This window comes from Suncus etruscus, chromosome 16 (assembly GCF_024139225.1).
Source record: "Suncus etruscus isolate mSunEtr1 chromosome 16, mSunEtr1.pri.cur, whole genome shotgun sequence".
Lineage (NCBI taxonomy): Eukaryota > Metazoa > Chordata > Mammalia > Eulipotyphla > Soricidae > Suncus > Suncus etruscus.
Genome location: NC_064863.1, coordinates 85333445 through 85471867, shown reverse-complemented (window position 1 = coordinate 85471867; position 138423 = coordinate 85333445). Strand labels below are relative to the sequence as shown.

Below are 138423 nucleotides of genomic sequence, written 5' to 3'. Positions count from 1 at the left end.
TGGCTGGCCTGAATTTGATCCCCAGCATTTTATATGGTCCCCCCCAGCCTGCCAGGAGTAATTTCTGAGTGTAGAGCCATGAATAATCGCTGAGTACTACTGCTGGGTGTGGCCCCCAAACAAACAAAAAATAATAATTAAAAAGGGGGGACACAGAGCAATAGTAAAGTAGGTAGGACACTTGTCTTCATCCCAAATGATCCTCCCACAGCCCACCAGGACTAAGCCCTAAGCATCTCTGGGTGTGGCCCCCAAACAAAAACAAAGAAACAAAAATGGTCCTGGGACTGGAGATCTGGGCACGTGCTCACCTTGTACAGGCCGACCCTGGTTCTATCCTTGGCACCCCATGTGATCCCCTGAACTCTCCTTATAAGCTCTAAAAGCAAAACAACACAGACACAGTTCCTACAGGGAATATGTGAATATATGAATATATATGAATATATGTGAATATAGCACAGGCAAGGCAGACGCCTTACCACTTGTGCCACTGCTCCAGCCCCTAGCCACCACTTTTTTTTTTGGTGGGGGCACACCCGTTTGACACTCAGGGGTTACTCCTGGCTATGCACTCAGAAATCACTCTTGGTTTGGGGGGACCATATGGGACACTGGGGGATCAAACCGCAGTCTGTTTTAGGCTAGAGCTTGCAAAGCAGATGCCTTACCTCTAGTGCCATCTGCTCCGGCCCTCTAACCACCATTTTTAATAAAATTCAAGGCATACAGGAAAGGACTGCAGGCTGGGGAGGTGGTACTGAAGGGGGGGCCAGGTAGGTGTGAGCGCCACATGGGTTTCACTGGACCAGACAAACTAGACAGAGCCAGGCCTTTCTGACTTGGGACATGCCCAGCAGACTCAGGTGGAGTACACAGAGACCTATATGGTGAGATGAATGGAGCAATGTCCCCTGGCCCCAGCCACTACAGGGGGTGGCAAGAGATTCATGGGGACATTGGTGAGAACTAACACCACAGCCTCGGAGGCTGAGCTCAGGCAGGGGGGTCACCTACAGTCCTTCCATAAGGCTCCAGGGCTTCCTTCCAAGTGTCCATCCTCATGCAAAGGCTTCTGGAGTACAAGAAGCACAGGGTCCTTGGTCTGTCTTTGATCTGGGGCACTGGAGGCATAGGAGTGAATGGCTTCAGTAAGTGTCTGCCTGGCACCCTGGTGTTGAGTAGGTAATGCACTTCTTATTGGGGTCACACCCAGTAGTGCTCAGGATTCACTCTTGGCTGTGTACCCAGGGGTCATTCCTGGCGGGAAAGAGGACCTTCTGAGATACTGGGGATAGAACCAGGGTCAATCTGTGCAAGATGAGATAGATCCCTTCCTGTTGTGCTATCTCTCTGGCCCCTGAATGGAACCTTTTGTACTGCCCCCAGAGGAGGGCTTCTCCTATGTATCCTGTGCCTATTCAGTGCCCCCTGTGCACTGGAGTGTCCCTCAGGAACACCCCAAGTCTATGACAAGTCCCCCAGTAGAATCCCAAATGCAGCTTCTCCTGTGCCCTTTGTGGTATTTCTGGACCAGTCAGCAAGCCGGGTGGGGTCCAGCCTTCTGCAGATGGGCTCAATGACCACAGACAACCATATGGCACTACCCAAAACCAACCTGTTATTTCTCACCTGCAGATGGGCCACACCTAAAGAGCACATATCTTTAGTCTGGTCCTGAGAGGTGAGGGGGGAGACAGGCAAGATCCTGTAGGATGCCAAGGGGAGGATCTTGGGTACAGGCCCAACTACTGGTCCCTGGGCTGTGGCTCTACTTAGGCACACCCTGCTTGGCTCTCCCCTACCCACCAACTCTTGCTCTGCCCAGGCTCTGAGCCTTCTGTTCTGACTCCCTGTTGGTCAATAGGCCACCAGCACCTTAGGGACACAGGACTGTAATGAAAGTCTCATGCCCCAGTCCTGGAGGAACTGGGGAACATGGGTCTGGAAGCAACACTGACACAGCAAATAATCTACACAAGGTTAGAGAAATAAAGCAAATTCAGGATTTTCCACCACAAACTAACTGCAAGTAGGCAAAAGATACCAGCAGGAAGACAGACAAACTGTAGAAATTAAACCCCAAGTTGTTTCTCTGACCTGAGATTTTTATCGGGAAGAGTAGACCCACTCCCTGGGTGGAGAACAGGTAGGGGTAGGGGGCCAATCCAGAGGCACTTCCTGCCTATGAGGGACAAGCAAAAGCAAACAAGAATTATCCTGAATAAAGTAAAAATCGGTTGCCCCAACATTCACCCCTTTTTGATTTCAAAATGCAGAAATGCAGACAATTCAGAAATGTGAAGTAAAACATAGTATAGTACTTCATGTCCCAAAGTTCTGTGCAAAAGACAGGCACCCCTATCTGAAAGATAAAAAGAGTGGCAGTTGGGCCGGAGATATAGCATGGAGGGTAAGGCGTTTGCCTTTCATGCAGAAGGTCATCGGTTCGAATCCCGGCATCCCATATGGTCCCCCGAGCCTGCAAGGAGCGATTTCTGAGCATGAAGCCAGGAGTAACCCCTGGGCGCTGCCGGGTGTGACCCAAAAACCAAAAAAAAAAAAAAAAAAAGAGTGGCAGTTGTTTGCATAGTCACAGCAAAAGTTGGGAAAATAGGGCCCAGAGAGATAGTACAGCGGCGTTTGCCTTGCAAGCAGCCGATCCAGGACCAAAGGTGGTTGGTTCGAATCCCGGTGTCCCATATGGTCCCCCGTGCCTGCCAGGAGCTATTTCTGAGCAGATAGCCAGGAGTAACCCCTGAGCACCGCTGGGTGTGGCCCAAAAACCAAAAAAAAAAAAAAAGTTGGGGGGCCGGGCTGTGGCGCTGGAGGTAAGGTGCCTGCCTTACCTGCGCTAGCCTAGGAGACGGACCGCGGTTCGATCCCCCGGCGTCCCATATGGTCCCCCAAGCCAGGAGCGACTTCTGAGCGCATAGCCAGGAGTAACCCCTGCGCGTTACCGGGTGTGGCCCAAAAACCAAAAAAAAAAAAAAAAAAAAAAAAAGTTGGGAAAATAGAAAAAAAAAATCTTTGGCCTAAAAACAGCGTGTTCTTACTCATGAAGCATCCTGTCATAGACCAACTATAGGTTCTAGCTAGATTAATTTGTCTTTTTGTAGCACTTTCTTTTTTTTTAATATATTTTTTTATTTAAACACCTTGATTAGATACATGATTGTGTTGTTTGAGTTTCAGTCATATAAAGAACACCACCCATCACCAGTGCAACATTCCCATCACCAATGTCCCAAGTCTCCCTGCTCCCCACCCCAACCCCCGCCTGTACTCTAGACAGGCTTTCTATTTCCTTCATACATTCTCATTATTAGGATAGTTCGAAATGTAGTTATTTCTCTAACAAAACGCATCCCTGTTTGTGGTGAGCTTCATGAGGTGAGCTGTAACTTCCAGCCCTTCTCTCTTTTGTGTCTGAAAATTATTATTGCATGAATGTCTTTCATTTTGTAGCACTTTCATAGTATGAAAAGGATTAAACTGATGGCAGCATCCGTGCCAGCAGTAGTTGTCAAAGACTTAAAGACTCTCTCAACCATCTATCCAGAATGACCCAGACTATTAAGCTTTGTTTTAGCTCCGTCAGAAAAACATGTTCCACTGCATCAGTTGGGAAGAACTCAGTCAGGGCAACAGTGTTAAAGTCCTGAGAGGTCCAAAGCCCACCTTTAATAGTAGTGAATTCAATACAAAATGGAGAAAGCAGCCCATACTATGAGCATGCCTTTTTAACATGGACCGAGAGAGTACATGTTTAAATCTACATAGGTTGTAGTTTGGTTGTTTTCCTGATGGGAGGGAGGGAGCGGTGTTGGATCTCCACTTGTCCCACACGCTGTGGAGTGGCATTGGAGGCGGGGTGGAATGTGATCTCCAGATTCGCTTTTGGACTCAGCATCTGAGGGGGCTGTGGCTGGCTCATTTTCGGCATTTGTTTCATCTAGTATATTAATCTCAACAGCTGGTGATTCCCCTGGTGTAGCACCAGTGGAGGGTGATGAGTTACTGGCCCTGGGGCTTTGGGCTTGAGTATGTGTCACTACAGAGAATGTGCATTTATTTTCTGAAGTTGGAGGGTTTTGGAAAGCTTGGCTTGTGCATCCCGCAGTGCACGGTACATACAAATTATTATTATTGGGGGGGCTTGGGGCCACACCCAGTGAAGCTCAGGGATAACTCTTGTCTTGGGGAACCATATGGGATATAATGCTTATTAGAAGCAATACCAGAATGACTAATATGCAAGTTATATATATATATATTTGGTTTTTGGGCCACACCCAGTGGTGCTCAGGGGTTACTCCTGGCTGTTTGCTCAGAAATAGCTCCTGGCAGGCACAGGGGACCCTATGGGACACCGGGATTCGAACCAACTACCTTCGGTCCTGGATCGGCTGCTTGCAAGGCAAACGCCGCTGTGTTATCTCTCCGGGCCCCGCAAGTTATATTTTATATTTTATATTGATTGTTGGAATAAAGAAGGTAGCAATATATGCAAAGAAAGGCCAGGGTCCCTCTACTCAAAGCTAAGCCATTGTAATATTATTATTTTTTTTGTTGTTGTTTTTCAGGCCACACCCGTTTGATGCTCAGGGGTTACTCCTGGATAAGTGCTCAGAAATTGCCCCTGGCGGGGCCGGAGAGATAGCATGGAGGTAAAGCGTTTGCCTTTCATGCAGGAGGTCATCGGTTCGAATCCCGGCGTCCCATATGGTCCCCCGTGCCTGCCAGGAGCAATTTCTGAGCCTGGAGCCAGGAATAACCCCTGAGCACTGCCTGGTGTGACCCAAAAACCAAAAAAAAAAAAAAAAAAAAAAGAAATTGCCCCTGGCTTGGGGGGACCATATAGGACGCCAGGGGATCGAGCCACAGTCGCAATCTTTCCTTGGCTAGCGCTTGCAAGGCAGACACCTTACCTCTAGCACCACCTTGCCGGCCCCATATATTCTTGACCAAGTAGGAACTCAACTCTTTATCCAAGATGGAATCATCCACTTGAGTAGCCACGAATTCACCCCAGAAAACATCTCACCTATAGTTGAAGACATCTTTGCTCATGGCACCAGGTGCAGTGAAAGTCTCATGCTCCAGTCCCAGTGGGGCAGGTATTGGGGAATGTGGGTCTGGAAGCAATGCCACCAATACAGCAAATAATCCACACACGTTAGAGATAAACAAGTTCAGGAACTTTCATCACAAGCTATCTGCCAGCAGGCAAAAGATACCAGCAGGCAGACAAGCTAGCTATGGAAAAGAAACTGCAAAACATGTCGTTTTTTCTTTATTGGGAAGAGTAGGATCACCCACATGAGTGGGACATAGGGAGGGGAAGGGAGGCAATCCAGAGGTACTTCCGCCCATGAGAGAAAAGCACAAGCAAAGAAGAATTATCCTGAATAAAGTAAAAAATGGTTCTTCTAACACAGGACCCCATTGACTAGAGCTGCGAGTGAGTGCAAATAGCACAGACCCTGATTACCAGCACCTGAGAGAGCAGGGCCAATGCAGGCAGTGTGTGGAAGGAATGGAGACTGGGGCAGGGTTATGGGCAAAGGGAGGAAGTATGGAGTCAGCAAATGGACACAGGGTCCTTGCAGGGGGTGCTCTGGATCTCTATGGCTGCCAGCCAGTCCTCCAGACTGCCACACAGAAGGGGGCATCGGCCTTGAAGGAACCTGGACCAGCAACTCAGGAAGGCGTGGAATATACAGGAAGAGTTGGTTGTGGAGCAGAACTCTAGCCCCCAACAGGAGCAAACACAAGGCTGCCGGTGTCCTCTGGGTGGGTTGAGCACCTGGGTGTAGAGGCCAGCAGATCTTCAAATGCCCCCAGCTCTCCCTAGAACCCAGGCAGTGACTGTGTCCCGCAAGAATGGATAGATGGACAGACACTTTGGAACAGTGGTCCTCAAACTATGGCCGCGGGCCACCTATTGTATTTGTACCTGTTTTGTTTCTTCATTGCAAAATAAGATCTATGCAGTGTGCATAAGAATTCGTTCCTAAGTTTTGTTTTTACTATAGTCAGACCCTCCGATGGTCTGAGGGACGGTGAACTGGTCCCCTGTTTAAAAAGTTTGAGGAACCCTACTTTGGAACTTGGTTCTGAGGCTGCGCACAGCACTGTCTGGACCAGCTGCTGGAGGGAGGCGGAGCACCCCCCTCCTCCCAATGACCCTGCCATAGTGGCTGGTTGGTGCCCCCTAGTGCTGGCAGCTGTGCTGGACCACAACTGCTGGCCAAGTAGGGTTAGGGTTGGCGTGTGGTCCTGCACTGGGATCCTCCCGCAGCCTGCCACATGTGGTTCCTGACTGTGCTGGGGGGATGGCCCCACTAAACGGGAAGAAATACCTTGGGAGGGGCCTGCATGCCTTGCTTTGTATGGTCAGTCATGGCTACACGGGGCACAGAGCAACAGCTACTAGCTGAGGTGAGGGCGCCTTATCTAGGCACAGTGTTCTCTGGAGGATGGTCACAAGGGCCCTGACAATGTGCTCAGACTGTATGTAGCCTAAGACGGGGATGGGGCACGGGGCACAGGCGCATTTGGTGCAGGGATGGGGTTTGGCGCACCAGTGCACCTGGTGGGGAAGGATGAAGCTTGGTGTGTAGGTGCCCCTTGTGCTGGACTGAGACTCAGTGAGCTGATGCAACTCCTGCAGGGCTGAGGCTCTGTGAGCAGGGCTGGGGTGTGCATCTCTTGTGGAGGATTGAGCTCCTTCAGCAGGTGCACTTTGTGCGGTGATGGAGTTTGGTGCCCAGGCACCCATTTAGAACTCGGACTATCACCCTGAACAGGGCCCAAGAAGTGGCCTTACTCTCAGCAGGGCCCCAGGCCACGTTCTCTGGAGAACCTTGTGCTAACTGGTTCCGCTGGGCAGAGGTGAGCAGTGCCCTCGTGAGGATAAAGACCCCCGAAGAAGGTTGGAGAGAGAAAGTGGCCTGGGATGTGCCTGTCTGTGTCATGGTGCCTTTGTTGTCATCCCTTACACGACCATTGCTTAGAGGCACCAAGTCCAGAAAGTGTAGGTGACGCCTGACACAGTACAGCATGTGCCCAGCAGACCGCAGGCACCAGTCTCCTCACTGGGGACCTAGCCAGAGAGCAGTGACTTCACAGCATTACCCAGACAGGGCCTTGGTTGGATCCTACATGGTGTGAATCTACCAGGCAGGGCTAGGCCTGCAACCTGGTGTGGTGCAGGCCTCTCACAGAAAGAAAGGGTCAATGGGTGGTGACTCCCAGGGACTGGGTTGCTGTTCAGGTACCCACATGGGGCATGTGATGGCATTGGGGTCTTGAAAAAGGAGAGATGGGCTCTGGGAATTCCTGAGATATTCACATGGGGGCAACAGGACAAGGTGGGGCCCCTGCAACCCATTTATGTTCTGTGGCCTTCTGGCTGCCCAAGTCCTGGGCTGAGGTCCCTGTGCCTCACCAGGAGCCCTCCCCTTCTGTTGCAAGTCAGCCCTTGATGGGGTTGACTGATGAAGGGATGGAGGATGAAGTCTTTCCCCTCCAGATTGGAGCATGCGTCTGCCACCCTGTTCAGCCGACAGTTCTGAGGTGAAGCGGCGGGTAAAGAGCTCACAGTCAGGCTAGTGAAAATATTAACTTTATTCGGAGGACAAGACTGAAGCCAAATGCCTCAGCATCAGTTCCAGCCCAAAAGCCCCCGCCGCCTTCCACAGACCCTTTCTCTTATCTCCCAGAATCAGGTACCACCCTAGGGTGGGAGCAGAATGCCAGGTCACACCCTAGGTAGGGCACAATCACAGATCAGGGTAGGCTCAGTAACATAATAATCCCATTGAAATGTTCACATACACAACACCCTTCTTGTCTGTGTGCACAGTTACCCCTCTTCACAGCCCCAGCACACCCCCTTGTCCTGGTCTGGCCATGCTGCTTCCTGCTGGACACCCAGCCCACCCCCTCTGAGATCTACAGGACTGGCAGAGGACCAGAGGTGGCCAGCAAGGACAGGTATTGCTTGGCAATGCCTCAGTGCCCCAGCAGTCCCCACCCCTGCGAGTTCACAAAGCCACACTTGCAGATGGCATTTTGTTTTGTTTTTGTTTTTGTTTTTTTTGGGTTTTTTTTTTTGGTTTTTGGGTCACACCAGGCAGTGCTCAGGGGTTATTCCTGGCTCCAGGCTCAGAAATTGCTCCTGGCAGGCACGGGGGACCATATGGGACGCCGGGATTCGAACCGATGACCTCCTGCATGAAAGGCAAACGCTTTACCTCCATGCTATCTCTCCGGCCCCTCAGATGGCATTTTGAAAGGCACTTTGAGAGGGCCAGAGGAAAGTTGGAGAGAGTACAGCAGGTGGGATGCTGGCTTTACATGGCAGATTTGATTCCTGGTGTCCCATAGGGTCCCCCAAATACTTCCAGGAGTGATCCCTGAGTGCAAAGTCCATAATAAGCCATGAACACTGCCTGTTGTGGCCCCCAAATTCAAAAAAAAAATTTTTTTTTTGGTTTTTGGGCCACACCTGGTGGTGCTCAGGGGTTACTCCTGCCTATCTGCTCAGAAATAGCTCCTGGCAGGCACGGGGGACCCTATGGGACGCCGGAATTCGAACCAACCACCTTAGGTCCTGGATCGGCTGCTTGCAAGGCAAACACCGCTGTGCTATCTCTCTGGTCCCCAAATTCAAAATTTTTAAATTGGGGGTGAAGAGAAGAATGACCTGTGAGTTGGCCCAGCCAGGGTTCTGCTCCACCTTCCCTGCCCCCCGACGGGCTCCCAACAGGGGTCCTCATGGCCTAGGAGTCTCCAGGTACCATACGGGACGTGAAAAGGGGCCCGGCCGGCCCCAGTAGTCCACTGCACGCACACGGTAGTAGCCAGAGACACCAGCAGCATCAGCATCTGGGAACATACAGGCAGGCCCCTCGTTGAATCCCTGAGCCTGCCCCAAATCTAAAAGCACCCAATTGGCAAAAGGGATTGGCACCTGGGCTGAACACGAAGAGGTTGAAGGTGGAGGGTCTCCTAGGGATGGGTACGAAGGTTCCCTGGGGCCCTTCTGCAGAGAACTGGATCTCATAGGTCCATAGGCACCTGGAAGGCAGTGCAATAGCCTCTATCAAGCTGCCTCCCGGCTCACAGCACCCTCAGAGGAGGAGCAGCTCACTCACGCACTTGGAGCCCACCCTGGCATCGGACCAGACGAGTAGCAGCTGATGGTGGGTCAGGGGCAACGCACGGAGCTGGGTTGCCTGAAGGAAGGAGGTGAGGTTTGAGGTGGGGGGGGGGGAGGGCTAGGGCTGGGCATCAGTCACCCATGGGGAGGCAGGGCACTCGCCTGCCCTGGTGGCTTCTTGGGGCGTGCACAAATGTGCAGCAGCAGTAGTGAAGGTATAGGAAGCTCCAGACGGAGGGTCAGGTGGCCACTGGCAGGAAAAGGCTGAGGTGTTGAAGCCACTGGGTCCTGGAAGACAATGAGGGCTGTCAGGGTCCTCAAGCAAGGAACACAGGGTCTCCTCATGTGCCCGCCTGAGCACCTCTGTCGTGCGCATCTGCCGGAACTGATGGGCTGTGGGGGAAGACAGGCTGGCCCAGACGCTGCCACTCGGCACTGGGGCTGCAGAGATTATTGTCCATATCGGAACATCACGTAGACCATTTCTATGGGGTCCAAGTAGAATACTGAGGCAGCACCATCCTGAGGCTATCCCTCCTGACACCTCCCAAACTACTCCCCACCTGGCTTACCTGGACTCCGGGGAGGCAGTACGCACCGCGAAGGTCCACTACTATACTGCGATTGTCATGGCACGCGTGTCATCACTCACGTAAAGCAGCACCGTGCACGCCAGGGCGTCGGTGGCCCGGCCTTCTGGGCGGTGGGCGCTGGCCAGGACTCCTACTGTGTGGTTGCTATCCAGCACTGCCCCCTTCTGCGACACCTCCGTCCAGAGCTGCTCTCCATCTGTGGGTGAAGATTGAGGGGGAACCCGTGCGGTCACCACCCTGAGCCAGGTTCCTTATGGCTGGCCACACGAAAGCTGGGGTTTGTGAGCACAGCAGGACTTGGCGGGGCTTACCCAGCAGTGCCAGCAGTCCCATGGCGGAGAGCACCGGCTTGCGCAGCAGTTGCACATGGGGCGGGTGGGTGTTGTTGACCTGGAAGCGAGCGGTGAGTGTTCGCTGCGAGAAGGGGTGCGGGTGGTAGCTCAAGAAGGCATTGTCATTACTCAGGAGTACGTAGTGAACTGGGGTACTGCTGTTGGCCAGTAGCAGGTTCTGGTGTTGCGCTATGACCTGCGGGCAAGGGCACAGATGCTGAGCACCTGGCTCAGCGAGGGGCACAGCTCTGCCCAAACACCTGACATCCCAGGTGGTCGTGGGTGCCTCACCTTTACCACCATGGCGGCGTAGGTCACATCAGCCCTCCAGGGCTGTGGCAGCGACCAGCCCACCAGCGGGTCTGCCTCGTCGTTGTAAAAGGGAGTGTTGGCGAACTTGGGGAAAAGCTTCTGAATCTGCTGTATCACTGCTTCTCCTGCTCCAGGATGTAGATGGAGTTACCCATGCCCTGAGGGACAAAGTGACACACTGCAGTAGCCACCTCTACCCGGGCTTCAGCCCTACCCTATTTTTTATTTTTGGCTTGGGGGCCACACCCAGCAGTGCTCAGGTTTACTCCTGGCTCTGTGCTCAGAAATGGCTCCTGGTAGGCTCAGAAAATATAAGATGCCAGAGATCAAACCAGGGTCAGCCATGTGGAAGGCAATGCCCTACCCACTATGCTATCGCTCGAGACTCAGGCCCTACCTTCTTGTGGAGGGCAATATAGTCCAGCCGCACACCTCGCTCCCCAGTGAAGAAGTTGGTACCATGGTGGCAGTGTGCCAGGAGCCCCCAGCTCAGTGGTGAGCGGGGAAGTGGGTGGAAAGAATCCCCAGGGCCACCCAGGCGCAGTGTGGGGCTGGCGTCACGTAGCCCCTCAGAGCAGGCATCATAGTAGTTGAAGAAACCTACATGAGGGGCGGACATGTCCACACGGAGGCTGTGTACGTACCAACCCCAGCGCTTAGTCTTGGAAATCCCACTCACCTTGCCTGGTCATGGTTACATTGTCAAAGTCATGGTGATCTGGCTCATTCCATGTCTCGAAGTTCCATTTAGACACATGCTTGAGTCCATACCTTCCTGAGAAATAACTCCACTATAATGCGCCCTCCTAGGGACAGGGCAGGTGGGGTGCACCATAGCCCTCAGGAGCCCGCCTGGATCCCTGCACACCAATGTATCTGCGGGCCAGCATGGAGACCAGATCCTTCCAGGCAATCACCTGCTGCTTGTCCTCAAAGTCAGTGAATTGTCCCGAGGGGCTGCCCATCAGCTCAAATCCTATGGGACAGGAAGGGCCACCTGCCAGCCACCTTACACCACCACCACCACCACCAACAACAACAACACCCCTTCCTGGGTCCACTGCATACCTGGCAGGAGCTGGTTCTTCCTGAGAAGGTCCAGGTACCCGTCAAGGTGGGTAAAGTTGTAGATGAAATTCTGTTCCGCTGAGGCCCTGTCAGGACATTAATATGAGACAGGGACCGTAGAAAGGCCTGGGCTGGGTCTGCAGACTCGTTCAAACAGGGTGCCACACAGTCCTGCCCTGATGCCTCCAGGATCCCCAAAAAGCTACCAGCTAGAGAGCACCCCACTTGGCTCCATCGGAGAGCTTGTGGCCAGAGGCCAGGCAGAGAAGTGTTCACTAAAGAACATTTATGTTATCGTCAAGCTGTTGTTGCGGCTCAACGAAATGTCAGAGACACAAAGTAAAGGGACAACTGGCAAGAGTGAAAAAGATTCTTACTGTCCCTGGAGTAAGTGCCTTCTATTTCAGAATAACACAATAACAGGGACTGAGAGATAGTAGAGGGGATGGTAGAGTCTTGCATGTGACTTCCATGGTTTGATCCCTTGAGCATGGCCAAGACTGAGCCTGAGAAGAACCAGGAATAAGAGATCCCAGAACACTACTGGGTGTGGCCCAAACTTTCTACTGCCACCCCACTCTCCAAAAAACAGAACTAAAATGAGGAAGGAATAAAAAAACACATGATGGCCAGAGAGGCTGTGGAGAGAAGGACTCTTAAGGATTCTCAAGTGTTGTTTAAATACAAAATATGGAGTCCTATGGGGCCGGAGAGATAGCATAGAGGTAGAGCATTTGCCTTGCATGCATAAAGACAGTGGTTCGAATCCCAGCAACCCATATGGTCCCCCGAGCCTGCCAGGAGTGATTTCTGAGCGTAGAGCCAGAAGTAACCCCTGAGCGCTGCCGGGTATGACCCCAAACCCAAAAAAATAGATATAGAGAGTCCTAGTGTTGGGGTGAGGCCTTTCTCCGCAGACACCTGTAGTCCCTTGGCCAGCGGGTCTGAAGGTTGTAGGAAAATGGCGTAGAAATTCACAGTCAGTTGAAGTTTCAGGAGTCAACCAGCTTTATTACACCGACCTAACAGCCATGTACATTTATCCACATGGCTTCTAAGCTAAGTTTTTTAAGCAGCTTCCTTCAGCTGCCCTCCATCCATCCTTGCTGCATCTGCCCCTCTCACCTCCTCCCAGCCAGCCCTATTATCCTCTCTTCAAGATATCCCTCCCATCCCAGGTGTGGGCGGGCCTGATCATTCAGGTGGGTAACAGGAAATTTGGGGAGGGGTAATACTCAAGGACAAGGGATGTGGCTCAGTGTTAGAGCACTTTGCCGTGTATGCGTGAGGTCCTGAGTTTAATCCTAGTCTCTCTCTCTCTCTCTCTCTCTCTCTCTCTCTCTCTCTCTCTCTCTCTCTCTCTTACACACACACACACACACACACACACACACACACAACTCTCAATGAGGATGAAGATGAAAAGGGATGTTCAACTTTACCAGATGTTCAAACTTTACCAGAGAAAATGGTCTCTCTTAAGATTGAGGCTCAAAGTGAAAACAGTCAGACATTTAGAATGCAAACCACATGGTGCTATAGGTTCCAGCCAGAGGATTCTGATGAAAGACAAGAGTTAGCAGAGAGCCAAAATCTGGAACAACCCAAGTGTTCATGAGCGGACAAATGTATAAAAGAGCTATGGTACATTTACACAATGAAATACTATACAGCTGTTAGGGGAAAAATGAAGTCATGAAACCTGTTGATACTTGGATGGATATGGAGAATATCATGCTGAGTTGGACAGAACAGGCATAGAATGACCACAGGCCAGAAGAACTGATCCCTAGAAGCTTGCTATAAGGAGGGAAGTTAGACCAGAGAAGGGACCACTATGACAACCATAGTTGGAAATAATCGCTCTAGACAAGAACTGGGTGCTGATAGGAGGTAAAGTGATATGCATTATACCCCTTCAGTGATAGTGTTGCAGAACATAGCATCTAAAAGGAAAAAAGAAAAAGGAAGTGTCTGCCATAGAGGCAGGCTATGGGGAGTGAGAGGGAAACCAGGAACAATGATGAAGGGAAGTGGACATCAGTGAACAGTGGTACATGAATATTGTACGATTGAAACTCAACCATGAATAGTTTTGTGACTTTGTAATTCATGGATATAAATAATCATTATCCTGGGGCTGGAGCAGTGGCGCAAGTAAGGTGTCTGCCTTGCCGCGGTGTCCCGTATGGTACCCCAAGCCAGGAGTGATTTTTTCAGCACATAGCCAGGAGTAACCCCTGAGTGTGGCCCAAAAACCAAAACCAAAAAACAAAGTCATCATTTTCCTGTTGAGGCAGGGAAGGCCATGTGGGGAAGGATCAGGGGACTATAGGGAGCAAAAGATAGGGCTCAGTAGAATTGTGGCGGCCCCTTCCCACATTCTTTGTGTGTGTGTGTGTGTGTGTGTGTGTGTGTGTGTGTGTGTGTGTGGTTTTTGGGTCACACCCAGCAGTGCTCAGGGGTTACTCCTGGCTCCATGCTCAGAAATCGCTCCTGGCAGGCACAGGGGACCATATGGGACGCCGGGATTCGAACCGATGACCTTCTGCATGAAAGGCAAACGCCTTACCTCCGTGCTATCTCTCTGCCCCACATTTTTGATGGATGGGACGCAGCCAGGGTAGACGCAACAGCAGGGTGGGGGGTGCATAGCTGTCAGACTCCACAGTAACTGGCTGACTGAGTGAGCCTGTGAGAACGAGTGTGTGGGGCACGGGGGTGGGGGGGGAGCAGGCCAGGCACCCCAGAACAGCAGGCTTCCCATGCTCCTGTGCACCCCGACACCCCTTCCCCCCACCCTGTTCACAGCTTCAGTGTTCAGTGTGCAGGCCACACCCAGCCCAGCCCAGCCTGATATCCGTGCACCTGGAAAGGTCCTTGCAGTGGCTGGTTCCAGGCAGACTGGGGACAGGGCAGGGATGAGCAGGTGCGGGGGAAACAGGAAGGGAAGCAGGACAGGGGTCCCATGAATTTGCAGATTACTGGGGCGGCTGCAGAACAGGGGGATTGTCCCCCAATGATAGGAATGGAACTACAGGGAGTACTGAGCCTGGTGAAACCAGGTTGGGGTGTTGCCAACGGGGAGCACTGGCATGGGAGGATTTGTAGGACATTTCCGCACAGGGCAGAGGCAAGGGGCAGGTGAGTCATGACCACCCAAACAACTCCCACAGCCCCAAGACTCAGGGCAGCCCGCACACTGTGCGCCTTCAGTGCATTACAGGCCTTCGGGCGCTTCCTGCTCCTCAGGACCACCGGCCTCAGCAAAGGGACTCCCCTCCCTATCCTCCCATCCAAAGGTCAATCCCGGTAGCTCTGAGCCGCTCACACGCACTGAGCTAAAGATTAAGCGCACAGTTCCTCGGGTTCCAAAGTTCCTCCGGTGCGCGCTCCTTTGGGGCGCCGCTAACCGGTGGCTCCCGCGGGCACCGAGCGAGGTAAACTCGGGGATGGGTGTGGGGCGCCCCAGCCTACAACCGGGGAAGGGTCCCTCCGTCGCCTCCCGCCTCGGGCCAGCACATGGGGCCGGGATCGCAGCTGTCAGCACCGGCCTGAGAACCAGCCGTATTGGGATGGGGGTCCCAGGTGCTCTGTGCGTGACCACTGGGTGGGGGCCCGAGGGAGAGAGGAAGGCGAAGATCGGCCAGGACCCTCTAGGAGCCCCCACCGAGTGTGTCCGGCTGGGGGCAAGCCGAGTCTGGGCTGGTCCTGTAACAGGATTGCAAGTGGGGTGAGTGGGACTCAGCGGGTCTTTCGGAAACCTAAGCAGTTTTGATATCACAGGGGATAAGGGGCCCCTTCCCAATGCACTACTTAGCTGTGAAACTGGCTGTGTGGCCCAGAAGGCCCTAGGGACCCCAGCCCCTCTGTGGAATGCCAAGGGCATGTAGGGGAGGGCAGGATCCCAGGACCCTCACAGACAGAGACCTGCAAGGGGAAACAAGCCCCTGAAAGATTAAGTACAACCTCAGCAGATGTTTCATGGTCTCAGTTCCTGCCACTAAGAACAGCACAGCCAGCCCGGTGGGCACAGGTCAGTACAGGAGCTTCGGACACCTCTTACTGGGTATCTTCATGGGCTGCTGTCCTAGCTCTCTGGAATCTTCCTCTCCAAGTCCCTGCCACAACTAGCAGTGCTGTGCTAGCCCTCCTGCAGCCTGGGCTGTAGTGTTTAGCATACTACCTAGCAGCAGCCACAGTAGCGAGGCTTGGAGATAAAGCCCATTTATGAACCAGTAGCGGCACCCAGAGATAAGGGCCTGGGCCTCCGTGGATCACAGCTACCTGGTCACTTGGGCAGGCCAAACCCTGCACAAGAGTGGGGTCTCCTTCCGTCCTATGCCCTGGCCATGGTGCCTAGTAGACAAGCAGAAGCTGGAGAGTGAGTGGCTCACTTTACAGGTGGCTCCCAAGCACCTCTCAGGTGCACAGCCAGGTATGGCCCAAATTCCCCCAAAGATGACAGGGAGATGTAGGGCACCCTCCTGAGACTGTGGTACCGGATGGTCCCTTCCCCTCTCATTGCCATGCACACACGCACCCATAGACATTCCACACATCCACAGATATTCCCACAGGGTGACACAGACACACTTGCCCATCTGCTTTCCCTATGTGGCCCAGAACAGGCTGCAAATGGATGGGCCTGGCCAGGTAAGCACAAGTATAAGATCTGCACAGTTCTGGCAGGGCAGGCTGTGGGGGGGATGCAGAGACTGGGACTGCTGCTTTGGGCTGAGAGTCGGTGACCGTGGGGCCAAAGCGACAGCACAGCAGGGAGGGCATTTTGCCTTGCATGCAGCCAACCGGGATTCGATCCTCAACATCACATATGGCCCCCCGAGGCTGCCAGGAGTGATTTCTGAATGCAGAGCCAGGAGTAACCCTTGAGCACTGCTGGCAGTGGCCCAAATGCCCCCCAAGTTGTGACTTACCCCAGAGCTACAGACACCCCAGCATCTACCACAGGTGTCTGCCAAAGTAGCCATACCCACAGAGCTTCCCAGAAGGTGGGGAGCCTGTCAGAATCCATAGGATTAACTGTGATTACTCGAAGTCTCTGATTACAGATCCAGGACTCGCCACTCCAGTACCAGGCAGGTGAACCTGTGACTCAGCACTCTGCAGGTAAATAACATGGCTGCCCTCTAACCACCCAGTGCGACCCAACAACTCAGTGCTGAGCTGCCTCTTGGCACCCACCTGCTCTTGGAACCAGTGGGCTCGGGGGATCCAGTGAGCCAGGGCTGGGCCCTCCTGTCATCTGCTCTGGTGAGTCAGCCCGGTGCCTCACAGGCTCACTGGGGAAGGGTAGAAGCAGGCCACTTGCATACCCAGGGAGGGAGGCTGCCCTCCTGCCAGGGAGGACCACACCTTGGGCTCTAGTCAGCTCTCTGGGACTTCACTGGAAGCCAGAAACTGTCCTGCCACTCCTTCTTCTGTGGGTTCCAGCCTGGCACTTCAGTCTCTGCAAAGTATGTCCAGAATCCTGTGTTGGACAGCGGCAAAGCCTGCTCCTGTAGTTGTCAGGAGATGTGGACCTTAGGGCAGCCAGAAGGGCACAGTAGTCTGGGATGGGCGGAAGCAGTGATACACTGACCCGCACTTCTGATCATAGGTATCCTGAAGTGCCTATGATGGATGCGGGGAAAGAGCAGCTGCAGCAGGATGAGGGGTTGGTGCTGGTGCGCCGGAAGCCCCCTGCTCCCCAGGGCCTGTGCCAGAAACTTGAGGGCCATCTTCGGTGGCAGAGAGAGTGCAGCCTGCAAGGTGCCTGGGCCCTGCTGCAGATGCTGGTGCCTGTCATGCAATGGCTGCCACGCTACCAGCCCCGGAAGGACCTGGCTGGCGACGTGCTGTCTGGGCTGGTCATCGGCATCATCCTCGTGCCCCAAGCCATCGCCTACTCCCTGCTGGCCGGGCTGTTGCCAATCTATAGCCTCTACACCTCTTTCTTCGCCAACCTCATCTACTTCCTCCTGGGCACTTCACGCCATGTGTCTGTAGGCATCTTCAGCCTGCTATGCCTCATGGTGGGCCAAGTGGTGGACCGCGAGCTCCTTCTGGCTGGCTTCAACCCTGTGGCTGCCATGGAAGGCCCAGGGCAGAACCTCAGCACTCACAACAGTTCCGCAACAGCTCTGGAACCCCAGCAATGCGGACGGGATTGCTATGCTATCCGCGTGGCCTGTGCCCTCACGCTGATGACTGGGATCTATCAGGTGAGTGAGCAGAGAGGAAGGCAGAGGGAATCCAAGGGGGGCAGCATGAGGAGGGCAGCTCCTGGCCTGCCTGTTAGGATGACCTGAATCTCTCCTGCAGACCCTATATCCCTGATTTTTGGGCCACACCAGCGGTGCTTAGGGGTTACTCCTGGCTGTCTGCTCAGAAATAGCTCCTGGCAGGCACGGGGGACCCTATGGGACACCAGGATTCGAACCAACCACCTTTGGTCCTGGATCGGCTGCTTGCAAGGCAAACACCGCTGTGCTATCTCTCTGGGCCCGACCCTATATCCCTGAGCACGGAGGTGGGCCGTCCAGCCCTGGTGGATTGCAATTGTGTATGCGTGCACACACAATACCACCGGCCTGTTTCCTCCCCAAACCGGGTACTGCCCAGGACATGCATGCAAGTTGACCCTTGTGGGGCTCTACCCACAGGTCTCATGGGCCATCTTCCACCTGGGCTTCCTGTCCCACCTACCTGTCAACAGGCACTGCTGAACGGTTTGCTGCAGGCGCCTCGTTGACCATCCTGACCTCACAGCTCCCGGCAACATGCTGGGCCTACAGTTACCCCGCCACCAAGGCCCCAGGCATTGTGCCCCGCACATTGGCTCAGCCTGCTGCGCAATGCCGGGGCAAGGCCAACCCCTGTGATGTAGTGATCAGTGCTCTGAGGGCCTGGCCGTAGCTGCTGGCCACCAAGGAGCTGTCTGAACGTTGCCGTGGCACCGCCTGAAGGTGCCTCTGCCCACAGAGCTGCTGGTCAGTGTGGTGGCCACGCTGGTGTCCCACTTTGGGCAGACTCCGTGAAGCGCTTCGGTTCCAGTGTGGCTGGCCACATACCCACGGGGCTTCATGGGCCCCTGAAGTGCCGGACGCAGGGTTGATGTGGCGCGTGTCTCTGGATGCAGTGCCCCTGCACTGATGGCTCTGCCGTTCACCATCTCGCTGGCAGAGATGTTTGCTCGCAACCACGGCTACTCTGTGAGGGCTAACCAGAGCTGCTGGCCGTGGGCTGCTGCAACGTGCTGCCTTTCCTTCTTCCACTGCTTCGTCACCAAGCCGCCCTCAGCCAAGAGCCTGTAAAGGACATCCGCAGTGTGGCCGCACGCAGCTGTCGGGTGTGGTCCAGTGCCGCCGTGGTGCTCTGGTGTTACTGGTGCTGGCGGCGCGCTGTTCCCGGGACCTGCCACGCAGTGTGCTGGCCTGTGTCATCGCGGCCAGCCTGCGGGGTGCCCTGCGCAAGGTGCGAGATGTGCCCCAACTTTGGCGTCTCAGCAGGCCGGACGCACTGGTATGGGTGGCCACCGCGACGACTTGCGTGCTGCTCAGTACCGAGGTGGGGCTGCTAGCTGGGACGCTGCTGTCTGTGCTCAGCTTAACTACCCGCATGCGGCGCCCACGGGCTGTCCTGCTGGCCCGTGCTGGGGGACTCAGCCTGCTACGAGGAGTGTGGCTGAGTTTCGAGGGCCTGGTGGCAGAGCCTGGGTGCATGTGTTCCGCTTTGCTGGCCCACTCTACCATGCCAACAAGGATTTCTTCCTGCGCTCACTCTTTGAGCTCACGGGGGCTGGACACTAGGCGCATGGCTATGGGGAGACAGGCCAGGGTGCGCAGGGAGGGCCCAAGGTGAGGGCACAGAGCAAGCTGCAGGGCCCAGTGCCTCTGCTCTGCTGCCATCGGCCACCCAACTTTCCACACAGTGGTCATCGACTGTGCTCCCCTGCTATTCCTTGACGTGGCAGGAATGGCCACGCTGCGAGAACTACGCAGAGACTACCAAGCCCTGGGCATCACCCTGCTCCTGGCTGGCTGCAGTCCCTCGGTACGGGCTGCCCTTGACAGAGGGGGCTTCTTCGAAGAGGGCCAGGGTGCTAGTGCCAAGGAGAGACAGCTGTTCCCTAATGTCCATAGTGCTGTGCAGGCAGCCCACACCCACTCCAGGGGGCAGGTGCCCACACAGCCCCCGCCCTAGTGGCCTACACCTGCCTCACCATGCCCCATGGTGACACACCCACATTGTGGGATTCTGAGACCTCTGAGCTGGACACTCCCCAGGGCTCCTCTGCTCAGGTGGCAGGTGGCAAGTTGCAGCCTAGGACCCTGTGGAGCAGGGAATCCTCAAACTTTTAAACAGGGGGCCAGTTCACTGTCCCTCAGACCATTGGAGGGTCTGACTCTAGTAAAAACAAAACTTAGGAACGAATTCTTATGCACACTGCACAGATCTTATTTTGCAATGAAGAAACAAAACAATTACAAAATACAATATGTGGCCGTGGGCCATAGTTTGAGGACCACTGCTCTGGAGGGACCAGCATCACACCCAAGTGATCCTTACAGCTCTGCACAAGGAGATGTGTGGACACCGGACCCTGCCCCGTGCACACTCCCCAGAGGTTGGCTAAACCAGGCACCGTGCCCTAGCGTGAGCCAGGTATTGAGCCCTGGGATTGTCCTCTGGGCTGGGTAGAGATTCAGGATGGTCCTATCCCCTACACCCCCTGGCAGTGACCAGCTCCATCAGCCAGTGTGTTCGCACTTGCTCAATGCCTCGGTGAGGGACGCGCCCACATAGCAAGGTTTCAGCTGCTGGTCCCAACTGAGCACTGAAGCGGTCGGCCTGGCTGTGGGGCAGTGGAGGGCTGAGGGCAGAATAAGTTGGAGTTGAATGGGATGAGACCTCCTGACCAGGGTCTGCAATAAAACTACCGACCTCTGATGCCTGAAATGACAAGGGCTCTGTTTTCAGGGTTTACGTGAGAGGTTGGCACGAGGTCTGAGGAAGAGGTCAGGCTGTGGCCTGCAGGTACCCAGGGGATTCCTGGGCACAACCAGAGCAGCCCCCCACCCCAGCCACCTCCATCCAGCCCCACAAACCCACAATGAAGGTGGTGTGTGTGTGTGTGTGTGAGGTTCTTGGGTCCTCAGTTGCAACAAGGGAGAGCTCACCAGAAGCCGGTGCTCCTCCAGAAGGGCCGCAAGGGCCGCAGAATGCGCTCGGTGTCTACGCGCACCCGGTGTGGGGCCTCGGCCAGGGCCGCAAGGGTCATCGCGGCCAGCAGCACCTCCAGGAGCGCGAGCAACGGGGCGCAGGGCCGCGGGGGACGCATGGGCGAAGTGGGGTGCACCCGGGGACCGACAGCCAGCCCCGGAGCGCAGTTCCTAGCAGGGAGCAGTTCCGCCTCCTGAGCAATGCCACGTCACGGTAGCCGGGGCGGGCCTGAGCCTGTGAGGAAGCAGGGAGGAAGCAGGGAGGAAGCGGAGGCCAGGGGAAGGGGCTAGGACTGGAGCTAGGCAGCGCACAGGGGCAGGGACTGCAAAGTCAGGGCGGGATCCTGGACTGGGATAGGGTCGCTCTCAGAGGGACAGGCCCGCATGGGCCTGTGGCAGTGCAGGCAGCTAACCATTGGTTCTCAAGCCCTGGTGGCTCCTTCTCCATGGGGGGAACAGGTGGGGAAACCGGGGTAGCAAGTGGCATGCAAGACCCCCCAGTCCGTAGGGTACGGAAGAGCCGGGTGATGGGCTGGAGGCTGCGGGATAGAAGGACCTCAGGGACATTTCCCACAGTGGTGGGCATGCCCCAGGGTCATCCTGGAGCTGTGTGACCCTGGGGCAGAGTAGTTCATGAGACATGAGGCACACAGCATGAAGAGGCCACAGAGCCTTCCCCAAGGAGCCCCCTGATCCGCTGCTCAAACACTCAAGCTGGAGGTAGTTCATTAAGTAAGGCAGTCACCGGTCTCATGTGTCTGTGACAATGGTTCAAATTCCATTCCCAGCAACATCACCAGGAGTGGCCCCTGAGTATCGTGGGTTCGACTAATAAATAAATACAGAAGCGAGAGGACAGGACACAGGAAGCCCACCTGGCTTCCTACAAAAGGTCAGTTTCTAAAGATAATCTCCCTTCCTCAATAGAGCTCTCCCAAAGATCTTCCTGGCAAGGGGGATGTGAGAGTGATGTGGAAAAGATGCACCCCAGACAACAATGGGATCCACTTAAAACAGTGCAAACTCCAACATGGGGAGTGGGAGCAAGGAGGTAATCTTGAGGACTCGAGTAACAAACTACCCATGTAATCCATACGATTTTTAAGGATTATAAATAACAGCCATTAGTATAATCCCTGTGATTATAAGGGCTTCAGTGTGGAATACTTAGAATGTTTAAAGTGATCAAAGAAACAATGGAATGGGACAGCCAATAAAATACAAGAGGATATGAAGGCAGAAATGAGGAAAACTACAAAAGAAAGAAAAAAAGAACAAAAGAAAGAAAGAAAGAGAGAGAGAGAAAGAAAGAGTAAGAAAGAAAGAAAGAAAGAAAGAAAGAGAAAGAAAGAAAGAAGAAAGAAAAAAGAAAGGAAGAGAAAAGAGAAAGAGAGAGAAAGAAAGAGAAAGAAAAGAGAAGAAGAAAGAAAAAGAAAGAAAGAAAGAAAAAAAGAAGAAAGAAAAGAAAAAGAAAGAGAAAGAAAGAAGAAAGAAAGAAGAGAAGAAGAAAGAAAGAAGGAAGAAGAAAGAAAGAAGAAAGAAAGAAAGAAAAAGAAGAAAGAAAGAAAGAAGGAAGGAAGGAAGAAGAAAGAAAGAAAGAAAGAAAGAAGAAGAAAGAAAGTAAGAAAGAAAGAGAAAGAAAGAAAGAAGAGAAGAAGAAAGAAAAAGAAAGAAAGAAAAGAAAGGAAAAAAGAAAGAAAGAAAGAAAGAGAGAAAGAAAGAAAGAAAGAAAGAAAGAAAGAAAGAAAGAAAGAAAGAGGAAGGAAGAAAGAAAGAAAGAAAGAAGAAGAAAGAAAAAAGAAAGGAAGAGAAAAGAGAAAGAAAGAAAGAAAGAGAAAGAAAAGAAGAAAGAAAGAAAAAAGAAAGAAAGAAAGAAAGAAAGAAAAAGAAGAAGAAAGAAAGAAAGAAAGAAGAAAGAAAAGAAGAAAGAAAGAAGAAGAAGAAGAAGGAAGAAGGAAGAAGAAGAGAAGAAGAAAAGAAGAAAGAAAGAAAAAGAAAAGAAAGAAAGAAAGAGAGAGAAAGAAAGAAAGAAAGAAAGAAAGAAAAAGAAGAAAAGAAGAAAAAAGAAAGGAAGAGAAGAAGGAAAAGAAAGAGAAGAAAGAAGAGAAAGAAAAGAAGAAAGAAAGAAAGAAGAAAGAAGAGAAAGAAAGAAAGAGAAGAAAGAAAGAAAGAAAGAAAGAAAGAAAGAGAAAGAAAGAAAGAAGAAAAGAGAGAAAAGAAGAAGAAAAAGAAGAGAAGAAAGAAAAGAAAAGAAGAGAAAGAAAAGAAAGAAAGAAAGAAAGAAAGAAAGAAAGAAAGAAAGAAAGAAAGAAAGAAAGAAAGAAAGAAAGAAGCTCTAAAAACTTGGTGAAATAAAAATCTTACTGGAAGCTGCATCAACAGAGTAAGAACTGCTGAGGACAGAATCACTGAATACTGAGATGAGGTGCAGAAAATCTCCAGAGAACAGTAGAAGGCATCTGTGGTGGAACCACTTTCAAATAAATGAACATCTGGAGGTGGAGAGAGTACAGTGGGTAAGGTGTTTGCCTTGCACACTACTGAAACGCTTCCAAGTTCTATTCCCCTTTGCAGACATTCCATATGGTTTCCCCCTCAAGCCTGTCAGGAGTGATTTCTGAGTACTAAGTCCTGAGTATCACCACGTGTGATCCCAAATCAAGCAAGTAACAACAACAACAAAAAAATAGGGGTCATAGCAATAGTACAGCAGGTAGAGTGCTTGCTTCACAGGTGATTCAGGTTCTATCCCATATTGTTCCCTGACCCCGCTAGGAATAATTTCTTTTTTTTGTGTGTTTTTTTTTTTTGGGGGGGGGTCACACCCGGCAGTGCTCAGGGGTTTTTCCTGGCTCCGTGCTCAGAAATTGCTCCTGGCAGGCACAGGGGACCATATGGGACACCGGGATTTGAACCGATGACCTCCTGCATGAAAGGCAAACGCCTTACCTCCATGCTATCTCTCCGGCCCCAGGAATAATTTCTGAGTGTAGAGCCAGAGTATGTCCACTGCTGGGTATGTCTCAAAACAAACAAACAAATTAAATGATAACAATACAACTTTGGGATTAATTTAAAAAGAACAATATAAGAATCATCTGTGTCCTAGAGGGTCAAGAAGGTAACCCCGGGGCCGGGTAGGTGGCGCTGGAGGTAAGGTGTCTGCCTTGCAAGCGCTAGCCAAGGAAGGACCGCGGTTCGATCCCCCGGCGTCCCATATGGTCCCCCCAAGCCAGGGGCGATTTCTGAGCACATAGCCAGGAGTAACCCCTGAGCGTCAAACGGGTGTGGCCCAAAATTTGTTTTAAAAAAAAAAAAAAAAGAAGGTAACCCCAATGAAGAAACAACAGAACAACAGTCAAAGTTACTTCAGAGACTTTCCCAGAGCTGGGGAGCATAAAGCTGGGGACCTAACCCAGATCCAAGTGGCCTGAAGGGTGCCAGCTAAAAGAGACCTAAATAAAAGGGCTCCAAGACACATTTTTTTTTTTTTGGTTTTTGGGCCACACCCGGTGACACTCAGGGGTTACTCCTGGCTTGGGGACCATATGGGACGCCGGGGGATCGAACCGCGGTCCGTCCTAGGCTAGAGCAGGCAAGGCAGGCACCTTACTTCTTTTGTTTGTTTGTTGTTTTTTTTTTTTTTTTTTTTTGGTTTTTGGGCCACACCCGGTGACACTCAGGGGTTACTCCTGGCTTGGGGACCATATGGGACGCCGGGGGATCGAACCGCGGTCCGTCCTAGGCTAGAGCAGGCAAGGCAGGCACCTTACTTCTTTTGTTTGTTTGTTGTTTTTTTTTTTTTTTTTTGGTTTTTGGGCCACACCCGGTGACACTCAGGGGTTACTCCTGGCTTGGGGACCATATGGGATGCCGGGGGATCGAACCGCGGTCCGTCCTAGGCTAGAGCAGGCAAGGCAGGCACCTTACTTCTAGCGCCACCGCCCGGCCCCTCTAAGACACATCTTAATTAGAATGATGAAAGTGACACAGAGAAAATACTAAAAGCAGCAAGCTCAAAAAAAAAAAAAAAAGAAAAAAAGAAAAGAAAAGAAAGGGGCCGGAGAGATAGCATGGAGGTAAGCAGAAGGACAGTGGTTCGAATCCTGGCATCCCATATGGTCCCCTGTGCCTGCCAGGGGTGATTTCAGAGCATAGAGCCAGGAGGAACCCCTGAGCGAGGCCGGTGTGACCCCAAAAATTTTTTTTAAAAAAGGAAACACAGAGAGATAGCACAGCAGTACGGCTTTTGCCTTGCACACAGCTGATTCATGATGGACAGTGGTTCGAATTCCAGCATCTCATATGGTCCCCCTGTCTGACAGGAGCAATTTCTGAGCACAGAGCCAGGAATAACACCTGAGCGCTGCCAGGTGTGACCCAAAAAACAAAACAAAACAACAAAAAAGGAAATACATACATACAAAGGGTCATTCATCCTTAAGGTTTACAGAAAATTTACCAAACAAAACTCTCCAGGCCCAAAGACAATGATGGCATTTAGTAAAAAAACTCAATGAAATGAATGATTCACCAAGAATACTTTACCTAATCAGACCATTCAGAGTGAAGGAATAATATACTATTTCCCAGCCAAACAAGAGCTCGTAATCTCATAGCAATAAAGATAATAAAAATAAGTTTTGGGTTGGAGAGACAAGACATTGGGCAGAGTGCTTGCCTTGCATGCTAAGGCCTGGGACCACATACAGTCCCTCAGCCACTCCAGGAATGACCCCTTCGTTCTGGCAGGTGTGGTTCCAAAACAAAACAAAACAAAACAAAAACAAACAAACAAAAATATTAGCCCAGAATTGGAAGGTCCAGGAGGTACACAGCAACCTGCCCATCAGCTTCTCTTGTAGGAAGAAATAAGAGCCGGGGCTGGAAAGTTTTCGCTTATTTTGGGGGATTTGGAGACACATGGGTCAGTGCTCAGCTTATGCTCCTGATTCTGCACTTAAGGATCAGTCCTGGCAGGGCTCTGGGGACCGTGTCTGGTGTCAGAGATCGAATCCAGGTGAGGCAATGTACAATCTCTCCAACATCATTTTTTTGTTTGTTTTTGTTTTTTGAACCACGCCCTACCTGCTGTGCCATCACTCTAGCCCCAGTCAGCCCTCTTTCTGTCTTTAATTCTTATTTTAACGTTTGTTTATTATCACTCCCCAGCAATGATCAGGGAGGGCCCTCTGGGGGGGGGGCAAGCAGAGGTGGTCCTATGAGGCTTGTACTCTTCTCTGTACATCTTGGCTGCCTGTGCTTGGGGGAACCAACTCCTCACTCCTCTCTACACCTCACCCTTTGTCCACCCCAGTCTTGCCCCTTCAACCTCACTCACACTGGGGCTAGAAGGGGAAAAAAAAAAGTCTGCCCCCCAGCTCATCCTGAGCTTGCAGGCCTCAGAGTGCTCCCCACTTGGCCCTGCTCAGCAGGGAACCCGAGTTGGGGTCGGGCTGCCCAGGCACAGGGTTCCAGCACCTAGGACTGGGGTGCAGCTGTGGGCCAGTGGGCAGGGAACCCCAGTGCATCGCCTCCCGCCTCCCGGAGCCCCTCCTTCTCCCAGCGCCCCAAAGCACCTCCTCCAGGCAGGCCCGGCCCGCCTGTGCGTCAGCGCGGCCGCCCCGAGCAGTCGGAAGCCCGGCGCGTGGACAGGTCGGGCGCCTGTCCCTGTCCCTGGCTCAGCTCGGCCCGGCGCTGCCCTGCCCGGGTCGTCCGGGCCGGGGATGGCAGCGGCGGCCGAGCCCGGGGCCCAGGTCCGGCCTGGCAGCGACGCCCCGCGCCTGGACAGCCCGGAGCTGAGCGGCGGCGGCGGAGGCAGAGGCGCGTCCCCCCGGCGGGCGCGGGCCAGGCCGCCGGGCCCCGACGCGCCTGGACACCGATTCCGGAAGGTGACCCTCACCAAGCCCACCTTCTGCCACCTCTGCTCCGACTTCATCTGGGGGCTGGCCGGCTTCCTCTGCGAGGGTGAGCCGCGCGCGGACCCGCCTGCCCCTGGACCTGCCCTGCCCAGCCCTGCTGGCCACGCGTCCGAGCGCCCAGGGCTGGGGTCCCCCGCGCGCCTGGACTTGTCTGGGTCTTCGGCTCGGCGGGCGAGCTGGGGCAGGAGCTCGCCCCACCCTCCTGCTGCCCGGCCCTCCCTGCCCACTCCGCCCGCGCGCTCCTGCCCCTGGCGCCTGGCCCTCGCCCAGCCCTGCCCAGTCTCCCCTTCCTCGGCCTGCTGCACGGGGTCCTGACCCTGGCCAGCCCGACTGGCACCACCAGGTGGTTCTTGCCTGTAAGGTGTCTCGCTGCTGCCATAGAGGACAGCCCTGTGCAGTGCCCTGGGCCTGGGTGGACGTGGGTGCAGCTAGCCGAGGGCCCACTAAGGCTGTGGCACTCCGGATGTGGATGTGGGCTGTGCAGTGATGGGTGCTATCTCCCAGCACCAGGGAGGAAAGCGGGCACTGTCTGCCTGCAGTGGGGCCCCCCGGGGAAGTCACGGGCTCTTGGCCCTCTTCCGTTTCCCACCAGAGTGCTGAGGCCTTTGGGGACAAGGACCTAGCCAGCGCTCTGGTGGTCAGGGCACCTGCAGTGGGTGTTCTGCTGGGCCCGACTCTCCGGTGGGTCGGGCACTGTGGTGTATGGGGTGATCTGGTAGGAATGTTCTGGTTGCTGGGCTGCCCTGGTAAGCAGGGTGATCCTGTGGGTGTGTTTGGATGGGCAGGGTGTTCCAACAGGTGGGGCTCTGTGGTGGAGGTGTTCTGGTTGGTGGGTTGCTCTGGTGAGCTGGGCACTCCGCTGGGGTTGTTCTGGTGGGCGGGGCAGTTCAGGGAGCTGGGCACTCATGAAGATTCTTTCCCTAGTATGCAACTTCATGTCCCATGAGAAGTGTCTGAAGCAGGTGAAGATGCCCTGTGCCACCCTGGCACCACGCCTGGTCTACGTGCGTATGGCCCACTGCACCCAAGGAATAGGGGTGGGGCCCTGGTCCCCCAGAAGCGGTCACCCAAGTTGTTCTTCCCCCTGCTCCCATAGGTTCCAGTCGCACACTGCTTCGGACCCCGCAGACTGTATAAGCGGCGCTTCTGTGCAGTGTGTCGAAGGGGCCTGGAGGTGCCCTCTCTGCGCTGCGAAGGTACCTGCAGGGCTGTGGTTGTGGGAGGTCCTCCTAGGGGGGTGTTGGGCACATCCCAAGCAGAGCTTTAACCCCAACCACCTCTCAGTGTGTGAGCTGCACGTTCACCCCAACTGTGTGCCCTTCGCCTGCAGCGACTGCCGCCAGTGCCACTGCGATGGGCACTGGGACCAAGTGAGTGCGGGGCACCTGCCCACTCACTGCAGAAGGGAGGGCGGGGTTCAGCGGGTCCCAGATCTTGCATGCCCCCCCACCAATGCTCCCTGGTGGTGCCCTCGGCAGGACACACACCTCCACCACTGGCGGGAGGGGAACCCACCCTCCTGTGCACGCTGCCAAGTCTGCAGGAAGACATGTGGCTCCTCCGATGTGCTGGCTGGCATCCACTGTGAGTGGTGTGGCACGCAGGTGAGTATGTGCCTCAGTCGAGAGTGAGGGTCTGAGTCATTTGGGAGTGAGGGTGTGTAGGTGGGGGTTCGTGTCAGTGGTGAGCTTGCAGGCGGGGTATGCTTAGGAAGGTGCTTGTCAGTGGGGGCATATAGGTGGGCTTCTAGGAAGAAGGGAAGAAAGGAAGGAGAGAAGGAAGAAAGGATGAAAGAAAATACTAAGAAGAGGGGCCAGAGAGATAGCACAGCGGTGTTTGCCTTGCAAGCAGCCAACACAGGACCTTAGGTGGTTGGTTCAAATCCTAGTGTCCCATATGGTCCCCCTTGCCTGCCGGGAGCTATTTCTGAGCAGATAGCCAGGAGTAACCTCTGAGCACCGTCGGGTGTAGCCCAAAAACAAGACAAAAAAAAAGAAAAAGAAAAAGAAAATACTAAGAAGAAAGGAAGAAAAAATGGGAGGAAATAAAGAATGAAAAGGAGGAATGAAGGAAGGATGAAGAAAGGTTGGAGGAAAATGAAAAATAAGGAAGAACAAATGGAAGGAAAGGAAGAATGGAAAGAGGGAATTAAGGAAGGATGAATGAAGGTTGGAGGAAAATGAAAAAGAAAGTATGAAAGGAAGAACAAAAGAAAGAAAGGGAGGGAGGAAAGAAAGAAGCCAATAGCACTATAGCATAGTGGTAGGGTGTTTGCCTTGCACGCTGCCAACCTGGGACCGACCTGGATTCAATTCCCGGCATCCTATGATTCCCCAAACCTGCCAAAAGCTATTTCTGAGCACAGAGCCAGGAGTAATTCCTGATCACTGCTGGTGTGATCCCCCCAAAACGAAAGAAGGGCGGGAGGGAAGAAGGTTGTGGGTCAGGCTCTAGGACTACTGATGGGCGGGGGCAGCAGACGTGGTGGTTGCCATGTTTGAGGTTGCATCCTCTTTTTTTGGGCTTAGGGCATCCCACTGCAACCCTGGGATCCATGGGCATGTTGGGAACTGTTATGTGGGCTCCTGTTTGCAGACCTGGATTGGCCCCTCTTGGGCTATCCCTGCCTATGCCCCCCAGGTACACTCCATATGTGCGGTAGTGCTGGCTGATGAGTGTACTTTTGGGCCACTGCACACCTTGACCCTGCCTCCCACTTGCGTACGTCTGTTGTCCAGTAACTTCAGCAAAATGCACTGTTTCCGTATCTTGCACCCAGCAGAGCCAGGTGAGGGGGTGGGTGGGAGCGGGGATCTGAGAGGACCGGATAAAGCAGGAAGGACCCCTGAGGCACAGCCTCTGTGACCCTCCAGGTGATTGGGAGGACGGCGAGGACAGCAGTACCAGCCTTTCAAGAGAGGGGCTTGCTCCTGAGTCTGGTAAGTACCCCCTACTCCCATCCTTTCCATCTCTCCCACCGAGGAGCCTGACCCACATCCTTTGGCCCAGGTAAGCAGACCCTGAGGATCTTTGACGGTGATGATGCAGTACAGCGGAACCACTTCCGGGTCATTGTGGTGCCAAGACAGGCTAGGAGTGAGGAGCTGGTGGTAAGCTGTGGCCAGGCTGTGGGGTGTCCTGGGGAGGCCCAGAGCCCTGAAGACTGCACCATCCGTCCTCCCATAGGAGGCGGCTCTGCGGGCTTACTACCTCCCTGATGACCCTGAGGACTTCGAGCTACAGCCACTCCCGGTGGCCTCAGAGGGTGATGTGCCAACCACATGGATCCTCCGGGCCTGGCCCCGCACACAGGAGGTCCTGAATATCTACCCTGCTTGGCTCCAGTAAGGCTTCTCCCAGGGCTGGGATCTGGGAGACCCAGGAGGTGCCTAGGCCAGTCCTAAGCATGTTCCCCGCAGGCCGGGTGTGTCCTACGTGTCTGTGTGTGTGACTCCGCAGAGCACTGTGGGGTCTGCGGTGCTGGAGGCACTCCTGTTGCTCGGGTGCCAGGTAGGTGCTCGTGGCTCACTGGAGGGGCCCTGGGAGGTAGGTGCCAAACCAGGCCTGATGCCCCACTGCCTACTAACTCAGGCCCAGAGTGCCCAGAGCTTCCAGCTGGTGGAGGTGCTCATGGATAGCAGGCAGGGTGAGTGTCCTGATGCACCCCGAACTGCCTTTCCTGGTGCCCCCCAGTCTTGTTCTTACTGTGTCCTGCCCTGCAGTCCAGCGGACACCCCTGGCTGATAGTGAGCTCCTGCTCGACCGGCTCCGAGCTCTCCGACAGGTGAGTGCTTGGATGGCCCCGCCATGCCTGCCCCAAGTGCCCCACTCCATAGTGGCTTTAATGCGTGTGGGGCCCTGCACTACTCCCTCAGTAGCTCCCACTCCCCACCCACAGGCTTCCCTGCACCAGATGAACCAGGTGCGGTTCTATGTGGCCGACAGCAGGACTACGGCCCCACGGGTCTCCCTGTTCGTTGGTGGCCTGCCGTGCGGCCTCTCCCTGCTGGAGTACCGAAACCTGCTGGAAGAGGCTCTGGCCACCAAAGGTGTGGGGTCTACCGGGCCTGCTGTCAGGGGCTATGTGAAGGTGCTCCAGCAGGGTCTGGGGGGCTGGAGTGTGGGGTACCTATGGGAGTTGGGGTTCAAGGGATGCAGAAATGGTGGCAGAGGGTGAGGGAGAGTTGGGGTCGGTGATGACCTTCAGACCCTTGGCAGCTGGCCTGGTGTCCGTGAGCCACGTCTACTCCTCTCAAGGTGAGCCTGCCCCGCCCTGCAGTTAGGTGGGAGAGCCCTGCCCTTCCTGCTTCCGGGTTAAAGGTCATCCCCAGGTAGGTGGGCCCTGGCCTTCCTCTCTGGACAGCCAGGAGCCAGGGAAACATATTGTATTGGCTTTGCTGAGAGGTGACCAAGATGTCCCAGGCCATGTTTCCACATGGCCAGCTATGCCCTCGGGGCCACTGGGTGGGTGGGGGAGGGCCCCTTATCTGCCCCACAGTCCCCCAGCTGGGAACAAGCGAGGCCCCTCTGTGAGCCCCCTGCCTGGCAGGTGCTGTGGTGCTGGAGGTGAGCTGCTTTACCGAGGCTGAGCGTCTGTACATGTTGGTCAGGGAGACAGCTGTGTGTGGCCACCCACTGAATGCTTTGGTGCTCCCAGAGGTGCTGGTGAGTGGACTGGGGCCTCTGAGGTCGGAGGTGAACCTGGCTGTGCCCTGGACCGCCTTGGCCACTCTGAGTCCTCCCTGATGATGGACATATCCTGAAAGATCACCCATGTCAGAACAGGCTCTCTACAGGGCTTCAGGTGACAGAAGCCTGGGGTCTCCCTGGGCAGTGACAGGTCCTGTCCCTGTCCCCCAGCTTGCCAGCTGAGAGTGGTCCCATAGAACACTACTCCATCTTGGTTCAGGCCACCAGGGTGGGTGGGTGGTGGTCCTCCACAGGCCTGGCCACTCTTCCTGATGGCCATGCATGCCCACAGTTGAGCTTCTTGGACTGCCTGGACTGCTTCCTTCCCACACTCCCATCAGTGGCATGAGTCAGTGGCACCCTGGGCCACAGGTGGGCTTGTGAGTGAGGCTGGCCCTGCCCAGACAGCAGTTGGGCAGGTGTTTAGTCTCAGGAGCCAGCCCTAACCCAGCTCCATCTGTTAGCACATGAAACTACCCCCAAGCTGCCGACCCCTCCTCGTGTTCGTGAACCCCAAGAGTGGAGGCCTGCAGGGCAGGGACCTGCTCTCCAGTTTCCGGAAACTGCTAAACCCTCACCAAGTCTTTGACCTGACCAATGGAGGGCCTGTGCCTGGGTGAGTGGCGGGCCCAGGACAGATGCCTGTACACTCACACGCACACCACACACTAGAGTCCACACACACACACACACACACAGGTGAGCCCAGCACATAACATATTTGCACGGGTGCACATGCAGATATCTACACAAGCACGCATGTATAGGCGGGCCTAGCACATCTATACTTGCATAGGAACACACATTTTAGAGCCCCAGGGGCAACTGGGACATATCTGGTGGCTTGATGCTGCAGAAAGCTATGCTGTCCTTATCTGGAGCTGGTGGCAGGATCTGACCTGTCTCCCACCCCAGGTTCCACCTGTTCGCCCAGGTACCGTGCTTCCGGGTGCTGGTGTGTGGTGGGGATGGCACTGTGGGCTGGGTGCTCGCTGCCCTGGAAGAGTTGCGGCACTGTCTGGCCTGCCCTGACCCTTCAGTGGCCATCCTGCCCCTGGGCACAGGTGGGTCATTGGCTGTGTGGGTTATCCCCTTCCATTCTGTCCATGTTTGGCCAGGAGTCAGCCCGGATCCTGTCTGTTTCCCAGGGAATGACCTTGGCCGCGTGCTCCGCTGGGGGCCTGGCTACAGTGGGGAGGACCCACTGTCCGTGCTGCTATCAGTGGATGAGGCAGATGCCGTGCTTGTGGACCGCTGGACCATCCTGCTGGATGCTCAACAGGACAGCAGTGCTGAGACGAGTGTGGCCAATATCGAGCCTCCCAAAGTGCAGTTGGGGCAGTGGACTACCTTTGCGGGTGGGAAGTGCTGGGGCCATCCCAGGGCTCACAGGGACACTCCCCCCCCCACCTCCCTCAGATTGTGCAAATGAGCAACTACTGTGGCATTGGCATTGATGCTGAGCTGAGCCTGGACTTCCACCAGGCACGTGAGGAGGAGCCGGGCAAGTTCACCAGCAGGTACCCAGGCCCTACTGCCCCACCTGTGGGGTGCTGCAGGCCGACCCTGTGTACTATCCCTGCCCTATCCCCTAGGTTTCACAACAAAGGCATGTATGTGCGGGCTGGGCTGCAGAAGATGAACCATTCACGGGGCCTGCACAAGGAGGTGCGGCTGCAGGTGGGGCAGCAGGAAGTGACATTGCCAAGCCTCGAGGGCCTCATCTTCATCAACATTCCCAGGTGCGGGATGGGAGGCTAGGGATCTCCCCAGAAACCTGTTTGGCCCTCCGCACCTGGCTCACTGCACACCCTCCTTGGCACAGCTGGGGCTCGGGGGCTGACCTGTGGGGTTCTGACAACGACTCCAGATTCAAGAAGCCACGCATGGATGACGGGTTGCTGGAGGTGGTGGGGGTAACAGGGGTCCTTCACATGGTGAGCAGCGGGGGAAGCAGGGGCGGGTGGGGTTCTCCTGACTGTACAACAGCCCTGAGCTGGCTCTCCCACGCCACCCACCCCTCCCAGGGCCAGGTCCAGGGCGGGCTGCGCTCTGGCATCCGCATTGCCCAGGGCTCCTACTTCCGTGTCACCCTCCTCAAGGCCACAGCTGTGCAGGTAGACGGTGAGCCCTGGATCCAGGCTCCCGGGCATATAATCATCTCAGCTGCAGGCCCCAAGGTAGGCCAGGCCTCGTCCAATCTGGGGTACGCACCTGCCTCCTTCCACCCGTCTGAGCCCCCCTAATCCTCCAGGTGCACATGTTGCGCAAGGCCAAGCAGAAGCCCAGGAAGGCCGATGAGGTGTCTGCCCCCAGCGGAGACAAGTAGAGGCCGTCTGCCGAATACTCGCTGCTGCTAGACAGACCCACTTAGGCCTTGCCTGGTGACACCAGGCTCTGCTCTCCGGACGCCTTGTCCTTTGAGCCTGGTACCTGTCTCTCTCAGGCCAGGTTTGATCCTGAGTGTTCTGCCCAATGGAGACCATCCAGCCTCAACTTCCCTCAGAGGCTGCACCTCTCCCCAAACGGTCCCAGCGGTGTGATGGGACAGGTGCCGAGGTCATAGGGGACAATGCCCCACAAGGCTCCATCACTGGCTCCCCATACCCTCACGTTGCATCATAGTGACTAGCCCCGTCTGTGTTTTGCACACACACACACTCATGCTGTTTCCGACTTAGTGCTGTAATTAATGACGGGCCTGTGACTGACCATTCCCCACCGCACCCACTGCAATGTCCAGAATAAATACAGCCTGGTCTTGCTGTCCTCATGCCTTGTTCTCTGCCTGGGGACCTCCAAATGCTGCCCGGGGCCAGCTCCTTTTAATGACAGGTCCCAAGAGTGTCTCTTGACGAAGAAGGAAGCCACTCACAAGTGGGGGCCAGGGAGCAGTGGGGAGTGCGTGTCTTCCTCACCACGGGGGCTGGCTGGCCGCAGTGCCCGCAAGGCAGCCAGGGCCAGGCGCACGAGCAGGCGCAGCAGCAGGAAGGCTAAGGGCATGGCCAGCTGCATGATATGGAAGATGGTGGTGCTGAAACGGCTCAGGAAGCAGGTAGATGCAAAGGCCAGGAGGCTAGCACAAGGATAGAGTGCCAGCTTGGCGAACATGAAGGCGTGCTCCCGGCCCCCAAAGTGAGTGGCCGGCTGCAGTGTCTCACTCTGGTGCAGCAGAGCCACAGTCCAGATAGCAAACTGGAAGATGCTGGCAAAGAAGATAATGACGCAGCTGACGCGTACACGCTCTAGTTCGTCTTTTGGCTGCCGGGCAAAGGCTGATGTCTGCTGGTAGGCCAATGGCAGGCCACCCACAAAGGCCAATGCTAGCGTGTTGAGCAGCCCCATGATCTGTGTTGCTCTGCGCACATGCAGAAACAAAGAGTGGTGGGCAGACCACAGCAAGCCCACTGTGGCAAAGGAGCCAAAGTAGGCTAGAAAACGTGGGCTGAACTCACTCAGCGCCACCACCAGGCTACCGTGGAACTTGTCCTTCACGTCTCTGGGGTCCGGGATGCTGTCTTCACTGAAAGAGAGACAGAGCTGCTCAGCCACCATGCCCAGGGCCCCTCTTGTCAGATGGAGCTTCCTGGACCTGTTCATACCCACTTGGGCTCATGCCTGGCATAAACCACCATTTCGGATGCTCCCTGGGGTAGAGGTGCCTATTGCCTCCTTACAGGCCGCTCTACCCAGGCACCAAGCAGACTAGCTGCCTCCAGGGCTTCCCAGGAGTGGGGCTCTCCCCAACTCTCAGTACCTGAGCAACGGGATTGCCAAGGAACCCTGGATCTGGGCCTCCCCAATTGGCTCCCGCCACAGAGGAAAAGGCCACTGGGAGAAAAAGAGAGAATGACCCAGGAAGACCAAAGTTACATGGCAGCCCTCTGCCCTGCACGATGGAGATGGTCAGGAGAGAGAGAGAGAGAGTGCCCAGCTCCTCACCTGATGTCCAGAATGAGCAGTGTGGCCACGATTGCATAGACACCATCACTGAAAGCCTCCACGCGCTCCTTGCTGAGGGGCTCATGCAGGTCGAAGGTAAACAGCTCCATGCTGGGGGCCAGAGGCTCCCTGGGGCCTGTAAGAGGAATGGGTCGGGCCCCTATCTTAGGGCTGGCCCACATAGGAGCAGGTGCTCACTTTCAGGGACCAGGGGCTCGGGGCCTACCCATGAGTCTGCCCTTGCACCAGCTGGAGACCTTGCTGACATAGGGGAGGAAGATGACGGTGGCCATCAGCAGGTAGGACTGTGGAGGGAGACAGAGCAGGTCAGTGGGAAGACACATGAACAGACACATGAGCTCCTAGCCTGTCTGGCTAGTGCAGAACAAACACGCACAGGCACTCCCAGAGGTGCCCGTACATGGGAGACCCATAGCATTCTGCAGGTAGCTGCAGGGTGGTCCCTCTCTCCAGGAATGGAAAGGCTCTGGGTCTCCGCAGGAGTGAGTAGTGTTGGGGTACTCCTTCCTCAGGAGAGGGGAGAACACGCTCAGGGTGTCTGCCCACCATGGCAACGTTGCTCATACAACTATAGGCTCATAAACACCCCCCCCTCACCCAGTGTTCCCAAATTCCTCCATCTCTTCCAGGGTACCCAGAAAGGATATGGACATGCCCCTCCTCCCTGACCCTCCTCTCCCACCCTGGCGATATTGCGTGCTTGCCCCCTGCACACACAAGCCATCCATTGCGATTTCTGGCCCTGGACCCTTCTTTTGTTATGTCCAGTTTAGCCAGTGCCCTGCTTGACAGACACCAGACCTGGATCTGCTCTTTGCAGTATTCAAGGAATGATCCCCATGAGTCAACATGAAGGCCAAAGGGGTCCACACTTGCCCTTCAGCCTTGCTTCTGGGCCACCTACTCCCCAAAGGTCCATGATGCTCTCTGGCCCGGAGAAGAGCCACACTCACCAGCGGGTAGAAGAAGAGGGAGAAGCAGGCAGCGGCCAAGCACAGCGCAGGCCCACGGAGCACAATGCCCAGGATGTGCCGCTGGTACAGACCCCTGTGGGCGGAACACCCGATCCGGGGGTCCAGGAGGTGTGGAAAGTAGAATGCGTACACCACGATCAGTGCCTGGTGGGCAGAGGCAGCATGCTTGGCACAACACGGAAATACACAAGCCCATACACCTACATATGTACCATACGCATGCAGGTGGACACAAATGTTTTTGTTTTTGTTTTTTTTTTGTTTTTGGGCCACACCCGGTGACGCTCAGGGGTTACTCCTGGCTATGCGCTCAGAAGTCGCTCCTGGCTTGGGGGACCATATGGGACGCCGGGGGATCGAACCGCGGTCCGTCTCCTAGGCTAGCGCAGGTAAGGCAGGCACCTTACCTCGAGCGCCACCGCCCGGCCCAGGTGGACACAAATGTACACCCACTCATGTGCCCACTGGCCCGCACATGCAATCCCAGGCACCACATTCAGGGGCCCAGAACTGGCTCTCCAGGCAAGAGCATGCCCATTGCTAGCACGTAGACAGAGGTGTCCAATACCTGCACAGCACCGATGGCGATGACACACACGCAGAACAGGAAGATTCCCAAGGGCACATCAGGGAAGGTCACCATCAGGGAAAACTAGAGCCCGGAACAGACGAGAGGGGTGTGCAGACTGGCTGGGCCCCATCTGGGTGCCTCTGGTCCTCGAATTTCTCCTCTAGAACCCTCGGGCCCAGGCCAGAGCCAGTTGCTGTATGCCAATCAGATCATAGAGACCAGAGCTATGGGGGCCCAGGGCCAATTGCAGGATGCGGCTGGAGTACTGATGCCTTTGGAGGACCCTACTGTCCCCATGAGACCCCCTCTTCCTCCCAGCCAGGATACCCCAGTGTGGCCTGCCTGGGTCCTAGCATTTTTTTTTGGGGTCACACCTGGCAGCGCTCAGGGGTTACTCCTGGCTCCATGCTCAGAAATCGCTCCTGGCAGGCTCGGGGGACCACATGGGATGCCGGGATTCAAACCAATGACCTTTCGCATGAAAGGCAAACGCCTTACCTCCATGCTATCTCTCTGCCCCGGCTCTAACATTTAGTGCCAGAAACCTCTGTCCTCTTAGCACTCATGGGGGTGGGGGGTGGGTAGCAGCAAAGGATGTGGGAGATACTCACTGTGAAGGGAAGGAAGGTGATGGTCATCATGCAGGCCTGTGGGGTGCGAAGAGATACCGTGTCACCCTCTGGCCTGCCCCAGAGGATGCCTGTGCTATGTGTAGGAAAAGGAGTGAAGAGCCGCTATCGCCATCTTCCCCTAACTGATGTCCCCATGGGGGAAGACTCAGACTCATTGGCCTCCTCCGCCTTGTCTCCCCTCTCCATCCTCCTGTGGGGAACAGACCCGATCACTGTCTTCCCTCATCCCATCCTCCTTGTAAGACCCAGACTCACCAGATTGAGGAGGGCGAGCGTGTCATCAATTTTCCCAACTAGCTGGAACAACCTGGCAGGAAAGAAGCAAGCACACAGGCATCAGCACCTCCCCAGCATGAACTCCAGTGCCAGCCAGCCAGTGGCCAGGCTCCCGGGCTGTTGTGCAAGAAGGTCCCCAGGCTCCCGGGCTGTTGTGCAAGGAGATCCCTAGGGCCTGGGAACAAGTTCTGGGGGGCTGGGAGGTAGGTAGCCTCGCCTCTGTGCACAAGTCCACACAGTGAAGGCTACAAGGGAACAGGGACACACTCACACCCACTGAGATCTGACCTTGTGTGCGCTGCCCAGGCAACAGTGACAATGAGGAAAGTCATCAGGTACACAGCTATCCTGGTGGCTAGAAGTTTCTGGATGCCCTTGTTGAATTCCTGGGCAGAGAAGCAGCAGATGTGGCCATGCCTTGCCCTGCAAAGTCCCTGTTCCTCTCGCTCCTCCTGCACAGCCTCTCCCAGGGCTCCCACTTCAGGCCCAAATCCATGAGGTCACTGGTGTTGGGAGCTTCTGAGGCATAGCTGGTTCAGCAGAGACCTGGGTAGATTCCCAGCACCACGAGGAAAAGAAGTGTTTTGTTGCCAAGAACCTGTGGGAGGCTAAGGCAGTGCTGGACTGGTACTGGGCTCGAGCTGGTTCCTGCAGTCACGGGCCCTGGGCCTGACTCTAGTCCTGTCCTATCCTGCTCACACAGGACGCCTATGGCCTGAGTGGCTGCCTAGAGCGGAGGGACTCAGAATACCTGTTCTGGGGAGATATCCGTGTGGGTCACAGGCAAGATCTAGGCACAAAGACACAAAGAGAGCTGAGGTCGGTCTTGGGGTGGGAGGGTTCCCCCTGCACCCTCACCAGGCAGGGGCTCACAAACCATGACAGTGGCAATGATGGACAGCAAGGCATCGCTGAAGCTGAGCATACGCTGGGAGTGCTGCGTGCCCTGCGCGGGTTCCTCATCCTTCCTGCCTTCAGGCAGGTCTTCCTGCTCTGGCTGAGGCATGGACATGGCAGGGCCTGGGAGAAAGCACAGGTGAGAACATGGTACGAGTCCGTCTCCTATTTTGTGCTGAAACATTCTGTGCTTGCCAGGGTCTATGACCAGAAATGGGATTCCTAACAATTGGTGGGGGCCTGCCAACACCCGGCTAGATAAGTCTCTGTGCCCCTGCAGATAAGCTAGGCCACAGAGAGTCTCTGAGAGCCTCCCAGACACCTTAGCCAGTGCAGACCCCACAGAAAAATCTCTGGGCTATTCTAGACATACAGGTCACAGTAAAATCTCCGGACCACGGAGAGATAGCACAGCGGCGTTTGCCTTGCAAGCAGCCAATCTAGGACCAAAGGTGGTAGGTTCGAATCCCGATGTCCCATATGGTCCCCCGTGCCTGCCAGGAGCTATTTCTGAGCAGACAGCCAGGAGTAACCCCTGAGCACTGCTGGGTGTGGCCCAAAAACCAAAAAAAAAAAAAAAAAATCTCCGGACCACTCCAGACATCTGGGCCGCAGGACATCTCCGTCCCATCCTGGACTTTGTGTTGGCCCCTCCTGGTCTTGTGCAGCTAGGGGCTGTCATGTGGACAGGGATGTGGGGCAGACAGACACTCTCAGGTCAGCACTGAGGATGGGTCTGGGAGGATGAAGGACACGCTGGCCAGGGGGCCTTCCTGGAGGAGATCGGTGATGGGTGGTCTGAGGACATGGGGTTCTGTGTCCAGCTTGGGGGGCAAGCCCAGAGCGATCAGGAGACAGTCTCAGCTCAGCACTGAGGATGGGTCTGGGAGGATGAAGGACATGCTGGCCAGGGGGCCTTCCTGGAGGAGATCGGTGATGGGTGGTCTGAGGACATGGGGTTCTGTGTCCAGCTTGGGGGGCAAGCCCAGAGCGATCAGGAGACACTCTCAGGTCAGCACTGAGGATGGGTCTGGGAGGATGAAGGACACGCTGGCCAGGGGGCCTTCCTGGAGGAGATCGGTGATGGGTGGTCTGAGGACATGGGGTTCTGTGTCCAGCTTGGGGGGCAAGCCCAGAGCCATCTGGAGACACTCTCAGCTCAGCACTGAGGATGGGTCTGGGAGGATGAAGGACACGCTGGCCAGGGGGCCTTCCTGGAGGAGATCGGTGATGGGTGGTCTGAGGACATGGGGTTCTGTGTCCAGCTTGGGGGGCAAGCCCAGAGCGATCAGGAGACAGTCTCAGGTCAGCACTGAGGATGGGTCTGGGAGGATGAAGGACACGCTGGCCAGGGGGCCTTCCTGGAGGAGATCGGTGATGGGTGGTCTGAGGACATGGGGTTCTGTGTCCAGCTTGGGGGGCAAGCCCAGAGCCATCAGGAGACACTCTCAGCTCAGCACTGAGGATGGGTCTGGGAGGATGAAGGACACGCTGGCCAGGGGGCCTTCCTGGAGGAGATCGGTGATGGGTGGTCTGAGGACATGGGGTTCTGTGTCCAGCTTGGGGGGCAAGCCCAGAGCCATCAGGAGCTGGGCCGCAGAGCAGAGGGCAGCCCTGGCCACCTATGGTTGTGTCGTGGGGGCGGCCTCACCCTTCTGTGGCCAGGGGAGGCGAGAGCCGGGCCGAGGGGCGAGGGGCGAGCTGTCACCTGTCACCTGGGGCCTCCTGGGCTGCAGGCTGCGCCGGGCTCTGGCTCCGGCTCTGGCTCCGGCTGGGGCCTGCGAAGGCAACGCGGAAGCGCGTCAGTGTCGGCGCAGGCGCAGGCGGAAGCGGGGCGGCGCGACGCGACGTCAGCGTCGGGTCGGGGCGGAAGACGCTGCGGCTCGGCTCGGGGCCGGCGGTTGCGGAGCGGCCCGCACGCAGCTGGAGCCGCCGCAGCTGGAGCCGCCGCTGGACCCGCACCGGGCCGCGCCGCCATGTCGCTGCTGCAGTCCGCCCTCGACTTCCTGGCGGGCCCCGGCTCCCTGGGCGGCGCCGCCGGCCGCGACCACACCGACTTCGTGGGCCAGACGGTGGAGCTGGGCGAGCTGCGGCTGCGGGTGCGGCGGGTCCTGGCCGAGGGTGAGGCCCGGGAGCGAGGCACAGGCGGGCTGGGCTGCCCCTCCGGCCCCTGAGCCTGTGGCCTCCTGCCGGGGGAGGGCGTCCTGGCCTTCCCCTGGGTGTGCCCGGCACACTGGGCAGAGCAGCGGCCTTGGCCAGTCGCTGGGCATCTCCCAGGGCACCCGTCCTCGCAGGCCCTGTGCAGAGGAGGGACGTGGGCTCTGCCCAGCTGAATGGGGCTCACAGTCGGCCTGGGCACTTCTCTCTGGCCAACTCCCTCCCACATCTCACTTTCCTCCCCTCCCGGTCCACCGGGCTGTGCAGGTTGGGCCTACTTGGTAAGGACACTCTAGGCCACGGATCTGTCTGGCTCCTACTCTGTCCTGCTTCCTGGACACCTCTCTCAGCATCAGCATCCCTCTCCCTGGGTGCTTCCTTTCCCCACTCTTCCCCTTCTTGGCACGCTCAACTCTGCCTGAGTGGGGCTGGGGGAATCTTGGGCTGGCTGTAGTCAGGGACCTCGACCAGTCTTTAGGGTGGATGCGAGGAGAAATTGAAATCTGTGTGGGACCCCTGGACAGAGCCTCCACTCCATGTCCTTTATCTTCCCCTTGTGAGAGGCTGTTGTCCTTGCTGCTTGCTCCCTTGCTGCTCCATTCTGGACTGGGGAGGGGCTTCTGTGTGGCTCTGTTATGGCACTCCCTGTTGTCCTTGAGCCTGCCATGCCCACAGACCCTTGTAGTGTGATACCATGAACCTGGCTGTGCCCGCGTACCTTTGTGGGGCAGTGCCGTGAGCCCAGCCATGCTTCTGTAGCCTTGGGCAGTGGTTTGGTGAGCCTGGCTGTGTCGTGCACCCTCATGGGCCAATGTCATAAGCCTGGCTGTGGCTGTCTGCCTGTGAGTGGGGCATGAGGAAAAGTGAACTTAGTGGACTAGCTGCCTGCAGGTGGGGCCCTGCTAGATATTGTAGGTCCTCCCTTGCTCTGAGTGTCTACCCTGAATCCATGCAGGCTCCTTCTTCTGCCTGTATCCCCCGTACTCTCACTGTGGTACCACTTTTCTCTGTCCACATGTGGCTGAGCAGCGACTTTGGAACATCCTGACATTTCCCCTCCTGCTTTGTAGCCGGTGCTGTGGCTTGGGGCTGTTTGTTTGCACGTAGTGTCTACCACACAGGCAGGAGGTGTGAGTTCTTGGTGACCTGTCCACACTGGAGGCATTGGGGTACCTACAGGCAGCTCAGCAGCTAGGGCACCCAAGTCATGAGGTGTGTGTGCGTGTGTGCGCGTGTGAGTGTGTGTGTGTTTGTGTGTGTCCCTCTGGCATGCCTCTTGTCTGTTTCCTGTTTCCTGTTGTGGGTCCCTCTGCCAAAGATGGAACTTGGAGACTGACTGCGTAAATCGGGTAGTGCCCCATGTTGTCCCCAGGCCCTCTTTTTTTTTTTTTTTGGGTTTTGGGTCACACTCGGCAGCTCTCAGGGCTTACTCCTGGCTCTACGCTCAGAAATCGCTCCTGGCAGGCTCGGGGGACCATATGGGATGCCGGGATTCGAACCACCGTTCTTCTGCATGGAAGGCAAATGCCTTACCTCCACGCTATCTCACTGCCCTCCACCCCCAGCTTCTCTTGACCTCTCAGTAGTCAGCATGGACGTGGCAGGGAGATGTGGGCTCAGGACAGCCCCATCTTGAAACCCCTACTGCTGGGCCTGCGTATGCTCATCTCTGCTCTCTGTCCCTGTCTTGGAACAAGCAAGCACATGTGATGCCATAGTCAGGGCCACATTCTGTGGGGAAGAAGCTTCTGGTTCACTTAGGCTCTAGAGATCAGACCCAGATCTTCCCACACAGGGCATGTGCTTGCTTGGCCATGTTATAGCTGAAGTGAAGATGTCTTGTTTGGGCTCCCAAGGGGTGCTCAGGAGGCCCAGAGGCTACTTAGGACAACTCTTTCCCAAAGGGCCAGAGTTTGGTGAAGGGTTCAACCGGCCATGTGGAGCGCAGCATCGGGGGCTGGCGAGCCAAGGCAGCTAGTGCTTCGACGCCCATGTGATGGAGTCCAAATGGCCCTATCACTACTGCTTCTCTCCTTCCAGGTGGCTTTGCCTTTGTGTACGAAGCTCAGGACCTGAGCAGTGGCAGAGAGTATGCACTGAAGGTAAGAGTTTCCCTGCAGCTATCTCTGGCCGGGGCCCCTGTTGGGCTCTGGACATGCCTCTGAGCGGGGATGCTCTGGGCTTGTCTCTGTCCTGGAATGAAGGCCTGCTCTTTGAAGCACCTGCCTGTCGTTGTGGTGTTGAGGCATCCTCGGACCCCTTCCACATCTCACATCTGCATCTGTCCTGTGTCCCTGTGTCCCCAACCCCTGTCTGAACCCTTTGTCCTCTGCCTGACCCTGTTTGTCCCCCATCGCTGTCTGAACTCCCCTATCCTCCACCAGAGGCTGCTCTCCAATGAGGAGGAAAAGAACAGAGCCATCATCCAGGAAGTCTGCTTCATGGTATCCTTCATGGTATTGGCACTTTGAAGGGCCGTGAGGTGGCGGATACCCTAGGGTGGTTCCTTGTGGCTGTGAGGGTCCCTTGTGCCACTTCTCCTGCCTTCCCCCCATAGGGCTGCCCTCGATGGTCTCTGCACCCTCATGCCTCCCTGATGCGTAGGGTCTTGCCTCTGACCACCAGCCGACCCTGTTCTCTCTCTCGAGGTTCTGTTCACGGTGCTCTCTGGTTGTCTAAGTTCAATGGGTACTGGCTGGCTTAGTCTTTGGACTCTCTCTCCTCACGGTCTCTGCAGGCCACATGTGTGCTTGCTGTCCTGCCAGGATATGGCCCTGGCTCTATTGTGTTTGGGCTACAAGGTGGTGGCCACAATGCCGGGTCTATTGCCCTGCGGGTGTGGTCACCTGTGCCCGTGTCTAAATGTGCAGATGTGCACGTTGTCCTTTAACAAGGCACCTGCAGAAAAAGCTCTCGGGTCACCCCAACATCGTGCAGTTCTGCTCAGCGGCCTCCATCGGGAAGGAGGAGTCAGACACAGGGCAGGCTGAGTTCCTGCTGCTCACGGAACTCTGCAAAGGTACTTTCCTTCCTTTCCCTCCTCCTCTCCTCAACTTTCTCTCTCCCTCCTCCCCCTCCTTTCTCCCCCTCTTCCTCTTTTCTTCCTCTCCCTTCTCTTCTCCCTCTTCCCTCTTCTCCTCTCTTACTTTTCTTCCCTCTGTGGATCCAGGGAGGTGTGTGTGCGCCCCACCTCCCCCTCAAGGAAGAGTGGCCTGGAGTGCACCCACCTCCCTTCCACTGCTGGTGCAGGTCTGGCCAGCCTGTGGGAAGTGCTGTTGGTTGGGAGATGCCAGTTTGCTTAGGACCTCAGGGTCTGCACACCGGCCAGCTGTGGCCTGACCCCAGAGGCCCCGTCCCACAGGCCTGGCCAAGACCTGGCTGAGGCCCCATGCTGGGAGCTAATGTGTGACAGTCCTCTGTGCTGTACGGAGGGGCCCCCACAGACTGTTCCTGGTCAGAAATAGAGTGCATGCCCCAGGAGCCAGTGAGGGGCTACCTGGGATCCCTGCTGAGTGGAGGGGTGAGCCAGAACATATATGGGGTACAGAAACTGGGGGACCCTCTCTCCATGTCAACTCTAAAGATGGTCACGCCATGGCCATGGCATGAGCTACAGCCCACCCTCCATAGGGTCACATCATGGCTTAAGTTTGTCCCAGACCTGGGAGTTGTGAGTCGAGGATTGCATTTGCCCCAGTTGTGGGGAGGGTCAGAGCAGGGGCAGTGCCTCAGATCCAGGCCTGGGTGGGTGTGGGTGGGCGGCAGCACTGCGATGGAGCATGTCACTTGCCAGATCCTGTGACTGCTGGGACCCCTACCAGTGTCCAGTGGCCACTGAGCTGGTATCTGCTCCATCCCATACACGTAGCCTGGGAGAGGGTCCAGAATGGGCTGTGTTGTGGGGAGACTCAAGTAACAACCCAGGGAGGTGGCCTTGCTGAGTGCCTCTGGGCAGGGTAGTTTTTCCAAATGACATTTGGCCTGGAGATGGGCAGGCAGGAGGAGTGGGTGGGTGGGACCCTGCTGGCCTTGTACACAGCCTCACTTAGCTCTATGCCTGTCCCTGTGGTGCTTTGTTTCAGCATGTACTCTAACATGTTTGTTTGGTCCCTGAGTGTGCTCTAACGTGTTCTGTCCCTGTGTGTGCTCTAGTATGGGGTCCATCTCCACATGTGTTCTGACATGTGTGTTCTGTCTTCATGTACTAACATGTTCGGTCCCTGTGTGCTCTAATGGGTTTCATCCCCACATGTGCTCTATCTAACACACATGTTCCATCTCTCCATGTGTGTCCCATCCCTGCAGGAACTCTAATGTGTATTCCATCGCTCCTTGTACTCTAATACATGTGTTTTGTCCCCTTGTGTGCGTAACATGTCTGTTCTTACCCCACATTGTGCCCTAACTTTCTGCTGTGCCCTGCTGCTCCCCACCCCTTGGGCTCCATGTGGCTCTGGGTACTGCTCTGGGCTTCCCAGAAGTGAGTGTCTCCACAGCATCTTTGCTGAGAGACAGCACCTGGGCTTGGTCTCTCCCTGGCATGGCTCTGTCCTCCGGTGTGCGCACCGTGATGGCCGTGTCTGCTTCAGGGCAGCTGGTGGAGTTTCTCAAGAAGGTGGAGGTCAAAGGCCCACTGTCATGTGATACCGTCCTGAAGATCTTCTACCAGACATGCCGGGCCGTGCTGCACATGCACAAGCAGAAGCCCCCCATCATCCACCGGGACCTGAAGGTAGTACTCTACCCCCTACCCCCACCTTACCTCCCAGCCTCTCCTTCCAGCCCAGGGGCCTTGGCCCCCTCAGGCTGTCTCTCTGTCTCTTCTTTCTTATTGTGTCTGAGTCTGGTTCACTTGCAGCAGCTCTCAGGGACCATGTCAGACTGGGTTGGGGGGTACAGCTATGGCTCCCCAAGCCCAACTCTGGGTACTACCCAGTTCTGCACGGTCTCCTGGCTTGCAGCCACTTTTTGAGAATTTCTGGTGGTTGGCTTGTTCTGCCTCATGGCCTGGGGTGTCTGTCCTGTTTTCCTGAGAAACCCAAAGCTCAGCTGCCTCCCACATCAGCCTCTCTTTCCTATCTTGGCATCTCTTACTGACGCTGGTGCTGTTACCGGTTTTCTTTTGTTTTGGTTTGGTTTTGGGTTATACCCAGTAGTGCTCAGGGGTTACTCCTGACTCTGTGCTCTGTACTCTGAGCTCAGGGGACCCAGGTCAGCCATGTGCAAGGCAGTCAAGCACCTTACCTGGTGCATTATTGGTCCAACCCCTGTTCTTAGAGCTTTTGATAGGTACCCAACTTGGGTCTCAAGCTCTCGGTGAACCCTGAAGCCCTGAGTTGCAGCCCTGTCCCTTACAGAGGTGGAGCAGATCTTGGAGAACACTTTCCCCTCCTTTCCCCCTCCCACCCCAACCCATCTCTCCCACTCAACTCTGGATGAGATATTTGGAGGGACCAGCATCTACTGGTGCCTCAGCAGCCTTTGGCTTGCAGAATTTTGCTGCCTGCTCTACTGTCTCCCACAGGTGACGTGGCTGTGAACAGGTCTTGCTGGGATCTGAGCATGTGGTCCCTTGAATGTGGTCTCTTGCTGGGCTGGGGTGGGTGGCTGGGCTCACCTGCAGGAGCCCATCCTGAGGTCTCTGTGGGTGACTTCGTAGCAGTCGTGTTAGTGTTGCGTGGGTGGAGCCACCAGTCTGGGGCGGCCAGCGTGCTCATGAGGTTTGGACAGATGACGGCAGACAATCCCCTGGAGCATGACCTGTGTGCTGAATGACCTTGGCTGTGTCTAGAAATGCCCCACATGGACTTTCTTCTTCCCTTGTGTCCCTGAACCTCCAGGGACATTGCTGCCTATGGCCTGCACCTCAGGGGCCATAGTGGCCTTGCTCTGCTGACCTGAGCCCTCTGTACCACCTGAACCCTGTCCTGCACACAGCCCTTCTTCCACTGTCCCCACTTTAGGTTTGGTGGGTGAGGTGGGCTTGCTGTATACCTAGCCTCTGTCCCACAGGCAATGCTTCCCTGTCGGAGATGCCCACTCTGACTTTGCTCCCAATGGGATGGGGCTGCCATCTCCACGGGCTTCTGTGTCTGCTCACGGGGCACCTCTGAGCCCAGCTGGGTCCCTCCCGGCAGTCAGCCCTCGGGACCAAAAAGTGGCTGCTGTGCCTGTTTTTCTACACCCCATCTTAGTGTGCTGGCCAGAGACCTGACTGGGAGTGCCTGGTGACTCTGAGCAGAGCTCAGCACAGCCATGGCTCTGGGGCCAGGGCCCTCTCTGCCATGTGGCTCCATCTCTGTCCTTGTTGGAGCTCCTTGTCTTGGCCTGAGTATTTGCAAAATGTCCAGTGTTTTTGCTGGCATCATAGACATACCCCCGGGCTTCAGAGAAGCCAGAAAGGCTCTACTTCCTTGTTGGCTCTGGTTGCGCGAGCATGGCCGGTTAGACTGGCCCCACAGAAGGCCTCTATCCACTGCCTTTCAGCTGCCTCTGATGGCCCCAGGCAGTAACTTCCCACTGCCTTTCAGGTTCTCCGGAGTGAGGGTGGTCTCAGCTTGAAGACTTGATGTCCCTCAGGGCTGTGTACATGGGCTAGCTCCTGTCTGGCCCTCAGCCCTGGGGACACCTCTCATCCACAAGCACTTGCTGGCCCCTCACAGCACTCTTTCCTGCAGATTGAAAACCTCCTGCTCAGCAACCAAGGGACTATCAAGCTCTGTGATTTTGGTAGTGCTACCACCGTGTGCCACTACCCAGACTACAGCTGGAGCGCCCAGAAGCGGGCCCTGGTAGAAGAGGAGGTGAGTCCAGGGCTGGTGGGCATCCAAGGGCAGGCCCAGGCTGAGTTGCATCCAGTTTGCCTCTCCCTGAACATGTCATTTGAGGCTCGTCCAGCTCTACTCCACTACCCAGTGCTCTGTGGCTCCCTAGGGGCTCTGTAATGTGGAGAAGGCACTCGTTGAATTCATAGCATTAATGGTGGCTTAGGAGTCTCTGAGCATCCACACTCCGGGCAGGCTTTTTGGAAGTCTTGGGAGGGCCCTCCTTGCCACATTGGTGCCAGGAGCTCAGGCGGAGCCGTGGCTCCTGGGCTCCCCTGCCCAGACCCTGTGCTTGCAGGGAGGCCCTCGCAGACATGGTCCCATAGCATCATGTAGGGGAGGCAGTAGAAACAGACAGGCATCCTGCTGCCGTGCCAGCCTGTTGTGGGGGACAGTGGCCTGGTGGGGTGCTGTAGGTATGGATGAGCCCACCCAATGGCTCCAGCTGACACGTGGTGGGTGGGGCTTGTCTGACTGCAGCAGCCACACTGTGTTCCAAGTGCTGGGCCAGGCCCACGTCTATATGCTCCTGGGCCTGCACTCCTACCATGGCTCTCTGTGCCATGTCCTGGATCACCCTTAGTCTTGTCCATCTGTTTGTGGCTCTGAGTCCCTCCTGCCCATAAAGCCCACAACAACTGGGCATTATCCTCAGCCTCCTAGTCCAGACTCTAGAACTGGCCAATCTTACCTGGCTTCTGTCCTCTGGGCTGGCCTCTGGTTTGAGCCATCAGGTCTCTTTGTGTTTATTTCTGTCATGGACACCTTAGCTCTGTAGCAAATTGGCCCAAAAGTGCAGAGCATCCACCTCAGGCCTGGTCTTCCTTCCTCCAGAACGCACCCACCCACTCTTCCTGCTTTCCTGAGAGGAGCAAGGTGCTTATCCCATCCCCAACCCCACATCATTCCTCCTGCCTTACCCTCACATCTTCTATCTCTCACACCCATACCTCACTTTCTCCAATGCTTCTCCTGCCTCACACATTCCTTATTCCCGTTTCTCACACTACTTCTCACTCCTGTCTCACACACACTCCTCCCATCTCACACATTCTCCTTCCATCTTGTACACTTGTTTCTCACTTCTCGTCATGACAGTTGGGTTGGTCCCGACAGGTGTAAACACAACTGGACAGCAGTCTGTCCCATTTGCCTCCCCCAGGGTTGTCCGACCTCATGGCAGCTGTAAGTTTGCAGGCTTACATCTGTACCTAGTTTCGAATTTCTGGGTTCACGGGAGTGGTTTGTTCTGACAGTCATTTTTGTGGTCCTGCCACAGTGCTCACAGCTCTAGGGGGGTCAGAGGTAGAACAGGTATGTCATACCTATCTTGAGCTTGGACACAAAATCAGGTTACTTGTTCAGCCTTAGAGGCAGCAACTCTGACTTCCAGAACTCAGGATGCTCCATTGAGCAGTTTTCTGCTCACTCTGCTAGCTGGGAGCAGCTTCCACTCGAGACAAGGGAGTAGACAGATGGATGTCCCCCAAGCAGATGTGTGACCCCGCCCAGAGTCACAACAGGGTAACAGGCATGTGGAGGTGCTGCAGACCCTGCAACTGGGTACATAGACTCTTGTTGGTCTTCTTTTGCCCAGATCACCAGGAACACAACGCCCATGTACAGGACACCTGAGATGATGGACCTGTACTCTAACTTCCCCATCTGCGAGAAGCAGGATATCTGGGTAAGGTGGCGCCTGGCATTCTCTCTGGCCTGGCAGGCTGACCGTGTCAGGGCCTGCCTCCCATGCAGCTCCTCTTCCTCATTTTCTCATGCTTCAGAAGCCCTCTCACGCAGAAGGGAATTGGCTCCGGCTACATCTGGGCTCTTTGATGGTGTTCCCTAAGTAGGATGTGCCACACAGCAGACACTGACTATCCCGGTGGCCCGGGCTTGATGCCAGCTCGGCCATAGGCAGCACGAGGGGCAGGGCTGCCCCACACCTCCATGGGCTACTGGGACCGATTGAAATGTATCAGAGATGCACACCCTCACTGCTGGGAGGTGACTGCAATGTGTGTTCTCACACACTGTACCTCACCTTGTCCCAACACTTGCACACACACAAAGGGACACTCCCATGCCTGTAGGTACCCCTGTACATGTGCACTCAAAAAGATGTCTGCTTACATGTGCACACTAGCACATATGCACGTTCTCATACATGTACAGGCGCACTCTTCTGAGTGAATCTTTGGTCTTGGCCTTCTGTTTCTTTTTTTTTTTTTCTTTTTTTTTTTTTTTTTTTTTGGTTTTTGGGCCACACCCGGTAACGCTCAGGGGTTACTCCTGGCTATGTGCTCAGAAGTTGCTCCTGGCTTGGGGGACCATATGGGACACCGGAGGATCGAACCGCGGTCCGTCCAAGGCTAACGCAGGAAAGGCAGGCACCTTACCTTTAGTGCCACCGCCCGGCCCCTGGCCTTCTGTTTCAATGGCTGCCCGTCACTGTTGTCCCTGGGCTATTGCCTATGTGGGTAATGGGGTCTCTCTTCCTGTCCTCCTGCCATTTGCAGCCAAAGCCTATCAGTCCTGCAGGCGCATGCGCGAGCACACGTATGTGCAAAGATGCAGGCAACGGCCTAGGACTAGCACCTAGAATTTCCGTTCTCTGGTTAGGATGGCTTGGTTGGAGCCTGTTTGCTGCTGGGACTCAATAAGTTCATGCGCCAAAGAAAGGTGCAATGGGGAGCTTGTGCTGGCCTTTGGCCTTGACCTCATGCGGCACAGCACTAATTCCTGTCCCTCCCTAGACCATGCCTGACCTGACCCCAAGCCTTACGCCTCACCTGTTCCCCCTCCCCCCACTCCCCACAGGCCCTGGGGTGCATCCTGTACCTGCTGTGTTTCGGGCAGCATCCTTTCGAGGACGGGGCACGGCTGCGCATCGTGAATGGAAAGTACTCTATCCCCGCCGATGACACTCGTTACACCATGTTCCACAGCCTCATCCGTGAGTCAGGGCATGGGGCAGCAACACGGACGTCTCTCTATTGCTTTTGGGTCTGGGCCTTCTGTGGCCACGGCAGAGTAGGGATGATCTGACTGCCTCGCTGCAGGTGCCATGCTGCAAATCAACCCCGAGGAGCGGCTGTCCATCACGGAGCTGGTGAACCAGTTACAGGACATGGCTGCTGCCCGGGATGTGAACCCCAGAGCCCCAGTCACCGAGGTAGGCAGGATTCTGGGCAATTGACGAGAGACTCGTTTCCTTGATGTAGGCAAGTGGGGCTAACGTGGGGTGCATACTCGAAGCAGAGGCTTGGAAGTCTGCCAAGGGGGAGTGGGGTGCCATTGGGCTCCCTGGCTGTGCTCTGCCCACCCAGCCTGCTAACTGTGTTTCTCACCACAGCTCCTGGAACAGAACGGAGGCTTTGGGAATGCGGCTTCTCCTGGGGGTCCCCCTGGCAGTGGCTGCAGTGGTGGTAAGTCTCTAGCCATCTCCTAGCGGGGCATGGTGATGGGGAAATAGGGTATAGGTGGTGTTTGAGAGCTGGTCCTGCTGCTGAGGACCACCTGTCCCCTCAACTTACTGCCACTGGACCACAGGGCTGATGGGTTGTGCCCAGAAAACGTCCCACAGACAGGGACAGAATGGTGGCCACACGCAAGACTTCTGGGCCAGGTGGGCAGGGCACTGGAAACCATGTGGGCATCTCACCAAGTGTGGGGTAGCAGCACCTGAAGCCTGGACTACCTGCAGGCCTGGTTGTGGCTGAGTATGAGCAGCCGTACGGCGGCCTCCTGGACATCCTGCGTGGCGGGACGGAGCGCCTCTTCACCAACATCAAGGACACCTCCTCCAAGGTCATCCAGTCCATGGCCAAGTGAGTGGTGCCTCCTGGCAGCCCCTGGGTCCCACGCTGACAGGAATCAAGATGGGGCTGACCACCGTGGGAATAAGTACTCCTGGCATCACTTGGGCCGGGCAGCCTGAGGTCCAGGCTCTACAGCAGAAGCTAGCACAGATCTTGTGTTTCTGCAGCTGTAGAGGAGGGCCTGGGGCAGGCCTATACACACTGCCTGCACACATGTGCCCTGCCAAGCCTCCTCTTGGGTCCAGCCCTTATATTTAGACAGGCGCGTGTACATGTATGTATGTGTGTGTGTGTGTGTGTGTGTGTGTGTATACACGTGGTGTGAGTTCGGAGGTGTATGCGAACATGAGCTTGGATGTTCCAGCCTTGTGATCCGAGGTCAAGGTTTTATGGGTGACTGGGGCTCCTGTTTATTGCAGTTATGCAAAGGGAGACCTGGACCTCTCTTACATCACCTCCAGGATTGCAGGTAGGTAGGAAGTGTGTGCCCCTCATATTTTTTGTCCTGCATGTGCCCCTGCTGCGGTGGTGCTGGCAGCTGTGTGGCTCTTCTGGGGTCTCCTCGCCCACACACAGGCCCATCCCCCATTCTGGAGCCTTCTGGAATAAGAATTGGCAAGGGGAGTAAGTAATGCCTTTTGCTCCGTCAGGAAAAAAAAAGATATAGGTGATGAACCAGGGGTGCTTCAAAGACTGGAGGTGCCAGGGTGGCTCAAAGGGCTTGTGTGGGACCACACCCACTCCATGTGGTCCCAGAAGCACTGTAGCTAGTGGCCTATAAGCTCCACTGGGTGTGGCCCCTCAAAACATGCCCACGAGATATTAAAGTCTAAACACTGGAAGGACCTGTATCTGGGGACTATTGGATGCCCAAGAAGCTGCCTTGGGAGGGCTATGCCCCTGTCTAGTGCACACACAGGGCTGTGGTCCAGGGCCTGGGAAGGAACTGCCCAGCTGACAGACTGTCCCCTTCCAGTGATGTCCTTCCCAGCTGAAGGCATGGAGTCGGCCATCAAGAACCACATTGAAGATGTGCGCCTGTTCCTGGACTCCAAGCATGCTGGCCACTACAAGGTCTTCAACCTGTCATCCAGGACGTACCGGCCCACCAAGTTCCATAATCGGGTGCGTGCATGGACGGCACCACCATATGCTGTCCTTGGGTATCTCCAGACCATCTATCTGGGCCAATGGACACCTGAGCTGTGCAGAGTGGTCTAGCACTGCAGCTAGTGGCCCGTAAGCTCCACTGGGTGTGGCCCCTCAAAACATGCCCACGAGATACTAAAGTCTAAACACTGGAAGGACCTGCATCTGGGGACTATTGGATGCCCAAGAAGCTGCCTTAGGAGGGCTGTGCCCCTGTCTAGTGTACACACAGGGCTGTGGTCCAGGGCTTGGGAAGGAACTGCCCAGCTGACAGACTGTGGGATGCCCAGATGAGACCTGAGACAAGCAGCTGCCATATTTGCTCTGTTGGCATCGGGTGTCTGTCACCGCCCCCACCGCCCACTCTGGCCACGCTCGTGAAAGGCTGTTCCTTGCCCTTTGCTGGGATGGGTGGGGAGCACTAGATGGCCTTCCTGCAGCCCAGGCTAGCAGCGTCCCATCCCCACAGGTGTCTGAGTGTGGTTGGGCCGCCCGTCGGGCCCCACACCTGCACAGTCTGTACAGCATCTGCAAGGAGATGCATGTGTGGCTGCGGCAGGACCCTAAGAACATCTGCGTGGTGCACTGTGTGGTGAGTAGGCCTGTCGCCCCGTGGCTGCGACTGCTCAGTGGGCTGCCTGTCACACCTGGTCGCATCTGCTCATTCGGTTGCCTGTCACCCTGAGACTGACTGCTCAGCGGCCTGCCTTGGGGAGCTGCCTCCAGAACCCCTGGCCTCCTGTGGGAATGAACATCCTAGTTTGGGCCAGGGTCTTGGCGGCCCTGCACGGAGCTAAGCTGCCTGCCCTCTGGGCCTCTGCAGTGGCTGGCCTGGTGTGTGGGGGCCAGGCAGGGCCCAGGGAAGGTAGCAGCCCTGTGGGTGGGGCCACAGTGGGACTGGGGCTGGCTGTGGGTGGGAGGCATCTCCAAGAGGTGTCTTGGCCTCGAGTGGCATGCTAGCCCAGTGTGTGCCCTAGGATGGGAGAGCTGCCTCCGCCGTGGCCGTCTGCTCCTTCCTCTGCTTCTGCCGCCTCTTCAGCACTGCTGAGGCTGCTGTGTACATGTTCAGCATGAAGCGCTGCCCACCAGGCATCTGGCCATCGCACAAACGGTGTGTCTACTTGGAGATGTGGCGGGACCCCTAGATTGTGGATGCTCCCCTCTGTGCTGTTCCGGGGTCCATCCCTGCAACTGGGCCTCTGCCATGCCCAGCCCATCCTTCCCTTCCCTGGAGGGCTGAGGTGCAGCACTGCACATTAACGAGCTTCACAGTGGTTCTCCCCTGGCTTAGCTACAACACAGCTCACCTCCCAGCTGTCAGCAGGCCTGGCAGGAGCCATAAGAGACAGTGCTGAGGGTACCGCGACAGGCGTCGCAGACCAGGGAGCATTACTAGGAGGATGGGGAGTTTAGGCTGTGTACAGGCTGGGAGAGAGCAGAACATGATTGCACACATAGGGAGAGAGCAGAACACATGCATAGATAGGGTGAGAACACGTGCACCTGTGGGGAGAGAGCAGCCGAACGTGTGTGCATGTGGGGAGGGTAACAACACGTGCGTGCAGGGAGAGAGTAGCAGAACTTGTGCACGCGTGGGAGCACTCGGACACACCAGGAGGAAGCGAGTGTCCTGTGCTTCCGAACTGCTGCTCGCTGGCCTGGGAGAGTCAAGTCTCGAAACTTACTGGTCCTGAATCACCTGGTCCATGTGGACGTTGGCAGCAAGTGTTTTGAGCCTTCACAGCTCTTAAGGCATACAGGCCCCCCACAGTGCAGACATACATTGGACCCAAAGACAAGGTGTGCTGCTGCTAATGTGGACAGGACATGTAGATGTCAACAGGCAGGAAGGTGCATAAAGGTGATGTTTCTGGCCCTACCATCAGGTACATTGAGTACATGTGTGACATGGTGGCAGAGGAGCCCATCACCCCCCACCGCAAGCCCCTCCTGGTGCGGGCTGTGGTCATGACGCCTGTGCCGCTCTTCAGCAAGCAGCGCAGTGGCTGCAGGCCCTTCTGTGAAGCCTACGTGGGGGGCGAGCGCGTCACCACCACGTCCCAGGAATACGACAAGATGCGGTGAGTGGTGGGGGAGACCCTGATTGCCTTTCCACAGGAGATTTCAGCTGACTGGGGCGTGGGGCTTGCTCCCCCGTGTGCCACAGGAGCTATCCATAAAGCTCAACTGTCATTTGCCGAGAACCCTGAGACCCGAAAGCACTTGGCTGTGCTGCCAGCAGGGGCCCGGTGACAGGTCCAAGGGGCTTTTTCTAGTGCAGGGATTTGTATCTTATTTTGTTAGGCACAGGGCAGGGAGGGAGGAGTTGGACCACAAACATGGACACACACTCTCGGGTCACTGACTAGGCTTGAGGGATCCTTTATGGTGCGAGGGATTGAACCCAGTTTACCCGTGTTTAAGGGAAGGCTGTACTCACCGTCCTGTGTCTCTGGCCCCGCTGTGTAGGGATTTTAAGATCGAGGATGGCAGAGCGGTCATTCCCCTGGGTGTGACCGTGCAAGGGGATGTGCTCCTGGTTATCTACCACGCGCGCTCCACACTGGGTGGGAGGCTGCAAGCCAAGGTGAGTCTTGGTCCCCGTCCCATGCGACCACGTCCTGGGCTGCCTGCCCATGTGACCTCACCTCAACATGGCCGCCTTTGCCCTCCCCACAGATGGCGTCCATGAAGATGTTCCAGATCCAGTTCCACACAGGATTTGTGCCTCGGAACGCAACAACCGTGAAGTTTGCCAAGTATGTCGCCGTAGTGCTTCACTTGTGGGCAAGTTGTGGGGGCGTCCCAGCAAGCTTGTGGTACTAGGCCCTGTGCCTTGGACCCAGCTATCCTTTGGGTCTCTCTACCTGTGCCTGGTGTGGACCCCGTATTTGGAGCAGCTCATGCCTTGCTGATGGGCCTCTCTAGGCAGATGCACAGGTGACACGATGGAGTGGCACATGGTGGGCACATGTGCAGAGCCGTGTGCAGATGGCTTTTCTGGGCGGCTCGTACAGGTGGCATGGGTGTCTTGTGTGCGGACGACACGTGCAGGTGGTGACTGGGTAATGTGCGGGTGGCTTGTATGTGGTGACGTGTATGGGCTGCGGTGCTGTTGACTCCTATGTGGATGGCTCCTGTGCAGGTGCTACGTGTGGGTGATATGTGAAGCGGCTCCTGGGCGGGTGGACATGTATGTGGGGTAACACGTAAGCGATGGCACCTGCGGGTGACGTGTGCAAAGCGGCTCCTATGTGGGTGGGCTAAAGTCAGTCTTTCGGGAACTGCTGGGAGAGGCTTTATTTGCAGCAGGATATGTGTAACTTAGGGGAAGGTGCCTAATTAAGGGTGGGTCTGGGTGGATTCCAGCCCTTGGCTAACGTCCTGGACTGTGGCTATCTTCATGAGCAGAGGGAGCCATGGCTTGGCTAAGGCCAGCAGCCTTCCTGCTTTCGGCCTTCCAGCCTCATCAGCTTTCCCACTCTCAGCAGTCAGTGGATTGAATGTAGGCATAGGGACTTGCTGCTGCTTCCACTGCCACATTCAGGAAGCATCTGGAAGCTAGTGCCTTGAGCCCTCATGTGTGCAGCGGTAGCCTGTGCTCAAGGAAAGTCGAGGTCAGGAAATGAGTCAAGAGGCCTGACAGATACACACAGTTGCCAGTCCCACTTCTAGGCACAGACCCCTGCCCCCTTGTGTCCCACCCTTCTGCATGTACACAACGAGACTCACTGGAGATGGCTTGGGTTTGTGTGCTGAGCAGGAGAGGCTTCTTCCTTCAGCCTCTGCAGAAACAAATCAGTGCCGGAGAAGCAGTCTGCAGCCTGGGTGTCCCCATCCCTCTGCCATCAGCATTAGCCCCTGATTGCTACTGCGTCGCTCAGACGCCAAACCAAAGCTAAGTGAGGGAAAAATAGATCCGCTTCACGTTCTTCAGTCAAACAGGTTTCTGAGTAGAAAGATGGTGGTGCCTGGTGAGCATTTTCTGGCCATGGGTGCTGCCTGCCTGGCTACAGGGCAATGCCGTGAGATCATTCAGTGCCACTGGCGGGTAGGGGGAATTGCAGGCCTGAGCCAGCCAGGATGGGGCCCAGGGAGCATGAGGACACCATGGCAGAACCCACGAAGCCTAAATGTTGGGCAGAGGCCTCCTCCAGGGCATCGCACAAGTATCCCCAGAACACGAGTATACCTAGAGCATATCCATGTGTCGCTGGAGCACCGGGCTATTCCCTGAGCATACATGATTATACCCAGAGCATGTACCTGTGTCCCTAGAATAAACACGAATATACCAGAGCTCATACATGTGTCACTTGGAGCACGTGGGCATTTCTCCAGAGCTGCTAGGCCGGCAGCTTGTGAAGATGCATGCTCTCTACCCACTGAGCACCACAACCATGGTCCAGGGAGGAGCCATGTCTCAGTCAAGGGCAGTGGTGCTTTTCCTCATCCCCTCAGTAGGGCCTGATATTTGGGGTCCCCATTGCACGGCCACCAGGCCTCTCCTGGAGGTGCCCTAGGCTCACAGACCCCCCATTGTGCCCTCACTGAGCTGGGAGTGGTCAGGCCCAGCATTGGCTGTCCTGAGGACCAGCGAGAGAGACAGGATGAACACCATAGGTGCCTGGAGCCAAGCCTTAAGAGCGGGTGTGCGCAGGCTGGCCACTCCACGTTGTGTCCGCACTTGACCTAGGTGGCCTTGGGCAGAGCAGAGGGACAGTTGCCGTCCATAGCATGGGATGGTGTGACAGAGCTGGAGGGACAGCTGTGCCACTTTCTCTGGCCTCACTGGACCCAAGGACCTATGTCTGAACATCAGCACCTGCTGCCTTTGCGTTCCTGTCCTCCTCCTCGTGTCTATCCACAGGTGGTGTGACCTAGTGTCGGGGAACATTGTGGGACACTGAGGACAAGGATAGTTAACTGGGCACTGCAGGGAGGGCAGTGGCAGCACCCAGAGACCAGTCTTACCTCCCCCCCCACAGGGACCTTATCACCCCCAGGGATATCTCTGCTGACGTGCCTAATGTGCAGGGCCCATGGGGACTGAACCAGAATCGCACTACGGAGCTGCTCCAGGGCCTTGTGGGCAGCAAAGGGTGGGGTGCACAGTCCTGTTGAGTCCCCATCCTCGCAGGTACGACCTGGACGCCTGTGACATCCAGGAGAAATACCCAGATCTGTTCCAAGTGAGCCTGGAGGTGGAGGTGCAGCCCCGGGATCAGCCCAGCCAGGAGGCCCCGCCTTGGGAGAGTACCAGCATGAGGGGCCTGAACCCCAAAATCCTATTTTCCAGTCGGGAGGAGCAGCAGGACATTCTTACCAAGTTTGGTGAGCACCTCCAAGAAATAAATGCCTGCTGCCCCGGTTTCTGATGGCCAGAGTACAAGAGTCAGGCTCACATGGGCCAACAACATGGCTGCTCTGGACAAGTCCCTCCAGGTTGGGAGAGGAGCCTGGCATTTGCTGGGGTTTTCTGCTGGGCTCAGTGGTACCCCTTCCTGCTGTGTTTGCTTATCTTCATATTGGTCCTCATCTCACATTTCATTTCTTTGAGAGGACCCAAAAGGGTTAAGGCTCTTTGATTTATTTATTTATTTTTTTTTTTTTTTGGCTTTTGGGCCACACCCGGTGACGCTCAGGGGTTACTCCTGGCTATGTGCTCAGAAGTCGCTCCTGGCTTGGGGGGACCATATGGGACGCCGGGGGATCGAACCGCGATCTGTTGAGGCTAGCGCAGGCAAGGCAGACACCTTTCCTCTAGCGCCACCGGGCCGGTCCAGGGTTAAGGCTCTTGCCTTGTACATAGCTGACCCCATTTTGATCCTCAACGTTATTAGGAGTGACCTTTGAGCAACACTGAGTGTGTATGGCCCAAACCCGTACATCCCCAAAAGAGAAATGTTTTTGGTGACTTTTATGCTGGAAAAGTAGGTCCAAGGGTTGAGTACGTGTGCAACTATATTCCCCCATTTGATAAGGTACTGCATGGCCTCCCAAGCCCCATTAGCCCAGAGCCTAGTGTAGAGGCAGGTGTGGTCCTGAGATCTAGACAAATTGAGTCACTTTACACTTTGCCTCTGTCCCTGGAGGGTCTGCCATGGCCAGGTCGTGTACCCACCCATGAGCCCCAGTGCTGTGCTGGCCTCTGCCACTCTGCCCATTCTCATGGCCCTTTCTGCTTCCCAGCCTGGGACCTGACGGGCCTGAGGGGCCTGACCGTCCATGTATTTTGCAGGGAAGCCGGAGCTCCCCCGGCAGCCAGGCTCCACTGCACGGTACGAGGCAGAGGTAGCGTCCCCTGACACTGAGCCCCCGGAGCCGTCCTCTCTGCCCAGCAGCAGCACTGATTCCAACCACTTCCTGCACACTCTGGACTGGCAGGGTGGGTGCCGACGGGTCCCCCCCCCCCCACGCCCTGCCCCCTGTGCCTCCACAGGGCACTGCTCCCCTCCCAGACACATGCCTGCTGAGCCTGCTGCTTGCTTTTCAGAGGAGAAAGACTCTGAGGTGGGCGCAGAAAGCCACTTCCCCACAGAAAGCCCTCCTGCCAGCTCGGAGGGCCAGGTCGAGGACGAACTATCAGGCGAGGGCAGGGACACGGCGGATGAGGAGGTGCCCTGCACCCTAGCCAGGGTGGCGGACAGTGCCGTGCCAGGTGACGGGACTGGCCTAGATGCACTTCTGGAGCCAGTCCCACAGGAGGACAGCGTCGACCTCCTGGGCCTACACTCAGAGCCGGAGCTGGCCCCTCCAGTGACCACCCAAGGGGCCACCCCCAGCAATGCTGACCTGCTCAACTCCCTCCTGGGTGGTCCCTCTGCTCCCAACAGTGCCACAGACCTGCTCCTAGGCAGCCCCACGCCTGCCCCGAATGCGCAGAGTTGCCTGCAGCCAGGGTCCACTGTCCTGAGTGAGTAGGGCTGGGACAGGCCCTGGAATGAGTTTTCTGGGATGGGGTCACTGCCCTGACTGAGTGAGGCCGAGACGGGCCCTGCTCATCCTTTGTTCTCTCCTCCCCCAGCTGACCCCTTCGGCCCCCTCTTATCGTCTGACTCAGACCCCCAGCCCTGCCCCCATGCCAGCCTTTTTAGTGAGCTCCTGAGTAGGGACTGTACTGCTCCCTCATCCTTCCCGTCCACCCACAGCGCCCCACCCCCAGCTGCCAGCGACTTATTACATTTGGGTAAGTGGGGTCCAGGTCCTGTGGCAGCTCTGTTTGTGTTGGCTTGGCCTGGGTGGATGGGAGAGTGGCCTGGGGTCACCACTCAATAGGGTGGGAGCTTCCGTCTGGGCATCCCAGGGGCCACTCAGTGAAGTCCCCTCTCCCCAGGGGAGCTGCCTGCAGAGCCTGGCAAGATGACGGCCTCTTCCAGCCACCCAGACCTGCTAGGTGCTTGGGATGCCTGGGCTGAGGCCGTACCTCCTGCCCAGGCCACAGAAGGTAGAGTCTGGGTATCCCCTGTCTGCTCTGAGCACTGGCCCCCAGCCAGCTGCCACCTTTGTGGGGATGAGGCCATGCTCATATTCTGCCCCTGCCTGAAGGCTCTGCCCTTTCCAGGCTCCTCCTTCTCCCCTGGAGGCCCACCAGGCCCCTCCGCACCCCTGGACAGCCACAGCAAGTCTCAGAGCCTGGACCCCTTTGCAGACCTCGGTGACCTGAGCTCCAGCCTCCCAGGTAGGGTCTGGGGCAAGATAGGGAGTGGGTGAGGGGCCTCGGGAGAGGCCATGCACGTATCCCATCTGGACTGACTCTTCCTGGTGGGGGACCCCCTTGGTAGCATGGTGAGGAGCACTGGCTGTGTGGGCCTCTTTTCCTCCTGTGTCCTGAGACACACAACAGACCCTTTGCCCACTGTGCTGGGTTTAGACAGCCAGTGGCCATGCCTTGGCGGCTCTGTGCCAGGGCCATCTTGCAGTGTATTCCTGGCTCCTAGTGCAGTTTATATAGGAGGGAACTGTGAAGCACCACACCCTCCACTCCACGGCCAAAGGGAACCTGGCCCTGAGCACCAAGAGGACTTTGTACTCTGGTACAAGGGCCAGAGGCCCCTGTGAGGACCAAGACAGGTGACATTGCAAAGAATGTTTCCAAGCAACAGTGTGACAGACCCACACCGGGGACAGAGAACCACAGTGACAGGACCCACTTATGGCATAGATATAACAGCCTTCCTACAGCAGCTGTTGTATTTTTGTTTGTTTGTTTGTTTGTTTGTTTGTTTTGGGCCATACCCGTCGGTGCTCAGGGGTAAGTTACTCCTGGCTGTCTACTCAGAAATAGCTCCTGGCATGTACGGGGGACCATATGGGACACCGGGATTCGAACCAACCACCTGTGGTTCTGGATCGGCTGCTTGCAAGGCAAACGCCGCTGTGCTATCTCTCCGGGCCCAAGCTGTTGTATTAATATAAGATACAGAGTCCTAGTGGTGGGGAGGAGGCCTTTCTCGGCACAGCACAACACCTGTAGCCCCTTCGTCCAGTGGGCTCTCAAACTCAATTTACCTGGGGGCCACAGGAGGCAAAAGTTGGGGTGATCCTTGAGTGCACAGTCAGTAGTAAGCCTTGAACATTGGGGGGTGTGACTCAAACAACTAAAACAAAACAAAACAAAAAGGATTCCTCTAGAGCAGGGCCACAAAATGTTGTACGGAGGACCGCAAATGGCCCGAGGGCTGTGAGTTTGAGACCCCTGGTCCAGTAGGTCTGAAGGCGCAGGATAATGGCGTAGAAAGTCACAAGGAGTCAGATGAAGTTTCAGGAGACAGCCATTTGTATTACTGGGCCCTAACCGCCATGTATATTTCTCCACATGGCTTCTAAGCTGAGCTTTCTTAAGCAGCCTCCTTCAGGTGCTCTCCATTCATCCTTGCTGCATCTTTTCTTCTGCCCCAGCCAGGTCTAGGATAACCTAGACAGCAGCCAGATGTGGGTGGGTCTGACCATCCAGGTGTGATAAATAGGAAATTGGGGGGAGGGGTAACAATTCCACCTTCTTTGTTAAAAAAAAAAAAATGAGAGTTACAAAGCTTTTAATTTCCTGTTCTCCACCGAAGGTGAGAACTCTACTATAACCAAAAGCAACAAAATTTAAAGTGTACACAATTCCTCTTAAAACAATCATCCTCTTGCACACAGCCAACGCAGGAGGGACCCTGATTTGAATCCTGACATCCCATAATGGTCCCCAAGGCTGTCAGGAGCGACTTCTGAGCGCCGCCATGTGTGACCCAAAAACCAAAAAAAAAAAAAAAAAAAAAAAGAAAAGAAGAAAACAATCAGCCTTTTCCAAATCTTATGCATATTACAAATTTTTGTTTCGTTTTGTTTTTTGGGTCACACCCAGCACGCTCAGGGGTTACTCCTGGCAGGCTCAAGGGACCAAATGGGATGCCAGGATTCAAACCACTGAAAAGCAAACGCCTTACCTCCATGCTATCTCTCCGGCCCCATATCACAAAATTTAAGCAGAACTTTTCTGCAGAAACACTTATAAAATTCTTAGTATGGTTACACCAACCATTATTATAAACGTCTAGATTCTAGAATCTAGAGGTTCTAGAATCCAGAACATCCTAGTCCCTTCTCATAAACCTCTCTAAACAAAATTACAAGAGCGTTTCTGCAGAAAATAGTTTGAAAATAGTCTGCTACATAAGATACACAATAACACATTACAGCAATTGGGAAATATACACTAGGAAAAACTATAAAACACATTTTAACCAGCAAGACAATGAGTGATGTAAATAGAGTCAGGACATTAACTTGAAACACTTAAGTGGGGCTTACTGGGCTTCTGTTCTCCATCTACTACTCCATTTTCTTTTTCTTCATGATGCTGTCCAGACGCAGAAGAGCTGGGGCGACTGGTATGGTACCACGGGCTGTCCCTGGCTGGGGCCGCCTGCCTCTTGTGGCCGCTCTTGCCGGAGTGATGCGCAGTGTTGTTCTGCGCAGCTGGGAGTTTAGAACAGCTGAGGTCATGTGAGCCAGAGTTGAAGGCTGTTTGTCTTCACTCTGCTGCCAGTCTGCCATCAAGGAAACTGGGATGTACTCCAAGGTTTCAGCTCTATCTGCTGCACTGCCCGCTCTCCTGCCTTAATGGGGTCTCTGCCATGTTCAGATCAGGCGCCATGTTATCCAGCATTTTGGACTCTCCATTCTCACTGCAGCACAAGAAAGCCGAGATTACTCACCAGAGTTAGAGCACAACAGTCACTCAGCATCACTGGGTCTTCTCAGGTTCTCAGGTTCTATGTCCCCGTATGGGCCACCATTTATTGCACAACACAATATAGTCCTAGTGTTGGGGTGAGGCCTTTCTCGACCCAGTGCCTGTTGCCTCTTGGCCGTTGGGTCTGGCACGGGGACCATATGGGACGCAGGGATTTGAACCAACCACCTTTGGTCCTGGGACAGCTGCTTGCCACTGTGCTATCTCTCGGCCTTGGGGCTGTTGGGTCTGAAGGTGGAGGATAACAGCGTAGAAATTCACAAGCAGTCAGATGACGTTTCAGCCAGTTTTATTGCTGAGCCCTAACTACCATGTGTATTTCTCCACACGGCTTCTATGCTAAGCCTTTTAAGCAGCCTCCTACGGATGCCCTCCATCTTGCTGCCCTGCCCTATCTCTTCCCATCAGCGAGCCCTCTTATTGCCTATTCCAAACAGCAGCCCCTTCCAGATGTGGGATAAACTGGAAGCTGGGGGAGGGGTAACAAGCAGCAACCTGAGTGTGCTTGTAGGGAACAGTTGCTCTTCTCCAGGGCCTGCAAATGAGGTGTCCTCCTGAGGGCAGAAGAAGGTTGACTCTGGTGTGTCCAGGTGCAGGGCAGGACGGCTGCCTGATTGAGAGGGCTCAAGTGCCAGTTCCCCTGATGGCCCCGTCCACTCCGGGACATAGTTGGTGCCAGAGAACAGGAACAGGCATGTCCTGATGTGTGTACATCAGTGTGCATGTGAGGAAGTGGCTCGGACTATTCTCACACTGTGTCACAATGTGTGTATCCACATACTCAGTTGTATGGATGTGCAGTCACAACAGGCGTTTATATCTCCTTGCACACTCACCTGTATGTAAGTGCACACCTGCGTTGTGTGGTAGCCACGGACATTTGTAGTTTCTCGTAATGTCAAAGCTCAGAGGCCTCTAGAGAGGACAAGACGGGACACACGTGAAGGTAGTTGTCAACTTCGCTTTGATTCCCAGCACCACAAAGGGTCCCTTGAGCACAGCTGGTGTGACCCATATACCCCCCCACAGAACCCTGCCTCCCCTTGAGTGGGTGGGCGGGTGTGTAGGCCACCTTGTGGGTGATGGTTTCACCCCCAGAACACTGCTCTTGGTCATCTCGGCTTGTGGGGCCTCACAGCCCCATGCCACAGGGTTCCTTACACACCTATCTCTTTCCCAAAGAGTCCTCCCACTCCCCTCTTCCCCGTGAGGGTCCCCTCACTGGCTTCACTCTTCCCCACAGGCTCTTCTGCTGCTGGCCTTGGCCCTGGAGGCTTTATTCCCAAGATAACCCCCGCTCCCAAGACTGGCAGTTCCTGGCAGTCCAGTCAGCCCCCAGCCCAGACATCACCCCGGCTCCCTCGTGAGAAGCCACCCCTCAAAGCCTGTGCACAACCGAGACCCAACTATGCCGCTAGTTTCAGTGTGATTGGGGGCCGAGAGGAGAGAGGGGTCCGTGCCCCTAGCTTTGGTAAGCCCCTCCTCACTCTCTGTCCCACCTGGAACTCAGGCCAGGGAGGCCTCACCCATCAGCAGCAATCGGCGGGGAGGGGGCTTCAGAGGCCTCTGTGTTGGAGAAGCCAGTGTTTGGACCTTGCTGTGGCCCACACCTGCTTGCCTTCCTGTTGAAGCTGAAGGCGAGGGGATAGCCCTGGCTTCCAGGGAGGGTCTCCCCTGCCGTGCATGGCTAGGCTCAAGCCAAGTCCTTCTCTTCGGCGTTTTTGGTTCCAGCTCAGAAGCCCAAAGTGTCTGAGAACGATTTTGAAGACTTGTTGTCCAACCAGGGCTTCTCCTCCAAGGCTGACAGGAAGGGACCAAGGACGATTGCTGAGATGCGGAAGCAGGAGCAAGCCAAAGATATGGACCCACTCAAGATGAAGGTGCGACCCCGGGCCTCAGCGAAGGCAAGGGGCTGGGCCTCGAGGTGGCCAGGTGTGAAGTGGGAGTAAGGGCAGCCCCAAGGATACTCATCTGGAGCTATTCTCTGTGACACTTGGGTCCCGATGAAGCCCATGGCCATCAGCCACACTAGTGTTTTGACCCCGTGGAAGCCGACTTCTGTCCCCAGGGCCCTCCTGCAGGCCCCACAGTGCTGTGAGGCCATCTGGTCCGTCTGCTCAGCGGCCAGGGCTGATGGACCTTGGGATGCCACTGCCCCCCCTCCCCACACGGCTGGCGGCTGGCAGGGTCCTGCAGCACTCTCCTCCCCACAGCTCCTGGACTGGACCGAGGGCAAGGAGAGGAACATCCGGGCCCTGCTGTCCACATTGCACACGGTCCTGTGGGAGGGTGAGAGCCGCTGGACACCGGTGGGTATGGCGGACCTGGTGACGCCAGCGCAGGTGAAAAAGCAGTACCGCAAAGCTGTGCTGGTGGTACACCCCGACAAGGTGAGGGCAAGACCTGGCCAGATAAGGGGGGGGGGTGTAGGTTGTGTATGGGCAGGGTCTATGGAGCAGTGGGTGTGGTTGGCTGAGTGGGCGGGGCCAGTAGTAGTTGGGGCGAGGTGGACAGAGTTAGTGAAGTGTGTGAGGGGCTGATTGGATGGGCTAATGAGACGGGGTCCCTGATGGGGTGGGGTGAGTAGGACTAGTGAGTCGGGTTTCTGGTCCAGTGGGCAGGACTTAATGAGACGTGGGATGGGGCCTGACTGGGTGGTGATGTGGAAGTGCCATACTGGGGTCTCGGGTCATTGAGACGCGGGCTCTGCAGAGCCCTGGAAGGAGGATTTAGCCCTGGGGTGCAGGCACTCTTATTGACCAGCCCCTCTCCACAGGCCACCGGGCAGCCCTTTGAGCAGCATGCCCGGATGATCTTCATGGAGCTGAACGATGCCTGGGCTGAGTTTGAGAGCCAGGGCTCTCGACCCCTGTTCTGAGCCATCTTGGTCACACCTGCGTGTCCTTGTGTGACCCTGTGCGGAGCAGGAGGCTGTCGCCAGACGGATGGTTGTGTCCACCTGCCTGGCAGTGGGGCCGGGGGGCTGTGCGGAGGGCAGGCCCGCGGCAGATCCAGAGGTCGCATTCCAGGCCTACAAGAGCACACATTCCAAAGCCTCGATATGTCTCTCCCTCTCCTGCCCCGAAGGAACAGTGTTGGTCACTCTCCTGCCGCCATTGTCACGACTGTGATTTGTTCATTGCAGGGTAGATATGGTGGCCCCGTTGCCCTCCCCCACTACCTGCCCTGGCCTCTCCCTGTCTAATCAGCCTCGTCGTCTACAGAATTAAACTATTTTCTGATCATGCTCGTCTCTGCCCACGCCAGACAGACGGAAGATGCAGCACCCAGAACCCTTGGTGGGACTCATCAGCACCTGGAAGCCTGTGGCGGGGCCTTGTCCCTGCCCAGGCCGTGCCATCTGCACCACAGGACACTGGATGACTGTCCAGCATGGTCAGACAGGGACAGGGCCCAACGTCTTTGGATTCTGTTGTTCAGGGAATTGGCAGCAGAAGGCCCTTTCTGTAGCCTGGTGCTGGGAGATGTGGCTGCTCGCCTTGCCACAGTCCCCACGGTCCCTGGTGGAAGCCACTTTTGGAGGCTGGTAGGAGGAACTTGTGGCTCTCCCTGGGACACAGCCTGCAGCCTTGGGACCCGACTGTCATCAGCCTCTAGACTCAGGGATGGCCCGATGTTTTTCAATAAAGCCTTGTCAGTAGCATGTCTGTAGCAGGGCAATCCCTGGCGTCCAGGTTCTGGGGGTTGGGGGCGGCAGAGCATCTCTAGCCAGGGGCTGCTCTGGGAGCCGCACACCCCCATCCCCTGTGGTGCTGCCGCTGGAGGGGCCTTGAGCTGGCGACACCTCATCACGATCCTCACTTGGATGCCTACTGCTATTCTTAGATCTTGGTTCTTTTTAAAAAATAATGAGCGACCTAAATAGGTGCTGAGGTTCCACCCCAAGTTGGCACAGGGAGAGGCTAGCCACCCCCCAGGTCATGTGGGGCTGCCCCCTGAGCCTCCCTCCCTCGAGCTTCCTAGTTCCCATTGCTGCAAGCTTCTCTCCCCCTTCATATACCTATGCCCCTTCATAGAGCAGCACCTTCCCTGTCCTGAGGTCCCAGCCAGCGTGAACTGAAGGGGAGACAGTCGGGTCTGGGATGGACAGAGGGACAGCTGGGTTCTCTGGGCATGGTGCTGAGGCCACCCTCACACTATCCCACTCACAGGGCCGTTGTCCTGGGTCAGCTTCATGGCCACTCTGTCTTGCCCCATCTGCCCCACTGCATTCTTGAGCAATATTCTGCACCTGTGCTCTACACCAGCCCCCTAAGGGGAGACTTCCCCCACTGCAGATCCTGTGGAACAGTATCACGTATGCTCCTGTCTCCCTCCAGACCACACCTGTGGGGGTATGGTCAGTGCTACCAGCGTGGTAGGAGTCCTCAGCCCCAGCATCCTGGCTACAGATGCCCCGTGGGTCTGGCATCCTAGGACAAGAAGGTCTAGGATGGAGGCTTCCCAGATGCCAGCTGGGCCCTGGACCCTTTAGGCATGGGGGGTGGCACACAGGAAACTGGGTCCTGCCGGCTGTCACCAAGACTGGCTGTATCCATCTGCTCGTTCTGTGCAAGTCTTGCAGGGAACAGCTCTGGTGCTGGCAGCAATGTGGACTGAATTTGGGACAGTGTATGAAGGTATCAGCTAAGCCCCTACACTCCTCTCTCCCCCCTCTTCTCTCTCTCCTCTCCTCTCTCCTTCCCCCTCCCCTTTTTCCCTTCTCTCTTTCCCCTCCCCTTCAGCTCCTGCTCGAGACCTTTCTTGGCCTTTGAAGGACCAGAGTAAACACTTTGGCAGTCCCCAGGGCAGGCAGATTCCAGCTGTGGTGTCTGGGAAAACCCAGGGGCCTCCTGCCCCCAATGACCCATGGTGGTGCTCAGAGGAGTCTAGTCACTCCCTCCACCTCCCCTACTCGGTTCTAGTGCCACTGCTCTGAACTGGGGAGGGGGTGGTCTGAAGGGAGGGAAGCGGACACCTGGCTCCCAGAACTTCTTTCTGCAGGGAGAGACCAGTCTCTGTGCTGCTGCTGCTGCCTGGGTCCCTCACTGGAGGCCTATGGAGGGCCAACATGTCCAGTACTGGTGGGACATGCCTGCGCTCAGTTCCCTGACCATTGCCCCTCCCCTGGTTGCTGCCTGTCTGCAGCTCCTCCAACCCCACTCCACAACCTGATATTCACTAGGGGTACACAGCACCCCGTCCCCAGCTCTAGATTGGGGCAAGAGAATGGGGAAAGTAGAGACAGAGATACAGACATGAATAGAGACAGGGCCGGAGATAGCATAGCTATAGGGGTTTGCCTTGCTTGTAGCTGACCTGGGACAGACCTGGGTTCAATCTCCGGCATCCCATATAGTCCCCTTAACCTGCCAGGGTTGCTTTCTAAGCACAGAGCCAGGAATAACCTCTGAGCACTATCGGGTGTGACCCCCCCCCCCAAAAAAATGAAGAACAGAGACAGAACATGGAGATGGAGAACAGAGAGACAAGAAAGACATGAGGAGACAGAGAACAATGACATGGAGATATGGTGGAGGTTGAGGAGACTGGCATGGAGATGGAGATGAACTGGGCCAGTAAGGAGACAGGCTTCTTTTAATATAAAATATAAAGTCCTAGTGTTGAAATGAGGCCTTTTTTTGTTTGGTTGTTTTTTTTTGGCCACACCCGTTTGACACTCAGGGGTTACTCCTGGCTAAGCGCTCAGAAATTGCCCCTGGCTTGGGGGAACCATATGGGACGCCGGGGGATTGAACTGCGGTCTGTCCAATGCTAGCGCTTGCAAGGCAGACACCTTACCTCTAGCGCCACCTCACCAGCCCCAAAATGAGGCCTTTCTTGTCCCTGTGCCTTTACTCCTTCCGTTGGCGGATCTGGAGGAGGGTAATAGTGGTGAAAAAATTTCACAGGCAGTCAATTAAAGTTTCATCGAAGGAGGAGGAACACAGTAGTAGGGCTTTTGCCTTGCATGCAGCCAATCCAGGACAAACGGTGGTTCGAATCCTGACTTCCTGTATAGTCATCCATGCCTGCCAGGAGCAATTTCTGAGTGCAGAGCCAGGAGTAACTCCTGAGCGTTGCTGGGTGTGACCCCCCCACCCCAAAATAAAGTTTTATCGGATTCAGCTTGGTTTATTTCACAGTCCTAACCGCCATGTGCATTTTCTCAATGGCTTCTATGCTGAGGCTTTTCCAAGCAGCCACTTCTCAGCTCCTCTGGCTCTCTGCCTCCCTTTCAGCTGCTCTCCATGATTCCTTGCTGCCTCCTCCCCCTGCCCCAAAGCAACACCTTACAGACCCCTCCCACGTGTGGGTGGGTCTGATCATCCAGGTAAAATTAACATTTTATTTATTTATTTATTTGGTTTTTGGATCACACCCAAAGGCACTCAGGGCTTACTCGTGGCTATCTGCTCAGAAATCACTCCTGGCAGGTTCGGGGGACCATATGGGATGCCAGGATTCGAACCACCGTTGGCCCTGGGTCAGCTGTTTGCAAGGCAAACACCCTACTGCTGTGCTATCTCTCCGGCCCCAACATTCTATTTTATTGTTTTGGTTTTTGGGCCACACTCGGTGACGCTCAGGGAATACTCTGACTATGCACTTAGAAATCGCTCCTGAGCTCCCATATGATCCAGCTATACCACTCCTAGGGTGGAACACAAAAATACAATACAAAAATCCCTTCCTCACACCTATATTCATTGCAGCACTATTTACAATAGTCAGACTCTGGAAACAACCAAGATGCCCTTCAGCAGATAAATGGCTAAAGAGACTGTGGTACATATACACAATGGAATACTATGCAGCCGTCAGCAGAGATGAAGTCATGGAATTTTCCTATACATGGATGTACATGGAATCTATTATACTGAGTGAAATAAGTCAGAGGGAGAGAGAGAGAGAGATGCAGAATAGTCTCACTCATCTGTGGGTTTTAAGAAAAATGAAAGACATTTTTGCAATAATTCTCAGAAACAAAAGAGATGAGAGCTGGAAGGTGCAGCTCACAACATGAAGCTCACCACAAAGAGTGATGAGTGCAGTTAGAGAAATAACTACATTGAGAACTATCCTAACAATGTGAATGGATGAGGGAAGTAGAAAGCCTGTCTCGAGTACAGGTGTGGGGGTATGGGGAGGAGGGAGATTTGGGACATTGGTGTGGGAATGCTGCACTGGTGAAGGGGGGTGTTGTATACATGACTGAAATCATACAACTACAATCATATTTGTAATAACGGTGTTTAAATAAAGATAATCAAAACAAATCGCTCCTGGCTCGGGGGACCATATGGGACACCGGAGATCGAACTCAGGTCTGTTCGGGTCAGCCCGTTTGAGGCTACCTCTCCGGCCCCACCCCAACATGTTAATAGAAAACTTAGGGTATTGGGGGAAGGGTACCTCACACAGGCTGACAGGGAGTTTCTCCTCTGTCCATATCGTCCTTTTGCCACGATGCCCTTGGGGCTGTGGGGTAAGCCAAGCCCGGCTCTGTTGCAGACTCCTTGCCACACACCTTTGATGTCAGTGGGCAGCCCCTGTGGTGGCTTCGTGTTGCAGGAGAGAAAGTGTCTGCATCTCTCTGGAAGCTTCCTCTGGTCCTCCAACCCTGCCCCCAGAAAGTAGAAAGGGCCAGGCTGAATGCGGCTCTTCTGTCTGGGAACAGGCCAGCAGCCACACCTGTCGGGTCTGCCACAGGTCCACAGGACGTGCCCAAGGGTGGAGGCAGGGTAGGTGAGAGAGACAACGGGCAGGGCAGTGGCCTTGCTAGTGGCCAATCTGAGTTTGGTCCCTAGCACCTCAAGTGGCCCTCCAAGAGTACCACCAGCGGCGACGATCACCCCACAGCGCTGCCCTTCTCCCCGGGTGGGGGTCCCGTCGGCGGGACTGACTTCTGCTATGCTTCGCAGCACCAGAGAGACTTTGCAGCGCAGTCAGTGGTCCTTCCGCAGTGACCTTCAGGATCCCCCGTAGCTCCGCCCGCCGAGGATCCCCATCTCCTCGACCTGGACCCGTCCACCTCCCGCACCCCACTTCTGCCCTGGGTCCCTGAGTCTGGGCGCAGAAGGAGTGAGGGGCGGGAGAGAGGGACCACCGCCCTCCCTGCCTGGCCGGGGCCGCCCGGATCTGTCCCGCCCATCAGGTCCCCCGACTTCAGCCTGCGGTAGCCCCGCCCCGTTGCTGCCGCCTTCCTCCGGCTTCTGTCCACCCTCCTCCGCCCCCTGCGCCCCGGCTCCGCCCCAGTCGTCACGGCGGGCGGAGAGGGTGCGGGGCGCTCGGCTGACGCCCTCCTCTCGGTGCCCTTCAGCCGCACCGCAGTCCCCGCGCCACATGGACCCGGCCGGCCCGAGCGCGCCCCGCCGCTGACCGCCCGCCCGCGTAGCCCTCCGGCAAGGTGAGAGCCCGCGCCCGGAGCCCCGCGCCGCCCAGCAGCTGCTGCCTGCGGGCCCCGCACTGCGCCGACCGACAGATCGGCCGGCCGGGCGCTGTCCGCCCGCCGCGTGGTGCTGAAACAGCCCGGCCCCACCGCCGCCCTGTCCGCCCGCCCTGCCCGCGCCTCCCGGGCCCTGGCCCCGGCCCCGCGCCCCTTGGCCTCCAGGGCCGCGGGCCTGGCGACTCGTTTGCCGCAGAGCCCCTGCTCCGGAGCCCCGGGAGAAGTTCGGACCGGCCGGCCGCGCCGGCTAGGCGGAGGGGCGTCCCGAGCCCGCGCTGCCCTACATCGCCGGCGGCCCCGCCTCTGCAGGGAAGCCCGCACGGTCCGTTGGAGGGGCCGGTTCCCGCCCCCAGGCCCCGGAGGCGCTGCGGCTGCCCCTTCCGCAGCCAACGGCGGGGTCCCGGGGCCCCCACGCCCTGCCCGCCCCACTGCGGATGGCCTGCAGGTTCCCGTCCTCCCCTGGGGCCCGCCCGCCCGAGCCGCCGCGTCACCTTCAAATGCCCCTGAGCCGTGCCCTCTGGGCAAGGCTGGCTGCTGTGGGCGAGCCCCGGGCACCAGCGAGCACCCCACGCCGGCCCTGCAGCGGCCTGGCTGGGCTGCCGCAGCGCGGGCTCTGGGAGGGCGCGAGGAGGACTTGGGAGGGACCTGCCAGTGGCCCAGTGGTGGCCCGGGCGAGCCCCCCCCGGGGAGGGCAAAGGGCAGAGTGGTCTCTCGGAGCGTGGGGTGGGGGAGCAGGGGTGCCAGGAAGATTCGAGGGACCCGTGACCAACTCCTATCTCTCAGACACAGAACAGCTGACCACGTGGTGCCGGTGCCGGGCTCACCCTCAAGAGCAGCTGCAGGACCCAAGCCTTGGCCATGGAGTTTGTGATGAAGCAGGCCCTGGGAGGTAGGATGGGGAAGGCCAGCGGAGGCCCGTGGAAGGAGAGAACCTGGGACAGCAGTGGGAGGGGGGCTGGCGCCTGGACGGAGGGAGACAAGCAGTATAGGCATGGGGAAGGGTACAGACGCAGAAGAGGAGGTAGAGGCAAGGAGGGAGGCAAGGGATACAGGCACAGGGATGGGGGTTCAGGCACAAGGGAGGAATACAGGCACAGGGGATGGGGTACAGGCACAGGAGAGGCATACTGTACAGAGCAGGGTACTGCATAGAGAAGGGGGTACAGCAGAGGGGAAGGTGTACAGCACAGGGCTGGGCTTGCGAACACAGGAGAGGAGTGGTGCAGACACTCCCAGGCTGTGCCCACACGCTGAAGTGCCATGGCTCTTTTTATTTTATTTTATTTTATTTATTTGCGAAGCTTTGGGTCACACCCCGCAGCGCTCAGGGGTTTACTCCTGGCCCTACGCCCAAAATCAATCGCTCCTGGCAGGCTCGGGGCACCCTATGGGATGCCCGGGATTTGAACCACTGTCCTTCTGCATGCTGGGTTGGGGCAGTAAGGGTCGGTGGTGGTCGGTGGCAGATCAGGGGTTCCGTGGCTTCACTTCTGGTGAGCAAAGAGGAGATCCTGGCACTTGGTGCCCCGGCCTGTCTGTGGGGCCTGGCATGTGTATTTGTGTGGCTACAGGTATGCGTTAGTGTGTGTGCTTGTGAGCATGTATGCAATGTCTGTGTGTAAGTGAACAGGTGTGTGCAGGTGTATATGCAAATGTGTAGTGTGTCTGAGGGTGTGAACGTTGTGTCATGTCTGTATGTGAGCATGTTTGATAGCTCGTGTGTGTGGACATGAGTGTGATGTCTATGTAAGTGAACATGTATGTTGGTGTTTGTGGGCAAGTGTGTAATGTCTACGTAAGTGAGCATGTGTTAGTGTGTGACTGAGCTTTGCATAGCGAGTGGGGAGGAATGCATGTGGAATGTTTGTGTGTGTATGACCCTGAGTCTGAACGTGTTTGTGAGTGACTGCACGCGTGTAAGTGTGATGCACGAGTGTGGTTGTGTGAACATGTGTCAATGCGCAGTCTGTGAGTGATCATGCGGATGGGCTGAGGGAGCCCGACGAGCACAGACTCCTCAGGGCACAGCCCCAGCCTCGGGCTCTGTCCCCAGACAAGTCCCCCCCCCCCCAACTATTCAACGTTTGAAGCTTCTGGTGAAGGTCTGGTGGAACTCATGTGCTCACAGCAAAGGGGGTGCATGCTGCATGGGGGGGGAGAATGTACACTGTGGAGGGAAAAATGGAGAAAGTAGGGTGTGTGCTGTGGGGAATGGGAGTGTGTAGGGGGCTTGCTGTGCAGGAGTAGGGAATAAGGATGGATGTTGTGGGGTAGGGGTAGAAACGTTTGCTGCGGATAGGGGTATTGCTGAGGGGTAGAGGCATGCTGCAGCAAAGGGGTTCGTGCTGTGAGTATGCAGGGGCAATAAGCAGGTGGAGGGGAGACCTTCCTTTGGACTGCCTCCCCCCCACCTGCAGTCACTGGACCTGAGCCTAAGGGTGATGTCACTGCATGATTCAGGGCTCGGCACCCCACTCTGCAGGCCTGTGATTCCCCCCCTCCCCCAGGCAAGCATAGGCTGCTGCAGATAATTAATTAGGTGCCTGATTCAAGCCTGAGGTGGCTCTTTAGAAGCTGATCTCTCTGATTTGGCTGTCTACATGGCTGAAATTAGCTGGGTAATTGCCAGCCTGGCCTCCCTCTTTGTTCGGAATCAGCTCAAAGTTTCTCCTGCAGCAGCTCTGGGGTGGTTGTCTCGTGATGGGGCCCCGGGGATGCCCAGGGGTTCCCAGCACTGTGGGTCTCCAGGGAGTGGGGAGACTCGCAGGAATCTAGCAACATCCAGGAATGGGGTCACTGAGCCCCAACCTGACCCGTGAGCTGGCCCAGGGAACCCCAAGAAGGGTGAGGGTGTAGCGGGAGAAGAGGTGCAGAACTGGGGATACTGGAGTGGTGGATGCCAAAGCAGGAGAGTCCTGGGGTCAGTCTGATCCGCAGGGCAGTGTGGGACGGCTCGGAAAAGAGCCAAGTTGGGCTGGGCTGGACACAGGATGGGCCGGCTAGGGCGCCCGAGCCCATCTCAGCAACACAAAGTCCACACACCCCCACCAGGAGTGAACTCTGGGCAGTGGAAGCCATGCAAGGCTCAGCGAAGGCACTGCAGGCTACTGGGAGGGCAGGACTGGGCAGGGGAGAGCCCCCATTCTGCTGCCTCAGGTCCCCTGACCTGCCTCTGACCTGTCTGTCTCAGGCTCCCATAATGCAGTGGAGTGACCCTCATGTTTTCCCACGCAGGGACACCCCTTCCTATGGTTCCACACGGGTCATGCCTCACCCTTATGGTCCCCCAAGCTCAGGAATCCTGTTGGGACTGCCCTGGGGGGTTGGTGCAGGGACACACTCCAGGGTGTAGCTGTCCTCAAACTGCACTGCCAAGACACATCCCCCACGAATCGAGTTGGAGTAGCCCCCAAAACCGAAAATCCATATTAGACACCTGCCTGGGGGTTAGACTACACTGTGTGTGGGGGGCAAAGGGAGGTGAGTGGGTTTAAATGTGAGGCCAGCGGGCGCCAGACTGTTCCCTGACGAGCCGTTTTTTGGTGATTTGCACCAGTGCTAGGCTCAGTGTGAGACTCCTTGAAACTTGAGGGAAACAGTCTGTGGTGAATTTTTTTGTTTTTGTTTTTTTTGGGTCACACCCGACAGTCAGGGGTTCCTCCTGGCTCTACGCTCAGAAATCGCTCCTGGCAGGCTCGGGGACTATATGAGATGCCGGAATTCGAACCACCATCCTTCTGCATGCACGGCAAACACCTTACCTCCATGTTATCTCTCTGGCCTCTGTGGTGAATCTTGGCCAGTGTATCCCATTTAATCAACACGAGAGTAGGTTTGCCCAGAGAAACGAAGCACATGGAAACCAGAGACTTTCCCATATCCATTTCAGGACACAGGTGGTAGGATGAGCACGGAAGGTAGTTTAGGGCTGGGCTTTAGGCCAACTTGGTGGTGTGTAAGTCTGAATCCTGCTCTATGCTCAGGGCTCACTCTGGTGGGGTTTGGGGGGCCTTGTTGGGGTATCAGGGATCAAATCCAGGTTGACTATGTGCAAGACAAGCGCCTCGCCAACTGTACTGTCTCTCCAGCCTCTTGACATTTATTAGTATTATACATTTATTTCTTTTAGTTTAGGGAATGTTTGCCATCATGATGACCTTTACGGTTTTGGGTTTTGTTTTGTTTTGATTTGGTTTTGGTTTTTGGGCTACACCCAGTGACGCTCAGGTTACTCCTGGCTATGCACTCAGAAATCGCTCCTGGCTTGGGGACACCCAGGATCGAAGGGAGGTCCGTCCTCGTGGATCTGCCGAATGCAAGGCAAATGCCCTACCACTGCACTATCGCTCCACCCCTGCCTTTATGGTATTTATATACAGAACGACTGCATCCTCCACCACCAAGATGCCCATGACCGCCTCAGTACTCACGCCCAGCACAGCTTCACAGTATCACTGATATAGGCATTGACTTCTTGGGTGGTCTATGCTCCAAGTTCTCGGAATATGACTGAACTGGAAGGCAGTCTGGCCACAGTATTTTACGGTGATGACTCATTGAGTCTGTCATGACTGGGCTGTTTGGGCTCCATCCAGTTGAGAACACATGATTCTTAGGGATACTTAGAAATGCTTGGGGATACTAGACACTTAGGGATGCTCATGGACACTCAGGGATGCTTGGAAATACTTAGGGAATTTTGGGTACTCTCAGAAATACTCTGGGAAACTCAGGGCACTCAGGGATGCTTGGGGATATAATACTCAGGGGTGCCTTTGGGCACTCAGAGACATTTAGGGAAGCTCAGGGACACTCAGCAATTCTCAGGGGTACTCAAGGACACTCAAGGGCACTTGGATATTTGGGGATGCCCAGGGATGCTCCAATGCACTCAAAGACTTTCAGAGATGTTTAGATACGGGGCCAGAATGGTAACAGAGTGGTAGGGCATTTGCATGGCATGTAGCTGACCCAGGATGGACGCAGATTCGATTCCTAGCATCCCATATGGTCCCCGCCTACCAGGAGCGATCTATGAGCACTGAGCCAGGAGTAACCTCTGAGCGCTGCTGGGTGTGGCCCCCCAAAAATGCTTAGATATACTCAGAGATGCTCAGGGGCACTCAGAAATGCTTCGGGAGAAGAAATACTCAGGGATGTTTGGGGACATCAGGAACACTTGAAGATTTTCAGGGATGCTCGTGTGCTTGGTGATGTTCAAGGACACTAGGAGATGCTAAAGGATGCTTAGAGGGAGTCTCAGGGAGACTGGGGGATGTTCAGGGATGCTAATGGAGACTCAGATGCTCGGGGACATTGGAGATGCTTTGGGACACTCAGAGATGCTCAAGGAATCTCAGACACTCAGATGCTCAGAGATGTTCAGGAATATCCAAGTAGACTTGGAGTTGCTCAAGGACACCCAGAGATCCTCAGAAGTCTCAGGGACACTCAGATCAGCAGCTCTGTTATGTCCTGGGGCCACTTCCAGAAAATGGGAAGCTTCACAGACTCTGCCAGCTCTGTCCTTCTACTTCTCTGCCCTATCCATTTTCTGTCCTACTATATAAACTGCCCTGGGGCATGAGCCATAGCACAGCAAGGAGGGCGCTTGCTTCATAGGCAATCAATGTAGACTCAAACCCCAAAATCCCAAATGTATCCCTAAGCACCACCAGGAGTAATTCTTGAGTGCAGAGCCAGGAGTAACCGCTGAGCACTGCCAGGTATGGCCCTCAAAAAACTTTTATCTGTTCCCCCCACCTGTTTCTCTATACAAAATCCAGGCTTCCCCCCCTCCCCAAGTCTATTTTAGATTTTTGGGGGGGCCACATCCAGTGATGCTCAGGGGTTACTCCTGGCTATGCGCTTAGAAATCGCTCCTGGCTAGGGGAACCATATGGGACACCAGGGGATCGAACCAAGGCCCGTCCTGGATCTGCCGCATGCAAGGCAAATGTTGTACCATTGTGCTATCGCTCTGGCTCCTCTTTTATTTTATTTTATTTATTTATTTATTTATTTATTTATTTATTTATTTATTTATTTACTATTTATTTATTTTTGGTTTTTGGGCCACACCCAGCGGTGCTCAGGGGTCACTCCTGGCTGTCTGCTCAGAAATAGCTCCTGGCAGGCACGGGGGACCAAATGGGACACCGAAATTCAAACCAACCACCTTAGGTCCTGGATTGGCTGCTTGCAAGGCAAATGCTGCTGTGCTATCTCTCCGGGCCCATGGCCCCTCTTTTAGATGTGGTTTTTTGTTTTTTTGTTTTGTGATGCTCAGGGGTTACTCTTGGCTATGTGCTCAGAAATCGCTCCAGGCTCGGGGACGCCAGGGATCAGCTGTGTGCAAGGAAAATGCCCTACCCTCTTTTAGATGGTTTTATGAAAATAAGCCATAGGCTTTTCCATTTCTCCTTTCTGAACCTTCTCCAAAAAAGCCCAGTGAGAGGGTGTGCAAGGGCCTTGGAAGTGATGCCTCAGGACCCCTGGGCAAGCTTCATTCTGTGCTCAGGGAAGCACCAGGTCTGTGCCCAGGGGATTCTGGGTGAAGCAGAGCCAAAGGCCCCTGTGTGAGACTCCCAGAGCCACCTGCAGTGGCTGCTCCTGGACCAGGACAAGTCACTGTGGGCCCCAGGCTCTATCTGTGGGGACTATCTCTGCAGACTTGGACTCACGCAAGGGAGGGCTCAAGGCAGGAGAGCAGGTGGGTTCAGCCAAGTCTAAGAGCACAGGCCTGGGCTGCAGCGATGGATGCGATAGCAGGAAGGGTGTTTGCCTTGCATGCTTCAACCCAGGTTTCATCCCTGGCATCCCATATGGTCCTCTGAACACTGCTAGAAGTGACCCCAGGAATAACCCTTGAGGACTGATAGGTGTTTCCCAAAACCTAAAAAATCACCCACAGATCTGAAGCCCGAATTCTCCACCCTCCATGGGTGTCCCCAGCCCCTCACTCCCTTCCCTATCATTTCCTCCACAGGTGACTCCCAGCCCTTTACCCCCAAGGTGCTCCTCACCCCCTGATGCCCCTGCATGTGCCCCCGCCCTCATTGCTAATGCCTCTCCCAAGGGTGGGAGTCGGCCTGCTTGCATGCAGAGGGCACCTGCTCTGGGCCAGCTGTTCCTCCTCCTGGCACTGCAGTTGGTGACACAGCCTTGGAGGCAGAAAACTGGATCTGGCTGTCTGGCTTCTCCCAGCATGTGGCCATGCCTGCCACTGACCAAGTTTCTGCAGCACTGTCACCTCTGGTCTGCTGTACCTGGCAGATGTGGCCCCAGGCCGGCCTTGGCACTTGTTCTCTGCCAGAGCCTAGCTGGCCCTGGAGGACCTGTGTGGGCACCTCGTTTCAGCCCATGTAATGCACCCACGATTGGTGGCCCCCAAACTGCTCCCCTGTTGGTGCTGGGTCCTTCTGGGGGAGCTGCCAATGGATCCTTGATACATGTTCAAGACACAGTGGGGATCCAGAGAGCAGGGGCCAGACAGGGCCCCCATTTGGCCCTAGATACTCAGGGCTGTCCCGGCCTCACTTGGAGCTAGCCCCAGGTAGGGCTCTTGGAGAGGAAAGCTTAAGAAATCCAAGCCAGAGCCCTGTGCGGACGGTACAAAGCCAGGTGTGGGTAGCCATGGGCAAGCAGAGCCCAGCTCAGCTCATGGGTTGGGGTCCCCGGCTGGTCTGAGGTCAAGCCTGGGGTGGGTTATGGCTTCCTCCGCTGTGTGCCAAGAGTCTCCCTAGGAAGGAAGCCTCGTGGGCAGGCCAAGGGTCCTCCACAGGCTAGCACGCTCCTGGGCTGTAATTACAGCCCCCATCCTGGGTGCCGAGTCACAGAGGGCGTCCCGCTGGGTGTTTGTATATTGCCTGTGAATCAGGAGCTCATGAGAAAAGTGGTGGCTGACAAAAGAAATTAGGGCCTTGACTCTCCACATGCATTTCCAGGCCAAGGGCCATGCAGCCTGTGCACGAAGCACAGCACAGTCGGGCCCACCCGCTCCCGGCCACACTGCCAGGCGCTCTGAGCCTCTGCTAGACAGAAGACACCACCTGAGGAATTCACGCGGAGGCCTTACCACCACACACAGGCAGATACATAGACGGCAGATACAGCAGCTCACACAGGTCCTATACACACTCAAGAGAATCAGAGGCCCATCAACACATACACACAGACTAACGCAGCCACATAGACACATATACTCATGTACACATGGCACAGAGATGCTCACACACAGAAACACAGTCACACAGACACAGAGACACATAAGAGTTAAGGGGCCGGGTAGGTGGCGCTGGAGGTAAGGTGTCTGCCTTGCAAGCGCTAGCCAAGGAAGGACGGCGATTCGATCCCCCGGCGTCCCATATGGTCCCCCCAAGCCAGGGGCGATTTCTGAGCACATAGCCAGGAGTAACCCCTGAGCGTCAAACGGGCGTGGCCCAAAAACCAAAAAAAAAAAAAAAAAAAAAAAGAGTTACATAGACATGAGAACCACCCACACACAGACAGACCCACAGTGACACAGGTAGATTCACACATAAAGGCACAGATACACATAGACAATCACACAGACATACCGTGCGCCAGATAGCACAGCAGGTAGGGAGCTCACCCTGCACGCGGCAAACTTGGGTTTAATCCCCAGGATCCCATAAGGTTTCCTGAGCACTGCCAGGAGCGATTCCTGAGTACAGAGCCAAGAGTAGCCCCTGATGGGCCCGGAGAGATAGCACAGCGGCGTTTGCCTTGCAAGCAGCCAATCCAGGACCAAAGGTGGTTGGTTCGAATCCCAGTGTCCCACATGGTCCCCCGTGCCTGCCAGGAGCCATTTCTGAGCAGACAGCCAGGAGTAACCCCTGAGCACCGCTGGGTGTGGCCCAAAAACAAAAACAAAAACAAGAGTAGCCCCTGAGCATTAACAGCTATGGCCCCCAAACCAACCAAATAACAACAACCAAGCCAGCTGTGCCCGTATCTGTCACCTCCCTTCTGCACTAGCCCCTCTGGGTGGCACTTATACTCCTCTGTCCCAGGCGTACCCGGATGGTGTCTAAAAGTGGCCGGCAGCTGGAGGACCAAGATGGAAAGAGCTTGGCAGAGCCTGGACGTGGCCCTGTGGGTGATTCTGTGTATGGAGGGGCCCCCACAGCTCCCTTGCCCCTCTTGTCTGCTTGTACCCAGGGGCCACCAAAGACATGGGCAAGATGCTCGGGGGTGACGAAGAAAAGGACCCCGATGCAGCCAAGAAGGAGGAGGAGCGCCAGGAGGCACTGAGGCAGGAAGAGGAGGAGCGCAAGGCCAAGTATGCCAAGATGGAGGCCGAGCGTGAGGTCATGAGACAGGGTATCCGTGACAAGGTAGGCCTGGCCGAGTTGGGGCAGCCATGATGGGAAGGTAGACAGAGGATGGGTTGGTTGTGCAGACAGATGGGGGCAGTATGACAAGAAGGGCCACGAGTGGTGGCGGCGTGTGACTGCTCAGCCGTGACTGGTGAGGCAGCACCTGGAAGCTGGGCAGCACCCTTGACAGGGTGTCCATTGGGTGGCCATGGACAGGGGCCCTGAGAGGCTGCACCGGAAATATGTGCTTGTGGGATGTGGGCATTCACGCCTGTGTGGCACAGCCTGAGGGAGCAGAACACATGGTCCAGGAGCCACTTGCACGTTTTCTAGAGGCCAGCGACGGTGAGTCAGTGCTCTCCATAATGGGGTCACTGGACACCTGCCCTCAATTTACTTGGAGGGACAGGACAGGTATGGTCACCACTCTTCTGTCTGTCTTTACCCTGCTAGCCTCTAGGATTAGACGCCCTCCAGAGCCACAATGCAGAGACCAACTCCCTAAGCTGCCTGGCTCTGGATGACCTGCTCCAAGCCTGTGTAATATCCCCTCCCATTTTTGGTTTTGTTTTTGGCCACTCCCTGTGACGCTCAGGAGTTACTCCTGGCTCTGTGCTTAGAAATCGCTCCTGGCAGGCACGGGGGACCGTATGGGATGCTAGGAATCGAACCTGGGTCCTTCCGGGGTCAGCTTGCATTATAGGCAAATGCCCTACAACTGTGCTCCAACCCCATCCCCTCCCATTTTATCTTAAATCTGCAGCCCCTCATTTTCCCCAGGGCCCAGGTTTTTGTTTTTGTTTTTTTTTTTTCCTGCAGCTGCTTTCTAGGGACCCTGACCTCCTGCCACCTTTGGTTTCCCTGTATGGCACGTCCAGCAATCTCCATGCTCCAAGTCACAAGGGAGCACAATGCTCCCTGGGCCACCTGACACAGCTCCCCTGTCTGTCTGATCCCACTAACCACATACTCCTTCCTGGACACATCTTGATTTTACTCTTGGGAACTGGGGTCTACTGTAGTGTGTACATCATGGCCTCTGCACAATGGCCCTCACAGTCTCTGCTCTGTCTCCTGCACCATGGTCTCTGTTCTACAGTCTCTGCATTATGGTCCTTCCTTTGTGTCTTGCAAAGGCTGCCAGTGTCCAGTGCTGCAAGGCTTGCAGGGCCCCCTTGAGATCCAGCTGCCGGGTGGGTCCAAGAGCCCATCCAGGGACCCCCAACATGTAGCCACTGCCCCTGGGACTGAGGGAGGGAAACCAAGTATTATTATTCCTCCTGGATTCTGAGGCCTGGCAGATATGCCTAAGGGTTTCAGAGAGAGGGAGAGATAGATAGGAATTCACTGCCAGAGGTGGCTGGGGAGGCCCAGGTTCAAAAGAGAAAGAGAAAGGAATGGCTACAAAACCTGGAGCATCTTGCTGATGCTTTATCTCTGCCCCAACCCCATGAGCCAGCAGACATTCTTTGGTCACTATCTAGCCCCCCACCCCCTTGCAACAGTCCACGTTTTCCCCTGGATATCCAGCATGACAGGGGGCATGTCCAGGTTCAACTGTCATTCAGTGGGGTTGTCCAAGGGGGTGTGTCCAAGTCCAATTGCCATTCATCAAACAGTCTCTGTTCTGTGATCCCTACACTGTGACCTCTGCACCTTGGCTCCTGCACATGACTCTACATCATGGCCACTTCACCATGGTTCTATACCGTAGTCCCTACACTGTGGTCTCTACCTTGGCCCCTACACTGTGGTCCCCTTCACCATGGTCTCTGCACCGCATGTCTACATCGTAGCCATGATGTATTGTGGTTTCTGCTCTTCGGATGCCAGGGCAGGGGTCTGAGCTGTTCCACACTTTCTGGTCCTCACTTGGGTCTGGGTAGAGCCCTGTCCCCTTCGTGAATCAGAGGGTCTGACATGTAGGGAATTCTGTATTAACCCCCTCCCCATGTGGGCTGTCTCATGCCAAGCTTGGAGGAGCTTTTGGCTTAGCAGAGGACCAGGAAGTGGGAGCTCAGAATGGGAGCAGCTGAACCTGATGGCTCGGGGGATAGTGCCCCAGGGAGACTGCGGGCTGGTTAGTCCTCAGTCTCTGCAGGAGTCACAGAGCACTGTGGGGTCCACAGTGCAGAGTCGATGGTGTACCAATGGTCCTCAAACTATGGCCCGCGGGCCACATATTGTATTTGTATCTGTTTTGTTTCTTCATTGCAAAATAAGATATATGCAGTGTGCATAAGAATTCGTTCATAAGTTTTGTTTTTAGTATAGCCAGACCCTCCAATGGTCTGAGGGACAGTGAACTGGCCCCTGTTTAAAAAGTTTGAGGACCCCTGGTAGACACTACAGTACACCCCAGTTCCTAAGAGTATGGGTCCCAATCCCAGCCCATACCACAGGGCTTCCCCACCATATGCCTCCCTCCCTCCTGGCTCTCCCTTCAGTGGCCCTTTCTGGCCCCTGCATACTTCTGCTAGTCTCCAGCTTTTCCTCTGGTGCACACTTCCTAGCTTCTTGGGCATGGGGCAGCCTTGGGTTGGGGTCCCTGGGTGCCTCGTGTAGGGGAGACGGCTCTGTGCCTGCACAGCTGGTGGGTAGCACTGCTCTATCCACACGTATGGTCCAGACTGCAGTGTGTGGCCCAGCTGAAACATGTGCTCTAGGCTCATGGGGCCAGTGCTGCCAGAGTGGAAGGTACGATCACTTCACTACTCAGCACCACAAGTGCCCTGAGCCGGAGCAGGGAGCCAAGGCCTGGAGAGGAGTGCATCCTTGCCATAGGTTCCCCCATGCAAGGACACCCCATCTGTCCGCTTTGTTTGTCCTCTGTGCCTCCAGGCCTTCCTTCCCAGCTCTGGGGGAAGACACGGAGTGCCTAGGCAGAGGAGGAGTTGGCATCTGGCCACACCTGAAGTTGCTCAGGGATCATTCCTGGCAGCCTCAGGGAAAATAAGAGTTGTTGAGGATCGAGTCCCAGTCAGCTATGTGCAAGGCATTTGCCTTCCCTGCTGGACTCTATCTCTGGTCCTCTGTGCCCTCGTCTGAGCTGGGGCCCACTGTGCCCAGGGACTCAGAGTGCAGAGGGCTTGAGGCTACTGGGGCTAACTCTAACCCCACCCCTCACCAAGGTCAAAGGTTGGCTTCTGTGGCACTGTGCCTGGACAACTTTGTGGAGAGAACGTGCCAAGACATCCTTGGCAGGCTGTGGGGAGTGGACAACCCTAATGGGTCAGGGTGCCCCACATATACCAAGGGGGACCCTTAGAGGTGGGGTACCCTGTAGCCCAGGACCATGATACAGCATTTTTTAAGGACTGGAAGGAAATGGATTAGTACCTGAAGTGACCAGTGCGTCCTCTACCTGTGGTGCAACTTGGGCTCTTGCTGACCCCACACACTCTCCCAGGTTCTCCTTCATCCACAACTGGGACCTCTGGGAGATGTCCCCCATCTGCACATAGGTCCAGATCCCTAAAGCCAGGAGGCAGCTTCCCCTTGGCCCTGTACCTCTCAGTGATGGACCGAGGCAGAGGAGGCTGCTGATAGCTGAATCATGTCCATCCTTTAGCAGCTGATGGACTTCAGGGCTTCAGCCAGTAGGACCTCATGTGCCTGCCCAGACCCCTGCAGAACATGTCTCCTCCTGTCCCCTCATTCTCTCTCCTATCTCCTCCCCTTCCTGTCCCTGCTGAGGTAGTTCCCATGTTAGCACTCAGGACTAACCTGGCCATTCCCCATTCCTGGTCTGGATTCTTTCTGGTTGGGGTGCAGATATCCAGGGCACCCGTGGGCTGGCAGCGCTGATCCCTCTGTCTGTCTTCCCCAGTACGGCATCAAGAAGAAGGAGGAACGTGAGGCAGAAGCACAGGCCGCCATGGAGGCCAACTCGGAGGGCAGCCTGACGCGTCCCAAGAAGGCCATCCCACCCGGCTGCGGGGATGAGCCCGAGGAGGAGGATGAGAGTATCCTGGACACAGTCATCAAGTACCTGCCTGGGCCCCTGCAGGACATGTTTAAGAAGTAAGGCCAGTAGCTGGCCCCCACTCCCCGCAAAAGCCCCCCGGAAGGACGTCAGGAGCAGAGCCCCCAGAATAAGCCATAGTCCCTGGTCTCCACCCCTCCCCCTGCTGCGGTCTGTGCAGGGTGCCGGCCACTGGCCGCAGGAGCGAAGGGTGGCCTGGGACGCTTCCTGCCCCCTCTTACCACTCACCCATCAACCCGAGACCCGGGTGCCCCACCTCGGTGCACAGTCCCCGCTCAGCCTGAACAGGAGCACAGCCATAGTGGGGGGTGCGTGTGCAGACTGGGCGGGGCTGGTGCCGGCCCCCACCCCGCCCACAGACACCAGGCTGCTGCATCTCCTGCGTCCCTATCTTGTGCGGACCCTCCCCTCGCGCTGTCCCTTGTCCTGCCTCTCCCTACTGTGGAAGGCCCGGCCCAGCTCCCATCTAAGAGAACAAGCAATAGGCTGGGGTCTCTCTTCAGGGCCCGCCCCTCCTGTTCTCCGCTTGGCGCCTGCTTTCCCCAGGACACCCCCATGCTCGAGCTGGCCTGCCATTTCCCCTTGACCCTCCCCTGTTTAGGGGTGGGGTTGGGTGGAACACAGGTCCCCAGCTGGCATTGGATGTGTGCTCGGTGTAGTCCAGGCCAGCTGGACAGACAACACCAGCCCATATGCCCCCAACCCCAACCTCCTACCTTCAGCTTTCTCCATTCTTGTTTAATTTGGATCAAATATGTTGAATCTCAGGTAAATGAGGTCTTCTGTATTCGAGTTTATCTTGCCAGGAAGTGTGCCTGGATGCAGGCCCTTTCTGTCCACATCAGCACCCATTGTGTTCCGTGTTGTGGCCGGGGTGTCCCTGCCCAGCCCTTAGAAGCCATATGCTGTCTGCAATATCGCCCAGCCCTTTGCCCAGACAGGAGCATGCCCTGCCCGCCCGCAGCCTGTCCTCTCCTAGCCTGTTCCCTTTTCCACACCATCACAAGCCAGCTCTGAGCAGACAAAACCCGCCTGGTCCCAGCATGGGGGCCAGAGCAACTGAGAGTAGCAATAGCCAGTGATGTCCTCTGTCTGTCTGTCCTTGTGCCTCTGTCCCCTCCTGCATGTCGGGGGCCACTGAGCGTGTCCTCTCAGATGGAATCACAGCCAATAAACAGTGATTTCACACGTGTGGCCTCTTCGCTGTTCCAGCTGGGCTAGAGCTCAGGGAGCTGCGAGTGAAGGGACCCCTGTTGGGTCCTGAATGGTGTTGAGCCAGATTCACGGAAGACATCCCTGGAGGCCACCCTGGACCAGTCCTCTCAGGGCTCCAGGAGGTCCATCTGGCACAGACACAGACAAAGGCCTTCGCAGTGTTGCCTGCTAGCCATATTCTGCTCCACTCTGCAGGTCCCTCAATGGCCTGGCTTCACCCCTTTCTGGATCACAAGGAAATGGCAAATTGGGGGGTCTCCTGTATCCCCCGCCACTGGCTGCGAGTGCGCAGAGAACACCCCAGCAAAACTTTCCCACTGTGGGCCAAGTGCACTCCAGCAGTCCAAGGACAGCCCTCAAGGAATACAGGTTTGGGGGGGCACAGGAGACACCATACTCAGGCCAATTTGGAGTTGTCTCTCCAGTGGCCATAGCCATGGTTACTTAGTGTTCAGGTGGCTAGGACCTGCATGGTGCGGGCCCCTCCCCTGATGAACTGAGGCCAGATACACCTCAGGTTCACCATCAGGCCCTCTGCCCACAGCACTGGAAACAATCCCTTCATATCTCACGGAGGCATGGGTATTTCGTAGTGCAGAGCAGCTGGGGGTGACCAGGCTGAGCACATGCAGGCAGCAACGAAGTGGGCAGGGAACCCCAGAACCCTGCACAGGGCCAAAGTGATAGCACAGTGGTAGGGCGTTTGCCTTACACGTGGCCAACCTAGGACTGACCCGGATTCGATTCCCGGCATCCCACATGGTCTCCCGAGCCTGCCAGGAGTGACTTCTGAGGACAAAGCCAGGAGTAACCCGAGCGCTGCCGAGTGCGGCTCAAAAACCTAAATAGATAAATGAAAAAAAAAAAAAAAAAAAAAAAGAACCCTGAATGACTACATGTGTCCAGCTGTGTCCAATTACAACCTCCCAGCAGTTCTCAGAAGTACACCACACTTGGCCAGTGTTAGTCCAGGACTCATGAGTGTGTAAAGGGTGTCAGTTTCACTGTTTCCTGGGTTGCCTGATTTACTCTCACTTCCATACCCTCCTCTCAACAAAAAGATGTCCAGCACATTGCTCAGGCCTTGTCCTATCAGATGAAGGGGGTGTAGGAAAGGGCATTTCTCTAGGAGCCTAGGTTGCCAGACAGCATCCAGTCACCACGCAGAAATTCCCATCGAGGGGCCAGAGCGATTGCACAGCGGGTAGGACATTTGCTTTGCATGTGGTCGACCCAGGTTCCATTCCTGGCATCCCACATGGTCTCCTGTGCCTGCCTGTCAGGAGTGATTTCTGAGCACAGAGCCAGGAGTAACCCTGGTACACTACTGGATGTGGCCCCAAAACAAAAACAAACAAAAAAGAAATTCCCACTTAGCTAGGGGCTGCATCTGGATCTGAGCCCAGAGCATGAGGAGTCAACTGAGGGAATGGGAAGAGCCCCCGATTCCTGAAGCCACTGGGAATCAGGATGTGAAAGGCTGTCCCTTCTGGCACCCAAGCTCCTCAAGAGAAGCTCAATCAATGTTCTGTCTCATGCAGAACACTGAAGAGAATCTTGGTGGTCTTCCAAATAGTCCATCAATGGCAATGGGAATGATTTGTGAAATTAAATCTGGACAATCTGGTCCTTTGAACTAGAACAGAAAGGTGTTAGAGGGGCCAGAGAGATAGCACAACAGTAGGGCATTTGCCTTGCATGCAAGTGACCCGAGAGGACCTGGTTCAATTTCTGGCATTCCATAATGGGCCCCAGTCTGCCAGAGATTTCTGAATACAGAGCCAGGAGGACTGCTGAGCTCCACTGGTTGTGGCCCAGAAACCAATCAATCAATAAAGTTAAAAAAAAAAAAAAAAGGAGGGGCCGGAGTTATGGTGCAGCGGTAGGGCATGTGCCTTTCATGCAGCTGATCCAGGATGGACTTCGGTTGGATCCCTGGCATCCCATAGTCCCCCAAGCCAGGAGTGATTTCTGAGTTTAGAGCCAGGAGTAACCCCTGAGCGTCACTGGATGTGGCTCCAAAAAAAAAAAGTCCAGAAAGGTGTTGGCTCAGCCTCTTAGCACAGGCAGCTGCTGTCCAAGCTGACTTGACACCAAATGAAAGGCTTGTTTTCCTTGGTGACAATTTGAAGTGGATTATGAATTGGAAATAACTTTCACATTTTTTCTTGTTTTGTTTTTGGGCCACACCTACCCATTATGCTATCATTCTGGCCCCATTTTCTCACGTTTCTAAGTGAATCTTATTCCCACCAGTCAGCTCAGAAGCTTTAACTTGCTGTAAGGAACTCTTTTGAGTGCTCAGCCAACCTCATGCTAACTTCCTTCCAGAAATGGCCTTCCTATAAGGAACATACATGGTTTCCTGCCTGCACCCAGAGGCTCCAGACTCCAGAACCAAGAGCACCAAGTCCTTGGCCAGTTTCTGTGGCACAAACTCACAGGTCCCATTTCCCTTGGGAACCCATCTAATGACCAGAAAAAGATTCTGACCACCTGCCCAGCTAAGGGAGCAACGAAATATGTATCTACTGACAGTGGGGCTACAAACCAATGACAGGCATTTCTCTCTATGTCAACACATAAGCAGTCTAGATGCTGTACCTGGCTATACCCCATGTCTCTGGTTCTAGACTCCCTGGTAAATGTCCTGTGAAGCAGACCCAGACCAGTGAGATAGATGGGTCTGGGCCAGGTGAGAAGGGCTGGTGGCAGAGGGTGACTGTGCTAGTGGTATGAGCAGTCTGCAAAGTGAGGGGTTTTCTTTCTTTTTTTGTTTTTTTAGGATGGCTGGACTCTTTTTTTCTTTTTGGTTTTTTGGGCCACACTCATTTGGTGCTCAGGGGTTACTCCTGGCTAAGCGTTCAGAAATCGCCCCTGGCTTGGGGGGACCCTATGGGACGCCGGGGGATGGAACCTCGGTCCTTCCTTGGCTAGCGCTTGCAAGGCAGCCACCTTGCCTCTAGCGCCACCTCGCCAGACCCTTTTTTAAATTACTTTATTGAAACCATTGTGATCTACAAAGTCCTTCATAGTTGAATTTCAGATATACACTGAGTCAGGGCCATCCCCACCACCAGTGCCAACCTCCTTCCACCAATGATCCCAGCGTGTATCCTATCCCACCACCCTTTGCCCCCTGGCCTGCTAGTATCACAGGCCCATTTAAGTTTAGATTAAGGTGAGGGTTTCTTAAGCATCCAAATAGATGATCTCTCTCATGAGCTCACAAATTATTTTAAAAACTTAGGTATTTTAGATAAAATTTTGGAAGACTTTCAATTTTTTTCTTTTGCTTTTATTACAAGCATATAATATTAATTGGCAAAACACTGAATACAAGCTTCACTATCATAAAATCAAAACATTTAAGTAATATTCCAATAAAGATTTTAGACAAAAACTAGCCACCAATTGTACAAAAGTACACACCAACACAAAGCATAAAAAATGTAAACTTTCAAATGAAACCGTCAAAAATATGTATCTGCGCGGTCATTTCCATCAGCGGCAATAGCTTCCATGTTGCCACACAGACTACTTGACTGCAGTGGCAAGCAAGCGCCAAGAACCCCACTTAACTCCACTTGGGAAAAAACCATTTTCTCATACCCAATTAAGTGGTTGGGATAGACAGTGACACTAATGCTACATACATACAGTTCAGGGGACACACAAACTCTGATTGAGGTTGGAGCAATAGTAGAGTTAAGGAAAGCCTTGCACACGGCCTTGTACATGGCCAAGCTGGGGTTGATCTCACATATGGTCCCCTGAGCCCAGCTAGGAGTGATCCCTGAGCTCAGAGCTAGGAGTAAGCCCTGAGCACTGCTGGATGTGGCACCGAAACAAACAAAACAAAAAGCCCAAAACTTCACCTGTGTCCATCCTTCACACGAACTGTGGGACTCAGTGATGACAGGCGAGGGTGAAGAGCGGGGCTGCACCTCACGCCTGCCAGAGACAGGCTGTCCAAAGAATGGAGTTTGGCAGGTGGTGGTTTCCTAGTCTACTTACCCCAGCTGACTCACTTATGATGTTCAAATACCAAGGCAGAGAAACATATCAGCTTATCACACACTAAGGTCACATGTGCTGTGGTGGAGTGTAAATGATTTCCTGAGGAAGTAGAAATGGGATTTTGTGTGGTTCAGATTTCTGCCCTAAATTTGGTTCAATGTTTTGAGAGCACAACGAATATTCATATACAATGTAGAAATCAGCTGGCTTGTTGCTAGAACATTCACTCCGATGATACTATTTCAAACTGCTGTTAAAGGCCTTCCTGTGCACTTTTGAAGAAAGAAGAAGAAGAAGGAGGAGGAGGAGGAGGAGGAGGAGGAGGAGGAGGAGGAGGAGGAGGAGGAGGAGGAGGAGGAGGAGGAGGAGGAGGAGGAGGAGGAGGAGGAGGAGGAGGAGGAGGAGGAGGAGGAGGAGGAGGAGGAGGAGGAGGAGGAGGAGGAGGAGGAGGAGGAGGAGGAGGAGGAGGAGAAGAAGAAGAAGAAGAAGAAGAAGAAGAAGAAGAAGAAGAAGAAGAAGAAGAAGAAGAAGAAGAAGAAGAAGAAGAAGAAGAAGAAGAAGAAAAAAAAGGAAGTTTCTAAAGACTCCAAATGCCCAAAGTAGCACCATCATGCTTGTGGCTGACACAGGGGCCAGGATAGGGAGTCAAAGCCTGGAGTCTGGGCAGCTATTCTATCATCTTCTCACAGGCCTCACTTAGCTGGCAGCCTTGCTCAGGGCACAGTGCCCTTAGCACTCTCCTCACAGTAGCAATGAAAAGCAAAAACAAATATTCTGAAGTTCCACCTATATTCTCTTTCAACTTAGCGAAATAGATGCTACATCACAACTCAAACATGTCTAAGAAATGAAGTTGGAACAGATTGCACAAAAGCATACTTAATGCTCTTCATGTGTCAAACACACACATACAAAGAAAAGAAGCTTGCAAAACATCTCACAATTTCATTTTATATGCCTGTAAATAAAGCTGGACCACTGAAACCAAACAACTGGATGGGAAAATATGATAGAAGGTTTAAAATAGAATAAATAATCTTATAAAGTTTTCTTTTTTTAACCCCCCAAATCTTAAATTCAATATTATATATTCTATTTGAATTTTTCTATGCTCATGAAAATGGCATCTAGTGAGACAGCATGTGGGATGTCTGGCCCCACTGCAGTCAAAGGTGCTTCCGGAAAGGTAGTGACCAGCATTGTTTCACCAGCATCAACAGGCATGAAAACAACTTCACAGTAACTCCGTCTGCTAAAAATCACGTCGTAGGAGCCAATTACTCAGTGATTCTGGTTTTCATGCTAGGAAATAAATTCAGCCTTTTGGTGTTAAATGAAAACTTGCAAAGATGCTTCCCTCGGATGTAGGCTGGCGTATCTGGGTAAGGCTGCAGTCCGCCAAATAGGCAGGAGGGCTCCCTCTGCATGATGAACTCTTAGAAAAATAGGTACTTTAGCTGCTGAGGTTTCGTCAGGTTCACACGATTACAAAAGCGGGTCGGAGAGGTCAGCAGACAGCTGGAAGAAGGACACAGGCTCCGACTGACAGCCGCCATCTCCTTATTTAAACAGGTCAACTTAGCACCATAGCAAATTCAAGTGATTTCAAAGAGAGCTACAAAGTTACAAATACGGAAGATGAGGCTATCACAGAATTATTGAGTTGAATCTGAACTGTGAACTGAATCCATTTGAATTTGGATGCTCATATTGTTGAACCCTTCCTTCCTTTTGCCACACAGGAAAATACCTACATTCTAATGATACCGACAATATGAACATGTGGTTTGCAGAACGCTTCAGCAGTAATGTTTATTTTGAGGTAGACAGGTAATATTTACTCACACATCTACTCTTTAAACCCTTGTATAGGAACTCTAAAAAGTGATTTGGATGAATAGCAAGCTTAGGTAACTGAATTATCCAAACAGTACTGGGAGTTTAAATAATGAAGGGAATTTTGATCCAATCCTCGCAAATAATGTCTTATGTTTTTAAAAGGCCTTATATTAATATCACTTGAGTCAAAATACTGTTTTTCTGATCATTAATAAGATAAGGTCACATTAGCAGCTGCTTCTGACACTTTATGTAAACAAAACAGAAAGAGAAAAACCAAACAAAAATATAAGTTGAGGAGCCCAACTATAACTTTCAAAAAACAAATTCAAGGAAAGATTCTGGTCACTAAAGTGAAATATTCCAAGAAAATCTAACCCGTAGGCCCCTGAGAGACCCTGTGGGTTAAAAAGGCGGATGGGGGAGGATGTGGGCTTTGCCACCCACAGATCCTAGAACACAGCACCGATTCATCCAGCAGTGCGCCTTCTCCTGACCTTGCCCGCATCCTCCCAGAGGAACAACTGCCTCTGTGCTGGCTGAGGCAGCTCTGCCCCAGGAAGAGGGTAGGCAGGCAGGTGCTGCTAACTCAGTGCAGCCCACCAGGGGCTCTGCAGATCCCCCTTAAGGGTGAATATGGAGGGGAGGTGTGCTAGCACAAACCCCCATCCCACTAGGCAGCCCCTTGCACCGTACTCTGGGCAAAGGAGGGGCCGTGGGCCATGGGAAGAGACTTTCAGAACACGGACTGTTCTGCACATTGGAACCAACCGGTTGCACTGACCTAGCTACCCAACTGGGTGTGTCTGCAGCTGTGTCTGAGTTTGGGAGAGCACTGGGGCTGGGGGATGCCCCCTCCCTGCCCTTGAAGGCCACATGGCAAAGGAGTTGGGGGAGCTGTCGTCTCTGCAATGCCTTGTAACATGGAAAATCCAACACCATGGTTAATCCTAATGTAAATGGAACTCTCTTCTTGTCTGTTTTTAAATTAAAATTCATATATATTCTAAATCTTCAGGAAGCTAAAGGCAACATAAATATCATTCACCAAGAAAAATAGTTTTCTCAATAACTTAGGAAGGATTCAATAAACGTACAAGAATTTGAGACTTATCATGAAACCTAATTTATAACTAACTGAAAAGACCGAGATTCTCCAGACCTTGAAAGCAAGCAAAGGTTATGTGAGGGCAGGTCACCACTGCATCGGACTCTAGTCTTGGACGGAAGCGAGGGGTGAGCACGGGTCAGCAACGCGGGGCTGTGAAGTGTTTCCCGTCATGGAACGTGGTGCTGGTAGTGTCTTATCGAATGTGAATTCTCTCATACAAAAGTTATAAATATTCTCTATTCAGAATGCGGTCCACATGACACCCAGAGGTAACGTTCTCAAGCACGGTGTGGTCCTGCCCGGCCACACGCTCGCTTGCTCGCTCACTCACGTGGGTGCAAGGCCAAGTGCGGTGCCGCTGACCACTCACAGGAGGTCCATCTTGGGTCTGTAGTGCAGCAGGAGCGGCGCCTTCTGTAAGACAGACAGTGCTCAGGACTGGGAGCACCCACAGGGGGCCCTGGAACTGGGATGCTCTCGAGACAGCTGTGTGGGAAAGGCTCCCCACAAGGCTCAGGCTCTGGAGATGGAGTTCTACCACTGCCCATGGGGGCCACTCCCTCCAAGTCTTAGGAGGAGTGAGGCATATGCCACGGTGGTTTCCGAGCGCCTGTGTCTCAGCAACCTGGTAACCGGCCTCTGGAAATGATGGGCATGTCTCACCTTGAATCTCCACCTGGTGACAACCACAAACTTGAGGGTATGGTCCTTGCCCAGAATCTCCTCGTTGCACAGAATGTCCAGCTGGCAGAAAGAGAAGTTATAGACATAACTGAGTATTGAGTGCCCAGCACACAGCAGGGTCTATACCAATGACCATTGAGTTGGCGTAGAGTGCTTCAGTCTATGTCCCACCTGGCGACTCTCTGTCCACCTTTTTTGGCCCTTCTTGATGCAAAGTCCCCAAAGGCTTTTCCTTTTCTTGCCATAGAGCCCACCACCACCAAACACTCTCACCAGATGGTACACTTCTTTTTTTTTTTTTTTTTTTTTTTGGTTTCTGGGTCACACCTGGCAGTGCTCAGAGATTACTCTTGGCTCTGTGCTCAGAAATCACTCCTGGCAGGCTTGGGGGGGGGGGCATATGGGATGCCAGGATTCGAACCACTGTCTGTCCTAGATGGGTTGCATGCAAGGCCCTACCACTGTGCTATCCCTCCGGCCCCAGATGGTACACTTTTAACAACTGATGGGGCTACATGGACATGACCTCATCCCCCAGAGTCCACAATTACCATCAGGGTCATCATAGGTGTTGGTTGTTTTATGTATTGGTCATATATCCATCCTCATGGAATTGTACAGAGTAGTTTAACTGCCCTAAAATTCTTCTGTGATATTGTATGACTGAAAGTCATAAACAACTTTGTAAATGTATATCATGGTGATTCAATTAAAATTTTATTTAAAACACTAATTAAAATTCCTCTGTGTTCCACTTATTCACACCATTTCCTCACCCCCCCCACCCCATTCCACCTCCCCAGCCCACAACCACTGATACATCTGTGTTTCCATAAGACCCTGGTTTGGCTTTTTCAAACTGGTCTTTCTTTTTTTTTTTTTTTTTTTTTTTTGGTTTTTGGGCCACACCCAGCGGTGCTCAGGTGTTACTCCTGGCTGTCTGCTCAGAAATAGCTCCTGGCAGGCACGGGGGACCATATGGGACACCGGGATTCAAATCAACCACCTTTGGTCCTGGATCGGCTGCTTGCAAGGCAAACGCCACTGTGCTATCTCTCCGGGCCCAAACTAGTCTTTCTTAAACACATGAACTTGTTTACTTTCTTTTCTTTTTTGTGTTGGAGCCACACATAGCAGTGTTCAGGGCTGACTTCGAGCTCTGTGCTCAGGGATCCCTTCTGGTGGGGAGTGGGACACCCAATGAGGTGCTGGGGATAGAAACCAGGTCAGCTGGGTGCAAGGAAAACACCCTACCACTGTGCTATTGCTCTGGCCTGTGATTCTATATCTTATCACTTTGCTATGAGAAATCATATCCCTAATAAAATAAAAGTTCAAGGTTGGAATATTCCCATGGGCAAAAACAATTCAGGTCTTAGAATACAAAGCATTTTCAAACATGCACCCAGGAAAGCAAAGAACAAAACTACTCAGGTCTTTTAAATGTAGAGGGAGAGCTACACATGGGCAAAACAAACTATTTTAAGAGTGCCTGCTGAGGGGCCAGAATGATAGTACAAAAAGAAAAAAAAAAGAGTGCCTCCTGAATGTCTCTAGTCTTCATGTACCACTGAGTTTTGATATATGTAGTAAACTGTCGTCTGTCAATTTGAACAATGGTTCACTGCTAGGAGCAGAGTGGGGGAGCGATTTATTGAATTGAATTTATTCAATACAGTATTTGATGGCTCTAAAGCTCAAAAAGCCCATGTATGACAACTCCTCCCACCAGCACAGAGCCAGCAGTAAATCCCAGAGTGATGTGGCACCAAACAAAACCAAACAAAACAAAGAACTCGTTGACACTAATTCTTCAGTCAAGGGGTACCCAGTGAGGGGTACCCTGTCCAGCTTTACCACCAAGAGAAACAGCTTTACTGTTTCCTAACAGTTGCATCAGACGACTGCCCACATCTACATTGGCTGTGGATTTCCCAGATCATTCACTGCCGATTTGCTCTGCAGCCACCTCTTTCTGATTCGTATCTCTCCATTTAGTTAAAAGCAATACGAAAGGGGCCGGAGCAGAGGTGCAAGCAGTAGGGCGTTTGCCTTGTACGCACTAACCTAGGACTAACCTGTGCTTCAATCCGCCAGCATCCCATATGGTCTCCCAAGCCAGGAGCAATTTCTGAGTGCATAGCCAGGAGTAACCCTGAGCATCACTGGGTGTGGCCCCAACTGACCCCCCCCCACCAAAAAAAAAGCAGCATGAAAAAGTAAGACTATAGGACGAGAGAAATCATTCAAAGTACTAGTGTACACCTGGTATGCACAGGCCGACCTAATTTGATCCCTAGCATCCCATATAGTCCCTTAAGCCCACCAAGTGTGATTCCTGAGAGTTGGAGTGTTTGCCTTACATGTAGCTGACCTGGGTTTGGTCCCTGCAGTCTACCAGGGTCCACACCTGACAACCATATTGCACACCACTAGGGATTAAAGCCAGGACCCACCACAAGCAAGGCAAGTGCTCTAGTAAGCTACACTTCTAGTCTACCATATTTGTGTGGGGGTGGGGAGAGGGGGTGTCGGACCACACTTTTAGAAGTGGTCTTTAGGAGATACTCCTGGCTCTGCACTCAGGAATTACTCCTGGCTGTGCTCCAGGGCTCATATGAAATGCCAGAGATTGCATTCAGGTTGGTTGCATGTAAGGCAAATGCCCTACCTGCTATACTATCCCAAATAGCTGCTTCAGTTTTTTTTTTGTCTTGTTTTGGATTTGGTTTTTGGGTCACCCCTGGCAGTTCTTAGGGGTTACTCTGGCTCTAAACTCAAAAATCACACCTGGGTGCCAGAGAGATAGCATAGTGGTAAGATGTTTGCCTTGCACACAGCTGACTCAGGACTGGTGGTGGTTCAAATACCAGCATCCCATATGGTCCCCTGTGCCTACTAAGAGCGATTTCTGAGCACAGAGCCAGGAGTAACCCCTGAGTATTGCTGAGAATGACCCAAAAACAAAGAACAAAAAACAACAACAACAAGAAAAAAAGTAATTGCCCCTGGCAGGCTCAGGGACCATATGGGATGCCAGGAATCGAACCATGGTCCATCCTGTGTTGACTGTGTGCAAGGCAAACGCTCTACCTCTGTGCTATCGCTCTGGCCCCTTTGGTTTAGTTTTTGAGCCACAGCTGTGGCTCACTCCTGACAGGCTAAGGAGCCCATATGGAATGCCAGGGATCAAATCTAGGTCTAGCTGCATGCAAGGCAAACACCTACCTCTTGTACTATTGGTTCCTATATTTTATTTTATTTTTTGTTTGTTTTTTTTTGGGGGGGGGTTACACCCGACAGCGCTCAGGCTCTACGCTGGCTCTACGCTCAGAAATCGTTCCTGGAAGGCTCGGGGGACCATATGGGATGCTGGGATTCAAACTGCCATCCTTCTGCATGCAAGGCAAATGCTTTACCTCCATGCTATTTCTCTGGCCCCAATATATATTTTTTTTGTTTTTGGATCACAACTGGTGGCGCTCAGATGTTACTCCTGGCTCTGCGCTCAGAAATCACTCCTAGGTAGAACAGTGTGGTAGGGCATTTGCCTTGTATGCGGCCAACCTGGAATGGACCCCAGTCCGATTTCTGAGTGGGTGTGACCCCACCCCCCTCCCCCAAAAAGAAATAGCTCCTGGCAGGCACGGGGGACCATATGGGATGCCGGGATTTGAACCACCATCTGTCCTGGATTGGCTGCATGTAAGGCAAACACCATGCTATCTCTCCGGCCCCTATTTTTATTTTTTTCTTTAATTCTCACAACTATTATGTTATGTATATATCTACCCACTCACTCACTTACCTGTCACCTATGGACTTCTATCATTTACATCTATTTACTACTTATCCATCCATCTATCATCTATCATTTATCATTTACCAGCCACCATGTACCTATAAATTTGTCCATCCATCCATCTATCCACCCACCTACCCATCCTTCCTTCCAACCACTTGTAAAATTTAAGAACAGAATTTCTCTTTATAATTAAATATATTGACCACTGTATAAAATAATCATATACCTGCCTGCCCTATGCTTTCATCTATGAGCAGTGAGTTTCTCATGTTCATCAAATGTGGCCTATCATTATCCTCACTGCTATTTCCTATCATAGCATCTGGGAATAAAATACACAAAGAATGGGGCCGGAGAGATAGCATGGAGGTAAGGCGTTTGCCTCTCATGCAGGAGGTCATCGGTTCGAATCCCGGCGTCCCATATATGGTCCTCCCGTGCCTGCCAGGAGCAATTTCTGAGCCTGGAGCCAGGAATAACCCCTGAGCACTGCCGGGTGTGACCCAAAAACCACAAAAAAAAAAAAAAAAAATACACAAAGAACTTTAGAAGTATGATTGCACAAATAAATGACTTGTCAGAATTTGATTTTAAGGTTCAGCTATTACCTCATTGAAAGATGAAAGGTTAAGCTTTTTGGCGATGAATTTCTTTAGATGTAGGACTGTTGCTTGAGCTGAGCAGCGGATCCATTTCCGTTTCAAACCCCGCAATTTGCTGCTATTGCATTCCAGACAGATGCTCACCTTTTAGAGAAAGGACACAGCAGATGGTTCTACCAGGATAGTTGTTAACTATCTGTTAATTCCATTAAATCCAAAAGCACTTACTTTTTGTTTTATTTTGGGGCCACATCTGGCAATGCTCAGGGATCACTCCTGGCAGGGCTCAGGAGATCATATGGGGTTTTGGAGATTAACCCATGTTGGCTGCATGCAAGGTAAGAGCCCTACCCACTGTATTATTCCTCCAGTCCCAAGAGCACTGACTTAGTTAAAATCAGAAGTCCATTTTGATTTAAGAACAGGAGAAAGGGGCCGGAGCAATGGCACTGCGATAAAGCGTTTGCCTTGCACACAGCCAATACAGGACAGACCCCAGTTCAAATCAAGGTATCCCATATGTCTTCTGAGCCTGCCAGGGGCGATTTCTGAGCACAAAGCCAGGAGTAAGCTCTGAGTGCTGCCAGGTGTGACCCCAAAACAAAACAAAACAGAACAGGAGAAAAACAATTTCAGTTCAATGATGTTATGCATATTAACCTTAAACTCTTTTGGGGGAGGGTCACACCCAGCAGCGTTCAGGGGTTACTCCTGGCTCTATACTCAGAAATCACTCCTGGCAGGCTCAGGACCATATGGGATTGCTGAGACTAGAACCACCGACTTTGTGCATGAAAGGCAAACGCTTGGGCCGGGCAGTGGCACTAGAGGTAAGGTGCCTGCCTTGCCTACGTTAGCCTTGGATGGACCGCGGTTTGATCCCCCGGTGTCCCATATGGTCCCCCAAGCCAGGAGCAACTTCTGAGTGCATAGCCAGGAGTAACCCCTGAGCATTACCAGGTGTGGCCCAAAAAACAAAAAAAAAAAAAAAAAAGAAAGGCAAACGCTTTACCTCCATGCTATCTCTCCGGCCCCAACCTTAAACTTTTTATTGCTTGTTTGCTATCTAATAAAATATAACCTAACTCTACTATTATTAATTCCAACTTCTGTTTTTTGGGGCCATACCCAGAAGTACTTGGGATACTTCCAGCTCAGTGCCTAGGGTATTATGCATGTATCAGTGATCCTAAAACTTACGTATGCAAAACAAGTATTCCAGCCCTTGGCACCAGTCTCAATAAATTCTATCTTATGAACGCAGTACTTAAAATCGTGTGTAAGCAGGGCTGAAGAGATAGCATTTTATTTTATTTATTTTTGGGTTTTTGGGCCACATCCAGCGGTACTCAGGGGTAACTCCTGGCTCTGTGCTCAAAAATCAATCCTGGCACACTCGGACCATATGGGATACTGGAATCAAACCCAGGTCCATTCCGGGTCTGCCATGTACAAAGCCCTACCACTGTGTTATCTCTCCAGCCCCCTCATATGGTCTTCTAAGCATTGCCAGGAGTGATTTCTAAATAAAGAGCCAGGAATAAGCTCTGAGCAACACCGGGTGTGATCCCAAAACAGAACAAAGCAAAACAAATTTAGAAAAAGCAGCAGAGGGCTGAAGAATCATACAAGAATGTCAGGTTAATGACAGATAATTTTCTGAACAATCCTGCTCAGGAAATTACCTCAAATAAATATGAAGGCAAACAGGGCCGGAGAGATAGCATGGAGGTAAAGCGTTTGCCTTGCATGCAGAAGGATAGTGGTTCGAATCCCGGCATCCCATATGGTCCCCCGAGCCTGCCAGGAGCGATTTCTGAGCGTAGAGCTAGGAGTAACCCCTGAGCGCTTCCGGGTGTGACCCAAACCAAAAGAAAAATACTTGGAAAACTAGTCATTTCTAACATATTAATATAAATATGGAGGAAAAACTACCAACTAAAAAGGTAAGATAAATGTCAGAGACCAAAAAGTGAAAGTTGTTTTTTTTTTTGGGGGGGGGCACACCCGGCGATGCTCAGGGGTTACTCCTGGCTGTCTGCTCAGAAATAGCTCCTGGCAGGCACGGGGGACCCTATGGGACACCGGGATTCGAACCAACCACCTTTGGTCCTGGATCGGCTGCGTGCAAGGCAAACACTGTTGTGCTATCTCTCCGGGCCCAAAGTGAAAGAATTTTAATAAAAGTACTGAAAGACTTTAGAGGAAAAACCTAGAAAATGAAGGAAAAACAAAGTTTAAGAAATAATGACAAAAAAAAAAAAAAAAAAAAGAAAGAAAAAATGACAGTGAATTTTCCCCACCATGATAAAAGAAAATAAACAGCCAAATTCAGGAAGCAAAGGAATCTAAATAATAATAAAAAAAAAAAAGAATCTAAATAAAAGAAAGAAGGGCTGGTGGGGCCAGAGCAATAGCACAGCAATAGGATTTTTGCCTTGCACAGGCTGACCTGGGGCAAACCCAGGTTTGATCCCCGGTTTCCCATATGGTCCCCCAAGCCTGCCAGGAGCGATTTCTGTGCACAGAGCTAGGAGTATAAACCCTGAACACTGGCAGGTGTGACCCAAAAACAAAAACAAACAAAAAAAGGGCTGGAAAAATACTAGGATGCTTATCTTGAATGCAGCTGATCTGAATTTAATTCCTGGTACACTATGGTCCCCAAACTCTGCCAAGAGTGATCCCTTGGCACCATGAGGTACGGCTCAAACACCAAGCCAAAGTAAAAAAAAAAAAAACACATAGGAAAGACTATCAACATTGATGCTGTGGACCAAGACAGCAGGCAGGAAAGGGGGCCCAATATCTAGAAATCTGGTCTCTCCCCAAGGTACTAGCAGGAGACAACCAACTTGATCATCATCTTGGGAGCTAAAAATGAAAGCCATGCAAAAAAGGAATAGAAAGTATGACTAGAAGCGTCTTATCTAAATCACTCCTGGCAGGCTGGAGAGATAGCATGGAGGTCATGCATAAGGTCGGTGGTTCAAATCCCGGCATCCCATAGGATCCCCTGAGCCTGCCAGGAACAATTTCTGAGCGTAGAGCCAGGAGTAACCCCTGAGCGCTGCCGGGTGTGACCCCCCCAAAAAACAAAAAAAAAAAAATATCTCCGACAAGGATCCTAGGTTTGAGTCCAGATTCTAAAATAAATAGCTATGGCAATGGGACTACTATACAGAGAGTGCAGAGTATGAACTTTCTTCTTTTCTAGTGAAAAGTTTTGAAGTGAGTAGATTAAAGTGATTAGAATAAAGTTGGTCCTTGGGATTTTTGGATCCAGAAGGTATAGACATTTCATCATCTGCATCATCTCTCCACTTGGTCCTTGTTGCAAGTCAGCCCCTGAAGAGGTTGACTGATGGAGGGATGGAGGATGAGGTCTTTCCCCTCCAGCTCGGAGCACGCATCTGCCACCCTGTCCAGCCGACGGTTCTGAGGTGAAACGGCGGGTAAACAGCTCGCAGACAGTCAGGCTTGTGGAAATATTAGCTTTATTCGGTGGACAAGACTGAAGTCCAAAGACTCAGCATAAGTTCCAGCCAAAAGCCTCTCGCCTTCCACAGATCCTTGTTTTTATCCCCCAGAATCAGGTACCACCCAATGGTGGGATCAGATAAGTACCACCCTAGGGTGGGGGCAGAATGCCAGGTCACACCCTAGGGTAGGGCACAATCACGATCAGGGTAGGGTCAGTAACATAATAATCCCCTAAAATATTTACATACACAACAATCCTGACTGAGAAAAGTACCCTCCAGAGATCCCAGCACTGGTTTTGTTTTTTTTTTAATCACATTTTATGAGACAAACCAAACCAAACAAAAAAAAGCATCGTTTACTTAATAGATAGACAGGAATAACTTCCTTAGCAACGAAGGATGTGGCCCCAAAACAGAAACAAAAACAAAAAACAAAAAAAGAAAAGTGGGGCCGGGCGGTGGCGCTAAAGGTAAGGTGCCTGCCTTGCCTGCGCTAGCCTTGGACGGACCGAGGTTCGATCCCCCGGTGTCCCATATGGTCCCCCAAGCCAGGAGCAACTTCTGAGCGCATAGCCAGGAGTAACCCCGAGCGTTACTGGGTGTGGCCCAAAAACCAAAAAAAAAAAAAAAAAAAAAAAAAAAGAAAAGTAAGGAGACATCTTGTACCTGTTCATCACTTCTATGATAGTCATTGTCTTCTTCCTGCTTCTCCTCTGCAGCTTCTTTGTGGGAACTGTCGTCTGCTTTGGTTTCACCTTTTAGCAAAAACAGAAACTGTGTTATGAAAGTTCAACTCTGTGTTGAGCTGCAATATTTTAGGGAGGGGAGGTGGAGTAATACCCATTGATACTCAGGGCTTATTCCTGCTCTGTGCCCAAGAATTACTACTGGTGGTGGGGTTGGATAGAAAACAGTGAGTAGAGTGCGTGCCCTGCATGCAGTGTTCTTGGTGTACCCGAGCACTGCCAGTAGAGTGCATAATCAGAAGTAACCCCGAGCATTGCCAGATGTGCCCTCAAGGCGCTCCAGGAACCATAAGGGGTGACAGGGATTGAATCCAGATGAGTTGTGTGCAAGGCAATGCAACCCACTGTACTACTGCGTTGTATTTAAATTTTTTTTTCGCTCGTTTATTTTTTGGGTCACACCCAGCGGTGCTCAAGGGTTTCTCCTGGTACTGTGTTCAGAAGTCGCTCCTGGCAGGCACAGGTACCATATGGGATGCCAGGATTCAAATCGGAGTCCATTCTGTGTTGGTTGCGTGCAAGGCAAATGCCTTATCGCTGTGCTAATCACTCCAGCCCTATATATTTAAATTCTAATACTATGGTGCACGCTTTGCACACGCTGGCCCAAGTTTGACCCCTGGCACCATAAATGGTCCCCTGAGCCTTGCCAGGACCGATCCCGGAACAGAGAGAGAGCCAAGAGTAAGCTCTGGGTGCAGCTCCTAAACTAACAATCTGTCCCCACAGTCCATAACAACCCAACCAACCAACATCAGAAAAAAAAGACACAAACCAACCAACCAAACAACCCATACTATACTCAAAAGCTCTATATTAAAAGAGACCCAGTAAAAATTTGACCCAGTCAGGGGTGCCTCCCACCAGTATCACAGAACAGAGCTCTTGGGGTGCGTGGGAGGGAAGGTCAGGTGCTGAGGTACCTATTATCGACCTGATCTGTGGGAGGAACACAGACTGGAGGGGTGGTAAACAGCCTGACCAGCACTGGCTCTATCAGGAGGACCCACTGTAAGGTGAGCCCTCAATGGTTTCCACTGCCTTTTTTGGGCAGGAGAAAATCCTGCAATGCGTGTCGATTATTCTTGGGAACCATATGTGAAGCTGGGGATCAAACCTGGGTTGGTCAGACCCAAGGCAAGCACCCCGCCTGCTGTACCTGCTCCAGTCTCCCAGTGCTGCTCCTAACAAGAAGACTTTACCTTGACTCCCAAACCCTGAGCAGCATCTTGGCTGCCACCCTCCGGGGCCTCAGATACAGCCCCCAGTGGAAAATGGGGACCACCTCCTTCCTCAGACTCTCAGAAACAGGCATTTTGGAGACAATGGCAGCAAGAGTCTAAAAACCTCCCACTAACTTTCAGATGCATTCATCTCCCATCAGAGTTCCCTATGTCCCTGACAGCCCTTCATACCATTCCGATGGGAATCCAGGTGCTGCTTTGCAGAACATGTCTCCCCCTTCATGTCTCCAGGCACTTCCATGCCCAGCTTGTGGTAGAACTCCCTCTGTTTTCTCATTTCCGCTATCAAAAATCAGTAAGACAGTTGTTAGCCCGAAGTAACCCACAGATCCCTCACAATTCTGTTTACAAGTGCAACATGAAGAGAACAGGTTTGGATGGTGAAACCCACAAACAAGTCTGAACTGGGTCGTCCCCCCTGTAAGGTGAACCTAGCAGCTTATTGAGACCCCAACAGTCACCACAAAAGATGGGAGGATCTGGGGCCGGAGAGATAGCATGGAGGTAAGGCGCTTTTGCCTTTCATGCAGGAGGACGGTGGTTCGAATCCCAGCATCTCATATGGTCCCCTGAGCCTGCCAAGGGCGATTTCTGAGCAGAGCCAGGAGTAACCCCTGAGCGTTGTCAGGTGTGACCCAACCCCCCCCCCCCAATAATAATAAAAAAAAAAAGATGGATCTGAGTCCAGCAGAAATCCAATGGAGAAGCTGCTTTCAGAATTTCTTGTATAATCTCTTGACCTTATTTGCATCGGTCACTAGATTGCTGGTTAAATTATGTTTTATATGTATGAATTTTGTTTTATTTTATGCCCCACTACGAACAGAAAATGTTGTATCTAACTTTAGTGGTTTAGTATCAGTTTGCACAATTCTGGGGAAATGCATAATGTTGCTAAGAGTTTTGAATGTTCTCAGGGGCTGGAGTCTGCCTTGCAAGAGCTAACCTAGGACGGATCAACATATGGTTTCCCCCAACAAGCCAGGCACAATTTCTGAGCTCATAGCCAGGAGTAACCCTAGCGTCACTGGATGTGGCCCAAAAACAAGAGTTTTAAAAGTTCTCAGCTTTCTCAATTGCTGAGATGATGTTTGATTGTGTATATTATGTAGCGATTTATTCTCAAATTATATTTGCAAAAAATGTTCTAACCTCTTTGTCCACAGAAGTCTATGGAAAAGGAACTTGGATACAGAATGATAGCACAGGGTTAAGGTGTTTGCCTTACACACGGCCAACACGGGATGGATCCGGGTTCAATCCCCAGCATTCCATATGGTCCACTGAGCCTGCCAGGAGTGATTTCTGAGCACTGAGACAGGAGTAACTCTGAGCACCACTGGGTGTGGCCCCAAAACAAACGAACAATAAAGAATGTTTTAGCAAACTTATTTTCATCTGCAGAAATGTTCTTGTGATTTTGTTTAAGGAACTTTATGAAAAGGAACTTGAATGTTCTAAACTTGTATTACAGTGCTTTGTGCAAAAATATTTAAGAATTTTCAAATTAAATTTATCTGCAGAAAGGTTCTAATGTTATATTCAAAGAACATATGAAAAAATTAGTGATATGTATACGATATGGAAAAGGCTGATTGTTTTGAGAATGTGGTATACTATTTAAACTTTGATGCTTTGATTCTGATCTGGGGTTCCAGACTCTGGTGGAGAAAAGTGGAACAAATCTTTTGTAACTCTTCTCATTTTTTGTTTTTTTTTTTGTTTAAAACAGAAATGGTGGGGCCGGAGAGCTAGCACAGCGGTAAGGAGTTCGCCTTAGATGCGGAAGGACGGTGGTTCAAATCCCGGCATCCCATATGGTCCCTCGTGCCTGCCAGGAGCGATTTCTGAGCATAGAGCCAGGAGTAACCCCTGGGCGCTGCCGGGTGTGACCCAAAAACCAAAAATAAATAAATAAATAAATAAATAAATAAATAAATAAACAAACAAACAAATAAATAAATAAAAGAGATAGCATGCAGGAGGATGGTGGTTTGAATCCGGGCATTCCATACGGTCCCCTGAGCCTGCCAGGAGAGACAAGAATAACCCCTGAGGGCTGCTGGGTGTGACCCAAAAACCAAAATAAATAAAACAGAAATGGTGGAACTGTAAGGTGAACCTAGGTAAAAGCCTAAACAAAAGGTGGTCTGACTTACTTTTCCCAGTAACATCTTTTGATATGTAAAGCCCACTGGTTAAGTTACTTTTGTATCTGACTTGACCTTCTCCCTCCTGATTGGGGTTTGCGGGGAGAGTGTGGGGAAGGAGGCAGGGCGGGAGGGAGGGAAAGAGTGCAGAGAGAGAGCACAGAGCAGAGAGAGACCATGAAGCAAAAAGCAAGCCGACTCTTTTGACTGGCTAGGTATTATTTCTCCACTGCTACCCTACTGCTTCATCAGACCCATCCACCTAATGGGTTAGAAACACAGTGCCTGGACAGTCTCATCAACTTGATGGAGTATAATGATGGCTCCCCAAGGTGACCCTTCTCCCTTGGTCGGTCAAAATGGCAAACCCTTGAACCTCACTGCTGACACCAGGACAGTTCATTCTTCCCGCCACACACAGCAGCCTCATGTTCAGAATGGCCACTGTCCTATCATAGCCATGCAGACCCCTCCTAGCGGAGACCTAGTGGGTGGCCTAATAGTTGTCACTTGTCTGAGGACACAGTACCCAAAGGCAGTGCTGGCTGGGACAGGAAGGGAGCCTGGGTGTCCCTGCTGGGGGAAAGGGCCCTTGGGATCTGCTGGCCATGGCAGCTGAAACAAACCTGAGGGATATGTGGATGGTTCCCCATAGTGGACAATCTCTGTGGAACAGATGATCATCTTAGGGTGCCCTTTGCTCTCCTAAGTGGAGGGTTCCCAAGGCCTTAGCCTGGGGTCAGTACAAGAGGAGTCAGAGAGGAGCTGAAGAGATAATATAGCAAGTAGGGCTTTGCCTTGCATGCAGCTGACCCAAGTTCGACCTCCAGCATCCCATATGGTTTCATCAAGAATGATTCCTGAATTCTTAGCACAGAGTTAAGAGTAATCCAGGAGCACCATTGAGTGTGAGCCCCCCCCCTCCCATCAAAAGCAAAAAGCAAACCCAAGAGGCTGGACAGAAGGGCCAGGAGGAAAAGCAGGTACTTCCATGGAAAGGCAGCTGCTACCTAAGAGTATGTTCCGATCCTGTCCTGAAGACTGGTCATCACTCAGGCCCAGGTGACAGGATATAAAGAAAACTGAAATCGAAGTTGCTCAAACCAATGATCAGATTTGAAAAAAAAAAAAAAAAAAAAAAGAACAACATGTAGCAGATTGGGCGAGGCTATAGCCTGCTTCACTTCCCTCTTTCTGTGCACTCTAGGTGGTGGGAGACATTTGGGGTGAGGCCAGGATCCTACACAAGCCCACTCTGCAGGAACCAAAGGTACTGTGAGCATTGGGAATGCATGTTGCCTTTTCAAGAGGGTGCCATACAGAAGCCCAATGCAGCATATGTCAGAAGGACAGATGAGCCCTCACAGTACACTCATGGGAAATATCAATAGTCATATTCCATGTTAGGTATGTCTTTTAGTTTACTAGATTACAGTAGGGAGAGATGTCATTCCCTCTCATGGGAAAAATGCTAATATTACCTGTTGGTGAGACCAACCCACTTCTGGGAAGGGTCTATGGAAGATAACCAAAGGGTTGTCTCAGGGCAGGAAGAGCATGGAGAGGAAGATTGGGGGATTTCAGTGAGAAGGCGCAGCAGAAGTAGGCAGGATGGAGAGATGGCAGATTCAGGATTAAATTCAGGGTAAGCTTATGGGGCTTGCTTAAAAGGTTTAAGCTTAGAAGCCACACATGGTGGCTAGGGCCTTGAATAAAGATGATGTCTCCTGACATCTGACTCCTATGGGTCAGTTCCTTGCCGCTACCCTGAACCCTGAGACTCACAGGATGGAAGGGGATGCAGAAGCCTGGCCCGGTCTAGCAGAGAAAGGCCTCCCTTCCATCACCATCCACAACCAACCAGAACTCAATAATTAATATGTAATTCTACAGTATGTACATGTGAGAGATGGTAATTTGAAACTTTTCAGGAAATGTAAAAACAAAACAAAAGTAACCCCCCCACCCCCCCGCACACACACACAGAGTAAGCATTTGTGGGACCAGAAAGGTAAGTGAAGGGAGTGGAGAACACATCTTGCATCTGAGGCTCCATAACTGATCATGGTGGTACATGATGTCCTATCCCTACCCCTTTGGCTCTTGAGGAGCTTGCATCACTGGCCACTCTACTACAGCTGGGAGTAGCCCTTGATGTCTGAGCACTCTGGGGAAGTCCCTTTCTCTAAGATGAACCACCGAGGAGGATTCAGTAATCAATAGAGCCAATGAAGGAGCTTTAAGAGGTATGAACCCAGAACCTTATCCACATAAAGATAAATCAGAAACAGAGACAAGTACTAAGTGTCCACCCCACCCCCAGAGCCAGCCCAGTCCGAAGAAGACCACTACAATCCCCCACCACATGGGCCAGCCTCATGTGACACATTCATCTAGCCGGAAAGTTCAGTGTGTGGGAGAACTGCCCTGCCCAGTGCTGGCATTCACGCAACAGGCAGAGCCAGTTCAGGGAGTAGTTAGCATGTCCCCACCGTAAGTGAAGGATGGTGTATCCCTACAGTGTACTCTAGAAGTGAGCAGGTGTGTCCAGAAAGACAATTTAAAGACAATGATGGTGGAGCCAGAGAGATAGTATGGAGGTAAGGCATTAGCCTTGCATGCAAAAGGACGGTGGGTGATTCAAATCCTGGCATCCCATATGGTCACCTGAGCCTGCTGGGGGTGATTTCTGAGCATAGAGCCAGGAGTAACCCCTGAGCACTGCCGGGTGTGACCCAAAAACCAAAAGCCAAAAAAAAAAAGACAATGATGGTTCAATCCATATAACCCTCAAATGTCAATTTCTTCTTTTGATTTTTTTCCGTCCAACCCTTTAAAGATGTCCAAGATTGGTCTGGACTCATGGGAAAACAAAACAGGCAGTGCAGACTGGGTATTAGAACTGACTGCACTAAGCAACAAAGAGGCATGAACAAGAACAACAGATTCACAGATCCTAGCAAATCACACATGCTCATCTACACCCAAGAGCATGTGAGAAATCTGTCTGATTCTGCCTCTACTCAAAAGAAGCAGCAAAGGGGGCCACAGTGATAGCACAGCAGTAGGGCATTTGCCTTTCACGTGGCCGATCTAGGACGAATTTGGTTTGATCTCTGGTGTCCCAAATGGTCTCCCAAGCCTGAGCGCATAGCCAGGTGTAACCCCTGAGTGTCACCGGGTATGGCCCAAAAACCAAAAAAAAGAAGCTGCAGCAAACACCTCCCATGGGCCCCGGAGGGATGGTGGGTCAATATGGAGGTCCCACTGCTCACAGGGGCTGATAATTGCTGCCCAAGTGCAAGTCAGCTGTTGGCATGAGGGAAAGGAAGCAGGTGAAGTAGCAGAGCCTAAGGCACATGTCAGATATAAAGATGCTGCCTCGAGGATACAGCTTTTAGAACTGCAAAAGAAAAGGAAACAACAAATCACAGAAGCAATTTTGCACTAATAAGGAAAGAGGAAAAAGTCACCAGCAACAGTGCATCAGGGAGACACCAATGTCCACGGCCTCAAGTCACACAGGGATATGGAAGGACTTCTGGGGGTGTCCTCATCATCCTTGGAGAGGCAAGTCCAAGTCTAAGGGGACCAGGAGGGAGTAAGATGTGTCTGGACTATCTGGAAGAGCAGAAGTCAAGGTCTGGTCTCAGAAGTCAAGTTTCTGACTGCTGGTACCACAAAGAAACGGTATCCGTCAAGTGTCAGCAATATTAAAACAAAAGGACTTTTTATTCCTATAGTATCATTATTACTACTATTGTTATTGGGTTTTTTTGGCCATACCGAGTGATGTTCATGGGTTTCTCCTTGCTCTGCACTCAGAAATTACCCTTGGCATTGCTCAGGGAACCCATCTGGGATGCTGGAGATCAAAGCTGGGTTGGCCATATACAAGATAAACAAACGCTTTATCTGCTGTACTATTGCTCTGGTCCCTCACTAAATTATATTTTTCTGGGTCTCTCAAGTGGATGCCAAGAGGACCCTCCTGGTGACTAAGAGCCAATCAGGCCAGTGTTTCAAAAGCTGAGCCCAAAGCTGCAGAATTGTATGGGCAGTGGCAGGGCGCTGGGGAACATTTGGTACAGGGGACTGGACCAAATCAAGTACCTCAATCACCAAATGATTTCTCCCACCCCTGTTTATTGAAAACATAAAAGTGGAGCCAGAAAATCTTCCAGGAAATGGTTACACCATTATTCCCACAGCTCAGCATCCTCATCCCGTACCCCTTACTTTTTTTTTTTTTTTTTTTTTTTGGTTTTTGGGCCACACCCGGCGGTGCTCAGGGGTTACTCCTGGCTGTCTGCTCAGAAATAGCTCCTGCAGGCACGGGGGACCATAAGGGACACCGGGATTCGAACCAACCACCTTTGGTCCTGGATCAGCTGCTTGCAAGGCAAACACCGCTGTGCTATCTCTCTGGGCCCACCCCTTACTCTTGTGTCCTCGTCCCTCACCTCTCACTGTCCTCATTCCTCAGCCCTCACTCCTGTGTCTCTCATCCCTGACTTACAGAAGAACTCTCATGGAAGGCAGATGCTGCACTGCCAACGAACAAAAGACAAACTGGATCAGAAAAACGACACAGATAACAGCACAAGCAAATACTTGACATAGAGATCACTATCACTGGTTGGGTTCTTTTTTTGGGGTGGGGGAAGGAACCCGGTGGTGCCCAGGGCTAACTCCTGGCCCTGCACTCAGGAATCAATTCTGGTGGGAATCATAAATTGCCAGCAAACATGGGTTGGCTGCATGCAAAACAAGTACCCTCCCCACTGTACTATTGCTGCAGCCTCCTGCTTGGGTTTTGAAAGGTTTTTGCATCACATTCTCACAAGGAAAAACTAATGATAATTCCAGATGAAGGGGGCATAGACTTAGACCAAACATCAGAAACTGGACCACAACCTACACCTGCTGGTACACAGATTCACTCAGGATGATGTGGTCTTCTGCCTCAAGAAACCTGAACATTCTAGACTAATTACTTATTAGTGTTGAATATTTTCCCCCTAAAAAAAAACCACTTTAAAAGACATATGAGGGGACCTGAGCGATAGCACAGCAGTAGGGCATTTGCCTTGTATGAAGCCAACACAGGACTTACCTGGGTTCAATTCCCGGCATCCCATATAGTCCCTCAAGCCTACTAGGAATGACTTCTGAGTGTACAGCCAGGAGTAACCGCTGAGCGCCACCAGGTATGGCACCAAACCAAAAACAAACAAAAGACATATCATTTCTTTTTTTATTCTTTTGGCCAACTAAACAGCGCTCGGGGTTACTCCTGGGTTGTGTTCAGAAATCACTCCAGGCAGGGTAAGGGTACCATATGGGATTCTGTATCAGCCATGTACCAGGCAAAGGCCCTCCCTACCTGTTGTACTAGCCAAGACTAATCATTTTTCTTCTTTTTTGTTTTTGGGCCACAACTGGCGACGCTCAGGGGTTACTCCTAGCTTTGCACGCAGACATCACTGCTGGCTCAGTGGACCATATGGAATGTTAGGGATTGGACCCGGGTCCATCCTGGGTTGGCTGAGTGCAAGGCAAATGCCCTACTACTGTGCTAACACTCTGGCTCCCAAGAATGATAATTTCTTTCTTTCTTTCTTTCTTTCTTCTTTTTTTTTTAACAAAAGATATATTAATTTAATTTTCTTTTTTTTTATTTTAATTTTCCAGAAGATGTTCTCAACTTTTTTTTTCAATTGGTGGGGCAGTTTAACTTAAAGTTATCTGAAAATTTTGAGCAAAAAAAATTTTTTATAAATATCTTTAAGCATCATGATTGCAAGCATGTTTATAGTTGGGTTTTAATTATATACCCTTCACCAGTACACCATTCTCACCACCAATGCCCTCCATTTCCCTTCTCCCTCATCCCTTGCCTATATACAAGACAGGCATTCTATTTCTCTCATTCACTACCATTGTCATGGTAGTTGTCAGTGGAGTTATTTCTCTACCTGAACTTACCACTTTTTGTGGTAAGCTTTATATAACTGGGCAGACGTTCCAGCCCTCATCTCATCTTTATGCGTTATTACAAGAATCCAAGATCGATCATTTCTGTCTCTACTCACTTTTCTTGTGCTCGGGGGTTTTGTACTAGTGAAGAACTGACTCTATTTATCCCAGTTTTGTCTGTAGCACCTGCTAACTCACCACTGAGGAGACAGTATCTGAGGAGCCCTACCCACACTGCAAAGGGCTCAGATTACTGAGAACAGGACTTCAGCCCTTCTCTGCAATGCTCACTGAGATAGGACTTTACATAACTCTTGAGTTGGAGTACCAGCCTGTCCTGCTTGAGTCCCAGGGCCCCCAACTGCCCACATGAACACACACCACTGGATGAAGAAGCAGAGAAGGCAATAATGTGGGAATCCACAGCCCAGAAGCATGGGGCTCAGAGCAGGGGCCAGCAAACTGCAATGCAGCCTCTGGCCAGAACACAGGGCCTCCACAGACTTACCTTCTTGGAGGCCTGGAACCAGTTTGTAAACAATGTCTTGCATGGTTCTGTCATGACTGCAAGAGAACAAAAAATAGTGACTTGTGCAAGAGAACAAAAAATAAATCTGGATATATCACACTACAATTCTAAAACAACTTGCATTTCATAACATCAATTCCACAATCACAGATTTGATGTTCTGATTAAATTCTTTTGGTGTGCACTAAAAAAACGTTACGTTTGTACTGTCTAAAGCAGCACAAGATGTAAATGCATCATTTAGTTGAAGCTTAAGCTGCTTGTCACCTTCCAGTAGCAGAGACCCAGGCAAGAAGGTGGCATAGCTGCCCTGCAGGTAGCCTTCCTTCTGTGTCACTCTCCACAGCCAGTATGCCACCAGGCTGAAAGCCCCCTATCTCTATTTTTGGGGAGCCCCCAGCACATGGCTTTTCTGAAGTCACAGGTCTCAGAACCATGGCGATTCTCATCACAGCTATTATCATATCCTATTATATCATAGCCATAAGTTACAATTAGGGCTTTTCTTTGTGAAGTAGAGGAATCTTAAAATTTTTAGATTTTTCAAATCAGTTTTACATTTCAAAAATTACTTTCTGAAAAGGAAACATACTCATGTTTGTGCAAATGGTTATCTATATAACTAACAGTTCATAAAATCCACAGACACTCAGGACAGTCAGCCATAGGCTTAGTCCAGGGCATACAGCAGTCACTCAGAGAAGACTGCATTCAATAGAGACCATCATCTTCTCCAGGTCTTCAGAGATTACTCTTGACAGTCATCTGACAGATCTATGTAGGGACCCTCAACTTCTCTGAGACACACTTCACACTGATGAAGATGACTGGTACCATTCACACTCACACAGAAAGTGACACTCACCTGCGGATCTTTTTGCTATTTCCTCCCTTACCCCTGGGGCCTTTTGTGAATTCATGTAATCTAAAAGAAGGAGGCTACAGAGTACACAAAGTTGAACGTCAGCTTCTCACCTGCCTAACCAAGGACTCAGGGCCAAAAGTGATGGGGAGACTCTGGGCAGGTCAGGATAGGTAACGAGGCATGCACCTTTCTCATCATTCTTATTAGAGGCACATTGTCCTAGAGCTGTGACATTTCAACTCCTTGCTATAGGCTGACATCTTCTTTCTTTTTTTTTTTTTTTCTTTTTTTGGTTTTTGGGACATACCCGGTGACGCTCAGGGGTTACTCCTGGCTATGCACTCAGAAATCGCTCCTGGCTTGGGAGACCATATGGGACGCCGGGGATCGAACTGCAGTCTGTCCTAGGTTAGTGCTTGCAAGGCTAACTTACTGCTAGCACCACCTCTCTGGCCCCAGGCTGACATCTTACCACTTTATTATTTCCTTTACTCAAAGGCCTCAGCTTTGACTGTGTAGAGCTGCCTCACCTCTAACACCTGACCACTGCCTGGAAAGCAGAAACCTTCCCTAGATCTGGGCAGAGAGTTAGTATGGAAGATGGCAGAAATAGGTCCAGAGCCAACCCCAAGAATGGGGGATGGAGTCAGAGCAACAGTACAGAGGTTATGGCACTTGCTTTGCTCATGGCCAAGTTCGATTCCCGGCACTCCAGCTGGTCCCCCAACTCTGCCAACAGTGATGCCTGAGCACAGATCAGGAGTAAGCCCTGAGCACAATTTATGTGGCCCCAAAACTTTTTGCCTGTGTGCCTGGTTATATGTGCCAATGCGTGCTTGTGTTCCTGGTTATATGTACCTGTGATCTCGGTTACATGCCTGGTTTTGCGCCCAGTTACATGTACCAATGTCCCTGGGTTATGTGTGTCTGTGTACTGTTACATGTCTGATTATGTGTGCCTATGCACCTGATTCTGCACCATCTGCGCCATCTTCTGTCTTTCCCATACTGATACCTCCCTCAGTAAAGACACTGAACACAAGGGGCACACACTAAGACTTAACAGGCCCAGTCTCCTAAGGTCAAGGAGCTCAGTCTTCTGAAACCCAAGGAAATAGTGTTCTGAACTTAAGGTAGTAGCTTCAGGAAGGGCAAATGAAAGGTGTGCATGGGGTCAAGCAGGTGTAAAGCCCACCAGTCACAAGAGCATACACAACCAGTTTAGTGTTAAATGAGTAAATCTGCTGGGCCCGGAAGATGTCAAGTGACATCTGCATCACATACTGCTCTGTTGTGTGGTGCTTACCCAATGTACTGCAGCGGGTGGCTCTGGTGGATGACGATCCGGCAGGTGGGACACGTGTTGTTCTCTTCCAGGTACTTGACCAGACAACTTCGACAGACTGTTCAAGAGCACAAACTAAAGTCAGTTCAGAGTCACGATGGTTCGCTGTGCCTACCAGCACCAAAAGCCCCAGATCATCAGGCAAGGCTGACAAGAATGTCAACTTTGCAGTTGACAAGGTACTTAAAGAAGACTCAATTCCAGCTTCTGCACCAGCTAAGAATCCTCTTAATTAGCTGAGAAGAACCAACCGATATCTCTTTAAGGTTAAGGAGGGGCCAGAGCAAATAGCTCAACAGTCTGGAGCACAGGCTCTGCATACAAAAGGTATGTGCTCAGAGGTTACTCCTGACTCTGCTCAGAAATCTCTCCTGGTAGGCTTTGCAGGGATTGAACCTGGGTCGGCCGTGTGCACTACCCGCTGTGCAATCGCTCTGGCCCACAAAAATAGTTTTTTCTAATCTATCTTCCAGATCTTTTACCTGCCCCCATGTTCTCTGCTTTCCTATAAAAAGTCATACCTTATTTTTATATATATTAAAAAACAAAACAAGCAACAACAAAAAACCAAAGTATAAACAAGAGCACAGCAGGAAATCATCCCAAAATTCTGCACATACAGGTATGTAGACACTCGGTGACTGTGGTGGCATCGATGAGATAACCGCTGCAGAGGCGGCAGGTGATGTGGGCATTTATGTCCCAGAGTTTGATCTTTCTGGTCAACATCTTTGGCTTCTGCAAGAGAGTATGTACACCAGTTAATATTTGAGACAGCCTTGTATGCTCCACTCAAGCCTCGCAGTGGTCCTCAAACTATGGCCCGCGGGCCACGTATTGTATTTGTAACTGTTTTGTTTCTTCATTGCAAAATAAGATGTATGCAGTGTGCATAAGAATTCATTCCTAAGTTTTGTTTTTACTAGAGTCAGACCCTCCAATGGTCTGAAGGACAGTGAACTGGCCCTCTGTTTAAAAAGTTTGAGGACCCCTGCTCCAGAGCAATGTGATCAAGGTGCATCCTTCCAGCTTAACTCAGGAGAAAAGGACAAAAATTGGTTCCTACCCTGCTAGTTCAAGGTTGAGCCCTACTGATTAAACACATAGTGGAGACCATCACTATCACTTGTGTGTGTGTGTGTGTGTGTGTGTGTGTGTGTGTGTGTGCGTGCACGTGCATCATGCAAAGATTTCTCACGAACATGCTGCCATCTCCCTTAATGATCTGTGGCTCTGGTAATTACCCCCAACTTCCGCCTCTGATGCTAAAAGGGCCATGGTAGCTAGTGTGGGAAGAGTTGAAGGTGAAGGAGGTCTCTGCTGAGTGAAGAGCAGGCAGATCTGAGCCAGGGGAGGAGGCATTATCTAAAATGAGTAGGAAGCTGAAGTAGAGCTGACAGCTCCTTCAGAAAGCTGTGAGAGAACATCTGCTGGTGAGGACTGTTTCCACTCCAGGCTTCTCACCTCTGAGGATAGCACAGGGCAAGACTGCTACCCAAACAAATCTCCTGTGGAAGCACCAACAGGGAACACACATGTAGCTCCTTGAACAAATAAAACTCAACCTCAGGACACCAGGACGTGAGCCCACTTAAGGTGTGGGACTGATACCAGGCACACAAGGCAAAGTGACAACCAGGCCTGAAGGGATCTGGGAGTTAAACAGAAAGGCTACCAGTAAGTACCACCCAATAACCACGAACTTCTCAGACCTACTGACTTATCTAGCACCTGGACAAAGGTGAAAGATATATGTGGACAAGAGCTCACAATTGCCACTTAAAACATCAGAAAAGCAGCACAAAGCTGCTTAGAAAGCTGTAGTGTCTCTGGGCCCAACCTTTCTTTCTGCCTTATAGAGGAAAAACTACTCAGTCTTGCCCAGTGCAGATCTCCCATCTTTAGCAGACCCAGCACCCAGAACCAGGAAACAAGAGCGAGCTGAGCTGTTTTTTGTTCACCAATAGCTCTGTGTCACTGCTGCCACCAGATCACAAGACATGGAATAGCACAGTATTGTCAAAGTCAAAGTGTGTCCTTGATTTTGTAAGATTGGAGTTGCTCACACCATCTTCCCTCCTGTATTCACATCTTCATATATGATCTGCTGTGATATGGAGCCCTCAAACTTCCCTGTATAACACAAAAGCTTCATGCCATCACAGCGAGGGCCCTACATGGGGAGTGAGGAAGGCTTGAATCAGAGACTGGGAGATGTCTGGGGTTTGTTTGTTTTTAGGCCACACCTGGTAATGCTCAGGCTCTGCTTTCAGGAATCACGAAGCAGAGAGGCCATGAAGCAAAAAGCAAACTGACTCCGATGACTCCTGACTGCCTGGTGTATTATTTTTCTGTCCCTACCCCGCTTCATCAGGCCTGTCTGCCTATGACACCTGAACCTCAAATGCCACTATAACCAGAGGAAAAAGGAACTACGAGGTTGCTGCCATTGCAAACTCGGGCAGTAAGAACATCAAGATAAGCCATGAGGGTCAGCAAGTGAGACAGGCAGTGTTCAAACAGCAGATGGCAAAGGAGCCCTCCAGTGTCTACTGACAGAGGTAAGGGACTCCAGTGAAATGTGGGCAATGAACATGGGAGGGACACCTACCTACCACCCAAGTTCAGGAAACTTCCTATAGACAGGATCAATCTCAATGCACCAGTTCAGAAAGGTGAGAGGAGATGAAGGGACAGGTCCAAGTGCAGGGTCCTTTGTCCATTGACAACCCACACTCAGGGCCAGAACTATATCATCTCTCTGCCTAGACAGCAAATACTACCACTGGGCCCATATTGAATCACCTTCCTCTCATCAGCTACCTGAGGTGAGACATTCGCCACACTGTCATTAATATGGCACAGTCCACCCGCCAAGGACCACTGGCCAAAAAACCATCTGCAATAGGGAAAACTGCAAAAACCTTGAGACTCAGTTTCTCCAAAAACTGTGCTTGTTAGTAGTACTATGACCCGTCTCACATCAGGGATCCACACAGGGATTGATAGTCACACCAGGACAGTGGAAAACACAGGACAGAACAACTGGCACAAGATCTTACTGATGTACAGGGGCTTTGGATGATCAACCCTCATATGTAGCAGCAGGATCTACATAGCCAAAGCATGTAGGTCTCACTGACTCCTCCAGGTATCCAGAGAACACATGGGCTTCACCCCTCCAGATGTTGGGGAACACTTGGGTCTCACCTCCTCTAGATGTCTGTTGCTCCCTGCTTGCATCAGTGTCAGGCCTCTGTCCAAACCTTACGGCTCCTTCTCAGCTGGTGCTCTCTGCTGTGCACATCTGTGCGTTCCTTTTGTCCCAGGCTCTTTGTCCATTTTCTAGCACAGAAATGGCACTTGTTACTCCTTTATGTCCTGGCTGCTACTGCGTGGCCTGTGATGAGGTTATGCCCACACGTACATTCCAGAACAGCAAAACAGCCACAGCAGAACAGCTAATCAGAGGGGTCAGAACGATAGCACAGTGGATAGGGCATTTGCCTTATACAAGGCTGACCTGGGTTTTCTTTCTTTTTTTTTTTTTTGGTCACACCCGGCAGAGCTCCAGGGTTACTCCTGGCTCTATGCTCAGACATCGCTCCTGGCAGGCTTGGGGGACCATATGGGATGCCGGGATTCAAACCAATGACCTTCTGCATGAAAGGCAAACGCCCTACCTCCATGCTATCTCTCTGGCCCCTGAGCTGGGTTTTCAATCCCTGGCATCCCATATGGTCCCCTGAGCCTGCCAGGAATAACCCCTGAGCACCACTGGGTGTGGCCCCAAAACAAAAAACAAAATACAAGGACAATTAGAAACAAAACCAGTAGGAGGCTTAGAGATGACCACACCCTAATCTGCTCCAGAGAGGTCCAAAATGAAAATTTTTGTGTGAAATAGAAGCTCTCAAGCAGTGCTTAGGGGATCATGGGGCCCCACTAGCAATTCCTGAATAACCAGGATGGCAGTTCAATGCAAGGTCCTGAGGATGGGGTCCACATGGGCTTTAGTGCTGGGGATAACTAGATCTCAACGGTGTAGGCGTAGGCTCCTGGCCCACACTCAGTGGTGCTCAGGATATCAGGTGGTACTGGAAATGGAACCCAGACTGGGTGCGTGGTAGGCCTGCTCCCTAACCACTGTACCTCCCAGTCCTAGGGACTGTATTTTGTTTTAATTAAAAAATTGGAAGGCTGGGGCCGGTGAGGTGGCGCTAGAGGTAAGGTGTCTGCCTTGCAAGCGCTAGCCAAGGAAGGACCGCGGTTTGATCCCCTGGCGTTCCATATGGTCCCCCCAAGCCAGGGGCAATGTCTGAGTGCTTAGCCAGGAGTAACCCCTGAGCATAAAATGGGTGTGGCCCGAAAAAAATAAAATTAGAAGGCTGGGGCCAGAGAGATAGCATGGAGATAAGGCATTTGCCTTTCATGCAGAAGGATGGTGGTTCGAACCCCGGCATCCCATGTGGTCCCCTGTGCCTGCCAGGGGTGATTTCTGAACACAGAGCCAGGAGTAACCCTTGAGCGCTGCCGGGGATGACCCCCCCCCACCAAAAAAAAAAAAAAAAAGAAATTGGAAGGCTGGGGCCGGAGAGATAGCATGGAAGTAAGGCATTTGCCTGGCATACAGAAGGACGGTGGTTCAAATCCGGGCATCCCATATGGTCCCCTGAGCCTGCCAGGGGCGATTTCTGAGTGTAGAGCCAGGAGTAACCCCTGAGTGCTGCCGGGTGTGACCCCCCAAAAAAACAAACAAAAAAAAAATGGGAAGACTGGAGTGATAGCTCTGTGGTAGGGCCTTGCATGTGGCAGACTCGAGACCAACCCTGGTTTGATCCCCAGCACTCCCTATGCAGTGAAGGCTAACCTTGAGCCCGAGTGCCCAAACTGCTGCACAATGCCCGGTCCTCTCAATGGCCAGTCCGGCCCTGTGGCCAGGTGAGCTGCAAAGCAGACACCAGCACACGCACCTCCCTCCGTGCCACATACCTTAATTGCAGACCTTCCCGTGCGCCAGCTACAAGGCCTTCACGTGCCACAGCTGGCATGTGTGCCATAGGTTCGCCATTGAGGCCCTATGGTCTCCTGAGCCTGGCAGGAGCAATTTCTGAGTACAGAGCCAGGAAGGAGTAAACCCTGAGCTCTGCTGGGTGTGGCCCAAAAACAAAAGCATAAAAAAAAAAAGAGGTGGGCCACATATAGCTCAGATTTATTCCTGGCACTCACAAATTACTCCCAATGGTGCTTTGAGGATAGATAGGATTTCAGGGATCACTCCTAGGGTAGTCTATCCTCTGAACAGCTAATCTGACCATCCAGGGTAACATTTTGTTTTGTTTTGTTTTTGGGCCACACCTGGTGACGCTCAGGGGTTACTCCTGGCTATGAGCTCAGAAATCACTCCTGGCTTGGGGGACCATATGGGACTCGAGGGGATTGAACCGCGGTATGTCCTTGGCTAGCGCTGGCAAGGCAGACACCTTACCTCTAGCACCACCATGCCGGCCCCAAGGGTAACTTTTTTTTTTTTTTCTTTTTTGGTTTTTGGGCCACACCCAGCGGTGCTCAGGGGTTACTCCTGGCTGTCTGCTCAGAAATAGCTCCTGGCAGGCACGGGGGACCCTATGGGACACCGGGATTCGAACCAACCACCTTGGGTCCTGGATCGGCTGCTTGCAAGGCAAACGTCACTGTGCTATCTCTCCGGGCCCAAGGGTAACATTTTTAAAGGCATCAAAGGAACTGAGGAATTAGATCAAAAAGCTGGAGCACAGGTTCTGCATGTAGAGCCCTTAGTTCAATCCCCAGAACCACATGGTCACCATGGTCTATCATGCTTTGCTATGTGGTCCCAAAAATAAGTGAATAAATTAATAGTAAATTTTTTTGTTTGTTTGTTTTTTTGGGTCACACCCAGTGGCACTTAGGTTACTCCTCCTGGCTCTGCGTTCAGAAATTGATCCTGGCAGGTTCGGGAGACCATATGGGATGCCAGGAATCGAACCACATGTCAGCTACATGTAAGGCAAATACACTATTGCTATGCTATTGCTCTGGCCCCAATAGTAAATTAAAAAAAAAAAGTGGGGGTTAACGTGACAGTACAGAGGGCAGGGGACTTACCTTGGACCTGATGACCAGGTTTCAATACCCAGAACCACTTCATGTTCCCTGAGCACTGACAGGAGTAAACCCTGAATACTATACTAAATGTGGCCCCAAAACAATAATAATAATAATAATAATAATAATAATAATAATAGGGCCAGAGATGTAGGGCATTTGCCTTGTATGCAAAAGAATGGTGGTTCGAATCCCGGCATCCCATATGATCCCCCAGACTGCTGGGAGCGATTTCTGAGCATAGAGCCAGGCGTAACCCTTGAGCGCTGCTGGGTGTAATCCAAAAACAAACAAACAAAAAATAACAAAAAACAATACTAATAAAAAGGGAAAGCAGGGGCCAGAGTGGTAGCACAGTGATAGGGCGTTTGCCTTGTATGTGGCTGACCCAGGATGTACGCGTGTTTGGTTCCCGGCATCCCATATGGTCCCCCGAGCCAGGAGCGATTTCTGAGCACAGAGCCAGGAGTAACCTGAGGAGCTGCCAGGTTTGGCCAAAAAATCCCAGAAAAATAAAAATAAAAATAAACTCCTTGTTAGGAGAGCAGGGCCAAAGAGATAGCACAGCAGCAGGATGTTTGCCTTAAAAGCAGCTGATTCGAACAGACTGTGATTCGAATCCTACATCCCACATGGTCCTGTGCCTGATAGGAGTGACTTTTGAGAGGAGAGTCAGGAGTGCCCCTGAGCGCCACTGGGTCTGACCCCTCCCAAAAAAAGGGGGGAAAGCAAAGGAACTGAATACTTCCATGGCTACAATAGACATGTACATAAATAAATCAAGAGATTTCATTCACTGACATGTACTCAAAGAAGACAAAAAAACAAAAAAAACAAATTCAGTTTGCATTTACCTGTACATGGCAGCCTGGAATTGCCTGCTACATTTTGATGCCTGTAGAAACAAACAAAGCCAGAGTTACCCACCCAGCATCTCAACCTGATTGGCAGCAGTGGCCTCATTGTTGGGTCTGCAATTAGTAACCAGGTCTATTCCATTGCTTTCGAAACAAGCTAAGGAAAATGGATATGTAGGCTGGAGAGCTAGTCAATGTGTTAAGCTAGTTGATGCTTTGCATACTGGGAACTGGAGTAATGACACAGCGGGTAGGGTATTTGTATTGCACATGGCTGACCTGGGTTCTATCCCTGTCATCCCTGAGCACCATTGTGTGTGCCCCCCCCCAAAAAAAACCCAAAAGAGTGGCCCCCAAGTACAAGCCAGAAATAGCCCCTCCACATGAGTCCCCAAATATCAGATCCTTAAGCAAAATGCCATATAAACCATAGGCCTAGACACATGCTTGGAGTCACTGAGGTCCAGGAGTGTGTACAGGGGGAATGAGGAAAGATGATAACTTTGAAGTTTCAGATGTCAGGGTGACAATCTATGCAAGGGTCTGGTGAGGGATGGGCTTGGGGGTTCCCTGAGAAAGGTCGGGTATCAAAAAAGAGAAAACCAGATATAAAAGTTACAGTTATTGTGATCATACATTTTCCCATCAGGATAGTCTACAGATATCACATGGGCACCTCTCCTGGTCACTTATTCAGCAAACATACCAGTGGCCCCACATGGGCTGCAAGTACTTGTTATAGCCAATTATAGCTAAGATAAGGACATGATGTGCTGAGGGGAGATAGAGGAACACACATAGGAAGAGTATTCATGCTGGGTCCAGAAGGCAAGGCTCAGGATTGGTCCAGCTAAGGAGCATGAGCCAAGGTAAGTCAGGATAGCCCAGGGTGAGCACAGGTGAGGTTCAGGGTGACCACAAGTGAGATTCAGAATGACCATAGGTCAGGGTACGTAAGCCCAGGTGAGGAGGGTGAGCAAAGGGCAGAGTAGTGGGGTGGTGAGGGCAATGGTGAGTTGAGGTGATGTCACTATGAACTCCTCTGACTCGAGGACTTCAGGAGTGCTCAGAGACTGATGATAGCATCAAGGGACTGTATCCTAGACCCATCCTACCCCTAGGAGGACAATCATCAGCTGTGAAGGAACCTCCATGTGATCCCTGCATGCAGTTCTGCCTGCTCCCTCCCCAGTTCCAGGCCAGGGAGGCTCCTGTGCAGACAGGCTCAAGAGGCCCTCATATACTCCTCCCAAGGCTGGGACATTCAGCCAAACTCATGCCTCATTAGGCCCCCAAAATGCTGGGGGTTTAACAACAGTGACATCAAAGAACTGGGAATTACCATGCCAGGCTGTGCTTGGCCAAGCAGGTTGAGCACCACAACATGGTCAGTCACTGGAAGAAAAAACATAAATGTGAGCCGGGGATATAGGGGTTTACGGGGAGATAGGGGTTTACTTAGATTGAGTCCTTAGCTCTGCATATGGATCCCCAGGCAGTGACAGAAATGGCCCAGCAACAACACAAAAGAGAAAAAAATTGGTAGAGATTTTAATTTTACTAAAGAAACTAACAATTGGGCCCAGAGAGATAGCACAGCGGCGTTTGCCTTGCAAGCAGCCGATCCAGGACCAAAGGTGGTTGGTTCAAATCCCGGTGTCCCATAAGGTCCCCCGTGCCTGCCAGGAGCTATTTCTGAGCAGACAGCCAGGAGTTACCCCTGAGCACCGCCGGGTATGGCCCAAAAACCAAAAGAAAAAGAAAAAAGAAACTAACAATTGTTCAGTAACATTCATATGTTCTAGAACAGGGGTCCTCAAACTTTTTCAACAGGGGGCCAGTTCACTGTCCCTCAGACCATTGGAGGGTCTGGCTATAGTAAAAACAAAACTTATGAACGAATTCTTATGCACTCTGCATATATCTTATTTTGCAATGAAGAAACAAAACAGATACAAATACAATATGTGGCCCGCGGGCCATAGTTTGAGGACCACTGTTCTAGAAGAGCTGGAGACAGTAGATACGGACCAGTTCCATCCTTTATGCATCATGGGGTGTGGCTAATCATCTAAGCACACACCCTATTTTAACACACAGAGCACACACCCTGCTTTCCCTAATCCCCTATACCCTATCTTCCCTAAACACAGAAGCACACACCCTATTTTAATCCCCTCTCAAATCCTACCAGATTGGCTGACACAGAGTTCAATACCCTATTCTCCCTTAATATAAATATATCCTTTTCCTATCTAAAATAAGAGTGACCTACTCTCCAAAGTGCCTGGGATCTGATCTCACCAGTGACTCCTACATCTAGGGATCTAACCTCACCAGTGCCATTTACAGTTCTGGATCCCCCCACCCATAGCATGCTGGGGTGGCTTGGATAATCCCCAGCTCTATAGGGCCCTCGAGATTGCATCCTCAGGCCTCCAGGTGGCCAGGAATTGTTGGAAGCCTCCACCCCCACCATACACAGACACAGAGACAAACACAAACCCTTCCTCTCTAAGCAAACCACGGGCAAAAGCAAGTCTCCTTGACCTCATGGAAGCTGTCTATAAAGGGACACAAGCAACTGTCTGCCTGACAGTTCCCAGAAGCTGGATTTCAAAGGTTGGGAGGCAGGAGAAAGGCAGGCCATGAGCCGAGAACAGTGCACTGAGAACACAGCCAGAGAAGACTGGGAACTGCTTTAGACTGCAGTTCTAGGACAGTTGGACTGGAGCTGATTATGGGCCAGGCCACCAAACACTGGAAGCAAGCATTGGCACAGCAAAAGGTGTGGCTCACAGAACTGCCAAGTCACCACTGTGACTTGTATAGAAACTACTATAACAAGAAAGTGTATTTTTCAAAACCAAACAACTAGAAAAAAACACAGCTAGTGTTAAAAAGGGGGAAGATATCCAGGTTGAAGATCAAATGCAAAAGACAAACTTCAGCCCTCCAGAGACCCAGGAAGGACAGACACTGTCTACCAGGGCTGAGGAAATTGATGGAAAAGAACAAGAAGAGGCCACCCGGGAAATGGCTCGTTGTTTAGTAACAAGGGCATCAAGTCACCAAAGGAAGTGCAAAAGCTATACAGCAAGAGAAAATACCCCAACTAAGATTCTCCAGCAGAGCAGGGTCAGAGATCAGTGAGGTGCAGAGGATTAATCTGTTCCTGTCTGGAACTGAAGTGTCTTAGCACTGTAGTCTGAAAAGCTAAGACATTCGCCACCTGGTTCTTCAGGAAGTCTGCCAAGAGCTGCAGCTACCTGGCAGAGCACCAATCTGGTCAGCACTTTTTCTTTTATTTGGGGGGAATCTGTGATCAGGGTTTACTTCTAGGTCTCTGTTCAGGAATCACTCCTGGCAATGCTCAGGAGACCAGATGGGATCCTAGGGATCAAATCCAGGTAGGCTGTCAGAAAGACTAGTGCCAGACCCACCGTACTATCTTATCTCTTCGGCCGATATCACAGCGGCGTTTGCCTCGCAAGCAGCTGATCCAGGACCCAAGGTGGTTGGTTCGAATCCCGGTTTCCCATAGGGTCCCCCGTGCCTGCCAGGAGCTATTTCTGAGCAGACAGCCAGGAGTAACCCCTGAGCACCGCTGGGTGTGACCCAAAAACCAAAAAAAAAACCAAAAAACTACCTTATCTCTTCAGCTCACATAAGCAAATTTTAATGCACTGTTTCCCAAAGTGGACACCAACCCAGCATGAAGGTGAGGGCAGTGGAACAATTTAGGGAGGAAAAGCAGTTGCCTCAAATGGGATCTCCAGCAACACTTCAGAGCCCTCCTTAAAGCGACACAGGTGAAGGACGAGGCGGATAACACTTCAGAGAAAGAAAGAGAACCGCACACATGCCCGCACTGGTCACAGAACTGGCAGATTAAAAATACACTAGGAGGAAGTTTGATGAGGGTCAGAGAATTTTCCCGAAGAGGAGAAAGCCAGAAAGAGGAGAGAAAAGAGCTGACATCAGAGCAGGTGTTCTGGGAAGTTTCCCTGCAGAGCCAGTGTTGGCTCGAATGTGTGGCATCAGCCTTTGCACTTGCGGCAGTCAGTACAAATTACCAAGTATTTCCCCAGCAGGAAAAAGCGCGACCACAAAGGCCTGAGTGCCCAGAGCAGCAACAAGTGTCCACTCAATGCTCAGAAGTGACCTGAAGGAGCCAGGAAGGAGGCACTGCTGCATTCTTCAACTCCTCTCTAGATACCAGAGGAAGCCTGAGAACTCTGTCCCAGACCGTAAACTAAGTGTGGAAGAGGGTCACATCTGCAGAGCGTACATACCCATTCAAAAATGGTGGATTATGCCCCCAACTGGTCTGTGCTCAGAGGAGAGGGAGATATTGTTTCCACCAGAACATCTGAACTTGGCCCTTCGTGGGCAGGAAGGTGAAGCGAGGTCAGACAACCTGAACCCAGAGAGACATGCAGCCCAGTGCGTGTGAACAACACCAAGAAGGGCGAAGACACATAGCTCTGGGTCCAGCATTAAGCTACAGGCAGCCTTGGCAGAGGACAACCAGTATACAGTGGAGAAGATGGTTACACCCCAGATGCTACCCCACAGGGAGCCCAGTGGCCAGAGCAAAAGGACAGAGGTAGGGCACTTACTTGCCTTGCATAGAGTCAACCTCGTCTATCTCCAGCACCACATATGGCACTTGAGCCCTGAGTGCAGAGCCAGGAGTGAGCCCTGAGCATCACCAGGTATGGCCCAAAAATAAACAAGATAAGGAAAAAGAAAAGGGAATCCGTAGCAGAGCTGAAAGACTTAGGCTCTGCCCTGAACGCATTTGAGGGCCCCACTGGGCCTGTGTATTCTGTTAGTCTCCACCGGCCATCTGACCAAGAACATACTACCACCAAGTCTGAACTGTGCGTGCTAGGACTTCTCTGCTGGCTCACACAAGTCGAGGAGCTGCCCTCGAGGTGCCAACCCTGGAGAGGCAGCAGGGGCAGTCTGAATTGGCTGCTTTTCAAACAAGTTAAACCCAAAGGCATTCTGAGAGCTGAGCACTGGTCACTGCCCCTGCCAATACCCAGGGGGGAATGCCCAATGCTACACCGTCGCAGAGTCTACAGCAACAAGAGAAATCAGGCAAGGGTTCAAGTCCCAGAGAACTACAGCCAGATTACTGACTTCAGTCTGCACTAGACCATGGGACTCGGTGCTGGACTGAGTCCCCAAACCATTTAGTAAGAACTGGATATCTAGGGGCCAAACCAATTGCACAATAGGTAGGGTGTTTGCCTTGCACCCAGCCAAGCTGAGTTTGATCCCCGGCACCACATATGGAGTCCTGCCAGGAGTGATCCCTGAACATAGAACAAGGAATAAGCCCGAGCACTGCTACAGGTGGTTAAAAAAAAAAGGAAAAGTGGTTATCTGTTAACCTGGTAGCAATAGAAAACGAATATGGTCCAGGGACTCACCTCTACAGATCTATGCAGGCCCTGGGTTCAATCCCTGGCACATACCCCACCCAGGGCACACGTACGCGCGCACACACATACACACACACACAGTATTTTGTGCCCCAAATTCATGGCTTGAAGTTTTTGGGTCACACCCAGTGGTTTGTGGTGGCTCTATGCTCAGAAGTCACTCCTGGCAGGCTCAGGGGACCATATGGGATGCCGGGATTCAAACCAGGGTCCATCCTGTGTTGGGCACGTGCAAGGCAAACGCCTTACCATAGTGCTATCGCTCTGGCCCCATGACTTGAAGTTTGTTTTTGTTTCGTTTGTTTGCTTTTTTTTGGTGGGGGGGGGGGGTGACTCCTAGCTCAACGCTCAGAAATCGCTCCTGGCAGGCTTGGGGGACCATATGGGATGCCGCGATTCAAACCACTGTCCTTATGCATGCAAGGCAAACGCCCCACCTCCATGCTATATCTCCGGCCCGTGACTTGAAGTTTTTAACCTCCAAATGTCAGGACTCTGGGAAGTGACTGTGTTTCAATTCCTGAGCACAGGAGCCCCAAGGTGGGGCCACACCCTTAGAGTACTTTCCCCACATGTGGTGTCCAGGGAAAAAAGCAGTGAGTGCCAATCAGGACCAAGCAGCAACACCTGAACACAAAACAGGGCCTCCAATAGGGAAGAAGACAGCTGCCACCTGAGCCAGGAACTTTTACTTTTGGTGGTGCTCGGAGAACCATGTGAGATTAAGATTGAACCCTTGTCTGCCACAGCAAAGCAAACACCCTACCCACTGTGTTATTGCTCTAGCCCCTCTTTTTTGCCTGAGAAAAGGGGAGACTCAAAAAAAAAAAACAAACAAAAAAGAGAAAAAGAAAAGGGGGGACATACCCAGTAATGACCAGGGCTTGCTTACTCCTGGCTCTGTACTCAGGGATCATTCTTAGCAGGGTTCATGTTTTCTGGTAGGGATCAAATCCAGGGCCTCAAGGCTTGTGATAGAAAGTAAGACCTTGGGTTTGGGGCCGGGCGGTGGCGCTGGAGGTAAGGTGCCTGCCTTGCCTGCGCTAGCCTTGGACGGACCACGGTTCGATCCCCCCCCCCCCGGCGTCCCATATGGTCCCCCAAGCCAGGAGCAACTTCTGAGTGCATAGCCAGGAGTAACCCCTGAGCGTTACCGGGTGTGGCCCAAAAACCAAAAAAAAAAAAAAAAGACCCTGGGTTTAATCACCAACATGGCAAAAACAAAGAAAAATTATAAACTATCAATTTGGTTTTTATTTTTGTTTTTTTTTTGGGTTTTGGGCCACACCTGGTGACACTCAAGGGTCACTCCTGGCTATGCGCTCAGAAGTCGCTCCTGGCTTGGGGGATCATATGGGATCGAACCGCGGTCCGTCCTAGGCTAGCACTGGAAAGGCAGACACACCTTACCTCTAGCGCCACCCATGCTGGCCCATAAACTATCAATTTGTAAAAACTGAATAGATCCAAACTTGGAGGTTCAATGAATTATGCAGCATTCTGTCTGTACTATTATTGAATATTAAGTGTATATCAAGTAGCTGTCCCTAACCCTCAAATTATTGCAACAGCTAAACAAAATTACATTTAGGGGCTGGAGCGACAGTACAGAGGGCAGGATGCTTGCGTTCCGTGTTCAATCCCCAGCACTCGGGCCGGAGAGATAGCATAAAGGTAAGACACTTGCCTTGCATGCAAAAGGACGATGGTTCGAATCCCGGCATCCCATATGGTTCCCCGAGCCTGCCAGGAGCAATTTCTGAGTGTGGAGCCAGGAGTAACCCCTGTATACTGCCAGGTGTGACCCCCCCAAAAAAAAATTCCCCAGCACTCCATATGGTGCCTAGAGTGATCCCTAAGTACAGAATCAGGAGTAAGTCCTGAGCACAGCCAGGTGTGCCCCCCCCCCATTTTCATTTAACCTCAAACTAAATTCTAAAGATTAACCAAATAGTTAATTCCAAATGAAATAACAAATTCTGCCATCTAACAAGAGTCCATATACACCAAAACATTTGCTTTAATACTCAAATCAAGGGGCCTGAGCAATAACACAGCAATAACACAGTGGGTAGGGCATTTGCCTTGCATGCAGCTGACCTGGGTTCAATCCCTGGCATCCCATATGATCCTTTCAATACCGCCAGGAATAACTCCTGAGCAATGCCAGATGTGGCCTCAAAACAAACAAACAAAAAAACCAAACCAAGCAACACAAGTGAAATAGTTCTCATTATTAACTAGAAAGGTTCAAAAAGAGGAAGGTGGTAGTGGTGGTAGAGAAGCTGCCCTTTTGTGGGGTTCCTGGGTGAATGCTCCAGGAGACCCACGTGACCCTGACAAGTGTGAGCGCATAGGCCCTGGAGGAGAGGCCCCCACACTTCCACAACAAGGTGAATCCCCAAATGTTTCAATGCCCATCTCAAAAACGTCTTTCAACAGTCAATGTGTATTTCTGTTGCAAAAATTTCTGGCTTAAAAAAATTCTTTTTTTTTTTCTGACTAAACAACAATGATGCTCTGTATACCACTAAAACTATGGTTAATGGTGAAAGTTGGGGAGGTGGGGCTGGGCGGTGGCACTGGAGGTAAGGTGCCTGCCTTGCCTGCGCTAGCCTAGGACGGACCGCGGTTCGATCCCCCGGCGTCCCATATGGTCCCCCAAGAAGCCAGGAGCGACTTCTGAGCACATAGCCAGGAGTAACCCCTGAGCGTCACAGGGTGTGGCCCAAAAAACCAAAAAAAAAAAAAGAAAGTTGGGGAGGTGGCCATGGCTCACCACAGATGTTCTGAAATAAGTGGATTCTCAAGGGCATTTCCTGTTTCTTTCCTCATGTCTGTCAAATGACATGTAACAAATCTGTACAAGGGAGGCAGCTGAAGTGTTGCCTCTCATATTTAACAAACACTATGGAATTCTGCAGTTTATAGGTTCAGGCCCTCTATTGGCTGATATCCAGTCAATGACAGACCCTCTGACGGCAGAGATCCCCATCCAGTCTGCACTCTCTGAATATGCCATATCTGTCAGATGTAAGCAGGACAAGAGGTGACAGGATACCATTGCCCGGACTCAACCTTCTCTGCTCTGGCTAGCTCCTTATCTGTCGCTGATTATCTCTCTACCAGGGGTCCTCAAACTTTTTCAACAGGGGGCCAGGTCACTGTCCCTCAGACCATTGGAGGGTCTGACTCTAGTAAAAACAAAACTTAGGGGGCCGGGCGGTGGCGCTGGAGGTAAGGTGCCTGCCTTGCGCGGTTCGATCCCCCGGTATCCCATATGGTCCCCCAAGCCAGGAGCGATTTCTGAGCGCAGAGCCAGGAGTAACCCCTGAGCGTCACAGGGTGTGGCCCCCCCCAAAAAAAAAAAAAAAAAAAAAAAACTTAGGAACGAATTCTTATGCACACTGCATATATCTTATTTTGCAATGAAGAAACAAAACAGATACAAATACAATATGTGGCCTGCGGGCCATAGTTTGAGGACCACTGCAAGCTGTACATGAAGAAAGCATCCAGCCACACCAGGCAGACTTAATGCAAGCAGCACCCAGCTGAGACTACAGCCCCAGTTGACAACCCAAGCCCTGACCCCGACTAGACCACTCGCCGGATGCTGAGTGCCTTGAACCCATCACACAGAAGCCCTAACAGTGTACTGTTATTCAGTACTGAATAAAGTACTGGATTCATAGGTAACCTGTTGGACAGCAATAAATAAATACATTCACCTTGTATGGGCACACCTCTAAAAAATAATCCCCCCAAAAATAAAGATTCTCACCAAATCTAAATGCCAGTTTTACTAGGTATTTTTTTTTAACTTCATAAAGTTAAAAAAGATTAGGTCCTTCAAAAAGTCAAGTGTATGGGGCTAGGGAGGGGTCTCAGTAGTACAGTACTTGCCTCATATGTATGAGACCCTGGTTATGATCCGTGAATACTACTCCCCCATCCCCACATAGTGTACATTTTAAAGAATCAGAAAGTACGACCCCATCTGGACAAATAAAAAGTTTGAAGTTGGACTAACTGGGGCTACTTTTGGTTAAGGCTTAGTTAACTTGAAAGTCTAAAAAGGTTCCCATAAAGAGAGGAAAGGAAAGCTGAGCCCAGTCCTGCAGGACCTGACATTCCCAGAGGTCTCCCGCACCCCTCTCACTTTCAAGCAGGTCACAGGGACCCAGCTAGCCAGAGCACCTTCCCAGTGGCCATCCTCTCAAGCTGGAGCACCTCCTACCCAGAATGGCCAGAAAAGTAGGAAGAAGGTTCCATCTGACTGTGGGGCAGAAACAGAGATGGTCCGTCCTCCAGAGTGAAGACACCCACCCTGACCTAAGGGCTTAGGGTGGAAGGGTAATCCCTACCCCACCCCACCAGAAGCTTTCCTTCTCAGCGGGGAGAACTCTTCCCAGGCCAAAGACTCCCCCACCTGGGCCCAGGCTTCCTTCTAGCTGAGACAGGGCCTTCCTGGGTCACTGGCCAGCACCCCTGTGTGTCTTCCCAGGCCAAAGATTTCCCCACCTGGGCCCAGGCTTCCTTCTAGGTGAGACAGGGCCTTCTGGGTCACTGGCCATCACCCCTGTCTGCCTTCCCAGGCCAAAGATTCCCCAATCTGGGGCCAGGCTTCCTTCTAGCTGAGAAAGGGCCTTCTGGGTCACTGGCCAGCACCCCTGTGTGTCTTCCCAGGCCAAAGATTCCCCCACCTGGGCCCAGGCTTCCTTCTAGCTGAGACAGGGCCTTCCTGGGTCACTGGCCAGCACCCCTGTGTGTCTTCCCAGGCCAAAGATTTCCCCACCTGGGCCCAGGCTTCCTTCTAGGTGAGACAGGGCCTTCTGGGTCACTGGCCATCACCCCTGTCTGCCTTCCCAGGCCAAAGATTCCCCAATCTGGGGCCAGGCTTCCTTCTAGCTGAGAAAGGGCCTTCTGGGTCACTGGCCAGCACCCCTGTGTGTCTTCCCAGGCCAAAGATTCCCCCACCTGGGCCCAGGCTTCCTTCTAGCTGAGACAGGGCCTTCCTGGGTCACTGGCCAGCACCCCTGTCTGTCTTCCCAGGCCAAAGATTTCCCCACCTGGGCCCAGGCTTCCTTCTAGCTGAGAGAGGGCCTTCTGGGTCACTGGCCAGCACCCCTGTGTGTCTTCCCAGGCCAAAGATTCCCCCACCTGGGCCCAGGCTTCCTTCTAGGTGAGACAGGGCCTTCCTGGGTCACTGGCCAGCACCCCTGTCTGTCTTCCCAGGCCAAAGATTTCCCCACCTGGGCCCAGGCTTCCTTCTAGCTGAGAGAGGGCCTTCTGGGTCACTGGCCAGCACCCCTGTGTGTCTTCCCAGGCCAAAGATTCCCCCACCTGGGCCCAGGCTTCCTTCTAGCTGAGAGAGGGCCTTCTGGGTCACTGGCCAGCACCCCTGTGTGTCTTCCCAGGCCAAAGATTCCCCCACCTGGGCCCAGGCTTCCTTCTAGGTGAGACAGGGCCTTCTGGGTCACTGGCCAGCACCCCTGTGTGTCTTCCCAGGCCAAAGATTTCCCCAGGCTTCCTTCTAGCTGAGAGAGGGCCTTCTGGGTCACTGGCCAGCACCCCTGTCTGCCTTCCCAGGCCAAAGATTCCCCCACCTGGAGCCAGGCTTCCTTCTAAGTGAGAGAGGGCCTTCCTGGGTCACTGGCCAGCACCCCAGTCTGTCCAAACTCTGGGCCAGCGGCCTGCATTATCCCCATGTCCAACTCAGGGAGTTAGTTCATCGCAGCTGGGCTCAGAGCAGAGGGGGCAGCCGGAGGGGCAGCAGAGGACAGCTTTGGAGGGCTGGCCCGGGGCTTCCCTAGAGCCCCAAGGGAGGCCCGTCCCTGCCCCGGGTGGCACCTGTAGACGGGCCGCAGGCCGGGTGCCCACCTTCGGGGCCCCGGGGGGTGCTTGGCGCCCGGCCCTGCTTGGGGCCCAGGAGCGCCGGGGCCACTGTCGTCCTGGGGCTGTCACCGCCCGCCTGTCATCACCGGGGGCCCGCGCCTGGGCCTCCTCCGCCCGCCCGGCCCCGGCCCCGGCCCCGTCCCCCAGGAGGCGGCACCAGGCCCGGCCAGGCCCGGCTCCGAGCCCGCGGGGCCGGGGGCGGGCGGCGGCTGACTGACCTGCCGTCTGGGCTGCGGGCGAGCTGGGCGCACGCGGGGGCCGCGCCGGCGGGGGGAGGGGGCGCCGCTCCCTGCGGGTCCCCCCCGGAGCAGGAGGGGGAGAAAGCCCTCGTCCGGAGTTTAAAACAAAGAGGCGGAAATGCCCGAGCCGGGCCGAGTCGGGCCGAGTCGAGCCGAGTCGGGCCGAGTCGAGCCGAGCCGAGTCGAGCCGAGCCGAAGCCGAGCCGAGCCGAGCCGAGCCGAGTCGAGCCGAGCTGAGCCGAAGCTGAGCCGAGCCGAGTCGACCCGAGCCGAGCCGAGCCGAGCCGAGCCGAGCCGAGTCGGGCCGAGTCGGGGCCGCCGCGCTGGGAGCATGCGCGTGGCGGCGCCGTCTCCCACCGCAGCCGCAGCCGCAGCCGCAGCCGTGGGGGCGGGCCCCAGAAGGGGCGGGGCCACGAGCGAGTCCGTGCCGCTCGAGAGCGCTCGGGACGGGCCGAAGTTGGGACTCCTCGCTTCGCGAGGGCGGGGCTGAGGGCGGCCGGAAGTGGGCGTGGCCGCGAGGAGGCTCCGCCCCACGGTCGGAGGCCACGCCCCGCAAGAGGTGCAGAGGAACTCAGACTGGCCTGGTTTGGAGCGACAGAGGGAGGGATCGCACACTGAACCGAAGGAGTTTGCATATGTTAGACGACTCCGTGGGGACAAGCTTTGGGCTGTGCAGTGTCTGCAGCTGGATGAGAATGGTCAAGGGAGCAAGAGGATATCTGTCCTGCCTGCGAGGACAAATTCCAAGTACAAGAGGGCCCAAGAGAAAGTGGGCTCCTTTTTTTCCCCCTGGGACAGGGGGCCCACCCAAGAGTGCTCAGGGTTTTCTTTTGGCCCTGCTGTCAGGGAGCACTCCTCCGACTGGGGTAACCCATCTGGGGTATGGGGCTTTCTTTTCAGGAAACCTTATGGGAATGGAAGCCCTGTCAGCCACAAGCAAGGTAAATGTCTCACCCACTGTATTGTCTTTCCAGCCCAAGGTACTGTCCTCTTTACCTAGCTTAACTCATCTCACAAGTCATTGACAATTAATGGCAGTTAATTAATGACAATTAGTTTATTATATAATAAATTATATATAATTATAAGTAATTATAATTATAATTAATGACAATTAATTTCCCTACTGAAAGTCCACATGGTGGACATTCTGATTCTCCAGGAAACAAACATCCCTTGGTTCTCCCCAAATTCTCATGTCAGAATTGTTATTAACTCATGTCACTTTTGGCTGTTTAACTGCATGTAGAGATGCTGCAGGTTCCCTGGCACTACACCCATGCTCCCAGAAAGTATTTTTAACCACTGGTGCTGGAACAACAGGACTGCTACTTACAAACAACAACAAATCCGATCATAAATCTAGACCTAGGTATCTAAGTATAGGCCTAAATGTAAATCACAAAACTAGAAAAATAGAAAAGGAAAAGCACTTTCTTTGCACACTGCTGACCCAGACTTACTAGATCCACCGCAACAATGTTATCCAGTAGTGTGACCCCCTTTTTTAGGAATGAGTCAAAAACTTATGCTCACACCAAAAGTGTATGCTACACCATAAATGTAGCAGTTTTATTGTCAAAATCTGAAAGCAACCAAGGTCATCTTCAATGGATAAAGAAACTGGTCTTAGGCAATGGAATATTATTCAATGCTAAAAAGAAATAAGCCATCAAGTTATGAAAAAACAGTAACCTAAATGAGGATTCCCCTGAGAGATTCCATCAGAAAAGGCTTTATACTTTTTTTGGGGGGTGGAGGGAGTGTCACACCATGGCGCTCAGTAGTTACTCCTGTCTTTCCGCTCAGAAATCGTTTCTGGCAGGCTGGATAACCATGTGGGATTCCGGGAATCGAACCAGGGCCCATCCTGTGTTGGCTGCGTGCAAAGCAAACACCCTACCGCTGTGCTATCTGTCCCGCCCAAGCCTACACACTTTATGATTTCAGCCAAAAGACCTGAGAAGGGGCCGGAGAGATAGCGTGGAGGTAAGGCGTTTGCCTTTCATGCAGGAGGTCATCGGTTCGAATCCCGGCGCCCCATATGGTCCCCTGTGCCTGCCAGGAGCAATTTCTGAGCCTGGAGCCAGAAATAACCCCTGAGCACTGCCGGGTGTGACCCAAAAACCACAAAAAAAAAAAAAAAAGACCTGAGAAAAACACAAGTGGGAAGACAATGGGGCTGTGGATGTGGATGGACCAATCACCTGGACTCAATCCCCTGCCCTATAAACAAAGCAAATCTCTAAGGACAATTTCCAGGGGCTCAGGGGGAGCAAGTTATGGATAGGTGTTTGGTTTGTTTTGGGGGCCACACCTGATGATATGCAAAGGGAATATTTCCAACTCATTGCTCAGGAGCCAGCTCCTAGCATTGCTTAGGGCAGTGGTCGGCAACCTGCGGCTCGCGAGCCACATGTGGCTCTTTACACTTTTAATTTGGCTCTCCTGTGTGCTGGGCAGCCGCTCCAGGAGTCAGGACTCTGCTCCTAGCCTCTGTCAGTGCATGCCCTGTGTGCAGCCCCCACCCCGGCTCCAAGAGTGTAAGATGATACCCACTATCAACCCTAAACAAAGGTGTTTCCCCAAGGTCATCCTTTCTTTTTTTTTTTTTCTTTTTTTTTTTTTATTCTTCTAAGGTCATCCTTTCTTAAACCTCTTCCTTTGATATGTAAAACTCCACTGACTATTGTTGTGTATGTAAACATTTTATGGAATTATTATGTTACTGATCCTACCCTGATCGGTGATTGTGCCCTACCCTAGGGTGTGACCTGGCATTCTACCCCCACCCTAGGGTGGTACCTGATTTTGCTTCCACCATTGGGTGGTATCTGATCCCACCATTGGGTGGTACCTGATTCTGGGGGATAAAAACAAGGGTCTGTGGAAGGCGAGGGGCTTTTGGCTGGAACTGATGCTGAGGCTTTGGTTTGGATTTCAGTCTTGTCCACAGAATAAAGCTAATATTTCCACGAGCCTGACTGTCTGCGAGCTGTTTACCCGCCGTTTTACCTCAGAACCATCGGCTGAACAGGGTGGCAGATGCGTGCTCTGAGCTGGAGGGGAAAGACCTCATCCTCCATCCCTCCATCAGTCAACCTCTTCAGGGGCTGACTTGCAACAAATATGTGCTTTTGTCTCTCTCGCTCTCTTGACCTGAAGCCTCCTGGTATTGGGAATTGGTTTTAATAAAGAAAAAGATGTTCTAGCTTTTTGGGCTGGAGGCAGAGAGTACAAGGTAAAAGGCCATGGACTCCATGATCATCCTTTCCTGGCTAGCTTGGTTTATTATTTTTTTTGTTTTGTTTTGTTTTTGGGCCACACCCGTTTTGACGCTCAGGGGTTACTCCTGGCTATGCGCTCAGAAATCGCCCCTGGCTTGGGGGGACCATATAGGACGCCAGGGGATGGAACCGCGGTCCGTCCTATGCTAGCGCTTGCAAAGCAGACACCTTACCTATAGCACCACCTTCCCGGCCCCAGTTTATTATTTCTTTCCTGCTACCCTGCTTCTTCAGACCACGTTGGGTGGAGTTTAGAAATACAGTGCCTCACATCACAAAGAATGAGAACAAACAGTGCTGGCGGGGATGTGGAGAGAAAGGAACCCTTATCCACTGCTGGTGGGAATGCCGTCTAGTTCAACCTTTATGGAAAGCAATATGGAGATTCCTCCAAAAACTGGAAATCGAGCTCCCATACGATCCAGCTATACCACTCCTAGGAATATACCCTAAGAACACAAAAATACAATACAAAAATCCCTTCCTTACACCTATATTCATTGCAGCACTATTTACCATAGCAAGACTCTGGAAACAACCAAGATGCCCTTCAACAGACGAATGGCTAAAGAAACTGTGGTACATATACACAATGGAATATTATGCAGCTGTCAGGAGGGATGAAGTCATGAAATTTTCCTATACATGGATGTACACAGAATCTATTATGCTGAGTGAAATAAGTCAGAGAGAGAGAGAGAAAAACGCAGAATGGTCTCACTCATCTATGGGTTTTAAGAAAAATGAAAGACATTCTTTCAATAATAAATTTCAGACACAAAAGAGAAAAGAGCTGGAAGTTCCAGCTCACCTCAGGAAGCTCACCACAAAGAGTGATGAGTTTAGTTAGAGAAATAACTACATTTTGAACTGTCCTAATATTGAGAATGTATGAGGGAAATGTAGAGCCTGTTTAGGGTACAGGCGGGGGTTGGATGGGGAGGAGGGAGATTTGGGACTTGGGTAATGGGAATGTTGCACTGGTGATGGGTGGTGTTCCTTTTATGACTGAAACCCAAACACAATCATGTATGTAATCAAGGTGTTTAAATAAAAAAAAAAAAAGAAATACAGTGCCTAGAGTGATCCATAAACACATATTTTATTTTGCACAAGAGTGGGCATCTTCCATGAAGGAATTCTCAATTCAGTGTTTTTTTTTCCCGTGGATTCTCATGTTCAGAGTACTCATGATTAAAGTTGTGAGCTAAAGCCCTTAAATGCTGTTTTTATATTGATTATGACTTTCTGCATAATATAAGTGCCAATCAGAAATTTTTTGCAAGAGTGGAAACATTTCAATATCTCCTTCTCAGACACAGCTATCCCAGAATTAGATTCTTTTTTGAACACATTTATCTTATGTCTCACTGTAAAAACTACTTGTGAAAGTCCCCTGCAGAGAAATATTAAGTTCATAGAGAAAATGAACCATGTCTGCCAAATACACAAGCTTAGCTACCCACCCATTCCTTGTCCAACTGGGGCTGTACAAAGTCAGAGTTCTGCTCTCATAGGAACTGCACTACTTCTTCCCTCTTGCCAACAAGGCGAGAGAGCACCCTTCCCCTGAACAGCCACTTCACTTCTTCGTGGAGAAGATGCTAGTAGTGGGCATCCACACTCTCACCCAGAGTGGGGAATAGCCTGGATTTGATCACAATTGTGAATTTTGCAAATTATCTTTACTGTGTCATCTATCACAGAGTTTAGTTCAGCAGGGAGTTTTTTTGAATCTAGTCTATCATACAATGAGTGGATACAATGTATGGGTCTACAACTTCTTGTGACTACACAAAAACACTGAGCCATGCACAGCGCATCATCTGTACATACATCAACACATCAGATTATTATTCTGAGTGAAATGAATCAGAAGGAGAGGGGTAGACAGAATAATCATTTGTGGCATATAAAAATAATAAATGGCAATATGGTAATAATATCTAGAGAAAATAGGGATGAGGGACAGGAGGACTAGTCCATGATAGAAAACTTGCGATAAAAAGTGGTGAGTTCAGGGCCGGAGAGATAGCATGGAGGTAAGGCGTTAGCCTTTCATGCAGAAAGTCATCGGAGAGATAGCATGGAGGTAAGGCGTTAGCCTTTCATGCAGAAAGTCATCGGTTCAAATCCCGGCATCCCATATGGTCCCCCGTGCCTGCGAGGAGCAATTTCTGAGCATGGAGCCAGGAGTAACCCCTGAGCACTGCCGGGTGTGACCCAAAAACCACATACACACACAAAAAAAGTGATGAGTTCAGTAAGAATAGAGAAAGGTGGGCCCGGAGAGATAGCACAGCAGTATTTGCCTTGCAAGCAGCCGATCCAGGACCAAAGGTGGTTGGTTC

General features: G+C 52.8%; 7 protein-coding genes across 14 annotated transcripts; 4 read left to right on the top strand and 3 right to left on the bottom strand.

Moving 5' to 3' along the window:
* Positions 1–8764: 8764 nt before the first annotated feature.
* Positions 8765–20817, bottom strand: IDUA (alpha-L-iduronidase). Its single transcript, XM_049789748.1, is given in 18 exon segments — positions 8765–8895; positions 8981–9087; positions 9169–9245; positions 9332–9457; positions 9531–9569; positions 9571–9630; positions 9632–9697; positions 9789–9958; positions 10074–10290; positions 10386–10528; positions 10531–10564; positions 10804–11006; positions 11086–11181; positions 11275–11382; positions 11475–11544; positions 16071–16081; positions 20204–20349; positions 20657–20817. Coding segments are annotated over 18 exon segments (1947 nt in total). The 3' UTR covers positions 8765–8782.
* SLC26A1 (solute carrier family 26 member 1) lies at positions 16671–19679 on the top strand. The gene is given in 16 exon segments (XM_049790220.1): positions 16671–16748; positions 17095–17698; positions 18140–18175; positions 18177–18251; positions 18254–18292; positions 18295–18336; positions 18339–18428; positions 18431–18511; positions 18514–18558; positions 18561–18618; positions 18621–18698; positions 18701–18738; positions 18740–18801; positions 18803–19191; positions 19194–19365; positions 19367–19679. Coding segments are annotated over 15 exon segments (2106 nt in total). The 5' UTR covers positions 16671–16748; positions 17095–17110.
* A 5607-nt stretch (positions 20818–26424) lies between the features above and the next one.
* On the top strand, positions 26425–34077 carry DGKQ (diacylglycerol kinase theta). 5 transcript variants are annotated; one of them, XM_049789704.1, is made up of 23 exons: positions 26425–26665; positions 27544–27623; positions 27716–27815; positions 27904–27989; positions 28098–28223; positions 29260–29407; positions 29493–29558; positions 29629–29729; positions 29806–29963; positions 30039–30129; positions 30211–30265; positions 30342–30403; positions 30518–30668; positions 30838–30876; positions 31169–31284; positions 31773–31924; positions 32224–32372; positions 32457–32635; positions 32728–32828; positions 32904–33050; positions 33134–33245; positions 33336–33488; positions 33563–34077. In XM_049789704.1, exons 1-23 carry the CDS (start codon positions 26425–26427, stop codon positions 33635–33637), a joined length of 2688 nt encoding a protein of 895 aa, XP_049645661.1. In that variant the 3' UTR covers positions 33638–34077. The 5 variants fall into 5 exon arrangements, with proteins under 5 accessions (XP_049645661.1, XP_049645659.1, XP_049645660.1 ...); XM_049789702.1 differs by having other exon boundaries at positions 32224–32635; XM_049789703.1 differs by having other exon boundaries at positions 30039–30265.
* TMEM175 (transmembrane protein 175) lies at positions 33976–38789 on the bottom strand. Its single transcript, XM_049789727.1, has 10 exons — positions 38602–38789; positions 38476–38514; positions 38013–38110; positions 37704–37755; positions 37428–37463; positions 36814–36897; positions 36225–36389; positions 35477–35555; positions 35251–35386; positions 33976–34831 (listed from the first exon to the last, which is right to left on the bottom strand). Exons 1-10 carry the CDS (start codon positions 38734–38736, stop codon positions 34180–34182), a joined length of 1476 nt encoding a protein of 491 aa, XP_049645684.1. The 5' UTR covers positions 38737–38789; the 3' UTR covers positions 33976–34179.
* Positions 38790–40583: 1794 nt separating this feature from the next.
* On the top strand, positions 40584–66479 carry GAK (cyclin G associated kinase). Of its 3 annotated transcripts, XM_049789696.1 has the most exons (28): positions 40584–40742; positions 42819–42880; positions 43163–43222; positions 43683–43797; positions 45368–45510; positions 47456–47581; positions 49200–49289; positions 50423–50558; positions 50665–50777; positions 50958–51030; positions 51309–51432; positions 51843–51892; positions 52400–52548; positions 53042–53164; positions 53550–53683; positions 54459–54653; positions 55042–55159; positions 55252–55331; positions 57713–57906; positions 58814–58960; positions 59069–59488; positions 59600–59761; positions 59909–60019; positions 60137–60253; positions 64059–64286; positions 64547–64695; positions 65029–65205; positions 65592–66479. In XM_049789696.1, the coding sequence occupies exons 1-28, from the start codon at positions 40598–40600 to the stop codon at positions 65691–65693; spliced, it is 3843 nt and encodes a 1280-aa protein (XP_049645653.1). In that variant the 5' UTR covers positions 40584–40597; the 3' UTR covers positions 65694–66479. The 3 variants fall into 3 exon arrangements, with proteins under 3 accessions (XP_049645653.1, XP_049645654.1, XP_049645655.1); XM_049789697.1 differs by lacking the exon at positions 59600–59761; XM_049789698.1 differs by lacking the exons at positions 59600–59761; positions 59909–60019.
* Positions 66480–71999: 5520 nt separating this feature from the next.
* On the top strand, positions 72000–85778 carry CPLX1 (complexin 1). The gene is made up of 3 exons (XM_049789747.1): positions 72000–72153; positions 80448–80623; positions 84435–85778. The coding sequence occupies exons 1-3, from the start codon at positions 72123–72125 to the stop codon at positions 84630–84632; spliced, it is 405 nt and encodes a 134-aa protein (XP_049645704.1). The 5' UTR covers positions 72000–72122; the 3' UTR covers positions 84633–85778.
* Positions 85779–91611: 5833 nt separating this feature from the next.
* Positions 91612–132906, bottom strand: PCGF3 (polycomb group ring finger 3). Of its 2 annotated transcripts, none has more exons than XM_049789742.1 (11): positions 132765–132906; positions 121190–121230; positions 117420–117609; positions 114830–114947; positions 114171–114267; positions 111979–112034; positions 103513–103623; positions 102018–102106; positions 97873–98010; positions 93439–93519; positions 91612–93189 (listed from the first exon to the last, which is right to left on the bottom strand). In XM_049789742.1, exons 3-11 carry the CDS (start codon positions 117450–117452, stop codon positions 93142–93144), a joined length of 771 nt encoding a protein of 256 aa, XP_049645699.1. In that variant the 5' UTR covers positions 117453–117609; positions 121190–121230; positions 132765–132906; the 3' UTR covers positions 91612–93141. The 2 variants fall into 2 exon arrangements, with proteins under 2 accessions (XP_049645699.1, XP_049645700.1); XM_049789743.1 differs by having other exon boundaries at positions 117420–117554.
* Between the last annotated feature and the right edge of the window lie 5517 nt (positions 132907–138423).

What these genes read in the sequence shown, in the direction of transcription:
- DGKQ (XM_049789700.1), top strand. Translation starts at nt 26,425, where the DNA reads ATGGCAGCGGCGGCCGAGCCCGGGGCCCAGGTCCGGCCTGGCAGCGAC. An exon ending in GTGAGTGGTGTGGCACGCAG is followed by an intron (nt 28,224 to 29,259) that starts GTGAGTATGTGC and finishes TATGCCCCCCAG; the next exon opens with GTACACTCCATATGTGCGGT. An exon ending in AGAGGCTCTGGCCACCAAAG is followed by an intron (nt 30,669 to 30,837) that starts GTGTGGGGTCTA and finishes GACCCTTGGCAG; the next exon opens with CTGGCCTGGTGTCCGTGAGC.
- TMEM175 (XM_049789727.1), bottom strand. Translation starts at nt 38,736, where the DNA reads ATGTCCATGCCTCAGCCAGAGCAGGAAGACCTGCCTGAAGGCAGGAAG. An exon ending in CCATCATTGCCACTGTCATG is followed by an intron (nt 38,515 to 38,601) that starts GTTTGTGAGCCC and finishes CTTTGTGCCTAG; the next exon opens with ATCTTGCCTGTGACCCACAC. An exon ending in CGGATATCTCCCCAGAACAG is followed by an intron (nt 38,111 to 38,475) that starts GTATTCTGAGTC and finishes TTCTCTGCCCAG; the next exon opens with GAATTCAACAAGGGCATCCA.
- GAK (XM_049789696.1), top strand. Translation starts at nt 40,598, where the DNA reads ATGTCGCTGCTGCAGTCCGCCCTCGACTTCCTGGCGGGCCCCGGCTCC. An exon ending in GGGCCCTGGTAGAAGAGGAG is followed by an intron (nt 47,582 to 49,199) that starts GTGAGTCCAGGG and finishes TCTTTTGCCCAG; the next exon opens with ATCACCAGGAACACAACGCC. An exon ending in TGGCAGTGGCTGCAGTGGTG is followed by an intron (nt 51,031 to 51,308) that starts GTAAGTCTCTAG and finishes GACTACCTGCAG; the next exon opens with GCCTGGTTGTGGCTGAGTAT.
- CPLX1 (XM_049789747.1), top strand. Translation starts at nt 72,123, where the DNA reads ATGGAGTTTGTGATGAAGCAGGCCCTGGGAG. An exon ending in GATGAAGCAGGCCCTGGGAG is followed by an intron (nt 72,154 to 80,447) that starts GTAGGATGGGGA and finishes GCTTGTACCCAG; the next exon opens with GGGCCACCAAAGACATGGGC. An exon ending in GACAGGGTATCCGTGACAAG is followed by an intron (nt 80,624 to 84,434) that starts GTAGGCCTGGCC and finishes TGTCTTCCCCAG; the next exon opens with TACGGCATCAAGAAGAAGGA.
- PCGF3 (XM_049789742.1), bottom strand. Translation starts at nt 117,452, where the DNA reads ATGCAAGCAGGGAGCAACAGACATCTAGAGGAG. An exon ending in CACCCGCTGCAGTACATTGG is followed by an intron (nt 112,035 to 114,170) that starts GTAAGCACCACA and finishes GTTCTCTTGCAG; the next exon opens with TCATGACAGAACCATGCAAG. An exon ending in GGTTCCAGGCCTCCAAGAAG is followed by an intron (nt 103,624 to 111,978) that starts GTAAGTCTGTGG and finishes GATTTTTGATAG; the next exon opens with CGGAAATGAGAAAACAGAGG.